This window comes from Pelmatolapia mariae, linkage group LG4 (genome assembly GCF_036321145.2).
Source record: "Pelmatolapia mariae isolate MD_Pm_ZW linkage group LG4, Pm_UMD_F_2, whole genome shotgun sequence".
Taxonomy (NCBI): domain Eukaryota; kingdom Metazoa; phylum Chordata; class Actinopteri; order Cichliformes; family Cichlidae; genus Pelmatolapia; species Pelmatolapia mariae.
In genome coordinates this window covers 9759806-9875099 of record NC_086230.1, presented here as the reverse complement: position 1 = coordinate 9875099, position 115294 = coordinate 9759806, and the positions used below count along the sequence as shown (strand labels likewise).

At 41.6% G+C, this 115294-nt stretch overlaps 3 protein-coding genes across 7 annotated transcripts; 1 reads left to right on the top strand and 2 right to left on the bottom strand.

Annotated features, from left to right (window-relative positions):
• The first annotated feature begins 29594 nt into the window (after positions 1-29594).
• LOC134625951 (RNA binding protein fox-1 homolog 2-like) lies at positions 29595-80700 on the top strand. 5 transcript variants are annotated; one of them, XM_063471363.1, is made up of 14 exons: positions 29598-29839; positions 30455-30665; positions 41591-41641; positions 55245-55448; positions 57495-57668; positions 58066-58119; positions 58369-58461; positions 68600-68687; positions 69749-69805; positions 70125-70275; positions 71397-71439; positions 75554-75654; positions 76579-76654; positions 78652-80700. In XM_063471363.1, exons 2-14 carry the CDS (start codon positions 30465-30467, stop codon positions 78694-78696), a joined length of 1338 nt encoding a protein of 445 aa, XP_063327433.1. In that variant the 5' UTR covers positions 29598-29839; positions 30455-30464; the 3' UTR covers positions 78697-80700. The 5 variants fall into 5 exon arrangements, with proteins under 5 accessions (XP_063327435.1, XP_063327433.1, XP_063327431.1 ...); XM_063471361.1 differs by having other exon boundaries at positions 29598-30665; XM_063471365.1 differs by lacking the exons at positions 76579-76654; positions 78652-80700 and adding an exon at positions 71878-71920 and having other exon boundaries at positions 29595-30665; positions 75554-75646.
• A 5333-nt stretch (positions 80701-86033) lies between these two features.
• On the bottom strand, positions 86034-88450 carry LOC134625721 (retinoic acid-induced protein 3). Its single transcript, XM_063470972.1, has 3 exons — positions 87325-88450; positions 86305-86360; positions 86034-86162 (listed from the first exon to the last, which is right to left on the bottom strand). Exons 1-3 carry the CDS (start codon positions 88448-88450, stop codon positions 86073-86075), a joined length of 1272 nt encoding a protein of 423 aa, XP_063327042.1. The 3' UTR covers positions 86034-86072.
• Positions 88451-96240: 7790 nt separating this feature from the next.
• LOC134625950 (retinal cone rhodopsin-sensitive cGMP 3',5'-cyclic phosphodiesterase subunit gamma-like) lies at positions 96241-98581 on the bottom strand. The gene is made up of 3 exons (XM_063471360.1): positions 98453-98581; positions 97253-97410; positions 96241-97161 (listed from the first exon to the last, which is right to left on the bottom strand). The coding sequence occupies exons 2-3, from the start codon at positions 97393-97395 to the stop codon at positions 97044-97046; spliced, it is 261 nt and encodes an 86-aa protein (XP_063327430.1). The 5' UTR covers positions 97396-97410; positions 98453-98581; the 3' UTR covers positions 96241-97043.
• Between the last annotated feature and the right edge of the window lie 16713 nt (positions 98582-115294).

The window sequence follows — 115294 nt, the reverse complement described above, 5'->3', positions numbered from 1 at the left end:
ACGTGCAGCTCACTTCAGAGAAAAAGAAAAGGTGGAATTTAGGGATATGTTCCTCAACTTGAAAAAGAAATACGTAGACGGAGTGGAAGGCATCCCCTTTATTGGAATAATGAATGAGATTGTTGAAAAAGAGCTGAACTGTCTACGTACCAGATGCAAGGATCTAGAGACAGCTTTACTAGATAAAAAACGGGAGCTGGAATCATTTAAGAAGAAGTACAATGATATGGTAAAGTCTTCCGAATACGCTTTATTCAAACAAAGAGAGGAGCTCATTGGACCAGTGAACCAGATTATCCAAAAGGCTGGCAATGACGAAAAAGAGATAGGTCATCTAAAAACTAGAGTGAAAGACATTCAACTCGAGCTTAAATTAGAAAAACAGAAAGGACAAAAGATCGCATCGTTGGTCCATAGAAGCATGATGGGGAGATGTTATGGGGAGACTCCAACTCCGTCTCAGATCTTTCCACAGATTAATCCTCGTCCACTTCCAGGGCAAACTAGATTTATTCAAGTGCTTCCAAAACCCTCTGGCAGAAGTGCAGGTATGCCTTCCCCAGTGAATCCCCCTGTAGAGTCTCCATCAACACCACCTTTCATCAGTTCTGATGATGGATTACCACCAGTTGATTGTTAAAAATTAACTGCTAAAAATTCAAAAGGGTATTGAAGCGTTTAATAACTTAATCAAAAATAATCTAATAGGCCAGGGGTGGCCAACTCCAGGCCTCGAGAGCCGGTGTCCTGCAGGCTTTAGATAACACTCTGGGTCAACACACCTGAATCAAATGATCAGTTCATTACCAGGCTTCTGGAGAACTTCAAGAAATGTTGAGGAGGTCATTTAGTCATTTAAATCAGCTGTGTTGGATCAAGGACACATCTAAAACCTGCAGGACACCGGCTCTCGAGGCCTGGAGTTGGCCACCCCTGTAATAGGCCATTAGAAGTATACTTCATCTTGTCTCCCTATATTCTCTTTCCATCACCCCCAACCGGTCGCAGCAGATGGCCGCCCCTTCTTGAGCCTGGTTCTGCTGGAGGTTCCTTCCTAAAGGGAGTTTTTCCTCCCCACTGTCGCCCAGTGCTTGCTCAAAGGGGATCATTGGATTGTTGGGGTTTTCTGGCTTTTAATGTAGTGTTTTCACCTCACAGTACAAAGCAGCTTGAGGAGACTGTTGTTTTACCATGATGCTATATAATATTAAATATTACTGAATTTTTTAAAACATCTATTATAGCATCAAAGTAAAACAAAAAAAACTAAAGTATACTTCAATGAAATTAATCAAAATGTCTAACCTGACAAAAAAAGAAAAGAAAAAAAGGATTCACCTTTAAATAAAAATCCAAATCACAAACAGATTCTGATTTTTGTTGTGTTTTTTTTGTGTTGTCAAGTATAAAATTTTTGCACTCTGTCATGGTCCCGGTGTCTTCCCGGCCGGCTCCGCAAGGCTACATATGTTTATTGTTTTGCTGCTTTCTTCCACTCGTCATTCTGCCTGGGCGGAGCTCAGACCCATGCACCTGTCTGCAATTACGCTGCAACGTGTCCTGTCTGTATGGAGACTGAGCTGCCAGATTAATAATGTAGAACATGTATGTTCAGTGTGAGACAAAGATATCTTTATGAAAACAGCAATGTACAAGCTGCTTATGTTCGACACTTTCAATAATTTTAGCTAGTTTTGACTAGTGTTTAGATGAAGTAGTTTATCTGTGCAATAAATTAATTAATTATAAATGTGCAGTTTACACGAAATAAACACACACACACACACACACAACCCCGTTCAGCTATCTTGGTGAGGGCCTTCATTGACATAATGGTTTCCCTCGCCCCTTACCCTAACCCTAACCATTAAAAATGAATGCCTGACCCTAACCCTTACAGTGTGAGTGCTGTGTTTACTAACAGCTGCATGGACTCTGGGGTTTACTAACACACAAAACAAAAAAATGTAATAAAAACTTGAATTCTGTGAGGGTGAGATTCCCCCCATAGAGGTGAGGGAGGATCGGCTCACCTGTTGGAGATAAGTCTATTTTAATTCTTTTATTTTTTAGTTGTTACATATTTAGTATTTCAGACTGTTTCCCTACTGGTTGCATTATTAGAAAATGGGGACCAAAAGCGCTGTATTCCCCTTATATTGCACACATATTAAGACTGTAGGATCAGATGGCTAGGGCTGACACAGAAGGACGCAGGAGGCAAACAAAGGAGGAGCATATAAATCACACTGGGACATTGAAGGGAGAGTAAGGGTCCAGTCGGCCGCTAGGACCGTGCACCTAAGCTTAAAACGAGTACAACTAAGCCACAATTCCCTAATACCTAACCATAACCTAATTGTAACCCTGACACTAAAACCACATTTTGAGCCTCAAAAAGGCCTTCAAACTTGTGAGGATCGGTGAGTGTGTCCTCACAAGTGACTGTTGGTTCTTACAAGTATAGTAGAATGCAGATTTCGGTCCTCACAAAGATAGCTAAACGGGAACACACACACACACACACACATATATATATGTATATGTATGTGTATATAGATATAGATAGAGAGATATAGAGATAGATATAGTAGAGATAGATAGATAGAGAGATAGATATATATATCTATCTCTATCTCTCTATCTATCTATCTATCTATATATATATATATATCTTCAATAATACTGTTTTCGTATTTTTTATCAATCTCGAAAATCTCGAAAAGAGGATGCTTGGTCACCCTAATATATGTTTATATCAAACTGAATTGAATGCAGTACGTGCAGAGAGCTGTGCTACAGAGCAGAGGTTTAGTGAGATATCCTGAGGGTTAACCTGGATTTACAGGTTTGGAGAGGGGGTTCACATCAACACGGTTATGTGCCCCACACCTAATCTGTCTCTTAGCAGGTTATGGTCAGGATAAGTAATGATGGGTACAAAACTGCCACCTACTGGCCAGTCATTTGCATGGAAAAAAGTATCACCAATTATTATTGTGTCCCTTTCAGTTGTGTGCATATAACAGGTTACATGAAGACAATTGCTGTTTTATTGGTGTCAATAGAACAAAAATGTGTCACTAGTTGAAATTCCAATGATGGCCAGGAGATGGAGACATTACAAAAGGAACACTGTTTGCTAAGTGTCAGCTCATATGTCTCCTTTTATTGCAGAATAAGAAGAACAAATTGTTACCCTTGTACTCGTTAGTGTGAGCGTGTTTTGTGTGTCTCTTCACAGTGGAGAAGTACAAAAACTGGCAGCCCCTGGCAGCTTCCAGTAACAGCGATGAAGCCGTGGACCCTCTGGTTAACCTCAACTGTAAGTAAAACTTTGACTTGAGCTTCCTCCGTTCTGCCATTCTTTCTTCTTTCCCTCTTTAAATCTTCACAGGATAAGAGTTAAAACCGCAATGTGTTTGTTTTTCCAGGTTTCAAAGCAGGGGTTACAGCTTTGTCAAACATCCTCAAGATACAGCGGCATGACGACTACCTGGTTATGCTTAAGGTGAGAGCGCTCTAAAGGGCGCTTTAATACTGTAGCAACGCTCAGCTTGGCACAGAGAAAGAAAAAGTTGGTCAATAATCGGTATGGTTGGTGAAGTTTGTGTTTGCTTCACAATAAAAGCCATTAAAATGCCTTTCATGTGAGCTGGCAACACGAGTAAAGCCCTAATTTGTTTTTTGAATGCAGATTAATGGTCAGATTGATAACAGAGATAAAAGTTGGTATTCTGATCCAAGGGAGACTTTCTCCAGAAGCCATCGCTAAAGTCAGCAACAATACAGAGGTAAACTGAAAACATCCGTCTGTCCAGCTTCTTCCACTTATCCAGGACCAGGTCACAGGGGCAGCAGCCTAAGCAGAGAAGCCCAGACCCTCCTCTCCACAGCCACCTTCACCAAGGTGTTTCCAGGCCAGCCGAGAGATATAATCTCTCCAGCGTGTCCTTAAATACACTGGGAAATAACGAGGGGAATGAGACACAGAAGGGGAGCACAGGTGGGAGAAATCAGAGATAACGAGAGCCAAGGGAAGCGAAACACAATACATTCATGTAGGACACAGACCTTTAAAGTAAAACAGGAAATGTAACACAGAGATGGACTTGACTAGGAGATACAGCTGACAGGGGAGACAGAGCAACAAAGAAACACAGAGATCAACATAAAGGAGGCACAGAGGGAAGCTACTAAATACTCAGAAAACTAAACAGAATACAAGAAACCCAAGACACTGGACTCTAGAATAAACTGGGGCAACAAAGAGAACTTAGAACATACATCATAGTACAAAAACACTGAGACACAGGAAACTCATCACTGGGTCAGACCCAGGATCCTGACACTTCAAAGTGAATAATACTAAGCGATCACCCTTCATGACACCATTTAAACGATTAGGATTCCAACTGTGCGTCTAAGAGGGCACTGCCAAATGCGGGTGTGCTTTGGTGAACATCAAAACACATCTTTACCACGTCGTCCTACGCTGAAAGCTTTGTTAATCAAACGTGACATGTTTCTTGTGATCGGTTCAGTGGAAAATTTCATATTTCCTTCTATGATCCATCCATCCATTTAGACTTAAACTGTTCTAGTAAGCCTGTTGCATTTGTCAGAAATCAGCAGCTGTCATGAGGCATCTAACTGGTGAATAATTTGAGGCATACTGCTAGAATGTATGTACATCTGCCCCAGATAATCCCAAAAAATTCAAAGATTAGACAAAGATACTGGCAGAGTTAATACAAAATATGCTTTTTAAATGATGATTATTTTATTTATTACGCAAAAAAAGATCTCCAAACCTGCCTGGCCCTGTGGGAAAATGTAATTGTCTGCTAAACCTAATAAGTTAATAACTGGTTATACCACTTTTGGCAGCATCAAGTATAATAAGGCATTTGTGATACCTGGCAGTGAGCCTTGAAATTTCGTCCCACTCCTCTTTGCAGAATTGTTTTAATTCAGAAACGATGGAGGCTTTTCAAGCATGAGCATGAGCTGTTTAAGGTCATGCCAAGAATTGCAATCTGATTTAAGTCCTAGGCCACTCTAAAACTTCCATTTCATGAACTCTGACCTTAAATGTGGCAAGTGGAACCTGAAATGTTGTTGTGGGGTTTTTTGTCACCTCCTGAATGAATCTTCAATGAAGTCTTGGAGAAAAAGATTAGGCCTTCGCTCTATATTAACCAGTGGTGTTCACTGCTAACTTACTTGAGTACACCAGTTTGAATCCTTCTCCTGTGTTTTCTGCATCGCTGTAGAATTCCAACCAGAGGTGGTTTGAAGTGGAAATGAGCGTCAACCCCAACATGGATGAGCCAGTAAATTCTCTGAGAAAATGGGCTGTGTTGTCTTTACTGCCATAAATCTGTAACAACAGCAAAATGCACACTGGATGCATCACATGCAGCATCAACTGATTTAATCCATTTATCTTGCTGATCTGTGTTTGACACTGATATCTGTCAAGGGCAAAGACCAAATGTGTGCATGTGTGAGCGAGTTTACTTTGAGGTTCCTGCAGAGATGTTGATTCCTTTCCCAGCTTGAACCTGAAATCAACATCAAATCAAAATTAGCACTAATGACCCACATAGTAGGTGACAAACCCTCACAAAGGTTTGAAGACTGGTAATACATTTGACATCTCTTAAATACTTCCAATGATCAATACCATTATTTTTCTCAATAAAAACTCATGTCATGCATATTCTGAAGCGTTAAGATCCATGACCTTGATGCTGTAGATGCACCTGTGGTTGTTATAGTTCATTGGGTAGTTTGGAGAGAGCAGTATCCCTTCATTATTTATGACTGAAGAACCACACTCTGCTGAAGACAGAGGATAGAAAGGAGACAATTAAAAAAAATGCACGATATTGAGACATTCGTTTAATTCTTAAGAGGCTTATAAGGATGTGGAGTGGTCATATGAACCGGTTTTTGTTGTGCCACAAATTGACCTACATTTAAATCTGTAATGATAAACAAAAGCTATGTTCTGCAGCTTACTAAAGAGGCTTGTGGCTTTTTAAAGTTGTTTGGTCATACCAGATAAAAGCTTTTGCCCATTTTCTGTGCAGCTAGGGGGAACGCAGGCTGTCCTCAGAGTAATAATCAGTAAAATTCCTTTGTTCTTAATATAAATGAAAATATATTTTAACTAAAGGCTTCTGCTGGAGGAATTTAATTTGAAAAAAAAAAACCCTCTTATATCAGTTGATGCGACTGATAAGATTGCAAACGCCACCTGAAGTTACCCATTCTTTGAACTTGTTACTCGTGCCCTCCCTGTACAGTGTCCATGTCCCTTTGCTCTCTTTTTCATTCGCTCTCCCTAATGTTCTCCCCCTCTCTGTGTCTCCACTGGTGTAATGGTTGTATTACAGCTGCCATATAGTCAATAAATCACACCGCTATAGTTTCCACTTAGAAAATTACCTCTTCACCCTCTGGGCCGTCTGGAGACAATAACCCGATGGACCACTTGCAGGAGCCATAAAATGCTAAGAATTGCTCTGGGAGACACTTAAAAGAAGTGGAGGATCTATCGGTTTTGTGAGCAAAGAAAAGATGAGCGGTAAGTGTGTTAGCCTAACTATTAGCCTAAAAATCCGCCATCAGTATTATATGAATCTTGATAAAACACACCTAGCCTGTTTTGGCTTCCTGCAACTGGTTGGTCGGGTTATTGTCTCCCCAGAAACACTTCCCTTGTGCCTTTGAAAATCTGTTTTTTTCCTATATCTGTTTTCTTTTTTCCTATTTCCGTTGTGTTTTGTGTGCTTTTGCAGCATTTTTCTTATTGCTGGTGTTTTCTTAAGTTGCAGTCCGTTTGGCCTCTCAGGGCCACCGTACGACCTTATCCTTTTTTTTTTAATCGACTTCTCGTTCTGCATGATATCATTGATGTAGGATGTTCCTAAGTGTATTTATTTACGCTTAAGTAATTTAGAGTTGAGCACACCAGTTCCTTTGGTTGGTTTACTCACGGACATATTTTCTTTAAAAAGTCAATAACAACAGATTATGCTTTGTCACTGTACATGTTACTTGACTGAGTATATGTAGTCTGTAGTTTAAAGGTACTATATGAGTTTGAACCACTGATAAAAGACGGCTCATTATTCTCAATATTAAACTTGTGGCCAGAAAAAGCTGTAATTTAGCATGGTACAATGTTTGACATGGGCTGGAGTAGCACATGCAGGAATGCTGCTGTCTTTACAGTTATGGACTGCCAGGACTGCCAAAATGAAATACACAATTAAAAAATTAATTAAATGTGTCAATTAATTAATTAAATACATATTTATGCTGTAAATAATTAATTATTGACACATTAAATTAATTATTTTTTTCACATTTTAATTAAACATTGACATAATTAATTAATTATTTCATTATGTTTTTATTTATTCCATTTTGGCAGCCTTGGCCCTAGGGGTCAGGACTGCCAAAATGAATTAATTAAATACTGTCACGGCTGGGGCAGCAGTCGTGTGGTGTAGTGAGAAAAGGGTACAAAATGCAGGTACTGGCTGGGGTGCAAGTGAGTGTTTATTTGTAACGAAAGTGAAGTACAAAACAGGAAATAAGGAACAGGGAGCAACTAAAGCCTAAACTGGGAAAACTAATAAACAAACCTGAAAACATGAGGACATGCAGGGAAAGGAGAGCAGAGAGACGCGAGGAATACCAAAATACATAGAGTAAAGCAGACGACGCGACAAGGAACATAGGCAGACACGCACTATAAATACACACAAGGTAATGAGGGGAAATGACACACAGGGGTGGACACAGCTGGAGCGGCCATCTGCTGCGAACGATGCAGATCAAATCGAAAGCCTGCCAGATGAAAGGGCCACCGTGTGCAGCAACCTGTACGACAATAAGGTGACAGGTGAAGAACTCACCAAGGTTGCAGTGTCCTACAAAGAGGAACTTGATAAGTTCAGAGCAATGAAAGAAACTGAATAGTGAAAGAAGGATATTAGAAGTGCAGCAAAGCTGATGGAAATCCAGAAAGCACTGGTAGAAGATTAAAACAAACAGCTGGAAAAGATGGAAAGTGAAATTGCAAAGAAGGAAGGGAGCACTGCAGGAGGAGAAGGCGGAAGAGGAGAAAACAAAGGCAGAAAAGGGAAGATCCTGAGCAGACAGGAAAAAAAAAAAAAAAAAAAGAGGAAGCAGAAAGGCCGGTGTCCTGCAACTTTTCCATGTGTCTGTGTTGCAACACAACTGAATAAAATTAGTAGATCATTAGCAAGAGTACAGAACTTGACTGCATGCTGAAGTGACAACCCACAACCCTACTCAAGTGAGTGACTCACTGAGTTATGTTAAATCCTTGGGAAATTCCATACATACATACATTTTCTTCCACTTATCCAGTTATTTACTCTTTTATTCATCTATTTTATAATCTTAATGATTGTAGGTTAACAGGAACTGATGAAGAATAACACTGAGCCTCATCTGGGGACAAAGACCTTAGAAAAAGTATCATCATAGGGATCAGTGTTTTCTGGTCTAATCAAAACTTCTGAATTATCAGCACCGAGTTGTAAAAACTATTTATTATAGTCCACTCCCTAATGACACTGATAACATATAATATTTTTATGTTTTAAATAACAAGCATGCACTCACCTGCCACTTTATCAGGTATCCCTTGCTCTGTTAGAACCCCATTTTTTAGATTGAGTCTCATTAGGGTTGGTTTTTTATATTTTGTGTTCAGCTGATGTAATAAAGTATTGAAACCTTCGTTGTTCCACTTTTTTTCTTTCTTTCTTTTCTTTTTTTTTTTACATGAGCAGTGTTCAAGTCAAATGAGCACCACGGTCAAGTGAGCCCTCACATACAAAGTCACAGTCAAGCTAGCCGCACCTAAAATGTGGCACTATTCTTACGCATATTACGGTACGGGTGCCGAATGGCTTAGAAACATGAGTCTTCTGTAAACAGGATTTCCCTATTTTACTACTCAATCCACTTCGAGTTTTGAAATATTAGCAGTTGATATATAACATATTAATTTATGATTCTCACACTACACATTAAAAAATAAAAAATGTTACATATTCTGTAAGAGTTGATCATATGTTTTCAAGATTTTTATTTGCCATTTGCACACAGGATCAAATTCTTGTGCAGAGCTCTCCAGGTCAAGTTGCATTTTTTCCAAGATAAAAACAAAACAACTTAAAAGAGGAAAATAGGAATAAAGCAAGGAATGGAGCAATCATAGTATTTCCTATATACAAAAACACTGTACAGAGAGGGTGGTAATACACTTCCTAGTATTGCATGCAAAACATTGCACATTTTCACAAATCTGTTTCAGTGAGTGTATTACACATTAGTCAGTGATTTATCCCATTGTACATTTGAAGCGAGGTGAGCTAGTGCTCTGTTAATTTAAGTGCAGTGCAGTTTTTGTGTCTGAGCAGAGGGTGACCTGGGTGGTGTGAGTCCCTGATAATTTTCGGCAGCGGTGTGCGTACAGAGAGTCCATGGAAGGAAGTTTTGTTGCTATGATCCTCTCCAGAGACTTTATGACTCTTTGCACAGCATTCCTCTCTGCCTGTGTTGTGTTTCCATACCAGACAGTAATGCCTGCAGTGAGGATGCTCTCTATCAGTCCTCTGTAGGCCTGGGTGAGAGGGAGGTGGTTCATGCCGGCTTTCCTGAGCAGTCAAATGAAATAAAGCCTTTTCTGGGCTTTTTTCACTGTTGCTGTGGTGTTAAGAGTCCAGCTCAGGTCTGATCCCCATCTTATCTTAATGACCTTGTAGTACCATATCACCCTATTAGAGCACTTCGCTCTCGCACTGCAGGCCTACTTGTTGTTCCTAGAGTATTTAAAAGTAGAATGGGAGGGAGAGCCTTCAGTTTTCAGGCCCCTCTTCTGTGGAACCAGCTCCCAGTTTGGATTCGGGAGACAGACACTATCTCTACTTTTAAGATTAGGCTGAAAACTTTCCTTTTTGGTAAAGCATATAGTTAGGGCTGGACCAGGTGACCCTAAATCCTCCCTTAGTTATACTGCAATAGGTATAGGCTGCTGGGGGACTCCCATGATGCATTGAGTTTTTCCTTTCCAGTCAACTTTCTCACTCACTATGTGTTAACAGACCTCTCTTCATTGAATCATACCTGTTATTAATCTCTGGCTCTCTTCCACAGCATGTCTTTATCCTGTCTTTGAATTGATGTAACCTGCAGTCCCAGGAATCTGTGGCCGTTGGCCCTCTCCACCTCCGTCCCTTTGATGATAAGAGGCTGCAGGGGAGGGGGGTTCTTCCTGAAGTCCAGTATTAATTCCTTGGTCTTGTCCGTGTTGATGGATGAGGTCGTTTTCCTCGCCATAGACAAAAACGTTCTCTACCAAAGCATTGTCTTAGTTTATAGTTAGTTATAGTTTATTTATTTATATAGCACATTTAATTACAACAGGAGCGTTGACCAAAGTGCTGTACAAAAATACAACATACCTAATAAAATAACTTAGAGTATTGAGATAACAAAACACCAAATGTGAATTAACAAATAATTCTGTACATTTCTGTTCAACCTGACCTTATCCCCAAGTAAAAATAAAATTGCTGTACTGTATTTTTGAAATTGTGTATTTTCAAGATTTTATTACAAGAAAAATGTTTGAGGTGACGCTAATATTTCACTGGATTCTTACTCTGGGTTACCTCCACTCTTCCTCCTCCATCTCACAGCCCAAAGTACTGTAAGGTTTCAGAGAAATTCCAGTGCTGTACTTTCTCATTTTTCTCATCTTTCATCTTTCAGCTGATATTACACGGAAACTGTAAGACATGACGCCAATATTTCACTGGATTCCTACTCTGGATCACCCTCACCCTTCCTCTTCCTGCTAACAGCCCACTGAACTGTACGGTTTCACAGAAAATTATACATAGTGAAATAGACAGAAACTGTATTGATTCTGCCACATAATGAAGAGTTACTGTACACTTTTACAGAGAGAACAATAGAAGTGATCTCCTGAAGTGTTCTTCATGGCTGAAAGGTTGAATCAGTTACAGGGAGAACGAGCTCTGCTTCTTTACAAGGGTTGAATGGAGCAGGTGTGATGGGTTGTCCATCATTTCTTTAGAGATTAGAGGTTTAGAGATTTACAGAGATTTACTCTGGTGTTCACCTGAATGAGAGATTAGACTGTAGGACCAGCAGTGATGCTGTGTACAAATAGGAGTAGCACCAAGTGTCGTTTTAAATGTCAGTGCTGAAGGTCCTTCTACAAACTCTTGAATCATTGGATGCACTTAGTTTGTACACAGGGCTGTGAAAACTTATGTTTCATTTTCTCTTCACAACTTATTGCACTTATATTTTCTATCAGCATAATCCTTCCTGGATCATTGAAAGACTAATAATGATGTTACCAGTGAAAAGTGTCTCTTATATAATCCCTTCATTTATTAATAAAGCACAGTTTACCGGCTTTGTTGTTGTTTTCATTCTGTGCTTCTACCTGCTACCAATCACTGTTCGTGTTTACAGATTGCTCCCTGACTTTCCTTGTGTTTGGAGCATATTATAAGCTTTTTTTATAAGCTAATTTTACATGGCTTGGTGCTGCCATCTAGCGATATCATCGGGTTTCAACCAGGATGTCAAACTCATTTTTGTCATTGGCCACATACACTCACTTTGACTTCAAGCAAAACTCCCCTTTTTGTCTGTGTAAAAAAGTTTAACTACACATTGAATCCCTCAGATATCTTCATTTAAGAAAAAAAAATAGTACATTTCCTTTTTGTAATTGATAAGGAAATTGAGGAAATCTGTCAGCATGATTTTGGGCTTAAAATGTAAGAAACAGACATTCTTAAAAACAGAAAACGTTTAAACATCTAACTGCCCCGACTGTCCTGAAATAATAAAACTAACTTTTTGTTAATTTACAGAAAATGTCATTTTATTCCTCTATTTTTAAAAAAAATTGAGGTTTCTACACCAGATAGCGAAAAAAAACAACAACCCATAAACGTTTCTGTCATTAGAATATTGATCTATTACTTACTTATTATGGTGTAGTATGAAAGACCACAGGGGAAGTCTTTATTAGTAGGAAAAGCTGTAAGAACAAAAATTTAACTTGTAGTAAGAAGTTCAAAATCTACAATATTCTTCACATTTTCCTTTGGGCCAGATTGGAGTCTGTGGTTGGCCTTATGTTAGACACACTCGCTCTCGATCATTTTGGAGGTGAGAACAACTTCCATACTGTAGGACAGTGTGCAGATAGTGGCAATGATCTCTCCCTAACAGGGCCCTTTCTAAGAAATTTGACATCATAATCTTACAAGTTTCATTGTAGGTTCAAAGTTATTTTCCCCAGTGAAGCGTTACAGTCAGTCAAAAAACTTTTTTATGCAGGAGTGGCACATGCTCAGCAGAACAGAGCTAGAGATACAAGTAGACAATTGTAAAAGTGAATTTTTTAATCAACGTGAGACCTAGCCAGGTTTTTGTATCTGTATTAAGTGTTGTCTTAAACTTTTTTGATTAACTTCTTTTCTAAAAAAGGAATTAAAAAAATATAATCACATAATAAACTTTATAGTCATTTGCAAAGCTGACTTTAGGTGGCACTACTACCTTGTGGTCAAAACTTGAAGTTTCACAAACAAGCATTTCTGAACATTTTTCACAAGACCCATGCCTCACTAATTGTCATGCCCTCTGATCAGCATAACCCAAATAATCACATACACAGAACCTGGACTTTCTAATTCACACACACACACACACACACACACACACACACACACACACACACACACACACACACACACACGATAGATGTCTGCTCAAGCTGATGGCAAGATGCGCACAGTCTGGTTGCTGGTCGCCCACATAAACAAACTCACGCAAGGCCCTGAAGAGCAAGGACATCTTGCAACCATGGCCACTTGAGGCCGCGCTTTTGGCCTCAAGTGGCCAACAGCAAACAGTAAAAACTTTCATCTTCTTTCTTTGGACCGTGTAACAAAAAGTTTGTTCTCTTTAACGCGCCTGATAACTCTTGTTGTCAGCGGACACAAATTATTGTGAAGAAGCGAAGGACATTTGATGGCAGGTCTTAGATAATTGCGAGTTATTGTATCTGATGGTGAAAAGCACAAAGTTTTGGAAGAGGCATACAGGCACTGTGGAAAAAGTAAATGAGTGTAAGTTCTCTAAAACTGTTTTGTGAACACTTTTCTAAGTATATTAAGTTTTTTTTTTTCAAATGTGACACATGATCATCGAAGAACATGATTTTTTATACAACCTTTATTCTTATGCTTTGACAGTATGGAAATTGATTTATCTGTTTTTCTTTTCTCAAGAAAAGACAGAAAATTTCACAATATGTGAGGTTTCAGCACAGTTTCTCCAAATTTACACTTCTTTTTCAGTCAGGGTGCTTTTACAGCATCCGCATTAGCTCAGGTAATAAAAACACAATCAGCACACAGACAGGAAGTGGACTTTAACATTCGAGGTTCCGTTCGAGTCTTGCTTACATGATGTGAACCATCTCATGAACTTTTTTTTTTTAAGTCTTTTAAACAAAGGTGGCAGAACAAACATGGCCACCTTGCTCAACTGCAGCAAAGAGTAAGCTTGTGCACATGTGACTGGTGCACATGACATTGTGTACTTTAATGATTTGAGTTCTTGTGGAAAACTAAATTAAAGTTATTGTGTACTGTAAACTCAAAGTGACAAATGTATTCTAATAACACAAAATATTACAGTTAAATTAACTTTTTAAACATTTGGAGTTAACAGATGCCCACTTTTTTCGTCAAACTTTCACTGTTCTCTCTTATAGCGCAGGACAAAGAGAGATGCTGCATCATACCAACATCAGCACTCATTTTGCATTCATTTGCATAGTTGTAGCCCAGTATCGTAGCAGCTACGTATAGCCCACAAAGTAAACCAATGATTCGATACAGTATTTGAGATTTGAGCTTTCTCAGTAGATACATGGAATAGACTACAAAACAGTTCATTTGATGCCAGTCCCCCTCTTTCTCTGTATGTCACTCACTCGCTGATACTAACTGTCACACACACTCAGGTAAGTTTGTGTCAGTTGATGACTTTTTTTTTTCCATTTAACTGGCAACTCATTACTTCTTTTTCTCTCTCTTCTAAACACACACGCACACAAAAATACAGAAATTTTAATTTAATCACGTTTCAAATTTAATCTGCATGTATTTCAATATAAACTATTGGAAGTAAAACAAAATTCTAAAACATAAAGAGAACTTAAAAGTATTCCAGCTGCCAATTTGTACACTCATGAGTCTAGTGTATTTTTCTCTCTGTCTCTCTCTCTCTCAGACACAGACACATTCAGACGCATGCGTGCTCACACGTTATCATTATATAACTCAAATTTCCGAGCACCTCCTGAACACCTCATCTTTTTTTAACTCATTGCCGCGCCAACCGCCATCATTCCACTTAGCTGACTACCATGGTGAGTAAAAAAAAAACTCAGTGCTGTACTGTTTTATTATGACCATAAAAATACAAGTTTGACATTTAAACTCACATGACAAGTCCTTTTAAAGTTAAACTGATTTCAAAGAAAAAAGAGAGAAAAAAGAATAACCTTGCTTTTACCTTAGTAGGTTTATGAAAGATTACTGTTAGCTGCAGTGCTAACTTTAGCACTTTAAAAAAGTCACTCCCTTTATGCTAGCTACTCCTTTGTAGGACTAGCTAGATGCCGAAGTAGCACAACCGCAACTTATGGTAACCTGCAGTTCCGTTCTGGTGTTGTGGCAAAAACAAAATGAAGAAACAAACAACAACAAAACACCGCTCCACTTTAACCCCTTACTTTGGCAGAAGTAATCTCTCATTATCCTATAATATAGGCTGCTACATAATAAACAAAGATGTTTGGAGGCTTATAGTAACGTGAAATAATAACTCCCCCGAAATGCATTAAAACAAAAGAAGCCTCTTTGAAAATCTAAGGAGCAAAAAGTACCAATATTTGTTTAAAAATGTATGGAGTAAAAATAAAAAGTAGTCAGAAAAAACTAGTCAAGTAAAATACAGATGTCTTTAAATTCTGCGTGTGAAGTGTGAAGAAATCGACCCAACACACACAATCTTTGCGTGCTCAGTGTGGCTTTTATTGGATACTCAGCAGCTAATACTGTTGTTTTCGGTACTCAGACGCAGGAAACAGGCACTCCTTAGCTGCTGCAACCAACCCGCTCCTCCGGCTCCGCCGTTACTAAATACACAGAAGGGGAAGAAGGATCACACACCCCGGCCACATTAAGTAAGTAAGTTATTGTAAGTAAGTACAGTAACAAAATATTTATATTTCGTCACTTCCCACCTCTGTACTTAACATAATCAAGTACAGAGCAGGTCTTCTGTGTTTTTATGGCAGCATGGAAAACACTTATGCTTACTCCAAGCACCGCAGCGAGTTTGGCCGTCAGTGTCACTTTTTGGATTCGCCTGCTGAGTTGCTGGTGGACATCCACCCGGACCCAAGCCTGGCCCTCAACTTCAGCCAGAAGAGCCACCGGGACCACGCCACGCAGACAGGTGTGGAGATGTCAGAGCACGAGGTGAGCCTCACTCTCATCCCAGCGACACGTGATGTGCAGCCAAAAGTGTGGAAACAAGCTTTAGCTCTTTTTTTACATGCTGCCTCAGGTGTCCATTACCCTCCTACTAACATCTACTGTAATTTAAAGTTGATTTCGGAGGGAGCTTCTGCTACTGTACAGCAGGTCAGAGCTTTAAACTCCTCCAGTACTTTATTATCCATGCTAAATGGACTGGCACTGATAGAACTCCTTCTACTCAGTTTGAACACTCAGCCCACCAGACACACATTCCTACAGCATGTTCATCTAAGCCAAAGCACTAGTTTAGATCTATTCATGCACATTAAATAAAGGACATGATAAATTCAGGTACACACTCACTCTCCAGCGATACATCGACTTAGGGTTCAGAATCTTGCCCAAGGGTACAAGGACTGGAGGAGTATAAATACTATTAATCAGTATCAATATTTAGAGACATGTAAGATGTATCACAGTAATATAATACATGAAAGAATTACTATAATATTAGTGAAGATATTTTTTTCTTCACTTTTGTTGATGATCGATTAATCAAGTGCATTTGATTAACAGCACCTGGCTGCTACTTACCCTCTTAAGGCCATAGTTTTTCACACTATGGCTTATTGTGTTTTGTTTTTGTTGGAGATATTTATTCTTTATTTTTATTAAGAAATTGAGTTTACTTTATATTTTTTGGTTATTTACAAGGTTTATTTGTAGGTTAATAATTGCTTAGCTTTTTTGTTTTGTTTTTGTTGTTTGTCTTTTTTAAGTCAGCTACGAGATACTGTAGGGCCTTTGTCTACAAGTAAAGGGACTAATATAGGACCAGCATGCACTGGGTTGTGCCTAGTGCTGGGCGATATGGAAAAAATATTTATCACGATATGAATTATTTTATATCACGATAACGATATATATCACGATATACCACCTGACCTGTGGTCATCTGGAAAGTATGCAGTCTGTAAACAGCGAGTGGAGAGGGTGCAGTCTTTGTTTTGAGTTACTGTAAAGTATGTCGCAAATCCGGGTGCACGTAAAGCAGCACCATGTTGCAAAACCACAAGACAGTTTCTTTGCGAAAAATATCATTTTTTTATACTTTATTTTCTCTTGCATAAAGTTCAGAGTATGTATAGTGAGAAGACAACACTAATATATTTGCACAGGCTATTTAACCCTTTAAGACCTACCATAGAACCAAGTCCGCCAGAGCTTATCTTTACATTTATTTATTTTGAGTGTCTTCATAGTTTTATTTTTGAGATACACAAATTTTTATATATAAATGAAAATAAATAAATGCAAATTTGCAAAAAAACAGCATGTGCATCAAAATAAACTATTTCCAACAGTGTAATTTGACTTCTAAGCATCCCAGAAACGATACAGGAGAGCATAAAGTCAAACATGACTTTTAAAAACACCAACATAGACTTTGAAGCTTAAAAAACTACATTTTCCGCGAAAGTGACGTCACTTCCGGTTTCGGACAGGTAATGGCGGACATGCGATAGTTGCGCTGACTTATATTCCAACTAGGAAGTGTTATGAACAGCTGATCGGATCAGCAAAGCCTGTTTCTGGAATATTATGTTTTTGTTGCTGCAAGTCTGGAATATTATGTTTTTGTTGCTGGAAGTGCTTTTTATGCAATTTTTGCAAAGCTATATGTGGAAGAAAACCGTGACCTAGGGCAAGCTAATGGAATAAGATGTAAGTACAACCCCTACGGTTTCATATGCAAAAAAAAAAAAAACATTATTGCACTACCTTACGTGGTTACAGTTCTACAGGGATTTAAAAATAGTTAGGGAAAACGGAGTGTGCCTGCTCTGACCGGTTGTAAAGGGTTAATGATATATTTTATGTAATAATTTGTAAAATTCGGGTTAGAAACGATAGAAACGATAGAAGACAAATGGCACGATAGACACTTTTCTATCGTCCACACGATATATATCGTCATATCGCCCAGCACTAGTTGTGCCTATGGAGGAGAAGCAGCAGGAAAAAATAAAAAATGGAGCTTTGTTTATTGCTTGTCACTTGGATGAATAAACTGTGAAACGCAGCTTTCAAGTTTTGGACATTGGACTTCTTTGCCTGCGTACAAAATATCACCACAGTGCAGCAGTACCTGGTTGATTTGAATTGTTGGCTGAAGAAACAAGAGATCATGGGATAATCATCAACTAAATTATCAAAATCAAATAATAAAATAATTATTACAGAAAACGTTAAAAACAAAATTATATGAATCTAAAGCGTCTTGATGCATGCAGACTGAAATGACTTATGTCAGTCTGAAATTACCTTCCACTTAAGTAACTTATTACTTAAACTTCATTCCAAAAAGTTTGAATAGAGGTACAAGACTACAATATGTGACCGTGATCTTCCAGAACTTCGCAGTCCCAGTTTCTTATGTGGGCCCTTGGGAGAATTAATTGCCTGCCCCATCATAGACTGTGAGCCTGAGGAGCCATGCTGATGGTTTTCTCTAATTTTGTACTGCAACGTTTCTTTGTAGTTTGTAGAAATGGAGATGTTTTATTTTTCTGGAGAAATCTCAGGCTATTGGTGAGTTTTAGAAATTATTTATGAGTTGTGGATACTGTCAGATCAGCCGCCTTTACATCAGAGAATGCATCAGAAAGCAATTCAGGGTTCAGTATCTTGCCCAAGGGATGCAGCCAGGGACTGAACCACCAACCTTCTGATTAGTGACCTGCTCTACCTCCTGAGTAACAGTACACTGTGTGAATTGCCTGTCTGTGTGGTGCTACTTGTTGTTTTCAGGTGAACACAGAACTTCGTGAGACAAGAAGCTGTGGAGTAAACCACGTGGAGGGGGGGTGGCCCAAGGACATCGACCCTGCTGATAAGAAAAAAACAAGCCTTTTCAGGAATAAGGTGGAAAAGGACGAGAGCTATATCAACAGTGTTCTGCAGCTGGGCAGAGTAAGATCCAAATGAATCCACAGCAGTCCACCTAGTCTTACTATGATGCATGCTGTCTGGATGGAGTTTTGGGTTGGTGCATGTTGGCGGGATGGTTGCTGGCTTTATGGATGGTTGGGTTAATGCAGGTTTGTTGGTTGGATTGATATTGAATGGATACATGTTGTTTATGGATGTTGTGTAGCCCATGGTTACAAACAGATAAAAGTAGAAACCTTTTGTTGGAATTATTACACAAGTTGTTAATGCATTTAAGTTAAAACCTTCAAAGCTAAAAAAGCAACACTGGTTACGCTGGTGAGGCTGCTTAGCTCTACACTTGCTGTAGCTGTGCCTCTGACGTAAGAGGAACATTGTTGCTGTTGAAGCAGAGAAGTAGGTGAAAGCGTAATGTCTCTTTTGTTAGCTACTAGATCTGGAGACCTGAAGCTCTTTCCTTGTAAATACACAGTCTTTGCACTAACAGTTGCAGCTGCTTAAATGTCAACGCTGTTCACTTGGTAAGCAAATGTCAAGGATTACAGTTCTATGTGATTAGCTAACTGGTGCTATCTAAACTCACACTCCTTTGTGTTTGTGTTTTGGTTTGGAAGTTGAGTTGCTGTTGTGAGTTGAAAGAAAATTAACATGCATACCTATTTGCACTGAGTTGTTTTAATGTAGTGTTTTTGTTTACCACTGGTGTTATTAAGTGGTATAATGAATAGAATATAGCGAGTCTGCTGCCTTAAAGGAGCAGTATGGATTAGATCCATGGAACTAATTAGTTTAGTTTCACAACTGATAAGGACCATATTACTATGTAATATAAAACATTTGAATTTGATAGTTGTACAACACATTAGAAAAAAGAACTTGAATTTAAAATTTTCCGATAGTCCTTAGTTCCTTAAGCAGCAATTTATGGATAATTGTTAACATGCGTGTGAAGTAATTGAGTGGTGTCGTTATAGCAATGTGGCCAAACATCCCATGATGTCATTTGTATGTGACACCAATAGTACAACAAAGTCACAATCATTTTCTCTCATTAGAAATGATAGAAAGTGCTACTTCTTCCACTCTAGCTCTCTCCTTTATTTGGACCTATAGAACCATTCACTGCCTTTCATACTTTTTACTTGAAGTACCTGAATACAATTGATTCAGGACAGATAATTGGTTATTTTAAACTTTTCTAGCAGTCTTTCACAAAGAGAGAACAGTCTGTTTTTTCTCTCCATCTCTCCGCTCATGCTGGCTCTTCCTCACACACAAATGAGTTCGTCCTGGTCAGTGTTGGATGACCTTGTTTCACCACTAAGCGCAGCACAGACATCACGCATCAATCTGTTCCCAAAGTCAAGGTGTCACGCGGGAGCTAACCGCAGCCTTTAGTCTGTATATTTTGCCCCTTTGTTTAATTTCCAGTGGTCTTTGGCCAGTGTTATAGCAAGTTTGAGGCTCGCTTGCTGATGGTAGTGGACCCACTCCGGTGTTCCTGCTGGGAACACCTCCACAAATTGCTTCAGTACAAGGAGGTTTAGCAGCGGAGCTTCTTCATTGTTGGCCCGGGCTGCATCCATCTGGCTACTGCGTTGTGATGTCACCTAGCATATGTAAAGGGCCTCTCCCCCGGCTCCAAACGTCCTCCTTAGAAACGGCGGTAGTGGCCCTCTGATGCCCTCTACCCAGTCAGTGTAGAATTACCTGGCGGACATTGTAAAAACAGCCCCTTGCTGCTGCTGAAGGCTGAATAGGCCTCCCCCAACAGAAAAAGCAGCAACTGTGACTGTTCTCGCTCTCACCGCCTGCTCCTGGTGCATGGCAGTCCGCAGCTCTCTCCTCCAGGCCCCAGCATTCCAACTGAAATAGGGGAGGCATGATTGAACAACAGCTGCCAGCCATGCTGTACCCACAGCACCATCCCTGGATGTTGCCTTGCACGGAGGGAGAATAAATAACAGACTGTGATACTTGCACTGCCATTAGTTGATTAGTAGTGTATGATGATAGCAATAAACCAACATACGGATCAATGAGTGCATTTCTGGCTCTGGTCACACCCCTCATTCTATGATGTCATTCTAATGGTATCATGTTGTCCAGGTCATGGAGGACGCCATCAGACTGAACAATGCTATGGACATCTATCAGGAGTATTTCAAGGATGAGGAGGAAGTGGAGGAAATTCAGGAGCCACCATCAGCCTAGACCATCAATGTCTTCAGGTATGGCTGACATGAGGGGTGTTTGGCATCATAGTCATTAATGTAAAGCATTCTGTCCTCCTCATTTATGACATGCGGATGATGGATAACCTGAAGCTTCTTGTTTTTTGCGCAGAAAATGATGTACATATTGAGTAAATAAGCATCACTGTACCATGTCAACCAATCAAAACATTATATGGAAACATGTGGCATTTGGTTGTTTAGGAAGAGGGGGAAGTTTTAGGAGTGAGAGAGCGAGTAAGTGAAAGAAGGAGAGAGCAAGTTTTGAGATGTGAGAGGTGTGTGACGTTTAGCGTGTTTGGAGTCTATAGGTAGTTTGATGTCTTGTGTAGTTAGTGTGTAATGTAGCTGTTGTTTTGTTTTGTGTGTCAGTTATACTAGTGAATGTCACAGTTGTCGCAAAAAAGCCACCAACGGAGGATTGCAGTGTAAACGCTGTCTCCAGGTGAAAAACAGGAGGAGTGATGCACCTCCTGTTGTCAGGTCTGCAGTGTTTAGGCCTGTGGTGTTCTCCTCTGTCTTATAGTGGCCAGAAACAGTTTTTTGGAGTGGCACAAATAATGTGTGTACCTTCTTATTTGATGCAGAACACCTGATTGTTCTGTAAATAGTTTTAAATGCTTATATAAAAAGCCTTTGCTGCATTTTTAGGTAAAAGATTGCATGTAACTTTGTTGTTTGCAAAACTTGTGGATACATTTTTAAATTTAAAATTTCTATTTGCATTTCAAGTTATGAAGATATTTTGTTAAAAATGTTTGTGGTGTTACAGTAAAAATGTAACTTTTTTCTACTGGGATTTTATGTTTTTTTTTGTCTGAATTTAGATCAGTTGTGTTAATGTTTTTGGGTCTGACATTACCTCAAACTCTGACAGGCGATAACTTCCAGTTCAGGTTAAACCCAATCTCTTCCGCTCTCTGATTGGTCAAAGCAAGAGTCTGCCTATCTGAAATTGCTCTATTGATCACTGTTGTTTTTTTTCAATGGTAAAGGGTAGGGCCACCTCTAGTTTAAATTGCTTTATTGCTGGATCGGGGGGAGGAGCCACAGCTCAGGGTTTGCATCTTGAGTCAACGAGATTGTCATTTTTACCTACACTGACTGATGTGTGAAGACGCACCTGACTCTCTCGGGGATTCTCACTCCAATACAATCACCTCACAATGTGGTGGAGCATGTGTAGACTAATTCAGATTTTGTCATGGGCTGGGTGAGTTCTGGATTTTTCCAGCGTGCCGGTGGTCTCAAACATTCAGTGCCAGAATGTCGACTAACCCTCGTTAGTGAAGGCTTCACAGTCATAGAACCTCGTCATAGTTAAACTCTGTTTTAATTCTGTTTTTCCCTCTGTTCTCAGCAGCCTGCTGGATGTCAGCTCTTCACCTCCATATTCCTGACCTCAGTCTGACGCTGGTCTGCCCGCAGCTTCTTTGTTTCACGCACCTGCCTGCCTCTCTGCCCAGCTTGCAACAGTTTTTGTGTTTTCGGACTCCGTTCACACCTCACCCGGACCCCTCTCCTTTCCCATCTATGTCTCGCCTCCACCTGCACAACTAAGACTGTTACTGAGTACTGCCCATCACATTTTAATACCTGTCTTCCTCCTTTCAGCGACTCTGAGACCCCACTTGCATTCATCCCTTCCCCTGCAGCATAGGGTTCACGCTCTGGGTTTTACCCAGTGTCGGGTTCCTTAGCTGCTCCCCTGACAGCAAGAGACTAATTCCCAGGACCTTTTTCACGGCACATAAAGCGTACTTCTAGTTCATGGTCATGTTTTTGTTGTGTGATTCTTTTAGTGATGATATACACTGTGCCATAGTGTATATATAAGCTCATAACTTACCGCAGAAATTTAACGTTGTTTCATTGACCGAGTGTTTGATACTATTCAAGAAGTTTTGTATGAATTACCTCATAGTGTACTTTTGTGGCCCGTGCCCACTAGTATTGCTTTAGTTCATAGTTCTTAGTGGTTGTTTCCCTTCCAGAGGATTTTCCTACTTCTCGCCCTTAGTTCTGTTAGGGGTGGTGAGTTAGAGAACCCAGACGCGGACCTCTCGTTAAAGTTGAACAGTGTTTTTATTTACAGTGAAGCCAATCCACAGTTATCCACAGTGGAAAGTCCCTTCAGTGCTCCCCTCGTGTGTCCACACAACTCCCGTGAATAGTGACGTCTCTCCTTCCGTCTCTCCGTCTCGCTCGTTTCCTGGAAAAAGGCAAACAGACGCGATTAGCCTTCCTCCGCTATCAAACACTTGTCTTACACTCGCTGAGTTCGAGTCACTACCAGGCTTGGTGGAATACTCCAGCGCTGTCTGTCACTCAGCCACACCATTAAATAGCTCTGCCAACGATGGTGGATGATTGGCAGCAGCTGGCGAGGAATCAGTCGCAGGTGGGACAGCTCAGAGTGGCAGCACTTCCGGGTCGGAGATCTCCCGTTGCTACGCAACCGCGTAACAACTGCAGCGGAGCTGGAGACAAAAACAGAGTGAGAGAACAAACACACACATACACACAGGTCGCCGGTCGGGGCACCGTCGGACCTGACAAGTTCATAGTTTTAGGTCATTTGCATTTTGTTGTTCACCCCACAGTTTGTGTCACTGTATTTGCAGTAATAAACAGTTGCATAACATCCACACCTTGCAACTCCGAGTGTCTGCACCTGAGTCCATTTACCTGTGTTTGGCCGCTCGGCAGTGACAGATTTTCCTTTTTTGAATTAAAAAAACACAAATAAAATGAATTAAAGCCTTCCAGTGCCAGTGCGGCATGCAGCCTCCAGCTCCCTCCATCCTCACAGCCCTCTGTTGTTACAAAAGCACCGATTTAATTAAGAAAAACCTTTTTATTGTCGTTTAACACATTTTCACACAGACACACAGCCCCCCAAAAGCAGTTGTCTAAATTTATTATTTTATTTATTATTTTCGGACATATGATTATTGATTAGTACCAACTTCAGAAATATCATAATGTTATGATTTTCATAAAAAGTTATAACTGTCATTAATTCTTACTACTTATTATTTCCTCAGTTATAAATCAGGGTTATACATCACTGGTTTGACATAAAGTACATAATATCCCTCCAGATGTGCTAACTCATGGTGTCCAAGGTTATCTGGGGAAGTAGCTGAAAACAAAGTGAATCTTAACTAAAAGAGATACACAAGCCCCTTTCATCATCAAGAGAAAAAGACAAAACTTAGAAGCTAAACAAATGTCAAGAAGATTAGATGAAAGCAGATACACTCCTCTCCACGGAGCAGGAGTAAATCATCAAAACATATACAGCCACCACACATCAAAAGCAGGCTAACACTGGAGTTCTGCTGTCGCTTCCTAACTGCATAGGACAAACAGCTGCACACAAAGGCAGGAGACGGAGCAAAAAAACTGGAGCAAAATTACAATGTTTCATGCTAGGCCTGTAAGCCACACACAAAATGACCAATGGGTCTAAAAACTACTGGTTATGGAATTGACCCGTCAGCAATCAGAATCAGAAATCAGAATCAGAAAGGGTTTTATTGCCAAATGTTGAGCAGGTTTACAACATTAGGAAATTGCTGCGGTACTTAGTGCAAACATACTGTTATACAACTCTTAAATAGACATAAAATAAGAATTAAAAGTGCTAAGAGGATAGATATGTACATGAGTGCAGGTGGTGATCAGTGCCAAACATGGAATGATGCAGTGAACACAGTGTAGGGTCATGTGTTAGTACACAGTATACTCCTCTAATTCTCAACCCTTGTAAAATCTCTAGCCAATCAGCATCCTGACTGGTAACTGCTCTACTTCTTATGTCCTCAGAGATCCTAATGAGGTCAAACGTACTGTCACCAACCTGTCCTGGCATCCTGATGGGGGCAGGAAGCGGGCAGTCCTACTCATGCCTTGAGTAGACATGAGCCTAGACTTCTACATCTGGGACATTGATGGGTCAGAGAGGCCACAGGTTGACTTAACACCACATCAGGGTCAGTATGTTCACTGTAGAATGTTTTGTGTTACAGGGAATCCGAACAGGAGTTGCCTGTCTGGAGTTTGAGTTTGAGGCCACCGTGGTGAGAGGTATTTCCGTTTTTAGGTTTTAGGAAACAGTTCTCTGTTATGTGGCTTCAACTACATCATTATTACCGAACGTGTTTGATTCAGTTTGGTAAGCTCCAACAATAGACTTATGAGTATCCCCACTGCTGCCTGCTGCCTTTCACCCTGGATGTCTTCATTCTGGGAGTTTGGTTTTTGTGCTGGAGCTGTATGTAGGGTGATCCTGGGCACATCCAGTCTGGATCACTCCACTTCCTGCACCATGAAAACATTTAAAATGATGTGAGGAATCCTATTACTATTTAAACAAAGAAAAAGGTCTGGTGACTGATTTTAGAAAATGTTTTGTATAATCACTTTCACTTATTCTGGACAAAATCCCAGATTATGGAAGAACAAGCATTAGAAACAGTTTGGGTTTAGTCAGCATCATTCTGCTGGACAAACCACAGCTTTCGTATCCTACATGACGCTGTGTGGAGCTTCAATGTAGTGAAGCTCCACACAGGACAGGACTGCTCGCATTGGTCATGTGGACCAAGTAGGAAGCAGTGATTGCAAATCTCTGATTAAAATTAAGAACATAGTTCCCAAAAAGTGGATTTTGTTCATCTGGACATGGTGTTTTGAGTGGGAGAACTGTTTCATCACTCATCTAAGTGACTTTTTCAGTTACTTATTTTTTCAGAGGTTACTTGGATATCACAATGATGCCATAAAGTTTAACAAAATACTATACTGATTGAATAATTCTTAAAATCTTAGGTTTTTATTGCTTATAGAAACCAAAGAAAATTCTGCTCCAGTCATATGTGTAAAGGTAATAAAGTACAGCTGCCATGGGTTTAAAAAGGATGAGGTGTTCAGGAGGTTCTTGGAAATTTGAGTGTCAGTTTGAACAGCAAGCTATATAATGACAACGGTGGTGTCTGAGTGTATCTGTGTCTGAGAGACAGAGAGACAGAGAGAAAAATATACTAGACTCACAAGTGTAAAAATTGGCAGCTCAAATACTTGAAATTCTGGCAATCACTCCCAGACGTTTTGGACGCCGGGTGATCATTCGACCCGGAAGTGTTCCCGCGCTGGAGACAGCCTCAACTGCCGCTCATAAGCCGTCACCAGTTGCAGCTGATTGTTTATTAGAGACACAGATTAGAGCACAGATATGGAAACTGTTTATTCACTGTCACAAACACTCGCACTGTGTGGGGAGAATCGAGAAGATCACCTTGGGAAGCCACAATGCTGAAGATTTGTATATATTTGTCTATTGTTATCACTGTAAATTCACTGCTTTGTCTCGGAAGAGTCATGCGTTCGGGTCTGCTTCCTGAACCCACACCCTGACAGTGATACATGTTAACAAAGAATATGCTTTGATTCCCTGTAGTGAACAACAGTTGTAACTCTAAATTTGCTTTGATGTATTCCAGGAAGCAACTTTAATGTAAATGTGGAGTTTTCTGTCCCACAAAATACCCCTCTATCTGACTGTGGCCAATAAGACAACTGTTAGGTTTTCCATCTAGTCTAGCCTTCCCTGAGACATTTAAGGTGCGTTATTATGGTATGGAGCCTGAAGACACTGATACAGAAATGCATCTTCTCAGAGTAACTGTAGTATGATGGTATCACAGCTAAAAAAAACTATTTTTGTTGTCGGTGCTTTGTCAAAATTTGTGAAAATACAGTATATGCAGTATAACTGATAATATTTACAGGGACATATAAGATCTTAAAACTGAGAAAAACAACAAAAACAAGTAGGTCTTTCTATAAGGCTTAATTCTCCAAAGTGTTAGGATAAAACAAAAAGTATAAAAGATGAAAGTGTTATACTTGTTTGTATAAATTTACACTGAAAATCAAAATACAGACCAAGGTTTGATAAACCTAATTAATTATTGTGAGAACAAACTTTTTGTTCCAAGGTCAAAAGAAAGAAGTGTAGAAGATGAAAGTTTTGCTGTTTGCTTTTCAATCATGAACTGTGCTCCTTTCTGTGTGGTAGGAAATTTGTGACGGCAATTGGTCACGCTTCTCACACCTGACAAGCTTCCAGAAAGGTCAAAAGGTTAAAGGGAAAGTCCTGAAATCAAGGGTCACCGTTAATCAAACTCACATTCTTGAGTGACATAATGTACCCACCTGTTTAAATGTTTAAATGCATTGAAATGCTGCCATGTGACTGGCTACGCAGGTACTCGTGTTAACAAACAGTTGAACAAAAAGTGTGAAGGCCCATCTCTCCTCACCACACTCCCTGCCGGTGACTGATGCCCTCAGGGGTCGGTGCATTGGTGGTTCTTGGTGTCCGGGGCTGGGCGCTCAGGTATGTACCAGCTCACTCCCGGTGGCTACTTGGCGGGGCCTGGTGCCTGTTGCTCGGTCGGGCCTCTTCCAGGGGGGCGGGGGACCCTCGGGCCTCCGGACGCTAGGCCTGCAGCTCAGTTCACTCTGGCACAGCTGGCTGCCGGCAGAGCCGGCGGGCACGCCAGTGCAGCCCCCTCTGGCTTCTGCTCGGTGGCTACTGGGTGACCCCTCGTCTGGGATCTCCTCAGCCCTTCCCATGAGGGTGGCACGGATGCCCCTCCGGTGGTCCTCCTTGGGCTCTCGCACTCTGGGGCCTCTGGATGTCTGGGGCCTGGATCTCCTCCATGCCTGCTTCATGCCCTGGGGGACAGGGCTATGGCCCTCTACACCCTCTAGCAGACCATTACATGGGGAAACCATTTGACTACAAGCGCGCTGATCCACACAGGTGTGCACACGGGTGTTTACTGTTCGTAGACTTAAACTACACCTTTCTTGGCTGCTACTTCAAAGCACATTGTGCGCTGTCTGTCCTGCGTGCTACACAATAACATTCAATATTTAGTATTTACTGCTGTTTACACTTAGCTAGATTAATGCGATGGTGTTGTGTTTAGTATGTTGCTTTGTTTTTTTGCTTGTTTTCTATTCTTTCTCTCTCAACAGGTGATCCAGGAGATTTTTTTTCCCTTTCTCACTGTCCCTCTTCCCTTCTGTTTTTCTTTTCCTTCCTCTCTTTCTTTCCCCTTTTCCTGTCCCCCACTCATGTCTGTCCCGTCTGTAACAACTGAAAATAAAATAAAATAAATAATAAAAACAAAGGTCGATCAAATGGACCAATACGGCAATGGCATGATGATCCATTTGGCAAAATAAATCCATTGGGTATCCTTGTTGGTCGTCAGACAACAATTCTGATGGCTAAAGAACCAAATGGGACAGACAAAAACAAACAAACAAACAAACAAACAAACAGTTGAACAGATGTACCTAATAAAGTGGCCAGTGAGTGTAGCTGGAGATCTGCAAATAAACTATGCCTACTACTACCCTCAGCAAGTGACATCAATATAAAATAAATAGCAGTAGGCAGGAATCAGACAAAGTCAAACAAAAAACTCTTATCTGTTAAATGAGTAACGAATCCTCCTCCTGAAATGCCCTGTGACCTCTTAACCAGCTGGATTAAACACAGGTCACAGGACATCAAAAGATCAAGAAGAATGATTTCAGTAAAGTGTCATTTCCCGTAACAGATATTTTGCTCTATTTTTCCACAACCCGTGAAGTCCGTGTTGGTAGTAATAGCTGAGTAATGGCTCCCTCTGCCTCTGATAGGAAACAGGCAGCAGGGAGGAGTGATGTGACCTCACTGCTGTCAATCACTGCAGGTTCAGTGGGTGGCAGGGAGACAGGTAGAGACAAGGGTGTCGTTAGAGTGAGTCACAGAGATGAAGGGAAACACACACACATAAACATACAATACCTCCATCATGACACACATTTAGACACAGACAGCTGGGCAGAAAGTGACTGCGATCATCTGTTTTAAGGCAGTCAGGTGAAGTGAGGAGCTGGTGCAGGATTTATGGCTCAAGTATTTTTATTTATTTTTTCTGTTGGTTGGTCACTGTAAACATTTCCTCACATCAGCAACTGTATTTGATAAGTGTTACTTTTTGTCTGAATTATATAACATCAAAGCCCAGTAGTCAGGATGAAAGCGGTTTCCTTTCGGACGCTCTGTGACTGAAGACCCACAAGGGGGCGCAACAACATTAAGAAACACGACTGTGCTGTGAAGCGTTGCGTAAAAACAGAAAGTGGAAAGGCCGGTTTTGGGCTCCTTTGATTGATTGATTTGTTTAATCTTTTTTTTTACCCTGTTTTTATTTAAGTACCTTAGGCCTTTGGCTATTAGCTGCGTGTTTTCATTTATGTGGTTATGCAGGTTTCCTTTTTGCAAATATTGGAGGCGTATTTTGCTACAAAACTGTTACAATGGGAGTAGCTGACTCCCAATAAAAATAAATAAAGAAATAAGTAAATAAATAAATAAAAATAAAAATAATCATGTGTTGTTCAATAGCAAAATGTGGCTTTTGTGTTTTTGAGATATTTTATTAATATTTATATATTTTACTATTATTCATTGTTATTATTATTTATTTTCTGCTTAACATTTTAGGTAATTTTAGGCGCAAAAAATAATAGTTTTTTTGGCATCGTCACGACCTGCAAAATAGTGCAATTTTCATATTAACTGAGAAAAAAATAAATAAATAACTGAGGGTAGAGGAGGAGGGAGCTGTGAGGTGGTGGGATCAGGAGGGAAAAAAGGAGGAGAAGGAGACCGAGGAAAGGCAGACCTCAGACCAGCCCGCCTTACCTCACTCCCCCCTGTCCGCGAGCCGGTGTTCACGGGCAAATCTGACCGCAGATCAGCGCACTCGGGCTCCCTCCACACTACGAGTTACACCAACTGGGACTGAGACCAGAGGAAATCGTGTTCGTCGGTAGCCAAGGTACGCACGCCAAGACTCATCCACAGCAGACCGAGGCGAGGGAACGGACAAGAAGGGAGAGAATTCAAGGGGAAAGCTGGTAGGAACCACAGAGGAGTTCACTGCAAAAGAAAAAAACCCCACACGTTTAGGGGCGAGAGGAGAGGGTGACTGGCTGGCCCCGCAGAAGGAGTAGTATTACGCGAAGCTAATTTCCAACATTTTCTATTCTTGGCAGCGAGAGTGTGCTCTCCGAGCCACATTTATAAAGAGAGCTAGCGGAATGTAATGCTAGCAGGCTAGCCGATGTTAGCTAGCTAATTAGCTTGTCAGGCATCCGAGAGTCGGACGTGTGATCTTTATTAAAATAGAACACTGTCGTCGTTTTTCTTTTTTCAGGGGGAAAAAAGAGAGGGACAACTGTACTTAATGTGCTTTGTGTTGGATTCTGCCATGGTTTTAAAGGTCTGTCTCGCATAGCTAAGGCTAAGTTAGACAATAAACAGTGCAAGCTTGTGTATATTGATGAAAATCCGTTCAATATTATCTGTCTGGGAAAAGCCAAATCCATTGTGAATATCGAGCCGTGGACAAACCCAAAGGAGAAGGCAAAGGTAACAAAAGAAAAGAAAAAGCCAAAGAGACTTTTGACTGGTGACTTCTCCCGTCCAATGTTAATGTCGACCGACGTTGCATCTATTATGCTACCCGTTAGTCGGGGAATAATGGACCGGGAAAGGGACATTGATACAGCAGCCGGACCCCATGCAAACGCGGCCGGGGGTCCAGCCGTGGTCCGAGGGATGAAGAGAGGAGATCCGGAGCCCGACGCTCAGACTGCCGCTGCCCTCACTGACTTGTCCGGGGCGGAGTGCAAAAGACCAAGGATAGACGGGACCGGGAGTGTTGTCGGTGACATTGGCCAGGTATGAATGCAGTGTAAACACAAAAGATATGTTTCTCACATCTGTGTCTTTTTTGTTTCCATCTGTTACAAATGCTGCTCACTGAACTCAGTATCATCCGCCCTCCTTTCCTTCTTCGCTGTTTTTTCTGTTTGTTTCTAAGCATCAGCTAGGAAGGATGATGATGTTTTTGACAGCCCCCCCTCCACGCGCGCATTTCCCCTCTTGATAATCATGCATCGTTGCAACAGCAAATCCTTTAATTATAACAAGCGAAACGCAGGAAAAGTGTCTCAGTAGTAAACGCGTTGCTTGCTGTGATTATCGAGGCTTGCTGTTTGTTCCTCTTGGTGCTGCTCTTACCAAACCAGACAAAGGTAATATGATCCAGGCTCCATTGCTATGACAGTCCCAGACACCACGGCAAAGATCAGAGCCATTCATCATGCCTGCCTCACAGAAGGTAAACCAGTGCTTTGTCACATGTTGCGAGGGATTTTGTATTTTTATACTTATGTGGATGAAATTACTTTGAACTGTGCGGATAATTTGTCAGTGAGTCTTCAGAAATCCTGACACACACATGCAGGGCATTTAATGGCTCCGTGCCCCCCCCCATGATTGTCGCTAGGTGTTAAAAGAGAGAGGCAGACAAGGATTGGGGGAGGGGTCACCACAGAGAAAGACAAAGAACAGAGCCTTTTTTTTTGAGCTTGAAGGAGCGAAGGGTCTCTGGGGGGCCCTCCTTAACACGGGTCTTCCCTTGCTTTTATGACTCGACTGCTGAGACAGCAAAGCATCAGCGACCGTTCCTGCCTCCCCGGACCAACCTGTGTACATTACAGTAAACTAGAGAACTGCCGAGGCGCAGGGTGCACCTCTCACTTGTTCTGCCTGGATCTCTTGCTATTTATTTCTCTCTTGCAAACACACAGCACGCATCATTCCTACACCTACACACACATGCTTTGAAGTGCCCCTGTAATGCAATAGTACAAGAGAAAAATTTTAGCTGACGTCTGGTGGGTTTTTTTTTTTTTTTTTTTTTTAAAGACCAGGGAAACTGCTCTAACGGTAGTCGAAGGGCAGGCGGACACGACTTGAGGTCGTCTGCAGGTAATTGAATCCCGGGGAAACTGGTAAAATGCTTCAATGGGCTGTGCAGCTGACCCGCTGCAAAGACAGAAAGGTCCAAGTGTGATGCTGTGATGCTCAGTGAGCCTCACAGAGGATGGATGTTGATGATGGGAAAAGGTTATAGCCCGCTGGCAAAGATGATGTGACAATGAGCAGGGCGGCATGTGGTGGATTCTCGCTGCCCATCGGTTGTATTGATTGTTGGGGTCGGGGTGGGGTCGTGTAAATGGAATAAAAGGGAGGATGAGGCTACAGCAAGAGAAAGAGAGTGCACCGAAGGTTGCACGTGGAGGATAAAGAGGGGAAAGTGAGGATCGTGGTTTAATTGGGCACAGTGTGCGAGTGGATTAGAGGAGAGGGAAAGAGGTGTGACTGGGGACTGATAGATGGATAGATGTGGGGATTTTGGGGTGGGGGTGGGGAGGTGGGATAAAGGAGACTGAGGGCAGAGTGAAAATCTGAGCCGTTAGTTTGCATCCATCAGGCGGCATGATAAAGTATGCGAGGGAAGTGATGGATGGCAGGCATGACACCATCAGTTGTGGGAGAGATAAGCATGAGGACAGGGCCTGAATGATGATAATCAGCTCAGTGACACTTTATGCAAAGGATAAATAAATCGGAAAATGACATTGAGGGGATGTATCGAGTAGCTCTCGGGCGCTGCATGGCTGCTCGCGATGGAGATGATGACTCCAGTGAATGCTCCTTGAACTAAATGCACCCAGCAATTACTGTAGGGCTCCCGCAGTGAGCTCGAGCTGGTATACTTCTGACCTTCCAGGCGACTGTAAATCAGGACTGTAATAATAAACGAGAGTGCAGCCTCCCCTCTTTTGTTGTTGCTGCTCTCCTCCCCCGCTCCACCTCATACAAACTGCACCCCTTCCCACCCCCGCCCTTATCTGTCCTCTGATTTGTCCCCCTCCTGCCTCCCCCCAGGCATATTTCCAGATTGCTAATTGACTCCTGGTTCGCAGGCTTTCAGCGTACCAGTGAGGCAAGCAACCCCCCCCCCCGATTCACTCTTTCCTCTGTGCTGCCCCATCTATCTCCCCCGCTGCCATCTTTGATAATGTCTTCATTTCTCAGCCCGTCTCCCATCACTCAAATCGGTGGAATATCCATTTCTTTTTCCCAGCTGTGTTGTCTTATTTTCCTCTCTCCCATTCCCCCCTTTCCCCTCCGCTTCATCTCCCCCTATACGCTCTTTCTTTGTATGTTTGGTACGCTCTGTTGGCCTTATTGATGCTTCCCCTTGAGGCAGCACTGTGGTCTGCGCTGAGGTAGTGGGAGTACAGTATCCAACTCTCCCTCTTTCCGCGCTTCTCGGAGAGCCGATTTGTCCTATCGTTGGCAGTAAAGAGGCTTTGTGTCGCACTAACGAGATCAAAGCTCATTTAGGAGAGGGCATTAACCAGAGCGATCGCTTTAATGGGGCCAGGGTGGAGTTGGGGTGGGGGGTGTGGGCGGTATGTATGAACAGATCACTGAAAAAGATTATCACCGATAGCGCACATTTTTTTTTGACTCATAATGTTCACCACAAGCAGCATCCATAGCACTGAGAATCATTACTTCCTGTGGAACAAGTGAAGTTAAAGTTTAGTCTGCTGAGCAGCTTCAGAACTTATTATGCTGCGATTATGAGAGCTGATGGTTGCCTGAGAAAAGAGACATTAAAGAATGCCCCCGCAGCCCAGGCAAGAAAGTAAATTGCAACAAGAACTTTAAAGTCTCATGAGCCTTGGATATCACAACAATATTACATGTACCCACTGTAACTGCACCTCCTTTTTTCCCCCTTAGGCCCTCAAAGCCACAGGACAAAACCAATAAAAATGCATAAATATTTTAAAAATATGTAAACCTGAACATTTAACAATTTGTTTAAGTAGTTTATATGCCCTTGTTTCATTTTAGTGCAGTGTAAAATTTTACTGCATCTGTTATTTCTGCTGGCGGTAGTTTCTGTGCTTTCTGCATGTGTGAGGAGTTTTGATTGGAGCTTACTGTAAGGCCTGCTTTAGACTGCTGCAGGGGGTCTTTGTCAAGCCTACAACGTAAACCATGTAAGTGGCTAACGTTGTTGCTCGCATTTACGCTTGTGTTGGTTCATTATGTGTTAATTAAAGTGTGGTTGTGGACTTTATTCCCTCCTGAGTCCTTGTGCTTGTTGTTTTTTTGTTTTTGTTTTTTGTTTGGGTTTTTTTGTGCATCATGGGCAAAAATATTGGTCTTTGTGTATTTCCCTCATGTCCATTCCAATAGTTTTGGTGATCGTCTTTCCTTTGCTGACATTTGTGAGTCCATATATTATGATGTGCTATGATTATTATTCCTTATAGTGAGACGATGATTGTTATTTTCTCGCTGAAAAATTCATAAACTGCAGCTAAAGACTAGCCGAAAATGCACAAGATGAATCAATTGTGCTGAAGAGGCCAATCACAATAATGGGCCAATCCAACCTATAGTGACATTTCTGGGCAGGTACGCTTCAGAGTACGCTGTAGGTTATGGAGGGGTTTGTGGTTGTGACGTAGCTACAGCAAAATTTTCCAGCTGAAGCATTCCCCTGCGAGTTGTGTAAAAGCTGATCAACCCCAAATCCTTTAGCTATTAAAAGTGCTGCCAAGTTACATGTGTGTTGCATGTATCCAAAGGTCTGCCTGGGTCCATGTGATTACATTGTTGTCATAATGTGGTAAACACGAAGCTCCATGTGCACATCTGCGTGCCCTCAATTTTGTCGCATACACGCTGCAGGCACTACTAAGACACCCTCTGTACATGCATCCTTAAAGTGTGCAATAAGAACAACTATTCATCCCTGCGTGTTTGCACGTGAGCGTAATCCCAGGATTTAACACTGACTTCATTTGACTGGCACAGCTAGACTTATTAGTGGTTAGTAAAAGTGATGAAAAAAGAAATGCAAAGACAGGGAAAAGTGTCCGTGAGGCAACAGGAAACCCTGTATGGAAGAAACAAAATGATTTGTTGGCACGTAATAAGCCAAGAGAAGATTAATCTGCATTTTTGTTTGATCATGATTTATCGGTAGTTTTCTCTTTTTTTCCATCCTCCCCAATTGGGTTGATTTGCTGCCTTTCTCTGCCATACATTATTGTAAACTGAAAGGGACAGAGTGTTTTTGTTTAATTGCAATGCACATTTTTCAATTTTAAGACTATTAAAGCCTTAAAAGATGACTTGAGATAACAATAACACTCAGATTCAATGATAATGAAAAAAATCATTAGTCACAAGCAGCCAGAAGTCAGCAGCTGCCATTATGCTAAGAAGAAATATCCCCAGAAGTGGAAAGTGTTAGGAGGACGGGGAGGTGTGGAACCAGTTGTGTGTTCGGCACATATTAATGTGCTAACATGTGTTGCAGAGGGTCACACACAGTCCCAACCTGGTCTCGCATTAGGTGCTGTGCAGCTGTTAATGATTGCTGTTAAACTTTGAGCCACAGCACAGTGGACTCACCCTTGACTTTTGAACCAGCAACGATAAGCTAAAATTCCCCATACGCAGTTGCTCAACTCCTCTTTTTTCCCTCCCTGTGTTCAGCTCAGCTCACTACGCAACAGCATTATTACCCAAGCATCGACAGCAGACAAAAGAAGGACGCCACCATTCATAAAGAGATCAGAATAGGTTTGAGATCCCTTTCTCTCTCACTTGATTTCCTGATTTCAGCTCCTTCACATGGCACTTTCATGCTAGCACTCCCTTTATAGTCATCATACCACTGCTCCCCCACCCAGCATAGCTCCTCCCCAAGGCTGCCCCCAAACTGTCACATGTGCTCCCATCTCCTCCCACACATACAGCCAAATGTCAATTCAGTGCTTCCCTTACATGAGGGTCATCTGCGATGTGCTGCCACAATACCCATCACAGCTGTCTATGAATGATACCCTAGTTTGCTATGTGAGTTTTCCCAACTTCAGCTGAATGCACTGCGATAGTTTTGTATTTCTTTGATTTTTATTTAATTCTTTTAAAGCTTTTATTAATGAGGCCTTACAGCATAAAGCATGTCCACAGTGCACTAAGAGCTCTGCCTCGGCAGACTGAAACAATAATTAGATCTGACAGAGAAGAGTGAAGCAACCTGTGCAGGTTATTGGTGAAATTTATGGTGCGAAACATAATTGATCACTTTTCAGATAAATAATTTGCATTTAGGTACTTTTACTCACAGTAAAAGATGCTTATGCATGATTAAAAGTATATGCATGTAATGGTCAAATACAGGTGCTACTGTTTGCTTAAAGACATTTTTAATAATTTCCATATTCCATATGAACAAAAGTTGAAGAGCTCAGATGGAGGTGCTCTGTAAAATGGACTGACTGCATGTATGAGAATTCTGTTTGCCATTTTTTCTGTTGATATGGACTTTGGTTTTGTCCAGTACCAGTTAATTCACAGTTTGACCTTTGAAGTTGTGCCACATTAACAGTTGGATCTTTTTGCTACTGTGTTGTGTTATTTACAACATTCATAAAATCTTTTTTAAATTCTCGGCTTTGCTTTGTGATAAAGGCAACAAGGAGTTCACATCTGTTAAATCACTAACTGGACATTTGTCGAGCAAACACTTTTGGCACTTGCAATATTTAGATAGTTACACAACTGCCTTGTCTGTCCAAACTTGACATGTGACCTTTTCAAATAAATTGTAAATGCCTTTAGAAGGTTATTTTAAACACCACCATTTTGTCCTAATAGATGTTTGATTGTAATCTCATCATAATTTGGAATGAATGGACAAACAGTTGTGAGGTACAGGAGTGTAGGACCATTGAGCGGTAAAATCAAATCAGTTCAGCCTTGAGTTCAAAGGTGACGCTTGTTCCAGATGTAGTGAAATTTCCTTCACGTGTTCTTAATACTGTGCAAAAGTCTTGAGCCATTTCTTTATATTTCACTTCCAAAGGACCAGACTTTTTTGTAATTTAAAAAAAAAGGTAGTCTTGAGTAGTTAGCATGGGTCTATACACTTACATGAAAAGTCCTGAGCCCCCCCTACTTATGTATTCCAAATCCAAAAAAAGAAAAGTTGAAGAGGAAAATGGAGAATTTAACAGTATGTGCACAGATTTGTTTGTTTTCACCGCCAACGCTGCTGGCTTACCGGTATACTCAAACTGCGGCTGGTCTTTAGCCAAAATTAAACTGAAACTGGCCTCTCTCGCTTAACTTTTGCTATTCTTAAAACTTTGAGGCTCCTAAATATTTTGTTTGTTATCAAGGTAGCCCACTTTTTTGATTCATTTGCATAAAAACAGGATAATGAATCATACGTTCTCAGTCTGGTTTTTAAAGCTGACTCAAAGCAGAGCTTTAGAGCTACTCTGTTTCAAATGAGGCTTAAACATGCTAATGGAATTTTTCTTCCTCCACTTTTTAGTAGTTGCATTTTATGTTTCTTATTTATACTGTTTTATAAGTGAAACAAGGCCAGTATTCTTTGTAGTATTGTAATGAGTACCAAATAATGATAAGATTTTTTTTTGGTCAAAAATGTGGTTGTAAAGTTTGCAGATCCTTTTTTTTAAACTTTAACCACCCAAATCTGACTGATTTCTCCCCGAGTTTAAGCGAGCAGGTGTGATCACGTTTACAAGATTAGGACAGGTTTATCGACAGATGGTCAAACAGATAATATAACTCAGTGAAATAACAATGTGGTCCAGCTATAGATGAGTGTTTTCTTGTGCAGGAACCTTCATGCGGAGACGTACAGGGACCTGCATAATTCCTAATTCCTAGGTCATCTGTTTTTATTAGCGATCCACACAGTCGGTACAGAGGAAACAGTCATCAATAAATCCACCCAGTAAAGTGCCCTCGAGCTTTATATTTTATTAAAGTCTGAACCACCACCACCAAAAAAAAAAAAAAAAGCGTGTCCAGTTCACATCAGAGGTGTCGAAGACTCCTACTCTTTTAGAAAACACATCGCTTAAAAGAGAGAAACTCGGGTAGTTGTAGCGGTGCCATTGTGTGGGCACATTTTGGTCTGTAAAGTGAAAAAGATGCCGTTGTGATAAATGAGCCTTCAGTTCTTGGGAAAGCTTGTGTTTCATCTTGTCTTTCTGCTCTTCCTCTCGGTCTTTGTCCTTATGTCCTCACATATTGACTACCTCCAATGCATTTGTCATTCTGAGCTTCGTCTCTCGGCTTTAATATACCCGTCTCGAGTCCAACATATCCATCACTTTGTGGCTCTTCTGCGCTTTTCTCCACAGCTTTTTCTGTGTGTTCCTACTTTAACAGTTTCTATAATACGGTACGCTGGTGTCTACGTTTCCTCCTCCACGGTTGGGTTTTGTTGACTTGATAGAGCTGGTTGTGGAGCTGATCAGATGTTAGCATAGCTGTGATTTGACATTTGAGCAATGTCAAATCACCCCTCCTAGATTATTTTGCCACACCTCAGACTATAGGCATGCAGCAGCAGATATATCAAAAAAGTCTTTTTCATGATGATTTGGAGGGAGCAGGTGTTTTTTCCCCCCTTACATTTGGTGATATGAGACCACAAAGCCACCTCCTCGGGCTGTTCTGTTTGGGACCGCTGGAAGCCTGCAGCGGCCTGCCTAATTACCCCTCTCCCCTCCTCCCTCAGTCTCCCTCCCCTCTCACCATCTGTTGACCTCATGTCATTTTGTCTTCCTTCACCACTGCTGCTCCATTTTTTTCCCTTCCTCCCTTGCTTCTACCCATTTGCTCCAGCAACTTCCCAACTTTTTTCCTTCTCCTCTTAAAATAGCAAGTCAGAGACAGAGAGAGAGAAAATAAACAAGAGAGACGCCCTTTAGTTTTTACCCTCTGTCGAGTCAGTGTTTATGAGCGTGTGACTGGTTTTTCTGTGCTTTTGCTGATCCCTGCCAGCGCAGACTGAAGCCCTCCACAGTCAGCCGGCCGGCGCCTTCAAAGGCTCCTCCTCGCTCACAAACTATATGGAATTAACTTAATGGAAAGTTACAGAAGTGAGGCATGAAAGCACAGCTCTGAACCTACACGGGCTCAGACCGAGCGAAGCAACACAGCTGCGTTCATTTTTATTTATTTCATAAAAAGCTGTCGGGAATAAACTTTTTTATACCTTTCAGCAGCCACGTGATGTAAAGCCATATGGCAAAGGCAGTGTGTGTTTGTGTGTGCCTGGGTTTGTGTGGGGGTAGGTAAACGAGTCTGTAAAAACTAGGTATCAAATTCAACCCCTCGAGCTCCTTCCCCCACCCTGCTTTAAGAAAATATAAATCACATGGCATTCTTCACTTATGACTCATTGTCTCCATTTTGCGAATGCTTTACTGCTTTATTTCTCTCCCCTTTCTTGGCTTTGGCTCTCTTATTACCCACATTCCTCTTTCTCCTGTGTGTCTGTCTTTATTTTCATCTGGTTCTTTTCTTCTTCTTCTTCTTCTTCTTCTGCTTCTTTCTTTCCTCCCCATCCGTCTCTTCCAGTCCCTCCTCTCTTGCAGACAGATTGATTCCAGATGTTGCTAAACTTCCTCCCCCTCTTCTCCCCTCCTTCTGTTCTTCTATGTAAACTCCTCCTCCTCTTTCTCTTTCTCTCTCGCTTTTTTTTTCTTCCCAAAGTAGAACCAGCAGCGACTCTGCAATTTGATGGTCACGGGTAATTTTGGTTTGGATTTCAGTGGCATTCCAGTTGTCCTCCTTGGTAGTGCAGTGCCTACACCCTTACTTTGACTGGGAGTGTGATGAGAATGCACATTTACGTCATTAATCACCAGTAGTTGGGTGTAATTTTTTTTTTCTCATATGGCTAAATTACCACCATTTAAAGAATAAATAAGCAATGCAGCTCCAGTTTTGTAAACCGCATCGTCACTCCAGGCCTTTTTTGAAACACACTGCAGTGTGGGTTGTTGTTGTTTTTTTTTAATTTAATTCAAAAAAGGAAAGAGTTTTGTGATTCCCACCAACATCGCCTGGGGCTTTGTGGACTTTAAATTCTGCTCTGAACGGCCCTCCTTTACTGCATTTCCATATGCGCTGCATCGAGCACCAGCAGCTCGCCACGCAGTCAGTATGTCATTCGATGTAAGCCTGCCCATTCCCACTGTATGCGCGCGCACCAAGGAGAGTGATCCCCCTGGGGACGAGGCACGAGGGGGAAATTGGTTCCAGATGAAACAGGAAGTGGGGAGAGGAGACAAAGAAAGGGCTGTTTCAAGCAAGGGGGGGGGGCCCTGAGTCTGGACAGACCCGCCCAGAGTTAAGAGTTTACAGCTCATGCATCAAAAGAAAAAAAGAAATGGTTTCTTATTTCCATTCTTTACATCTGGTCCATTTTTTTTTTTTTTTTAAACCAAATCATCATACTCACTTTTCCCCATTTGGCTTCCCTCTATCCCCCTCTCTGTCTAGACACTACTTCTTTCCATTTCTTCATTCTCTCATGTATCATCATCATCCCATCTGTGTTTTGGTCTTAGTCTTCATATCCCTAACCTCTCCAGATTAAAAGCTGTTTGTCTTTCTGTTTATGCAAACCGCTGCTGTCCTACCGGCCCCTTCTTCCTCACGCAGGCTTGCCCTCGATTGGCCGAATGAACGTTTGAAGTGATGGAGCGATTCCCGCGGCAGGCAGCATTGGGGTCAGGGCCGGGAGGTTAACTCTGTTGACACTCTTCAGAAGCCAAATCTGCCCCTTCTCATTGCTGCGGCATTACGGGGCCCACCCTCGAAGTGCTGGCCGAACTGAGGGGCGCGTTCGTGCCAAAGTGTAGGGGGTGATGACCAGCACATGGATTTGGAATATTTTGCTGATTAAATGTAATGAAAACATCAGCAGTTCTAAAAAAGACTTCAAACTCACCCCCACCCTCTAACATGTACACATACACATCTTTCTTTCTTTTTCCCCCCTCTGAGGCCTTTCCCCTTATCCTCCTCCCTTCCCGCTTTCTCCCTCCAGTGAGACTCATGCCTCAGCTCCTTATCGAGAGCAGAGGCATGAGTCTCGCTAGGCGGTCATGTTTTCTCTTCGAGGCATGCCAGCAGGCTAGACTGTACCGGAGTGATCTCTCTCACTTCTGTCAAAATATCATCGTTTAGTTAACTTTCCCCATTGTTCCAGTCCTCCCCCATCTCCCCCGTCCTTTTTGTCTTTTCATTTTTGCCCCCTCCTCTTCACCTAGCTCTGTAGCAAACAATGGCTCCTCTTGCCGGGGCAAAATGACACAGAGGGGGGAAAATAATAGTCACAGAGAAAATAGAGCGAAAGAGACAGAAATAATCTAATTAAAAGTAATTACAGAGCAATTAACCACAACACTGGTTTCTGAACAGGGGCGATGAGGGATGGGCTCGGTGGATTTTGATTGGTTGGTGCGACTGGATAGAAAAGTTTGATAAACTGCAGTGATGGTTCATCAGTCACGACATCCACAAGACTGTTAACTGTTAACTTCATTCACTCATCAGTTGTTTTCCCACGCAAGAACGTCGTCTTTGCTCGTTTGAACTTTAGTCCGTAACAACAAGCACTGCAAAATAGTTCCCCTAGTGTTCGGGTATCATTTAAGGTCTCATAAAATGCTTGAAGTACTTTGACTTGTGCTTTTAGATTACAAAAAGAGTTGTGACAGTATAAATCCTCCTGCTTTCACAAGTTAGGTTGAGATTTTTTGTCCAAGAGCGCGTCTCATCTAAAACGCACAAGTTTCTTTGGAGCGCCATTGCTGCATCCACTCACTTCTCAAAAGCACAGCCACTTACGCTGCTCTCATCCCTCCTGTTGTCTCTTGCAGAACAATGAGCCTTTAAATCCCGGTTTCCATGGATACCAACCTCACAGTCAGGTAAGAGACGAGTGACTGCTCGCAAATCTCTGTTACAATAAATTGCAAAAAAAAAAAATTAATGAAATACAAAATCCTTGACTTACTCAACAGTACGCCTGCTTTCAGTCGTCTGATGGTAAAAAGCTGGAAGTGAGTTTGTGAAGTCCACTTGAATCAAACAGTTTGTTCATGGGATAAATAAAACATTTTGGTATTCTTTAAATGGGACCTGTTATGTTTATGTTGACCTCCATATTCTTGTTCACTGTAAAAATAGTTTTGTTTACAGTTTAATCCCTGATCGTCTTAGACGCTGGACTCGGTGCAGCCCCTTTAAAACAAGCTGATCTCCATTTTAAGCCAGCTTTATTCTGATTGGCTGCACCTCACAGGGACAAGGTTGGACACGACTGTACGCCTTTGGTGTCCCTATGAGCGATAGCCGCTCTCACTGACGTCACACAGAGCTAGAGTTAAAAACACCTGTCTGAGTAGGATGACCCCTGATCTTACTTTTAAACTTCTTTTATCAATTTATACTATACGTGGCATATGATAAGGATAGATGGACTGGCTCAGCCCCCTTTACACTGAAAGTTACACTTGTGATAGTCCACTTTTATGTCATTCTTCTTGCCCAGTAAAAACTGGTAGTGTTGTGTTGTCCTCACCATCCTCGCATATGTAGCAGGATTCAGTCTGTTTTACGACCACATTATTATCTAGACGGTAATGAAAGCCTTGCCTCGCCTTTGGTAGCTCATAAATCGCGTCTCTTCGAGGAATCGATGGAAGAGAAACCAGTGATGACTGAGCTTCTCTTTCAAAGACTTGATTCTTAGAAAGTGAAGAGAAATTATGCTATCACCTTCTTTGGGCTAAGCCTTGCACGCTCTGTATGCGGGGCTTTTCTCACAACGCCGTTCACATCCCCTTCGCACTTCTCTCTCTCTGTCTTTATGCCTCTCTCTCATATTCTCCGTTTCGTTCTCATTCTGAGTGTCTCACCAGCATATTGCTCTCAGTAATGAGTGACTTATATGTGCAGCGGCAGGGTTGCTGACTATTTTCTTATCTACCTCCAAGCAGCAGAGCGCATTGAGCAGCTCAAACCAGCTCAGTGCCCATGTGTGTGAGCGCGCACGTTCCATTTGAGTATGTTTATGGGTGTGTGTGTGCGCTTTTTGTCTTCGTGCGAGCGTTCGTGCATCTGAGGGCTGTGTTTTGGGACGTGCAGCTCTCTGGCAGTGCCACAGGAGGGAAGTGTTGGCCTGTGAGCTTTCTCGCCCCCCAGCCTCCCTCCTCGCATCACAATATGGAGCTTCTCACAGACCTCATCCTCTCATTTAGTCTCCTCTCCCTCCTCTGCTCCCTGCACTCCACTCCTGCTCTACCCCTGGTAACATCTCTCGTGGGAGTGCAGCTCTCGGAGAACGCGAGGGGAGACACCAAAAGAATTTCAGGCTTTTGGGCTTTAAATCAAATTTATTACAATTTCTGGGTGGATGTCAACCTGACGATTAAAAACAAATGTTGTGCAAGAGATTAAAGGCGAGGCAGGAAGACGAGAAATAAAGCAGGGAAGTGGCACAGAGCTAAAACTGAAATGGAAGCAAGTTATTTAAGATGGCTTGCCCGCAGGGGCACACAATCAGTTTCTTAGTTAGAGCAAGCTTATATTCCAGTCTCGGCTCTCCTCTGCCCGAGTCCATCTGTTTGTAAGACAAACACCTGGGCAGAGAGATCACTTCTGATCTGCAGCGTGTGTGAACTCTCGCCTGGTGTTAAATTCAGAGCCACAGCATACCTCTGCATTTGTTTTATAAATGATTTAAAAAGTCGTCCCTGCCAATGTATTCTGCCCTTGAGCACACACATTAGGAGTCTCCAGCACACTGCTGGTTATCATGCAAATGGAGTTAGCCAAGCCTAGCTTTGCAAGATTGGCTTGTTCACCGCTGCAGTGCATTTGTCTCTGTAATGCGTCTGTCTTATGTTATTTATGCACATTTGAACTGCCCGCAGGTCTGCCCGCGTCAACACGAACACGTTTAACTGGGGACGCCGCTGCCATACGTCTCCTGTGCTGTAAAGGGGGGGGGTCAGTCCTCTGGGGCCACGGTTTCCTGATGTTTAGGTCACAGCAATGATCAGAGTTAAAAGCACACATACAAACAAGACATAGAACCAGCACGCCTAAGCGTTTCTTTGGCATTTAGCAGTAGAAGTAATAACCTGCACACACGAGGTGCAGTTGTTGTGAACATGTCCTGCAGAGTAGTTGAGCAGGGTTACTGATCATCTGTAGATACCGTGTTTGGAGAACAGGCCTTTGTTTGGACGAGCTGGTGAGCTGGTGAGCCCTTTGTTTGAATCCATGTGTGTCTGTTTTCCAGCCAAGGTGCAGCAGCATGGATATGATCAGAGCGCATCTGCGTGTGTACATTCTGTGCATGTGTTTGTGTGTGACTGCATGTGTTTATCGCAGTGTTTCAGCCTGTGTACTTAATCCCAGGATCATCCCCTATTCATCCTCTCATCCTCCTCACTTACAGCCCTAATCCTGTCATCCCTCGCTCTTTTTTTTCCCCTCCACCCAACGTTTTTATCCATTTATCTCCCAATCCTGTTATCTCTCGCTCACATCCATTGGCCCCTTCAGTCCCTGTCCCCCTCTACTTCATCCCAGCTCCTTTTCCGTCTCACCCCCTCTCTCTGCCATCACCACCACCACCTCCGTCCATTCACTTTATCTTTCCTTCCCAACATCCCTCCATCCCTCTGGACCCAGTTCTAGCCAGACTCAGCAGATGTCTGAATGCTTGGCATCAGGGCTTTTTTTTTTTTCTTTTTTTTTTTCCCCCTGCAGAGTTCAGTCCCTCCCATATGAAAATGCAGCGCAAGGAACTGCACTCTCATCCCTGCAAATTAAATGCCTCCTAACAATACAGTGTTGGAAAGTGACGGAACTGAGCCAAGAAGAAAAAGGTGCAATGCAGCGTAATGTTCAGGTTGAGGTTTAGGTAGTGGAATCGGGGCTGGCGCTCGCTCAGTTTTGTGAGACTTCCATCTGTGTGAGGAAGACAGCTGCAGCAGAGAGATGGTGATCTAGGAGCCTACCCACGCAGCTAGCTACCTAGCTGTCTACCGGCTGGCCTACCTACCACTGCTTTTTTGGAGCTGACAGGCTGCCACGCAATAAATAAATCATCAAAAAAAAGCTGCAATGCAGTGGGGGTCGCATTCGTGTTCTGTACTCTCAGGCAGCCAGTGCGTGGATAGAAGGCAGCATCTTCTTCCTTTCCTGTTTCTTGTCTCTCTCCGGGGGCTTTAGGAGACGGCAACAACAGCAGCTTTCTGATTCCATCCAGACACAGGGTTAGATTGCTATATGGAAGGATGGATGCTTGATGGATAGGAGGGATTGAGACTGAAAGGGAGGGAAAGTTTTAAAAAGAGGGGCGGGAACAAGAGGAAGCAAAGGGGGGGAGAAGAGCAGGAGGACGTGTAAGGCGAGTGTGTGAATGACAGACGCAGAGCAAAGAGAGAAGAAGAGAAGAGACTCGGGCTGGCAGGAGGAGAGAGACGGAAAGGCCCGAGGGGGATCAGAGCAGCAGGGCCGGAGAGACGAGCAAAAGCGAGGCAGAGAGTGACAGGCAGACGAGGCTCGCGTGCTGGAGAAGTAGAAGAAGCAACACCGGCAGGAGGAGGAGGAGGAAGAGGGAGTGAACGAGGGAGAATTTGAATGTGTGAGGCAGACGTGGACTGAAGCCATCGTCAGCTCATGGTCCTGGAGCACAGACACGGGAGAGGAGGAATAGGAGGAGAACGAGAGACACAGACGGAAAAGGAGAGGAGAAGGAACGGGAAAGTGGAAAGCTGGTCAGCAGTTGTTCCTTTAGATCAGACAATGATGGGGCTGTACTACCAAGCTATGCTACCGGTGAGTTCGCATCTCAAGCAAGAGCTTCTTTCTCTGAAGTGGCTTTTTAGTATCGCGAGGGCCAAACTAGCAAAACAAGATACAATGTAAATGATTTTTTTGTTGTTATTTATTTATTTATTTTAATTTGGCGTGATGAAGCAGTAATTGCTTTGCTGTTCATGATGTGGCCTGCTCTGGTTAGCTGTGTCTTGGCCCAGGTAAGGCCTTTTTCAGATAGTTGGCAGAGCATCAGGCTGACAGCAGGGCTTGTCCCTGCAGCTCTGCTCATTTCACTTTTTTTAACTCTTTGCACCCATCTGTGATTGTTTTGATAGAAACGAATCATTTTAGTTTTGCTTTATTTTTTCTGTTAACCATACAGCATTTTGTCCTGGTGGCACTGAAGTGCCGACGATACACAGGAGCAAAGCGCGTGCTTGCAGGGTATCAGCGCCGTTGCATTAATAGTTACTTAACACCACAGATTATAATGTTTATACAGTTGATGTGTTGTGCGCAAGGCTGCTCTTAACATATGGTGGGCGTGTCTGTGCTACTTTAGCTCAAAGACAGCCTCAGGATGAGAGCTGTTCTCTGGCTCTGTTCTAGCATGTCCTGCTCTCTGGTCTTGGGTTCCTTTGGGCCTCGAGGCGGGTGTCGGGAATTGGGGGAGATGTCTGTGAGGCACACGCGTGCAGACGCGAAGTAGCAACTGCTGCTTGGATTGCCTGTGCTGACATGTATGTACATTGGGCACTGCGAGCCTTCTCTATGCTGACTGCACACAGTGTCAGATTATATTCCATATGGATGTGTGTCTGTGTGTGCGCTGTGTCGTGTCGTGTCATGTCACTTGCAGAGAGGTGGAGGCTGAGATTTTCTTCAAGCTGTCCATGCGGTTTAAACTTCATCTTTGGATTGAGGAAGACAGGTGCTGAAGCACAGTTGTTACTTTACACACATGCACACGCACACGCACACACACACACACACACACACACACACACACACACACACACACACTGCAGTTCCTGGAGTACTTTACTAGCACCCCCTCCTTTTCTAATGGCAAAACTCAACTCTATGCATTTTAACCCTTCATAGGTCCACGGCATAATCTGTATATTCTTAATAGCTACAGTAATAGTAGCTACTACAGAGTTAATACTGAAAACTTTATAGAGTAGGACGACATTTGTAGTGTGGGAAAAAGCAGCATTTCTTTTGTTTTTAATCACAGAGGAAGTTGTTTTGCATTTTGAGAATAACATGGAGATGTTAAGAATGAGGTCAACTTGTCTGAGGTGACTTTAGTCTGAAAATGTCAACTTTATTTTTGACATTTCTTCTTTCTGTTGTTTCAAAATGAAAAAAAAAACTCCTTTAGTAATTTTTTTTCAGTTCAACTTCAGTCTGCAAATGTCAGATTAAATTTTTGACATTTCAACTTAATTCTCAAAATTCAAAATAAAGATAAACTCCTTCCTAAACTTCCTTCCCTTGCTTTTCCTCCAACCTTTTCTCAGTTAATATGTCATTTGTACTCCTGTAAAATTCAGTACTGACGTTGTGTAGTTTTTTACATTTATTTTTCAAAATTTGTTCAGTGACTGCAAAGTTGTGCTAACCTATACATTTTTCTTTAAAAGCTCTTAAAAAAACCATTACAGTAAAGACGCTGCTACTAACCCTGCTGCTGTTCACACCAAGGCAGTGCTAGAGCCAACCTTTTATGGTCATTGAGGCTGAATGTAAATACAGACCTCTGCTGTGTTACTGTGCACATATGATGACACAGTGATTGCATATAAGACTCCCAAAAACCAGCGAAGGTTCTTCTCCCTCCAGACCTCCAAAACGTCATGATCAACTCTCATTTTCCCACACGAGCCGTCTCTTTCTCCCCCCCAGTGTTTCTGCTGTTTTTTCTCTTTCCCCCCTCCTCTGTAATTCTTTGCTTTGGAAGCTTGCGCAGCTGCAAGGCAAACACGTTATTCGTCTTTTAAAGAGAGTATTGCCAAATGGAGGATTGAGGTAATGACTTGAAGGGTGTGAGAGCAGGGGGGGGCATGCCTTAGTCCCATTTGGGAATGCACTTTGAAGGTGACACATCACCAGTCACACCGGCTTCTGCAAAATTTATGGCACTGCTCTCTATTTTGGGTGACATGTCTCTATAGCATACTATGGATAAACATCAGCTAGTGACCGCAGTGCAGTTGATGAAATACTAAAGGTTTGCCATGGCAAGAGTTAGCTTCAGTTAGAACTTGTCACTGACTGGATCTGACTAGCTTGACGGTGCATTTGGTGGAAAATACGCTTCATTTCTCGGATTCTGTTTTGCCAGCGGGGCACCTTATCTGGTGATGGTGGTTCGAGCCACGAGAGTCAACTGATCAGCGTGTGGATTAGACTTTGTTCAGTCTGTTCGTTCCCTACCCGCTGGGCAGCTAACGCAAGCTAGCCAGCAGGTATCTGCAGATATGAGGCTGATGTCAACAAACACAAACAGCAGGAGCAGATGAATTAGGCAGCAGACTTTGTTCTTACTGTGTCAAAACTAGACTGGTCTATAGTTGTATGAGCCTGCATTTGAAAACTGTGCAAAATGATGAAAAGCTTCCAAGCTCTCCAGCTGTTTTGCTCATGTAGGCCCAAAAATATGTTTATGTCTCAGTCTATTGCGCATGGGGGGAAAAAGATCAAACTTGAATCAAAATTTAAATTTGGTGATGATTTGTTTGCAGCTGTATTGCCCGGCCGTGCGTCGTGTTAGTCGAGGCATTTAATTGGCAGCCCATTTTTGCGTTGCACACTGGACACGATCATGTGACTGTGCAGGCTCTGTCACAGCAGCACATGGTCCCCCAACTCGGCTGCTTATGTGCCAGTCCTAAAACGTCTTCTGTTTGCAAGAGAGTACTCAGTTAGTGCCATGCAGCGACAGATCTTCAGGGAAATTGCAGGGGATTCACACCCAAGTCTTTAATCCTCAGGGTTCTGTGTGCATGTTTGTCTGTGGGAGACAGCTGCCTGTGTGTTTGTGCTGAGAGTATCACAGTACAACAGCAGACAGTTTATTCTAGGTAGCTGCATGCTTAGCTTTATTCATTATTGTTATCCTTTTTGATTATGGGTGTTTCTTTGTGTTTTGCAAGTCTCAAAATAGAAACTTCCAGAGAAAACTAATTTCCCAATTTTACAGAGGGACACACATCGTGCATGTTACCAAAATAAACACTGAGCCAGAGTCCTCCATATTGGTGGTTTAATGCACTGTGTGAAACTGCTCCACCTGAGGGTTAACTGTTCTCCCACCGCCTGTAAAAGCCACCGTGATGCTGTCCGACACTAATGCTGCTGCTCTAAATGCCATTGCCCGAGGCCTGTGCGATGCGGGTTGAGGTGTGAAAGCACTCCGCATGTTACCTCACAGCAAATACGTGCACACAGAACACCACAAGTGTCGTTGTGCAGAAGAAGCCGAAGTGTATGCGGTACTGTATCTCCTAGGTTACCTTCCCCTGCATGATAAACAGCAGTGTAACACTGGGTGTCTGCACACACACCATACCCTAGCTTACACTGCAGCAGGAAGTCAGTGCTGCTGGGCTTTTACATTTCATCATCTTCTGCAAAAGGTATGGCAGCAGGGAACGAATGGTCCATCTTGTAGCATTTTTCATCCAAGAGTAGATTGAGATTTTCGATTTCTGAACTTATGTGATTTTTTTAGATTTTTATTGGTCCTTTTAATGTTTGCAAATTGTCAGTGATCGAGGTTTAACAGATGATTTTACTGCTGAATGCTCTGTAAATCGGTTGGAATGAACGAGTCGGGAAGCTTTAATTTTTTAAGTGTTAAGTGCAGTGATGTGCTGAGTGCCATAATGACATAAAAGTCAGCATACTTCCTAGAAATATTATCATTATGATTATTTGGAAATTGGTGAAATGCATAATGTAGCAGATCACATGTCAGGCTGAGAAATGGGCAGATTAAGTGTTTGGACTGAATTATCATGCAGTAGAAAGATTGCAGACAGTGTTTTAGCTAAAGATTGTGCAACGAATTTGGACACATTAACCTGAAATTGGCATCCAAGTTCCTCACTGAAATACATCAGTGTTGTTCTTCATTTTTGGCTTCTTTCTTAAGGGTCCACACAGTAAATCATCAGCCTTCATCTCATCCTGTTCTTCCATCCTTTGTCTTTTCCCAACAGTGGCATATTTTCCACTGACTTGCTGCTTCAACCGATTTGATACGGGCAGGTCATTCTTCACGATCCGCATTTTTGATCTGGCACAGATTTTTAAGCTGGACGCCCGCCCTGATGCAACCCTCCCAATTTATCTGAGCTTGGGACCAACGCTGGCTCGAGGCCTCCATGGCTGGGTTTCACTGGAATATCTCAATGAGAGATTTAATGAAATTTTATGGTTTATATTTTAATTTAAACTGCTCTTGAAATTGCTCATAATATTAAATATTTGTGGAAAAATATTATTAAATCATTATAAAATCATATTATAGCCTCAGTCGCTGCTGTGGGACTTTAACATAGCTTTCATCATTAATTATTCTGCAGTTCTGTTGATGCTTTGTTTTTAAAAAAAATGAAATCCCTGTTATAATTTCATCCGAGCCAAAAGTTGGTTTGCAAATATATTTTTTTCTGATCAATAGTCTAAACCCTTTAATATCAACTCACTGTCATTATTGACAATTAAAGCATCAAATCCAGTCATCTAAATAAATGAACCTAATAATGTGTTATTACTATTATTGAAGACTAACTGATTATCATGATAGTTATTGTGATTCATTTTTCGCCCTTCACATAATTGACCAAATATTCAGATGGTTTTACTTCAGCACAGCGATTGTGCTCCTGCTGCTCTTTATCAACAACCGTCATAAAAACACTGACAGTCTTGCACGTGATGCATTATTGTTTGCGCAGGCCAACTTACTGCACAACACACTGCCGATATTTTTTTAAAATGATTTCATTTCTGTTTGCGTGACTGTTGCAGTTTTTCTAAAGGAAAACAATTTTGGTTGGTTATTTTTAGGACACATCGCCCAAAGTGAGTGCGAGTGTTTGAGAGAAGTCTGTGTGATTATGGTAATGATACTGATGGTGATGTTGATCAGAGCTGTCAAAAACCGACAGGCTGCATGTCACAGATCTCAGCGGAGCTGCGGAGCCGCTGACACTGACAGACAGCGTGGGGTTAGTCTGTAGTTCATACAGCGGGTTAGGTATTTGGATTTGGTTTATGTTAATTTTTTATCTTAAACTAGTGGAAATCGACACCACCTCAGCTTTGATATCTCCCTGATCCCCAACCGTGATCGTTACTCAGTTACTTAGCTCACCTAGTTTTTCCCTACTTGACAACTCTTTGGAGTTTGTTATTTTTTCCTCCTTAGCAACAACTCTAGCCATCGAGCATGGGGTCACTCTCTCCTGCCACGGTGCACCTCTCTGTTAGTTATCTCTGTGCAGTTTTTGGAAGAGAAAAGCAAAAAGGCAGACTTGTGAATGAACCGTTTGCACGTGTGCAATGATGTTCTAGTAGTTTGTTACCAAAATGGAGGCAGTGCAGTGTGTGATATTAATAAAAAATAAAAGACTTTTTTTAGGCTGTGTCTAATTTTAAATCAGTCGTAAAAATAGCAAAACTGCGTGTGGTCATTTTTGTCAGATGACGTTGTGGTTATAAAACCAGAGTCCTTAAGAGAAAATGCATTTTAATTAGATATAAAGTTGCGTGTCCTGCTTTCATCGTCTTCAGCAGCACCCCACTCACTGCTCTCCCACTCAAGAGCTCCAACCAAAGCATTAAATATTCGCCGTTGATTACTCCGGAAGCTCCTGACAGCCTTAACAGGAGTCGGTGGTTACGTCTAACCTACGAGCTGCTTCTGATTACAGTTATAGCTGCAGCATATGGAACAGGAGCTTCGACTTAAAGTTCTGTGTTGAGGCACTTTTGTTGCCAGATATCTATCTATGTGTCCTCTGGATGTGAGCCAGTGCACTATGGATGTACCTCTAAATGACAACTGGCGCACATTCAAGAGAGAGAGGCAGCGTCTGCATAGAGGCAGCTGTATAAGGAGATGGGGCTGTGGCCTGTGCTTTGATGGACATATCAGTGCAGTTGGGGCTTTGAGTGACTGGAGAGGAGAGAGGGCCAGTGGGTTTGAAAGAAGGCGAAAAAATATGGCCCTCTTGCTTTCATCAAGCGTGGCAGGCAAGAATGAAGGGAGGGAAGAGAGGGAAGGGTGGGTGGACGGGGGAGATAAACACAGGCACATTGACTTCAGCTGAAGGGAAAGGAAAAATAGATGGACTGCAGTTGGAGAAGAATCTGTGAGTAGTATTTCTGCCTTCAGCCAGACAACTTAGTAGATAGTTGCAATAGACAAATTGTCATGAATTTTTCAGCATCATCACAATTTGGGTGTTGACTCTGTGGCTGGTGTCAACACCCAAGGTGACCCCCCCGCCAGAATCCTCTGTCTGTATGTAAAAACACAGTCTCAGGTCTCTCGAGTAAATCGCCCACTGTGTGTTTTGGGATGAATATGTCATGGTTTTCGTTCTTATTTGCGATATCAGGTTTTAATTTTAAAAAGGCCTTGCGAGCTTTTCAGCTGATACTTGAAGCTACTCTGTTTTCACCTTTGCTCAGATTGCTTTTCATGACACTTTAATAAGACGCGTATCCTGTTTAATCTTATCTTACAGCGTCAAAATTCTTCCTTTGGAAAGTTTTTCTTGAAACCAGACGTAACTCTAATGCAGTGTCTCATTATTTCCTATAATTCCTCTCTCCCCGCTAAGTCCCCCTTTCATTTTTCCACTGTTTTCTTTTTCCTTTCCCCCCCCTCTCCTTCTTTTTTCAATATGTGACGCTGCCATGTAGGGCAGCACTGCTCCTTAGTCAGCGGGTCGGGAATGCCTGTGTCACCCTAACACTGTAGTCTTATCCAGTCTGATCTGGATCCACTGAAAGCATTATTCCTTGTCCTGTTTATTAGTCCAGTTCATTTATTTATCCAATAATTCATTTAAAAAAAAAACTGTATCTTTTAATTTGGTATCTGAGTCCACAAACATGGTCATAAGCACTCTGTTTGTTTTGTTAAGCCTCAGCAGCAGGATGATGAATGGTACAATACTTCAAGATGCTTTTTTCGTATGACTAATTATGCTACAAGCAGGCGGCGGCATTAGAAGAGGTCAGCTGGTCCATTGTTTGGTTGATATGCTCTCATCCAACCAAATTAATATTGGTCTGCCATTACTGTGGATTTATGCTTCAGCCGGAAATCTACGCCATAGCTACTGCTGGAAATAGTCAGTGTGGCTGTGTTTTGTGAGAACAGATGACCAAAAAGTCAAGTGTAATCTTTTGCACATCACAGCTCAGCAAACAACAAAACCTGTCATGCAAAAGCACTCAGCTAACCTGTCAGTGTTGTTCTACGAATGTTTGTGTGAAAGGCTCAAGGCTTTCAGTGTAAACGCATCTGGATTGGTTTATTTGAATGTGTTTGGACTCTCGCATGCAGCCACAGCTTCACCGAGCCCCGCTGTCTGTTAGTAGCAGCAGGTCCACAGCAGCCCAAACTGGATGTGAAGCTTGCTTTCTCAACAACATGGAAAAATAGTTAGGGATTCCCTTTAAAATAACAATAGCTTTTATGAGTATTTATAGTAATGTAGACTAAAAAAAATTACTCCCCCTATCACAAAAGCAGTTCATTGGTTGCCGAGTAGGTGTGACCGTCTTTGGCTGACTACGGCAGCTTGAGTTGTTAGCATTGCATAAATGCACGTAGTCCAGTTTTTTCAGGCCCGATCTAATTCCCCTTTCCTCCTTGCTATGTTGTCACTCTTTCCTTTCTTCACTCAGTCTTCCTCCTTTCTGCCCAGCACTATGAGTGTGTTTTTGTGACTCAGCCATGGGTCGGGATATGCCTGAAGAACACACCCTTTGGTGGCTTAACACAGGCTACTGCACGTTTATGAGCTCACATGCCCTAACAAGAACACTTATGCTTTGATTTAACATAGCCAGGCTAAGGCCCAGCTAATGAATTTTAATGGCGCGTTATCTCTTTTTGAGCAGGTTTTTGATGGCCCGTCTTTATCACAAGGTGACAAAGACCGTAGTTGGATGCAAAACACACAGTTTTCTTTTTTCCTTTTCCCCTAACATGCATTTCCTGCAGTCAGAACAGTAGTGGACGAGTTCCCCAGATTTTTCCAGCCTGTTTGTGGATTACGCAGTCTCCTCTGATTCCTCCACTATCAGCTGGGCTCAGACTCCAGGAAGCTGCTTGTGTTGCAGATGGGCCTTTTAGCCTCGGTTGACTGTTTACAGCCACTGCGGCTGTGACTGCAGAAGAACAGTAAGCAGTCGGGCTATAGGATTAGAGAAAGGGAAAGAGCCCATTTGCTTTGCGGCATCTTAGTTACTCTGCCTAATTAAAAAGGCTGTCTGGAGACAGAGTGTCTCTAGGCGTCACCCAGCCCAGATACAGCCCATGGCAGAGACCAGACCAGTGGTTAATGGTGTTGGATGCGGTGTGTCATCCTGCCTAGCTTGGTAGAGAAAAAGCAGCCCTGACCCCAAACTTGATGGCCTTTTTTTTTGTTTGTTTGTTTTTTAAATAAATCTATCTTTTCTTTCAGCCTACCTACTCATTCTGCTTCTCCCCATCCATCCTCTACCTTTCTTTTACTCTGGCTTTGCTGTAAATGCCCTTGAGTGTGTGAAATGATTGAAGCAAGCAATAGTGCAGAGTCACCACACACCCAAACACACACAAGATAAAGGTATATATATGTGTGTGTGTGTGTATTTGTGAGCGTGCTGGAGCAGCAGCAGCAGCTATAAAGAATCTGTAGGTGATCCTGCTGCTGATACAGAGCCGTAGGCAGTGAAGCTCCTGCTTACACACATCTAATCTGAAGTACAGCTTATCTTCCCAAGTAGTCACACAATGCAGCAGTGTATGCAAATATGTCACAGTTTATATGCCGCTGTTAGTATTTATCTACCGACTTGTCGATCCATCCTAGAAGCATCTTTGTATCTCAAACCTTGTATCAAATTTTGCGACTTAATAATAGATGATCCCCTCCTTATCGGGGTCGCTATTCCAGTTGGCATAGGGCGAGAGGCAGGTCACCAGTCTATCGGGGAGACAACCATTCGCACTCACATTCACACCTAGATTAATCTAACCCCAGTAATAATGACTTGGGACTGTGGAAGGAAGCAGGGCTACCCACAGTCCACATAGAAAGGCTGCAGCTAGATGTTGGGAGTCAAACACAGGACGTTGTTGCTGTGAGGCAGCAGTGCTAACCACTGCGCCACCATACTGCCCTAATAATAGATGTTTGCTGTAAATATTTCATGGTCGGCTGACTGAAAACACATGCCTGTCAGAGATATGGAGGTAAAGCGAGGCAGGGAATGAAGCAGTGACTGCGTGGTAAAGGAGAGAGAGAGAGGAAGAGAGAGTGAAATTTGATAGGCAGGATTTTAACCCCCTCATTCTCTCTCCGTCAGGGAGCTGCAGTCGCTGTAAAAAGCTCACTGAGAATATATGTTAAGCTGTCTCTGTCTCCCCCCCTCCCCTTCCTTCCCCCGCTCCCGCAGGGCTCTCAGGATTCGACAGGAGGACAGGAGGGTTTGGTGGCCCCACCCTTTACAGCATTCCCACCTCCACCCCCTCCTCAAAACGGTCTACCGGGAACAGAGTTTGGCCCTGGGGCCATGTTTGGTGCTGGAGGCCAAGGTGCAGCAGAGGTAGGGGCTGGTGCAAATGGAGCCCCCACCTCCACCAACAACAACAACAGCAATGTAAGCACCACGATTTCATTTCCCTTCTGGTTTTTTTTTTTAATATATATACTTGATACCTTGTAGAGGTGGGCGGAGTGATTCAAATATGAATAGTTTCTATACCAAAAACTGGTATTGATATCAGATCGATTGATACTATCCTCTAAGTTCAGTGTGTAGTCCACTGAACTGTATTACAACATTTTTGGAAATGAAACCGTATACCTTAAATATCCACTATGGAAAATGTCTGAACCTATTTTTTCTATGTTGTCTATTTTTTTAATACCCTAAAGCACATTTAAACAACAGACGTTGACCCAGAGTGCTTTAGAGACGGGCACATTTATACTTCAGGTCTCCAAAAAAAACCCAGATTCAAAATACATGAATACATGAAAAGCTGAGAGGTGTGTTTTGTTGACTAATTATTATAGAAAATTAAAAACACAGTGATTTAATAATTATTAAAATGTGTTCAGAATTTACAAGTTGATAATGATTCATCTCATAAACCACGACACGCTGTGCTGCTACAATAATATTAACTCTCTCAAATCTGAGGTAACAGTGGCTGCCTGCTCAGTTTTTGGCATTCCTCAGCAGACTTCATTACCAACACTGTTACAGTCATACACCTTTATTTGTTTGTGCTCACTTTAGTTAGCTGACTTTCCTCTAACAGCAGTAAAATCATCATCAGGTGATTTTAGTTTTAATAGCAAGGACCTACGGATCTAAATTCCCATGCTGTGTTTATATTAGCTTAGCAGCATTTGAATGTTAACAGCCAAATCTAATAAAATAAAAACGTCTCACTGCATTTACTAAAAGTCAATATGATCACATTGCCTCCCTAAAGATACTGGCATGAAATGAGCATTTATCTCATCTTCATCTGATCAAACTGAGACATTTCTGTTTTAATCTTTTTCGCTTTATATGCAGATGCAAAAAACTGTCCTTTTACTTTGAGTCTGAACTTATAGACTGCAGGATATGTGAATTTGGGTGACTGCTTTCTACAAACATTTAATTACGAACAAACCTGAACACATCCTGTGTAGACAGGCATAAGAGCGAGGCTGCCGGCAAAACTGTGTGGACGCACCTCTTCTCATTTCTCAGCTTGTTTCATTGTTGATTCCTAGTCCCTCCCATCTGGGTTACTAGCTGAGGCCAAAAAACCCCCAAACGCTTGATCAAAACGAGAAACCGCCAGTCAAGTTGGACTCACGATCCCCACGGGCTTTTACTTTGAAGGATTTTGCGTGTATCTTATCAGAAAACAGGCATAAAATGCAACGGGTACTCTTTGTTATTTTAACTATATTTGACTTTGTCCATGTTATTTTAAGAAACTTTGATCAGTTATTTTGTTTCTTCTTATTATTTTTTTTAGAAGTAGGAGGAGCTTTTTACACTGATCACATCAGTGCCTCTGAACATAGCCGCTGCCTCTTTGAGGAACACGCTTTCTTATGATGATGTCTGGCGTTTTGACCTCTCAGTTAAATTTAACTTTAAATACATAATGTTAAGTACACCTATTGATATGATGATCAAATAACAGCGGTCTAACATGTCACTGCTGAGCTAATGAGTAGATTTTAATCTAAATATAAGAATGTATCAAGACTCTCACATTGAATCTTTATTTCATTATTCAATTCATGTCTTCTTTTTTGTTTACCAATATGTTAAAAACACTTTTGCACAGTTAAATAATTGAGTATTATATAAATAAAAAAAAGCTCAAGTCACCATGCAGCTCACACCTGGATAGGAGGGCAGTATTTTCTGGTTACCACAGCTTGACCAGATACGTAGTGTCGTGTTTTTATTTTATTTTATTTTTTGTAACTTTTGAGTTCTTTGACTTGCTGTACTGAAGAGGAAAGGAGAGAGGAGTTGAGGCAACAGGCATTTAAATAAAATAAAAATAAATTGCTTGTCTTTTTTTCCATTTTGGTTTATTCTCCATTGTTTCTTCTTCTCCTGCTATCTATACAGCGCTATAACTTGACTCCATCTGTCTCGCCCTCCTCTTCTTCCCACAAACAGGTAAAGACAGAGGAGACGTCTCAGGGTGAGGCGGGTGTACAGTGTGGCGCAGGAGGCACAGGAGCGGGAGGCTCAGCAGGAGACTCGACAGAGGCCAAAGGGACCCCCAAACGCCTCCATGTCTCAAACATCCCCTTCCGCTTCCGGGACCCAGACCTCAGGCAGATGTTCGGGGTAAGAACTGTTGGAGCCTCATTTTTAAGGCGGGGATAAATAAATCAGTCTAGACACCCTGCGTCCTCCATATAAGGGGCTGCCTCAGAGCAAAGGACAAAAGAGTGAAACGGTCATAAAGAAAGGAGACTGATGGGTGTTCTCTTATCTGTGTCATCATGTTTGTATGAGTGTCAAAGTAGGAGGCAAGAAATGGAGCAGAGTTCAACGCAAAGAAATGCACATTAAAATGCAAATGTTGTCTTTTGTGTAACAGTGACCCCTAGTGTAAAGTAGCTTTAATTCAAATAGCTTTACATGGCCCTGAATGACTTTTATTAATTAAGCACAGAATCGTGAGATCCCTTATTGATGTAAGTTTGTTGGCTAATATTTCTTTCCTCAAATTTCTTCGCAGCAATTTGGGAAGATCCTGGATGTTGAGATTATTTTCAATGAGAGGGGTTCAAAGGTAAGTGCGCATCAAGCATCCGATACTCGATGCTGTGACTGGCTTACTGCTGAATGATTTCCTGTGTAACTGTGACTATTTGTCATGTGGTATTAGCAGTCCGCGTGAGAAATCGCTGTTCCAGAACTAAAGTCATCTGTTTAACAGTGTCAGAATGCGTCCCGCAAATTGTCCTCTACCGGTCGGCAATCCCTTCTGACATGCCCCTCACTCACCATCAACCTCTCTAACCTCTGCTGCGTACCACAGGGTTTTGGCTTTGTGACATTTGAGAACAGCGCAGACGCAGAGAAAGCCAGGGAAAAGCTCCACGGCACACTGGTGGAAGGTCGTAAGATTGAGGTAATTTTCCTCTCTCTCTTTCTCTTCCTTCTTTTCTTGTCTCCTCTCTCTACTCCCACCATAATTCTGCTTGATCACTGACGTGCTAGCTAGCTCCCATCCTCCCTTTAGTGATATGCTCTGATGCAGCCCAGTATCCCACACCGGTCCTCTGCAATATGTTTCTTGTTTTTAAAACCCAAAAGACTTGATTTATTATTTTGATGTTTTGTTTTTGTGGTGGGAATGATTAGGGGTGCAAGAACACTACACTAAGGCATGCTGGGTACTTTTCCTCTGAAGTGTTTCCCCCCCTGCCCTCCGTATATTAACCTGTTGTCTTTTTATCTGCCCCCCTCAACTGATGCACATCTTGCAGCCACGCTAACGTTACAACTTTTCGTGCAACAATTGGAATGAGATTTGTGTATTTTGCACCGGAGGGCACAAGTGGAACGCAGTGAAAGGACGATGCATGGCAGATTGCTGTCAGATGCTCTTATTTTTCTCCCCCAGCATAGAGAAATCCTTCTGTGTTCCCCTCTCCCGGTGCTGTGGCTAAGTGGTTGTGACAGCTTTTGGCTCCTGATGCAACAGCAGCATGCTGGGAATCACAGCAACACTGACGCATGCTCACTTTATGGAAGTCTGGGTTCTTTCTGATGAAATGTACACTTGATTTTATTTATTTTTTGGTTTTTGTGGTTTGAGGTTGTGTGTTTTTTGTGTGACATATTCTTTCCCATGTTTTACCTGAAGCATGTGCTTAGTTTTTGAATTGAGTTTTTCTTTTTCTTTTTTTTCTCCTTCCCTCTTTATTTTAATTGGGGTTTCAATCAGCCAGTTATCCATATTGGATCACTTGACTTGTGCCATCGTAAGCCAGGATTTGTGCATGGGCTTACTGTGGTGATTTCCTTGTGACGAGTATGCGTGTATGTGTGTGTGTGTCTGTCTGTGTGTGGGTGTGTGCAAGGCAGTTCCTGCATGATGGATGAGGCTGGAACCTTTTTAGTTATGTACTCTCAGTTCTGCTGCAGTGTGGTGGAGAATGAGAAACAGCCACCTGCATCCACTGGTACAACATTATATTCCCCTCCGCCACCTCCACCTTCAGTCAGTCAGCAAGCTGAATGGATACTGATGGAGCCAGTTTACCATGCATCAGTTTTTCCTTTTGTATATCAACAACCTGTGCCATTCCTGGCATCGCTTTAACCTGATTCTGTGACTCTTCCCAGATTTTTGCATGATGTAAGTCCCTTTTGTCAAACAGCAAGACATCTTTGTTTTCAGTCGTCACTTTGCATGTGTTTTGTTGAACTCCAGTAGCAGCGATGGCCTCGTAGTGAGTCACGTATCAGCCGCATGGTGGGTCAGCAGCAGGAGTCTGTAGAGCAGCCTCTCTCTTTCTGTCTGTTTATGGTGCATGGGCTTGAAGAGACAAAAGGCTGGCGCAGGACAAACAGTGGATTTGTGTTTATACATTCTTCCAGCCAAGGAGAAATGGCCGGACATTTCTATTTCAGGCAATGCTCTCTGGCAGTTCTCCTTTCTCGCAGATGTCGCTGCAGTAACTCACGCTTCAACCGGTCGTATGATTTCAGAGTTTGTTGAAGTTTGTTTTCAGAGACAAATATGGTAAAAGAGCAACAGTGAAATCTCACGTTTCTTTTATAATTCAGAAACTCTGAAATATAGGCCTGTGCGACTGTTTAGACATAAATATTTCACTATTACGTGTGTGACTAGAGTTTACTGCTATCCAGTGGCCTGGGTTTAGCTGATGTAGATTTAGTTGTGCATGATTTATATTTTAATCTGGAAATTTGGAGCCTCGCTGAGGCAGTACTGCTGACAGCTGGATGTTTATTCTTGCATGTTTATTATGTATGGCTATTTTGTTGAATTAGTTTTGGTGACGGGCTGTTAATTTACTTGTTCGGTTGGCATGAACTGAGTTACACCTGAGTGCTTATAGCTTGTTTCACTTACTGGGGGAAAAAGGCTTGATAGCTGAATTCTTAGACTGATTTTTGACTCAATGATTGATAAAGGAATGCTGTACTGTATTCGAGTGCTGGCTTGTTTTTATTCTTGGTGCATGCAAGTGGAATTGGGTAGTCTTATTTTATTTCTTTTTTGTTTTCCTACTAGCTCCCCATAGTGTGCATGTATGTGGATTAAATGAAAGAGAGTAGAAACAGAGTTGTTGTACTTAAAGTTACACTGTACTTCTCTTTGTCTGGAATAAAACTCTGCGCTTTGAAGAAGTCAGTTTCCTGTATGCTTCCAATGTATCCATGTAAGTGGCCCAACTACAGTTCTCTTTGTCTATACCTGCTTCTTCCCATCTCATCACCATTTACTCTATATATAGACCATTGAGTGCTATAGGCCTATATATAGTTGTGACAATGTGGATCTTGTACACACTTTCAAACATGCACATCTTCATCTATCCATGGCTGTCTTTCTGATTGTGTGTATGCCCTGACATAAAGCAGTCCACACGCCAAGCATCTGTCTGACTGTACCATTTTGGCTGTCATTAACGTGTTGTTTCATCTACATTTTAGTCACATGTTGTACGTGCTATCACAGATTTATTCTACTTGTAGTTAGTGGCTGTAAGCGGAGTTGATTAGGGTCCAATCATAGTCTCAGTTCCAGTTACAGAAAAATTAAAGGGGGCCTATTTTTTTTTTCTTATTTTCTGTCTCTAAAGGTGGATGCTTATGTTAAACATAGCTAAAATTTCAAATAATAAGGTTTAGTGTCATCCCTATGCATAAAAGTCCTCTCAATGCGCACTGTTTTTTTTTATTTGTCTTTGATTTGTGTGTTGTCAGCCAGGAGCTTATATCCTTATATGGTCATCTCAAGCAGACCACTGCTGTTTGAGAGGGGCAGCCAATCAGATGAAAGTCAGCTTACAGGGATAGGATGAATAAGGATAGGGCTGGAATAAAAATAATAAAATAAAATAAAAATATATTTTTTAATGTAAATCACACAGCCACTCTGGTAGAGCTTGGAATGAACATAATGGGTCCACTTTATTTTTAGTCTGGTGTACACATCTGGTGTGCGCCTCGCACATTTTGAAACAATGCAGCTGTCCTAAATGTGCTTCTGGCTGATGATTGGATTCTGCTCTGTGTGAATAACAGCTGCTGGTCACACAGAGCAATTTTCTTTTGCTCAGGGAGCTAAGTTTTAATGTTTCCTTCTTTGTTTATTTATACGGGACCGTCTGAAGGTGAAGACGTATGATGCTAGGCTATTAACTTTTTGATAGATCCTAATAATCATGATCGAAGCACACTTTGATCGCACACACAAAATTAAGTTGTTGCAAGTATCATATCTTACAGGTCCTCACACATCCATAGAAGAAATGGTATTGAGACAGAGACCATGTTGGACCCTGCAAACTCCCATTCACTAACGCTCGCTCTAGAATTGTGCGTTTGCGATCGATCTGTGTTGCTGGAGTGTTATGGGAAGTGAAGGCTCCTCCGCGGCGCAGAGTTTTAGTCAGATATAACACAAGAGCACAGAATGGCTGACACGTGTGTGTCTCTCTGTGCCACGAACGGTGCAGCTTTGCATGCAAAGTAGGGACTTGAGTCGGGGGTGCAAGTGAGCCCGAGGACTGTCGTCATCGCTGCATGGATGTGTGCGGGTGAAAAGGGACGAGAAGCAGTTGTGTCTGTGTTTCTGCATGCCTGACAACGCATATTCTCACCAAACGGTGCTGCTGCCACACGCTCCTCTAACAGGCACAGTTGGGCCTTCAATCAGTCATTTCCCCGTGAGAATTTCATTTGAATGAACTCGAATGCGAGTTACAGGATCAGCCACGGTCTGATTCGAAGGCTCACCTGTCATAGATGACCACGGCCCCCCACCCCGCACGTACCCACCCACACACACACACACAGACACACACACACAGTATTTGATCTGTTATTTGAGCTTTCTGTTACTGCATGAGTCACCACGGCCAAGATTAATGAATGAAATGTGAGCGTTTCCGTGTGTGTTTACGAAGAAAGCGGTTGAAAGAAACGGGGAAAGAGAGTTTGCACTTTGCCCTTTTCAACCCTTGATCTGTCGCTGTGTGTCTGCTCTGTTCTTTCTCTTCAATATCCCTTCATTCTCTTTTCGCCAGTCACGTTTGTCTTTCTGTCATTTCGTATTGATTAGTTTGGAATAGACGAAACGATGTTTGGTCGGTTTTCTTTGTTTTTTGCCTTATTTTATTTTATCATCCATCTAGTTTTTCTTGTTTGACTGGCCTTCAGTGTGCTCTTTTGTGGTGACTGGATAAAAGTGGAAATTATAGTCACTCAGTGTCCAAACACACATTTCTTCCTTCTGTGGCGTAACTTTGCCACACAAGAATCAGTCCATTTCTATCCAAAAATGTCCCTGCTTGCCCTTTTGACTGAAATAGACCCAGGCAGCGATAAACTGACTTTTGCTATTCTGCTCTAACGATGGAGGGTGGTGTTATTTGGTGTCTTCTTTTCTTTTCCTTGGAGGTGTTCCATTTGCTCCTTAGTTATTTTGTGGCTAAGGTCCCCCTCCCCAGTTACCTCCATTCTTCTGGACCATATTCTCTAGAGCACCGAACACCTTGCTGCCACGTGTTTGTTGTTACAATGGTGAGAGCATCGAGAGCTAGCATCCTCTCTCCTTTCCCTTCCTCTTTCTCTCGTACTCTGCTCTGAGCTCTAACTATGCTGCTATCAGGTTTGGGGCAAAAAGAGGTGGTGGTTGGTGGGGAGGGCGGGGAGGGGCATTTAGGTTTCTTTTGTTCCTGGGATTATTTGTTCCTTTATTTATTATATTTTTTCTGTTTCCCTGACGACTTCTGTGTGTTGTTGTCAGTCTCCACGGTAACCACTCGCTGTTTCTACGGCAACGGTAAGTTGTGTACAAACATCTATCACTAAAATTGATCCCCTTTCCCACCCACCCTTCAAATGGGTATTTATCTATTGTTACATTAACACTATTAATCTTTACATTTCTCTATACCGATGCTTTTAATGCGATAGGCCCATGCAGTGTGAGGCCTTATTGGTATTGTGTCATTTTCCAGTGCACACTGCAATATCACAAACACACACACACTCACACAAACAGACTGACACAGCATCTTCCAACAGACCTGATCTTTTTTAGCAGTAATATTTCCTCCACATGGCCGTCCCCCACCCCCTCGCTCCCTCCTCCACCACGTCATTAACACCTCACTGGGAATGACCGAATGTAATCACCCTCCTCTTTTATTGCAATGACACGGCTATCTACAATCCCATCTTATTAATTCTCCATTGGACTCAATGCATATAGCATCCATTTTCTTGATTAATAAAAAAAAATAAATCAGCAGAAATGAAACAAAGCTTTGCTCCCTGTGCTGCCTACGATCGCTTTGACTGAATGCAGAACTTGCAGGGCAATTTAAGGCTACCCTGGTTTTCAAGTTTGTTTCTTTTTTTTAAATTTCTTTTTTTTAATTTCACCGGTCTGTCTGCTTTTCGGGGAGAGCACATTTATCAGATATTTGCCAATTGGACGCAGTGTTTTGAAAAATGATTTGCCGCTCACACAGGCCGAGGCCTAATGCCGAACATGTGGCGAGGCAGGATCTTGGCATATCATACTGCAGACAGTCGCTATGCCAGGAGAGCCCTTTCTGTGTTTACTGCCAAGGCAAAAATTTCACAAATGTACATACCGAGGCTAGCACACTGGCTTTGCCTTGACGTTAAAAAACAATTGGAACAATAAACATATATATATTGGGATGTTTTCTTCAATTAATGTACAAGTAAAGCCATTAGGAACCATCCAGACTCAGCTGCACCAGTTTTTCATACAAGTTTGGCTGGAAAGTTTCTTATTTCCAGTCCAGCAGTTGAATAAAATGGGTTGCACCATTAAAACTTGTTACAAAGCTATCCAATTAAGACCTTTTAGCCTTTTTCAACAGGAACTTCACAGATGTTTGTGGTATACCTTTTAAAGTTTGCAGTATGTTGTTTTTCATGTAAACAGTTCACACACAAGATAGCTGGAAGGGTTTTTTGCAGTTAAACTATATATCAGATGAAAATTGCCACAGCAGCAACTGGATCAGACTGAAAAACTGAGGACATTGCACACCATTCTGTATAAACCCTAGAGATGCTTGGGTTGTAAAATCCCAGTAGATCAGCAGTTTTTGTGAAATACTCAGCCTGCCCTGGCACTAACAAGCATGCCACATTTGAAGACACTTATATCACATTTCTACCTCATTGTGATGCTCAGTTTGAACCAGCAGGTAACCGTGACTATGCCTAAATACATTAAGTGCTGGTTAGATTTTCCATTAAGGCCAAATAGGACCATAAGTGAATTATTTCTTAATAATTAAGTAAGCTTAATTTCCTCATATTAAATTCTGACCGGAGGCATCGCCCCCTGCTGGCCACTGGAAAGATGCACTTGGTTTCACTCTTTTAAATGCAGTCAATGGTCGGTTCTCTTACACAACAGCAAAGCCTGGGAGTGTTTAGCTGTGAATTTAGTATTTTATTCTATTTAGATTTTAAATGAAACCTAAGAAGTAGTTTATTTGGTGCAACTCATTTTAAAGTGACTGCCTACAATAAACTAACAACAACAAGTTTGAGTGAATGAAAAGCTGATGCAGCCGCCCAGCTTGTTATCACTTACTGAATCAGCGAGTTTTGTGTGACCATATGCATCTCTAAACCGATATGGGGTTTACCTTGCTGTTTTTTGGGTCTCTATTATGCTGCCTTTTCTTTTACTTTTCTTTTTTGTTCCTTTGGTTTGGTTTTCTTGTAGTGGACTGTCTGTGTGTTAGTAGTTGTAGTAGTAGTCGTAGTGTACTGGTCTCTCAGTTTGTGACACACAGTTTTAATGCCTGGCATAGTGTCTCGTGTTTATTTTATTTCTCTCCTTTTTTGGGAATGAGGATTGCTCTCTCACTCTCCTCCTCTCTCTCACTCTCTCTCCTTCTCTCCCTCTCTCTCACTCTCCTCCCTCCATCCTTTGGTGCTCTGTTTCTCAACCCACCACATACAGTGAGATTTTTCAGGAGAATGGTCACCAAAATTGATTGCTTTATTTGAATGATGCACCTTGGTATATATATATATGTTTTATTTTAAAGAGTAATTGTTATTAGTTTGTTTTTTTTCTGTGTGTGTGTTGCTCATGTAAAAATTTCTCCCTTGTTCTCGTTTTTCTTCACTCCATCTTTACGTTCTCCTGTTTATTTTGTACATGGACTGGCTCTGTCTCTTTACTTCTCACTTTTGCATCCCGTACTCTTAACCTCCATCCTTGTCTCGTACGTGTTTGGTGTGGGAGTGCTGCGATTGTTTTGATTGGTCTCTATGCTGCATCCGACGCTTGCTGATTGGCTGAAATTTTCCTTTTTTTAAAATGTTTTTTTTATTTTTATTTTGTTCATTCTTTTCTTTTTTAGTTTGTTACTCACTCTTGGTCATGTGATGCGCCCGTATTTGGCTGCGTGTAATTTCTGTGTTATATGATTATTAATTTTGTCGAACAAATGTTTTTTACCCCACTCTTTCTCCCCCTCTCTTTTGAATTTTATTTTTAAAACTATTTTCTTTTTAGGTACGTAAACCCCACAAGTTTGGTTTCATATGGAAATGTGACTTCGTTTTTGTCTGGTTTTACTGTCCGGGTCCGACTGGGAGGGCAAAAGTGGGCTGAGAAAGGATGAATGTTTGATTAATCATTAACACTTAAGATTTGCCTTCGTATTGGTCTCTGCTGATTTGCATGTGTTTCTGCCGATCGTTTACCCAGTTTCATTAATTGCGCATGACACAAACCACACAAACACACACACAAAATAACTATATATTTAGATTTCTCATGCAATGTCATGCACATATTGGAAAAACGAAGATTTGTCCGCCCTTTTGGATGTGATACAACCAGTATTTGCTAAGGAAACATGTATTCCCCGACTGATTTGGCTGTGCTTACTGGGGGTTTCAGATGCAAACACCTCCTTGTGGTTGCTAGGAGATTGACGCATTTCTCGGCAGGTTTTCATGGTTGTCTGCAAATCAGGCTAACCACCAGCTACGTGGTAGTTAAACTTGAAAAAGTGCTAATCGGAAATGGCAAAGTTTTTGCCTTCATGCAGCAACAAACATGTTTCAAAAGGTGCAACTTTTTGAACTGGGAAATGCTCATTTGTCTTCTGTGAGCTGTGGCTGTGAGATGGTTGTGGATCTAACTCTAGGCCTTATTGGCCTGATCCTACACTGCCACCGTGATTGTCACACATCCAAAATGGCGGACAAGTTAACGTCACATGGTTAGAGGTCACATTTCTTGCAAAACCTCAGTAAACAAATAGATTATTAGAGTAGCTTAAATGTTCCGTTGCTACAGGGTAAAGGCCTTTGCACACAGCATATCCATCCAAATATATTGTGTGCTAGATATCTTTTAGACTCGTCTATTCATAATTGAGACGTTCACACCGACTGCGTGATTTCACTGGATGAATTTGAAGCATTTTGCTAACAGTGACCAATCAGATCACTGTATTTGGCAAAAAGTGCACTGTAGCTCAAAAAGCACACTGATACTGAATACACATATAGTAAAAAGTTTTGTCGCTTTTTTTGCAGTGCGCTCGCTGTGTAATCGCCTTAAGTGTAGTGTTACCTTCAAGCTTAAAGCCTCTGGGAAATTTTCCCTCTTGTAACACAAACGTTTGCATAAATTTGATTCATTGACTAAACTGAGATTTCAGAATGTTTCCACTCAGACACCAGCACACAGTTGTGTCAGAGAGGTAGCCGGGCCTGGCTAATTGAATCATTTGCCACTGACCTTGTCATTTGCAATGAGGGAAAAATGAGGTAAACCTCATTTCCATTTGAATGAAGCTCTGCAGATAAAGAACATGACTCACTGAGAGGGGCGATGCGAAAGGCAGCCTTAATGGTCTTATAAATTGGAGTGAAGCGTGCATGCGCACACAAGCACTCTCATTCCTCAAGCTCTCTCGCTCTCTCTCCCTCACACACACAAGCAGAGGCTCTTCGCTAGGCAAAAGGTCATTAATCTTTAGCTTGCCACACAGTCAAATGTGCAACTTCAACAGCACACTTGGACAGTATGGGTTATTACAGAGAGCTACAATCTCCCTCTCTTAAAGCCCATCAAAGGAAGATGAGGATAGATCAAGGGACCGGAGTAGAAGCCTTTGAAGCTCAGAGAGGAGATTATCAGCCGTCTTGGATTGAAAGGCCGGAGCATTAGTCTGAAATGTCAGCGAGCATGCACAGAACACGCACGCCCCTTTAAAAAAAAAAAAGAAGAAGAAGAAGAAAAAGCCACAGTACTTGCCAAAAAATAAGTACAGCTCAGTTTCCTTTGCTGTATCCCCACCCCTGTTTATGCGCACATCAACAATACAACCAGTGTCACCAGTGGCACTCCTTGTATCTGTCCATAGCGAATCACTAAATCTCTACTGGGCAACCTGCTTTTTATTGCATGATGACTAAAAAGTCCCCTAACAATCTCCATCCAGTTATACACACAGACATACACGTGCTACATAAACAAGAGTTAGCAGCCTCGTCGCTGATGAAATGCAGCACCACTCACTTTTATTTTCCAGCCTGTGATGTTGTGTTTCATTATTCTGCAGAGGCAGATTTCTCTATAGTGTGCACGATATTTAACATGTGATGCCAGCAGAAGAAAACTGAAATGTTGTTTGGCCTTCAAGGGTGCGTTTTGATGATAATTATTATAATAAAGAAATGTAGCAGTCTAGGAAATGTTGATTGGGGGAAGAAGATAAGCTACAATGTTGGCACAAATAATTGCTTAACCATAATCCCAAATGACAACGCTATTTCCTTTTTAATAACAAAGTCAGCCACACGATGAGCAGAGACTATTATAATACCTCATCACAGCAGCAGGCTTTTTCAATCTACTGTACAAAACACCACGCATATCAGCCCTGGCCTTGAGATTTACATTTGAGACTATGTGCTACTTTACTTTCCTCTGCTGAGCTGTTGTGTCTGTGCCTCTGACTGTTGGCTCCTCCATCCCCCAGGTGAATAACGCCACCGCCAGAGTGATGACTAACAAGAAGATGGTCAGCCCTTATCCTAATGGAGAAGCTCTCAGCACACTACCCTATGGTAACACACACTGATGTGCACAAACAATGAACCCAAGCCTGTCTAAAAATACAAACAGTATAGGTACATGCGGAGAATAGTTTATAGCTTCGCAGTCCATTAAGTTCATTTCCAGCTCTGCGTTCTTATTCTTGTTCACACTGTGGTTTTTAGTCCGTTTGAATCGGACTCTGGCACAGTTTTCTTACTTGTTGCGGGGTCGTTTGAGCAGATGCGAACAAACTGGCACTCGGGTGTAGACCAAAACAACTGCACCGAGACGCATCAGAGGTGGTGGTCTGTATGGTTTGTTTACAGTGTGAAAGCGAGCTGAACCAACAACCTGCAAGTTTGAGTGATAGCGAGGTATGCTTTGCATTCTGGGATGCAGCAGCTACCATAAATGCACAGAGTGTACAAACGGTCAGCGCGAGCTAGCAACAAGCTGTAAAATGAATCTATATTCCCCACGTTTACTTTTGTTGCTCCTGCCTCAGACACACCTGATAATCTGACTGAACGTGGTTTGTAGTGATGCATTTTTTTAAAAGAAACCAAACTAAAGTAAAAAGCTACAAACTTACCAACTCATTAACTGATTCAGACCAAACTAAACAAACTGCAGGTGTGAAAACACTCTTAGCTCTGCGTCATTCACAGTTCACAAAAGAAGCTTTAATAATCAAAATCTATTTTATAATGGGTCCTGGTGCAGTCGGTCAGTTCATCCAAAAAAATGAATAACACACAAGAATTGTATTCTTTATGTTTTGATTGGTTGCCCGTTGCAAACAGGAGGTTTGAATAGCAGCTTCTTCTCCTAGATTTACCAGCAACTGATCTTTATAGCAAGCAACTGATGACAGCAGTAAAAGTGAATATCAGAACATATCCACAGTACACCATATGTAATATACTGGATAACCCATTTTTACTGTAAAAACAGATGGGGTACTGTTATCATACCATAAGTGCTTCTACAAGAATGCTGAGGGGTAGCACTTTACATGCGACAGGCATTAACACTTTAAAGACGGCCCCTGTTTATCATTTGCCCTTTCCCTTCTCTGTGTGACTATTAGCAGGGTGGAAGTTGAGTCCTGTGGTGGGAGCTATGTATGGACCAGAGATCTACGCAGGTAAGGCCCATCTCTGTCTCTTCAAGCCACACTAAAAATGGTCTGTCTGGCTGTAGAGTGACAGCCCTACTTTACATTTTAGTCACACTGTGATCGTTAATCTGTATTAATGCACTGCTCACCCAGCATTCTTCCTCACTGACAGTTTTATTGATACAGTCCTCTGTGTTGTAGTTGGAATGTTCCTCTGCCTTTCTTTCAATTTATTCCGAGTGTCACCTTATTTTATATACTGTCATCCCATTTCCTACCTGGGTTGTCATCTTTCCTCCTTTAATCCTCTCCTGTCACCCCTCCTTATCTGCTTCCTCGCCTACAGTTCCAGGGTTTCCCTACCCTACAGCAGCAGCAGCAGCAGCCACAACAGCGGCAGCGGCATTTCGCGGTGCCCACCTCCGGGGCCGAGGCCGGCCCGTCTACAGTGCTGTGCGGGCCGCTGTGCCGCAGCCTGCCATCCCTGCCTATCCTGGGTGAGGATAACCTGCCTCTTTATAAACAAGAGCTGTTGGTGTTGAAGCTCATTCTGGATATAGGAAAAAAAAAATCTGGATCTGTTTTGTTTAGTGCTTCAGTAAATCCACCGAGCATCACCTCATGAGTCATTTTCCAAATTCTGTTTGACCAGGTCTCTGCTTAACGCAGCTGTGCTCATTCACTCCTCATGCTCAAACATTATTCACACTTCACTCTCTTCAGCAGTCCAACTGGCACATTGTCAGTCCGTTTACAAGCTATTCAGTGGAGTGTGACACACTGATGGGATTGCACCATTAAAGCTTCATTTGAATAAACACATAGATCCTACCGTCAGCAGATTTGCATAAACACACACGGACCACATGCAGACATTATACAGCAGCAGTCACCTTGTGCACAGATTTGCTTTAGATTATTCACGTTTACCATGATTTGTTTTTGCATTTTTTGTTCCCTCGGTGTGTGTGCACTGTGCATGTTGTTGCTGTGCTGCGATGATTGGCTAATGGGGGTTGCGACTGCGATCGTATTCAGTTCAAAAGCCAAATTGACCGGTGGCTTGTCTGTACATGACATTTAAATAAAGCGAAACGAGATGAAATTGTGCGTGGGGTGGGTGGGGATGCAGGAAATACCTTCTCCATACGTGCTCCACTGAAAACTACACCTCCCAGACATCATTTCCTCATAAAACAATCTATTCAAAGTGGCCTTTATTGGCCAGATTTTCTACTAGCTGGGGAGCAATAGCCGTTTATGGTCTCATTTCAGTTCAATAACCTTTATGTATTAGTCCCACGAGTGTATTGTTTAATGTTTTTGAGATGCAGTTGTGGAGCTTAAATGGAACTTGTATTTCCTCTGCATGCTGCATGGGTGTGAAATAACTACTTTTCTCTCTCTCTCTCTCTCTCCCTCTTTCTTCCTTTTTCTCCCTCTCTCTACCTGGTCCCTCTTTTTCTCTATTTTGCTGTGTTGTGACCTCCATCCACCCTGGGTTTCTGGGACCGTGCACCACTCTGTTCGCACTGCACCCTCCACTTCCCGCTCTTCTTCCGCTCTGTCCCCTCTCTCTCTCTCTCCCCCTCCCATGTTCTCCTCCTCCTCCTCTCAGCGTGGTGTATCAGGATGGGTTTTACGGAGCCGCAGACTTATATGTAAGTAAATTCACCTCCAACCGACACACCATCTCTGTCCCTCCCTCACGGCTTTCTCCTGCTCTTTTGTTTTTTTCCCTCTTGGGGTGATTCTGCATGTGTGTCCGGTCATGCGCTGCACAGAGCTGCCTCCATAATGGTGAATGGTGAAGAACTCTTTAGAAGCACGACATGCCACATACCTGCACAAGATCCTTTGTCTTTTGTGCATGAGCGTTATTTTTCGTCGACAAAAGTGTTGGTTATCACACAACTGAGCACCAGCTGTGTTCATTTAAAAATGAAATAAAACTGAATAAATGACATAGTGTGATGGGATCCACAACACCACTACAAAGGCTGCTCTGTAGGCGGATGCGGCAGCGTGCGTCAGTGAATGAGTGTGTGCGTGCATGTGTGTATCCAGGTTGACAACGGTTGTTTCTGTTCTCTCTATAGACTAGTGTTTCAGGACTCAGTCCTTAGTCCCAGATTGCCTCAGGTAGGGTCAACTCAACACCAAACCCTGAGTGTGCATTGTTTTACTGTACTACCTCCTCTGATCTTATGAATCATCTTCTGATCTGATCTGGAACATGTTGTCTTTTAGTTGTTTTAAAAATTACCGCTGCTTTGAATTTTGCTTTATTCTTTTACTAACTCACTGATTTTTCTTTTTTGTTCTTGTTTTTCCAGTTGTGGGAAAGAGCTTTGTTTTGTTTTGTTTTTTAACTAAAAGTACTAAATTGTATGGAGTGCTTTTTTTCCTGCTCAAAAGAGAACCTGGTCTCTTTTGTCTGGTTGGCTAGTTTTGGTGGAAAATGACACCTGCTCTTATTTTGTTCTCTTGTTGGAAAAGATGGCAGTATGCATACAGTTGTAAAAGTTGTGGTCAAATGTTTACATTCACTTGTCAGACACACTTATATCACTGCAGTTTGGGCTCCTTAATTATTTCTACAGCTGCTCTTTATTTGAGACGGCAGGAAATCGACTTTTTATGTCACTTGGTTTTTTTAATGTTCTTTTTTAGATCCCTCAGTAGATACAAGGAAAACTCAGACTGGTCAAAAATAAACTACAAAAGCTGACTGTATTTTTAGTAAGTATCAGTGGCCTACAGTCATGTAGAAAAGAGAAGTTTTCACTCGGTGCAGTCCTGTGAAGAAATCCGCCAACTTTAGCAATAACTTGATCGTTTTCTGTTTGCCCTCAGCTGTTTACTGAGATCAGGCTCTCACATCGTTGTGGAGGAATTTTGGCCTGTTTTTCTTCACAACGTTGCTTTTATTCGTTTAGATTTGCAGGCGTTTTGCTCATACTTCTTTTTTTTTTTTTTCAGCCATTCTGCTGATTTGCTCCTTTTCCTGCTCCATGACCGGTTTGAGCCAAGCTTTAGCAGTCAGATGGCCTCTCATTTGACTCTAGAGTACTTTGGTATACAGAGGGTTGATGAGTGACTCGGTGACTCCACAGTGCCCAAGAAACCCAATTCACAAAACGTGGTGCTGTGGATTATGGCCAATAATCTATATGGAGAGAAAGTTGCCTCAAAAGGTTTACAAACATGCACAAACGAGTGATTTGTTTAACTTTTGAGGACTCACAAGCACGTTTCCACACACAAATACAAAGCAATCTAACTGGGATGTAACACTATTTCACAAATGCATACACCCAAACTTGAATATCATCACATGATTAGCGTGAGGGCCTGTGCAGACTCGTCCATGGATAATTTACATCACAACACACCAACTACACGTGCGCCCAGAAGCATAACAGGTATAACTACTCGGCCAGCGGCTTATAATCCAGGCTTTAATGGAAGCATAACACTGAATATTTCACAGCACTGCATAGAGTCCAGTAAACAACGTTGCTTTTCACATGACTGTACAATACAGGTTAACCTCATGAGACTGACTCGTGCTATTTTGAAACCAGAGGTAAGGGATGAGGCCTGCACTGAGCATGCTCATATGGTAGCAATGTCCCTTTATTTATTGTTTATTTTAATCTACTGAGGCCTCTAATTTACTCAGTGAAAATCATGCTGAATTTAGTGATTCAGATCATAACTCAGCAGGAAGTGGTTTGCTGAGATTTCCCCCTCCACATCACCACCAAGCAGAAATCTGGTTGTCCTGTGCTTCTGTTTTTTTGACCTGTCACCACTCGTTTGTTTGTTTTTTGTTTTGTTTTTTAGAAAGTTTGACCTAAAATGCAAATAAAAGAGTGCAATGATTTGTAAATGATTTAAAAGGAAACAGAGGAATGTAGTTTGAAAAGTTTGTAGTTTTGAATTTTAGGCAAGAAACTTTTCTGTTTTGTTTTGGAGCAGGTACAACAAATGATTGGAAAAATTGTGTAACGCTAGAAAACCAACTAAAGGAATATCTCACAGCTAACGAGGTAGATTAGTGGCTTAGTAAGTACAACATCTGTCAAGTAATTACTCAGTATATGGTGCAAAATGTAGTTTAAAGCATACTCGGAGCTCGACATGGCCCACTAAGCCACTAATCATGGTTCATAGTACACCCCTCTGGTGCTAAACTGACCTCCCTGCAGTCCAGACACAAAACAGTTTTTTTTTACAGGACCAGGTGATGCAACATGGTGCAACATTCCTAAGTTTCAATATTTCATGTTTTGTATCGAAAATAAGCTGTAAATGATTTACAAATCATTGTATTTTGCACCTTTTTCACAAGGCAGTGAATGCAGATACTCTAGTGCTGCTTTTTTTCAGAAATGTTGTTTTAATATATGCTTTCACGTAATCAGGTTTATTTAAAAATGTTTATTTAAACTTGGCTGCAGAAATAATTGCCCCAGTACTGCTTTAATATACCATAGATGTCTTTTACAAGTATATCTAAACCTTTGACTGTACTGCGTTTTCCAAAAATTAAAACACAAACTATATTTCCAATTGGATGCCACCATATTATTATTATCAGATTATGATAAACTAGAAGTGCCTTGTGTTGTAATCTTTTTGTTTCTAAATCTGAGGCTGTGATTTTACAGCAGTGTCCCGTGAACGTTAGTCAGTGGTATGAAATGCCCTGAAAGCCTTCTGCCCAGAGGGGGCTCAAGCTGAAATGGAGAACATGGTCTCTTCCTGAATTAACTGCACACCCCCAGGATGATTATTGAAGCATGTGCTGATCAGCTGCTGCATGCCGGCGTGTTGTTTTACTGCTCCTTCTTTCCCTCCACTTACCCAGAAAGCCTTGCTCTCTCCCACTAATAAACATTTTGTACCCCACCTGCCTCCCTCTGCTCCGTGTCTCGTAGCCATCGCTGAGAATGCTGGGATGTTTCTGTTGTGCTTGGATATTCTCCATTCTGATCAGGTCCAAATGCAGTGGGATTGTTTTGTTTCTTTTTATTTGTTTTTCTTTTTTTAAGGAGGTCTGGATTGTAATTTTGGGTCATGCATGCAGTCTCAGTGCAAGGAGATGATTTTAGTGTCAGTCTAGGCTTGTGTGGGTGTGTCAGTGTGTGTGACCTTTTTGTTTCCTTCTTTTTTCAGTCTTTCTCTCTGTTGTCTTTGTTCTAAATCCATGCAAAAGAAACACTTCTAATAACAAATATTGTTTTTGTCATAAGCAAATACTCTCCATCACCACTGGAAATGCAACACTAGCATCCGTTAGTGTCCTTAAAGCTGTAGGAGTCCTCTTGATGTATCTGTTCATTACTTTAATCTTCCCACGACACTGAGGTTTCTATATGGCCTCAGCTGTGTGAGCATTTTGTCTTCCACTACTTTTTTTTTTTTTTACCTCCCCCTCTCCCGTAGCGGTAATAATACAATCTAACTCGACTTCGACAGTCCAATTTCCTCTCCCTGTCTCACTGATAAAACATTTCCTCCATCACGCCCCACCACCTCCTCCTTTCCCCCGTATGCATATGCAATATACTGACACAAACTGTATGTTTATCGTACACCCTAAGAAAGTAATTGTGCTCTGAATACACAGAAGAAAGTATTCGTAACTTCTGAACCAAATGTCAGTTTGTTGCATCTCTCCCGCCCCTCCTCCTTGACACACCGTAGCTCAGGTATCTTCCTCCTCAGAGGCGTGCGAGTTAGTTCTGCTGTATGTGTCTCTCTCAGGGAGGCTACCCGGCTGCTGCTGCCGCCGCTGCTGCCTATCGCTACGCCCAGCCTGCGGCTGTAACCGGGGCAACCGCTGCAGCTGCTGCCTACAGTGACAGGTGAGGTCAAGGCAGGACACACAAATATACACATAGACACGCTAAACTGTACAGCAGAGCTCCCGAGGTGAAGCGTTAATATTCTGAAAAGCTCCGATCCTTCATTGTGTTTTGGGGGCTTTTTTATTTATTTATTTATTTTGGATAAGAGAGAAAACTTTTAATCGAGTTTGGGGATTTAAGGTTCACTTATGTTGGATAACAGTTTGATAAGATAACAGTAAGAGCCGGCAAGAGTTGCATGTAATCTTGTATCTGAGGGTTTTTGTCATTGGGACGCAGTGGGGGGAGCATTTGCACTTTCAACCCAATGTTTGCACAATGTGTGGCTCCTAGAAAAGATGAAAGAGGGGAAAGAATAAAATGTTGACATGAAGAATTATCATTTGACTGTACTAGGACTTTCCCCTCATCCGCTTTTCATTCATTTAATTTTATTAGAGTTAATCGAATTCTGCAGGCTGGTTAATGTCAGGCAGCGCACAGGTATTGCATGGCAGGACGTTGATTTGCATTAGCTGACGTGCTGTTGGCCTATGCGAAGCTTTTAGCTGGATAGAAATAAAATATATTTTAAAGTGTTTGATGGATTAATGCTGCAGTTGCCTGGTTTTTAGCACAATGAGGCAATAACTTTGATATATGACTGAAAATGGGCTCTTCTACAGATGCTCATCAACCAGTTTTATTTTTGCGCGTTAAAAGTCATCGTCCACTTCTGTTTGTGCTGAAGCAACTGCAAAAGGTGCATTTATTCTTTCTGTGGATTTTAAACCTGTGCGTTTAAGTTTCAAAATTAGGCCGCCTGCTAGGGTTCAAAGGGAGATTAGAAAGGAAGCTCTCCAAAACAGGACAACAGCAAAGTTCATAGTTGCCAGACTTATTTTGACCTTGTTAAGTAATCTCTTGTGTTTTTGTTGCCAGTTATGGCCGGGTGTACACTACAGATCCATACCACGCTTTAGCTCCGGCGGCTGCTGCCTACGGCGTGGGAGCCATGGTGAGTAAACAGACACAAGCTCTACAACATAAGTAGAATAGTAGGGAGGGAATAATGGAATAACTGGGTGTGCGACACTGCCACATTATGTTCAGTTTAGTTCAGTTTTGTTTATGTAGCACCAGCTTATAACAATCTATTGATGAGGTGACTGTTGGAACGAAGAACTCCCTGTTTAAAGGAAGTGGAGGGAGCATGAAGGGGAAGTCAGTCAGCCAGCAGTCTGAGCCTACAGCAGCATGACCCTGATGGTTCAGGGTCACCTGATCCACCATGGCTGAAAGTTTGAAGACTAATCTTAACAATAGAGTCTACCAACTCCAAAATAGGAGCTGGTTCAGCAGCAGAGGGGCCTGAAAGCTGAAGCTTTGCTTCAAATTCTACTTTTAGAAACTCTAGAAACACCAAGTTAGCCTGCAACATGAAGGTCATGTGCTTTACTGGGAAAATGTGATAGTATGATGTCTTTAAAATAAGATGGGTCCTGACTGTTAAAGACTTTGGCTACGTTCACACTGCAGACGAAAGCGCATCAAATCCGATTTTTTTGACCCTATGCGACCCATATCCGATCATGGTATGACAGTGTGAACGGCACAAATCCGATCTGGGTCACTTTCATATGTGGTACTGAATCCGATACATATCCAATGTTTTAGAAAGTGACTGCTGTTTGAACGGTCATGTTGCATTAAATCCGTCTTTTACGTCACTGACACAAGACAGACGCCAATTATCAGCGCCGGAGAAGACATCGCGAACGCTTCCTGGCCATCCAGTGTAGATGTCAGTGAAACTGTTGGGAAGACAACGTTGGAGAAACGTGAACATTTTATTTGTACTGTATAATCTGCAGATTCTGACAGAAATCTGCAACTATCCTTTGAAGCACCACTCCTCTAAAACAGCAATAAGGATAATTGTTAGGTTATTTACATTATTATGTAAATAACAAAATAACTTAAAGCAAAAATTGGGAAACGTAAAGTCCGAAGTCTTTATATTAAGGGCCATCAGTTAAACAATATTGTTTGCTCTGGGTCTAAACAGAGCGCGTTGTGTGTGACGTCTTCTTTTGCACATGCGGGCCGCTTTGAGCGTTCACACTAGAGCGCGTTTGCTGTGGCATTTTATTTGTAGTGTGAACAAGCAGACAAAAAAATCGGATTTGATCAAAAAATCGGAATTGAGCATTAAGACCTGCAGTGTGAACGTAGCCTTTGTGTGTCAGGAGAAGGACAAATATTATGTGCCTTTTCTCGTCACTGCAGTGTTTTGGATCAACTGAAGGGTTTTGGATAAGATAACGAAGTTATCACGATGCAGTGATTCTGAGATATTTGGCAAACATCTGTGTAAGTGAACAAGAAAAACTCTTGGGGAAAAAATGAGGAGTTAGATATTTAATCTGTACGTTGTGGTGTCATTGTGGACTTTTTTTTTTTTTTAATAAAAATTTTGCAATTCTATTTATTAACTATTTCACTTTGTGAGTTTGATAAAAGCCGCCATGAGGAAGCTTGAATCAGGGATCTGAGGTGTGATTGGTTGGGAGAATCAGATCAGCTGTATTTTTTAAATAAAATATTTTGATATTTGAAACCAGCAATAAAATGTGTTGCCCCCCCATCAAGACCATAAATGGGAATCAAAATGTGTAAGTGTTGACAGTGACATATTGTAGTTTTGATGATAGCATTGTGTGTTTTTTTGACCGTGTTAATCATGAATTGAAAATCCTACGTCGTGACCTCACTCGACTTTTTCTCGTCCATCTTTTTGCAAGATGTTGCGCCACATTTATGTCACTGAATTTTTTTGAAGAACAAATAAATGGAGGCGTTTGCGGTCTTGGGTGAATTCTAGTTCAGTCAGTACGTTTCTTGTAAACGGTGTAATAGCAGCTTTTTATAGATGCATTCAGCACTTTTTTTTCTTCTTAAATGATGTGTATATGTCTACTTTCATGACTCTGTTGTCCCTTCTGTGTCTTTCAGGCCAGTTTATACCGGGCGGGATACAGTAGGTTTGCTCCTTACTAAAACCACAAATCACATCCAAGGAATTTCACTTTGGTCCAAAACCCTTTTTCAGGCTCTTTGCTTGGCAGGAGCTCCCCTACATTTTTTTCTGCAGGCAGATTATAGCAACAACCCCTTTTATTATTTTCTTTTCCTTTTTTTTGTCTTGTGGCGAGAGAAGTCATTGCCACATCATCAACTCAAACTCAGTTCCTGTACTTTTGTGTCCATCACTGACATGGAAATGATGACAAAAACCCCCAAAACAACAAAACTGCCAGGAGTGTATCCCGTGTATAAAGAGCTGGAGCAACAGGACACAGTTTGGGATGCTTTTTTTGTTTGATTTGTTTTTGTTTTTTTAAGAAAAAACACTACAGGACCTGGAAGGAGACAGACTGCTGTTGTTCCTATGACATCCTGCACACTACAAAATCTTTTTTTTATTTTTTTGTCCCTAAAAATATCCGAACTTCCAGTTTATCCACTGCCCTGTCAGACCTAACCACACACACACACACACACTCTTACATTTACCACCAAGTATAGATTCCTCTACACTTTCCTTTAGTGTCAGACTTCACTAAATGATACTAGAAAAAGGTACTTCTGTTTTTAAACACTACGTTGATATAGAGCTGCTCCCCCCTACATCCTTCTGATGTTAGCATCATGTAATACTGAAAAAAAAGAATCAAATGCAGAGGATGTAGGAGCTATTCTTGTTTTTGCCACGCTGGAACATTCAACTTTCAGCTGGAGGAAACTTCTGACAGAAACCACTTTTTTTGTTCTCTTAATAACTTCGAACTTATATGGCATGTCTTTTTTGGGGGGGTCATTTTTCTAATGTTTAAAACGTCCTGGCCAAATGTAAAAGGAAACACAAAGAGACTGTTTAAAAAAGACAAGGAAAAAAAAGTCTTTTTTTTTCTGCAGTACCTCGTTTGTTTTGCCTGCCGCAGACGTGTCATCATGTCGGAAAAAACAAACAAAAAACACCACGTGGCTCAGTGATTTTGAGTTTGTTTGTCCTTAATGCTCGCCTGCACATACTCCAGTCATTACTGCAAGTGCAACTCCAACATGGAGACATCACGACCGTCTTTTTAAAGGCCTCGTCCTCAAGTCTGCTTCTTCCAAAAGGAGAAATAAAGGACTCGTTTCTATCTCCTAAACCGTCAGAAGTTCCTGCCGATCACATCGAAAAGATCCACAGGACACGAGTGGAACTAGCTTCAGCACCCGCAGCACCCGCGTTGGGAAACAAATAACCTGTCAGTCGAACGGACGCCGATCCCTCCTGGCCATCGTTCGGGAAATGGTGTGTGATCTCGACTCAGCAGAACAGAGAGAGTGCAGGGAAGCACAGAGACGGGATTCATTATCGGTTTTGTTTCTATTTATATGCAGTGTTTTCACTAGGTTTCCACATCATTATGTAACTCTTAAGTCCCTCATCATGCTCTCTGGGATGGTTCACTCTGAATAGTTTCAAAGCTTTCCTGGTGCACCTGAAGGCACAGCAGGACCTGTATGTGTTGCATCTGCATTTACTCTCATGTGGTTGTTGTCGTTGTTATTGCTATTATTTGCCTTTTTTTCGGTTCCAAAGATTTTCAGAGGAAAGCACATTTCTTTTTTTGTGTGTTTTTCTGCCTTTATCCTTTAGCTGTATTTTTTTTTTTTTTTAAATGTGTGGGTTGAAGCTGTACAGCGTCGTAGCAGCAACCCTGGGAAATGTCATAAAAGCAATGTCTGCAAGACAGGGAATACACCTTTAATCCAGCCTGCAGAATATAATGACACTGCTGGGTTTAATTTGGTCTTAAGTGTCATTTATTAGCTTTTTTTTTTTTTTTTTTGCACTAACACATGAGCACACAGTGCAGATGCAGAGGTGTTTGCTGCAGACAAGGGAAATCAGAGCAGATGGAGTCATGAGGGATGCACGGAGAGGCAGGTAGACCGAGAGGATATTTCAAAGTGCATTTTCCTGAAGGGCCAAATTAAAAAGTAAATTAGGAGGGGAGGGTGGGGGGGGCGGCACGATGTCAAAAGGGGTCCAGAGGCCCAGCAGTGTCCACCCTTTTTTTTTTTTTTTTTTTTTTTTTTTTTTGTGGAACAATGAAACAATGTGTGGGCAGTCAGTGAAGGGACTTTGTGGCAGTGATGGTGAAGGTGAGAAGCTGAGCCATTAATCATCAGCTGACAGAATCACAGCGTCCCCCACTGTCTCTCCCTCTCACTCTGCTCCTTTCTTTGGGGGGAAGGGGGGTAGTACAGTGCAAGGACAGGGTGGGTGGGGGTTATTTTGTTTTTGTATGATTGTGAAACTGTGTGCAGTGGGTCCAATGAGTATTTTTGATGAGCATTACCTCCTTGTTTTTTTTGTTTTTCTTATTATTCCTTACAAGTATTACCACAAGTGTTGCTATGCATGCATGCTTTTTGCGAGAGAGGAAGGTTGTCGAGTCTTTCTTTTCTTTTTTGTGCATGAACTCAAATCGCAGTGCTGGAGGAGGAAGACGAGGTGGAGCGTGGCGTGTTTACACAGCGGGGGGAGTAAGAAAGAGAGAGAACCTGGGATGATGTGTGATGCGGGGTGACAGCAGTGACGGCTGCTCTCGGTTCAGGCCCTGCACAGTGTCTGGATTGTGGGGAGGGGGGGGTCAGTCCAGTCCACTTCAGTAAATCTGGGTTATCTATGCTCTCTGCTGTGTGGTCCTCATGGTAATCACCTGTCTGCCCCCTCTGTGGGTTTTTTTTTTTTTTAAGATTAAAACCCTTAAAATGTTAAGAATAACAGCATTAGTCCACCCCGGTGAAAAGCTTCTGCACAGAGCCGTGTTAGTGTTATTATTATGAACCTGCCCACAGAGATGCTCATTTAGAAAGCTCTCCGCCTCGCTCATCCAGCTGGCAACAAGCTGCAGTCACGGCGCCGTTGTTGAGCAGCGACCGCGGCGCAGCTGCTTTCGCTCGCTTTTTTTGGTTTGTTTGTTTGTTTGTTGTTGTTTTGGTTTTTTGCCTCCTCTAATTGGGAGTTAATCTTATTTTGAAAAGCTGCGAAGTAACCGCACAGGTGCGCTCGAGGGACACGGACTGAAAACAAAAGTCATCCTCAGCTGCTGGCTGCCGATGCCCCCTACCCCACACCCCCCACACCCCACCCCGACTCCCTGCACTGCACTCAAGAAGTCAACCCAGTGGGAGTTTTTGTACAGCAGTTTAATAAATGGGTTTAAATTGCATGTGAAGTTTTTTCCCTTTCCTCCTCCCTGTCACATGCTCTCAAAGGCTCATTTATCCAAGTGATTTTTTTAAAAATTAAGTAAGTGACTTGTATTTTCTCACAATGTTTTATTTTGCCATTCTTGTGTCTGCCTTCTGTTTATTCTCTTCATTATTATTGAATGTATATAATAATAAACTGTTTGGTTTTTATACCCGTCTTTGATTTGTTATTGGCTTTTCTGGCTTTTAGTGTCGCAGGCCCTCACACTCATACCTGCCTCTCGCTCCGTATACGATCACCCAGTTCTGCTCACACATGACCTCCAGTAAATTTAGTGTATTTATTGAAACTAAGCAAATCCTGAGTAATTTCCGAGCTGCAGTTCCTTAAAGTGCACAGAGGTGGGTTGGAAACTGGAGATGTTTGCTGTGCATTATTTCTGAAGTGCAGGAGAAAGCTGCGTGAAGCTGAGGGTTGAAAAACACATTTAAGCTCTGTTTAAAAACTGCAACCGAATCAACTTTACATCCACTCTGTGTCACAATCTGAAGCCAGGAACTTTTTTCTTCCCCAAACAACCAAATTTTAGAATTGCATACAGTACTGTGCAAAAGTTTTGAGCTGTCCTTCATTCCTTTTTTAAAATATTTTGCAAGGAAATGCGAAATAGGTGCAGTGATCTGTGAAAACATACATGTAACTACAGTCTATAAGGCAAAAACAGAGTTTGTACGATTCTAAGAAGCTTGAAAGTCGATATTTGGTGTGACCACCTTTATTCAACACTTTCTTGTCATTTCTTTAAGTAGTCTTCAGGAATAGGTCTCCAGGCTTCTTGAAGGACATTCAAAGGTCGTCGGCTTTGTTCTGTTCTCTGTCAACATGATCCCACACTGCTTCAGTAATGTTGAGGTCCGGGCTCTGGGGGAGGCCAATCCATGACTGACGGTGCTCCACTGTGTTTTTTTCTATCCAGGTCTGCTTTTACTGCATTGGCAGTCAGTTTGGGATCATTGTCATGCTTTAAAATGAAGCCGTTGCCAATCAGACATTTTGATCTAAATCTCGTGGCACTTTTCTGCATCCAGTTTCCTTCAGCTTTGATAAGCTCCAACACCGCTGGCTGAAATGCAGCCCAACCATGACGGCCGGCTGTAGACACTCTCTGTTATATATTGTCCCGACGACCTCTCTGCATATTAACAATTTGGACCAATAATGTCAAATTTGGATCCATCACTCCATCAGACCAGTTGCCACTGATTTCCAGTCAGGTTCTTGTGTATTTTGGCGACCTCGGCCTTTTCTCCCTCATTTCACAAACAAACTGATCAACTGAAGGGCTAGATGCATCTCTCAGGTCCTGCGTCATGTCTGCTCGTCTGGTGTAGATATTTTTTACAAGGCTTGCCACTTCTTTCGTCCTCCACTTGTCCATTTTTTAAGGACACACTGTTATCCATTTTTCATAGATTCAACTAAACAAATTGTGTTTTTTTGACAGGCTGCTGGTAACAAATTGTCTGAAGTTACACTTTAAAATTGCTATATTATCTAATGGAGAGAAAACTTTCTTGTGTTTTAATTATTCATAGGTTAGTGTTAAGTGGATTAAAGGAGGGGGGGGGGGGGGGGGGGGGGGAGCGTAAAAGGACTGAACTGAGAATGAGTGAAGAAGGCAGACATTGTCTAAAGAAACTTTGAAAGATCCTCAGAAATTGAAGGCACTCACTGACTCCCGTTTTTTCTTCTTGATGCAGTGACCCTCATACCTCACAGTTATCAGAAGGTGATAGAGCACATTCTCAGATAGGGTTCTGGATTTGTTGAGCTGGCAGCCATTATGTTATTTCCTTCCCATGATTGTGTCAGTCTTATCATTTTCTTTGCAGTGTTTGTCTAAAGTGAAGTTATCCAATCAGGAGCGAGCTTGCTTTAAATAGAACAAAACCCTATACCAAGAAGAGATAAGGGAGTTTCTCATTAGACATGAGAAGTTGGGGAGTCAACTGAATGCTGCAATATTTAGATAACAAGCTTACAAAGAATCCCTCCTCAGACCGTCCAGAAACGTGGCCTCCTCTGTGGGGCGTGAGCCGGATGATTGATGGAGGCGCCACATGCCCACCGTTTAATGCAGCTCAGCAGTGCTGCGTTGCAGTTAACTCTTGACTTTTGTTTTATTTTCTTTTTGTTTTTACTCCTCCAGACCAAATTTACTGTGTGATAAGCTCTTCCACCACCTCCAAACTTGCTCATCACTGCCAAGGGGGAAACAAACTGGAACAATCTTTAATTGCATCTAGAGTTAATGGCCGTAAATGGGTTGGATGTGGCAGGAAACCTCATATCCCTGCTAATTGCACTAATGCACAAGAGGCCAATTGCCAATTTGATGGCACGCTCTTGCTGAGTAATTGAAGTTGGGCTAATTGGAAGAATAGGCAGAAGCCTGTCTGACAGAGGAGGAGGTGTGTGAGAGATTGCATCTTTTGAAGTGGGGGACTGACCTTTTGTGGATGGCAAATCACTACAGGCCATCGGATGGAGGAAGGGAGGGGGCAAAAAAACAAATGGCACACTGAATCATCTTCTCTCCCGTGTATTACAGAGGGATGAGTTTCTTATTGCACATTCTGCCTCTTGTAAATGAAACGGTGACTATGATAGTATGTTGCTACTAAAAAGGTTTTACATCTACCTAGTCATCTACTATGACTTGTTACGACGTTGCCCCCTGGTGGCTGCTCCCTGTACACAAGTGTTTGTTTACTGCAAGGAGGCATTCAAATTATTAAGTGGACATAAAGAAAAAACTGAGCTCTGACAGAACGAAATCCTTTATGTAGAAGTCCTTTTTATTGAACACATTATGCAAGCATTTGTAAAATAAAAAAGGTTACACTTTATAATATGTGACTAAGAGCATAATTCTCCTGTAATTGAATGGACTTTTAGTGCATTTTTTAAAGTTACAATGTAATTACATTTAGCTACAAATACTTAGAGGTAGGCACACTAGAATAAGGTGAGAACAAGTTGGGTTTTTACAGAAAAAAACAAAAATCATATGTCCTAAACACACTGTAGTTTTCAGCACAGGCTGTATTATGGAGTGGATTCATCTTGCCTTTCTTGCCTGTTTATTTAATATTCATTATGTTGATTTGCAGGATGGATGTTCTGTTATTCAACTGTGCTTTTCTTTTACCAATATAAATGTGTTGAGGACTGTTCTGCCTTACAAGAAAAAACAAATACCATCAAATTTGCAGAATCTGCATGCTTACATTCACTAAAATTACTTACAGACTACTTAGCTTTACTTGCAGTATAAGTTTTTCTTTGTTTCCTATAAAAACCTGATTTGTTACCCCCTTATTCCTGTGTGCCTACCTTTAAGTATTTGTAGGTAAATATAATTACGTTATAATTTCAAATAAAGTATTGACATTCCGTTTAATCACAGAGGAATTACGCACTTGGCCTCAGGCCATATTCTAAAGTGTTATGGGAAGAAAAAGATGCCTATGTTGTATATTTCTACATCACTCCAGTTGTTTTGCAGAAACGTGTAACTGTGACGTAACTTTGAATATGAAGATGCTGATCAGTGATGGCACGAGCCCTCCCACAGCGCTGACAGGTCTCCTGTCCTATCTCCTCCTGTCTTCTCTCATTTCGTCTGATCCCACCTTCCTTTCCTTTCTCACCTCGTTCTCTCTTCTCGTTCCTCTCAGTTGTCCTCTCGTTCCTTCGTGGATGTCTCTGCTCAGCAGTTTGGCACCTTCAGAGCGACACTTTCACGCCTCCTGTCACCTCAGGGCTATTATCTGCCATCTCCGAGTAGCAACACACACCGTGACTGAGACGCCCCACTGTTGAGAATTCGTCCCGTGGATTTGCCTGAACAAAGCTGGACTATCTGAACCCGTCCAGCCTCGATGATGAAACTCAAGCAGATGAGTCATGCTGCTGAGCCTGCTCTCTTTGGGTGCGACATATGATTTTAAATCCTACTAACACACTTAAAACACCATTTCTTATAATACTAAAAATATTTACATTTTGCACATTAAAGTACAAATTAGGCCATGAGGTGGGCTACCTTCAGCTTTTGTGTACGCGTGTGTGTGTACGGCCTTATTCAGATAAGGTTTTATTCACGTCCATAATATTCATCGTAGGGTTCATTGTAGTTGGTGGTCTGAGGGCGAGGAATGGTGTAATCTTTGTCAGTGTCGATTTCCTGAAACACAAAACGTCGCTGCAATTAAGACCCTCGATAAAGTCCAATTAATCCTACAATATAGCTCAGTCACGTAGTTAAAAGGCCACACTGTTGAATGTTGGACTAGCAGGAGTCGGATGGTTTATCCTTCAGTACTCACCGTCATGGAGAATCCCGACTCGTAGGGCGATCGCAGCGATTGCTCCGCTCTCCGGCCTGAAGGGAGACGCGTTACACAGTCAGCTAATTATAGAGCCATTATATGCGTTCATCATAACGGCGCACAGTGAGAGCTGAGCTGACAGATAGCAGAAGTCATTTTCTAAGGTTGGGTTCATTTTTGCCTCATGTTTGAGGAAAGCCATTTGGCTAATGTGTCCTTATTGATCATAGTTAGTCTATTCTGGTTTTTTTCCTGGATTTTATGCCTTTAAAACGAGACCTGGGAGAAGACGAAACAACATCCTTTATGGATCTGTGGTGCACGCAAACTTTAGTTAGATGATGTAGATTTGGCTCCTAATCTAAGGAGTCGTAGTAAACTAATGAGGAAGTAATAAGGAACCACTGAGATTTTGATTAGGACACATCACGTTACTTAAGGAGACATAAAGAAGTACTTACACCTAAAACTAAGTAATGAGTAATGCTAACTGGTGCAATTGATTTTGAATGAGTAGTTCCTGCTTCGTGGCCCTTTGTGTTTGGATCAGAGGAAGCCTGATGAGGAGTGACTCATGCAAAAAAGTGGGGCATTAAATTGATTAAAAAGAAATAATCATTGCCGATTAGAGTGGATCCCAGGTGGTCTTTTATTAAATAATCATCATATCCTATAAAATCCTGAGAATAATAGGCTTGTACTGATGAGCATCTTTTAAAATCTCAGGTAGATCCTGAATTCTTCTGTACACGTCACTTAGTATAAATCCTTAAATGCTAAAATTCTAGTTTACCAGCTCTATTGTACATATGTGAATATTTACTGGTATTTTTAGGTCTTTGTCAAAGAAAATGAGATATCTCTTGGATTGCTAGTCAACCAGATGTGGTTAGGAAGGGGGTGAGAATTTAAATAGTTGATTTCAAAAGGTAATTTCAATAATCATATTATCTTTATGTCCCTAATCATCTAACCGTAATTCACACTTTTTTTTAAATCAACACAACAGCATCTCACCTCTCTTGTTCTCCAAGTCATTCTCAAAGCTTCCGTTGTCTTTCCCCTCCTTCTGGCTTCCTAGTCCTGGTATATCAGCATTGGGGCTGGTCCATCCTGCAAAGCTCAAAGGGAGATCCTTGGACTTCACCTCCCCATTGCAGAAGAAGGCGACCTGGGACAACCCATGCCCAATCAGTAACACCCAGCCATTTGCTACCAAGGCAATGCTAATTACTGGGTCGTCCCAATTTGGCCGACGGCCCAGCTCGGGGTTCCCCCTGGTGAGCATAGTGATCCACACCACCCAGATGCAGGCAGAGAGAAGCAGTGTGACGAAGACCAGCCCACTGTGCAGCTTCCCTTGCTGGTTGATGGGTCCTGTGTAGCTGTAGCTGTAAGTGCAATAGTTGCGGCACAGGAGGTGCAGGGAAAGGATCAAGCTGATAGCCAGTAGGCACAGGACGTAGATCAGTAGCATGACGAATTCCCCCTGGCTGTACTCGCAGCGCTTGTTATCCCGGACCAACACGATGATCAGCCACTCTGTGGCAATGATAACTTGCACAGCGAAGAGCCCCAGAGCCACAGCAGGCTCTCCCCAGCCTCGAGCTGCTGCAAAGCCCAACAGAGCTAGGCAGCGAGCCAGCAGGCAGGAGAAGGCCAGCGAGAAGAGCACGCCAAAGAGGAACAGCCTAGTGGGGCACGTCTGCGGGGTGAGACTGATGATGAAAGAGAAGGTGATGCCGAAGATCCCCGCCGTGGCCAACAGGAACAAGGACATGGAGGTCACCATGCCTCCGATGTTGTTGTTGCGATTTTGGCGGGATGAGATGCAGACACACAGGGACCAGATCAGCAGGGTTAAGAGGAGCCCTATACTTAGCAGGAAGCCCGCAGTGGCCAGGGTCTCCAGCACAATCCCCCATGCTGCCCGGCGGTCACACAGATACCTGTACATGGGATGCAGCCCGTCACCGCAGCCTCGGACTCCGATCAGGGATGTAACATTTGAGGAAACGGTTGTGGTGGTGGTTGTGGTACTGGTTGAGGTGCTGTTGGCTGACTGGCACAGACAGGTGAGAGGGGCATAAAAGAGGAACAGGAGGGGAGAAAGGGATTTCAGGTTCTTGGATGAAAGGGCCATATTCATTATAGTAATCCACACGAGGATTCGGTCCTCCTTTGTTTAACCGTCCTTTGATGTGGCAGGTCTTTAATCCTGAAACAAAAAAGAGTAAAATACATTTCACGCATGTTTGACTGCAAAACTGTCAGTCGGGAGGAGAAGTTTGTCTGAAACGCATTAAAAGTCTGCAAATCAAGCATGGAGAAATGGAAGCTAATATGACAGAGGTCACAGCATGGAAGAGACAAAAGGAAGAAGAGGTTTGACAGTAGCTCGTGTGAAGAGCACAGGAGGAGAAGGGAGTGTATAAACATGCCAGAACAAAGCAGGGAAATGAGTGAGCCGTTGCAAAGCTTGGAGGAAAAACCAGCTGCAACATGGAGGCGAGGCCAGGACAGAAAAGGAGACGGAGCGAGCGCCGTCACACAACACGATTGCCGGTTATAACCAGTTAAGATTAGAGGTGAGAGACAGTCAGATAGCCACTTGTGATAGCTGAGGAGCACTTCCCGCATTACACAGTGGAGTCTTTGTTCCAGCACCAGAGATTTAAATATGACCTTTTTGGCAGTTTTAGCACAGGATAAAAAGGCCTCGGGTCCTCAACTTTGCCCCATCACTTGCTCACATGTGAGCAAGTGATGGGTGGTTAGAGAGGTTTTTACCACTTCCGAACATTATTTTGATGTCTATTATTAGACATCAAACCAAAATATAAATAGATTCACAAGCCTGACCCAACCTTTATCGAATGCACTTACTTTTTATCCTCTGGGATGCAAGTATGAGCAGTTCCACCTCCTCCGAATTACACTCAACAAGTCTCAGTCTGACGTTCAAGCTGCGGTAAACTCTTGTTGATGTTCTGCACCTCTTATCTTGATGATGTGCTCATTTCTCTGCCAGCAAGAGAAATGAGCACAAGGGAGAAGGGAAAAAAGGACAAGGTCCAAAAGCACCACTAGAGAGGATTGTTTTCAACTTGCTTATAAGGTTGGAAACCTGTACCTCCACAAGTTCTTGGCTTTTAGATCCCTCCCGTCTGCTGTGCTTCGCTGCGTCCCTCCCTGTGATTAAGGTGGGGCTCCCGCACACCTGGAAGCGATGAGAAGTCACACCTCCCAGATTTATGAATCTCATTTCCCATAAGAATTTGCATCCCATTTGTTGATAATGTGGTCATGTGTTTCACCTGAGGTGCAGGGTCACAGCTCAGCAGAAGTAAGAATCAAGGGCGTCAGGGCGAGCCCGTCTGACTCATCCCGCCATCACCTGGATACAGAACAGGAGCAGCAGTCTCCTTGGTTACTAGTAAATCACAGCCATAACACTTGAAATTGGCGAGTTCGCCACAGGTAGGGTTGCATCAGGAACAGAGAACGCTTTTCACCGTTGCAAGCCCATACGTAACACCTCCACTCATGCCTGCACACGCACATTGTTTAAGGGTGTGTTCAGCTGAAGCTTAAGTCACTCTTCAACTAAACTTTGCTCTAAAGCCCAGAGGGACTTTTTCCATTTGTAAGCTGGTTTGTTGCAGGAGCAGGGTGTGTGCACACGGATGTTGGCCAATGTAAACGTCTCCTTCGAATAAATGTTTCAAAGGCACCAATATGTTGTACATGGTGTGTCTGTGTGCATATTAGACACTCGGCAACCCCGCTGTCTGGGAAGAGCGACAGTGTTGAAGGATGCTGACAGAAAGTGTGTCCTTAAGACTTTTTGGGGCCTTTCTTGCTGCATTGAGAAGGCAAACTTGTATTTTAGGTGCTCCACCAACTTGGATCTGATTAAACTCTTTTGCATTGTATGGAGAGCAATGATGGAGCATATTCCCAGTTTTATTAGTCCAAGGAATCCGAATCCAAGTTTAGCGACCCGATGGTTTCCTTGTACTGAGACCTTGTCGAGGTTTACATTGAGACTCTACACAACATCCTCAACGGTGTTTGTTTTGAGCACAGTTGTGTTTCGGTTGTTTTTTTTCTCTCTCGGGTTTGCGAGTTTCACTTTAGCTGTGTTGGGTGTAGCATTTTGATTTCTAATGTTTGCCAGGAGCAAGTTTGAAGACGTTTGGAGTGGGTATTACAACACAAACACAGTCAGTCACACTGTGAAAGAGCTGACTCACTGTCATGTAGTCATACCAGTCTCAATAAACATATTCACCAAAGCCTAAAACTAAAGTCTTTTAGTGTAGATAATTTTAATTTACTTTGATTAGTTTCTCTTTTTTTAATGTTTCATTTAGGTTTTTTATCTAAATACAGTGAAATTTTGTGATGGCTGGTGGATTCGTGCCCCAGTTTTTTGTAATCTGCAGACTTTGATACAACTGTAACACCAGATTCAAAAATCTTCCTTGCTGTGCTAATGAGCACATAAAAACTCTGCCTGGCAAACACAAATAAAATCACCATTTTTCATGTGAGAGCACAAATATTTGCATTTAAATTGGGTCTTTGCTGTCTGTAAGCAAAACATCATGAAGTCTTTTTAATAGCCTGCAAAGAAGTTTCATTAGTTATACAATGTATTTTGTACACTGTATAATGTTTAGCATATCAGTTGCTCTATAGGACACCAAGTGTTTAAGGGGGACACTACAATAGTCTAATGAGTATTGTGATCATCTTCTCTGGCAAGGAGAGCAAATGAAGCGAGACGAAGGTTTTAGATTAATTTATCTTTCATTAATACATTTTCTTCATTTTATTTTTCTTTAACTTATATTAATTATTTATATAGCACCAACTCAAAGGAACAGTTGCATCGGGGTGCTTTACGTTGTAAGGTTAAGATCCTACAGAAGATCCCTATGGGCAAGCACTTGGAGACAGCGAGAAGAAAAAACTCCCTTTTAACAGGAAAAAAACCTCCGGCAGAACCAGGCTCAGGGAGGGTGAGGGGCAGGCATCTGATCCAAACAGTTACATTGAAGAAAAGGGATGAAAAAGGAGAGCATAGAGAGGCAGGAACAAACACAAACTAATGCATCAGTACTTCAATATTCTGGATCAACTAGAGGCTTTTTAGCAAGCTTTTAGAACAGCCTGAAAATAAGGAAACAAATAGTCCAGCCTAGAAGAAATGGATGGCCTAGCTTTTCAGCATCACTCTGAGACAAGATGTTTCTAATCTTAGAGATATTGCACAGACAAAAGAGCACAGTCCTACATACCTGTTTATATGCACGTTGTTGGGCATATCCTGATTAAAAATGACTCCAAGATTCCTCGCAGCATTTCTGGAGGCTGAGGTAATGCCATCCAGAGTAAGCATCTGGTTAGACATCATTAAATTTTTAGGGCAGAGTAGAAAAACCTCAGTTTTGTCAGACTTTAGAAGCAGGGATTTCGAGGTAATCCAGGCCTTTGTATCTTTAACACTAGAAGTCCCAGGCTTTTCTAACCCTCTGTCAGCCAAGTGGAAGCTAACTTGGCTAGTCTGTTAGCATCAATTCATATGTAAATTGGGTCGTTACCTGAGAATTGTGGAGGAGAGTGGGGGTGTGTGAATGATTGCGGATTTCTAACTGCAAACTGCCTCTTTGTTTGTGTGTGGGGAGGGGGAACTGCTAAAAGCTGTGAACTTCATTTTGTGTTCGTCTTGATGCATTCTCAATCATCCAGGAAAATAAATCTCCAAAAGATTTATTGATAAAAACAGTACAAAAAAACCAAAAAATATTTCTACAAAAACAACCATTTGTACACATATTTACAAATAACAATAAAAAGTGAGTGAGTACATTTCAATCACTCACAATCCTGGCACTGCCATGGTATCTGTAGTCTGCATTTACCACATGTGTATCTGTAGCAGTGAACACATCGCACAGTGGCATGATTGTTCTTGCATTTGTGTTTGACCTGACACGTGGCTCTTTTTCCAGGGCTAGGTGTGGAGGGTTGTGTCCGAAGCAACTGTTCTTTTCTTGCCTTCTTCCTAGCCATATGAGAGTTAGCCAACTCTCTTGCAAACTCCACCAGGAAGTCCACCCGTCTTTCCTGCGTCCCGGTGCATGCTTGATACAGCACATGTGCATTCAGTGCTGCCATGTCAATCATGTTATAGGACCGTGTACTCCCGCACCATCTGGTCCATCACATCCACGCCACACTTTGTGGTGTTGTAAAGGGTGACAGTGTTTGGCTTCCTTTTGGTGGTGTTATCAGTCTGAACCACGCTGTGCATGCTGCTAAGAATATAGACTGTCTTCTTCCATTTGGCCGCATACGCCGTCAGCGTGGCAGCAGTGGTTGAAAACACCTAAGAAATAAGATAAATTGTTATTTCCATAGCACTTTTACACACAATGAAACACATAAACATAGAACCACAAAAAACCTGCAGCCTACCTGAGTGGTGAATTCATTGCGATCTGTGTATCTAGCGGATTGAGGAATTTCCCGGCGAATCTTGTTGACTGTGCCGAGGATGGTGGTTTTCCGTCTAAGAAGTTTTTGCGCAAGTGAAAGCGATGTGAAGAAATTGTCCGTGGTAACATTTCTGCCCTTGTCTAGGAATGGTTCCATCAGCCTCATCACTACATTTTCAGACAGTCTCTCCCCACTGGGACGATTGGGGTCCTTGCCAAGATATGTGAGGACATTGCAAATGTACTTGGATTTTAGGTCGCAGGCCACCCAAAACTTGATCCCAAACCTGTCAGGTTTACTTGCAATATACTGCAGGAAACAGCACCGAGTCTTTGATCTTGATCTTGATCAAAGATCTTGATCTTGCGGGGGGTTACTAGGGTTCCATCACTACGTGACTGCTGGTCAGCAGTCTGGGAAACCCACAGATCATTGGAACTATGCCGCGTAACCGCTTCCAAGACATCATGCAACACCTACGCTTTGATGACAGGTCCACCCGCAGTGATCGAGCAAAGACTGATAAGTTCGCTGCAGTTTCCAGTGTGTGGGGATCATTTGTCACCAACTGCATCACGTGCTACAACCCTGGTCTACATATCACCGTTGATGAACAGCTCTTCCCATCAAAGACTCGGTGCTGTTTCCTGCAGTATATTGCAAGTAAACCTGACAGGTTTGGGATCAAGTTTTGGGTGGCCTGCGACCTAAAATCCAAGTACATTTGCAATGTCCTCCTATATCTTGGCAAGGACCCCAGTCGTCCCAGTGGGGAGAGACTGTCTGAAAATGTAGTGATGAGGCTGATGGAACCATTCCTAGACAAGGGCAGAAATGTTACCACGGACAATTTCTTCACATCGCTTTCACTTGCGCAAAAACTTCTTAGACGGCAAACCACCATCCTCGGCACAGTCAACAAGATTCGCCGGGAAATTCCTCAATCCGCTAGATACACAAATCGCAATGAATTCACCACTCAGGTAGGCTGCAGGTCTTTTGTGCTTCTATGTTTATGTGTTTCATTGTGTGTAAAAGTGCTATGGAAATAACAATTTATCTTATTTCTTAGGTATTTTCAACCACTGCTGCCACGCTGACGGCGTATGCGGCCAAATGGAAGAAGACAGTCTATATTCTTAGCAGCATGCACAGCGTGGTTCAGACTGATAACACCACCAAAAGGAAGCCAAACACTGTTGCCCTTTACAACACCACAAAGTGTGGCGTGGATGTGATGGACCAGATGGTGCGGGAGTACACGGTCCGCAGAGGAACACGGCGCTGGCCAGTTGCCGTGTTCTATAACATGATTGACATAGCAGCACTGAATGCACATGTGCTGTATCAAGCATGCACCGGGACTCAGGAAAGACGGGTGGACTTCCTGGTGGAGTTTGCAAGAGAGTTGGCTAACTCTCATATGGCTAGGAAGAAGGCAAGAAAAGAACAGTTGCTTCGGACACAACCCTCCACACCTAGCCCTGGAAAAAGAGCCACGTGTCAGGTCAAACACAAATGCAAGAACAATCATGCCACTGTGCGATGTGTTCACTGCTACAGATACACATGTGGTACATGCAGACTACAGATACCATAGCAGTGCCAGGATTGTGAGTGATTGCTGAAAATGTTGAAATGTACTCACTCACTTTTTATTGTTATTTGTAAATATGTGTACAAATGGTTGTTTTTTTATTTTTGTTTTTTTGTACTGTTTTATCAATAAATCTCAGCAACAAAGGAAATACACCCATGTGTGTTGATTTCTCCCTAAGGCAAACTGAAACACAAGTTTCCTTGTGGCTCAGGAAACTAACCACTCCAAGTGGTTCAGCATGGCCCCACCTTATTTACATAACAAAAGCAGCTGTTCACAGGTGATTAAGGATATTAGCTAAAAGCCTACCAGCCATTTGGCTCGACGGTGGGTTTTATAGGTAGAAAAGCCAAATGGCTCTTCTCTGGGACTTCTAGTGTTAAGACATTCCTGTAGTTTGACTAATTAATTTGTTTCATCTGGCTTTATAGATCGATAAGTCAGTGTCATCTGGCTAGCAATAAAAATGTATGCAGAATTTCCTAATGATATTGTCTAAACAAAGCATGTATAATGTTTTTAAAAAAAATAGGTCCCAGCACAGAACCCTGACTCCATGTTTACATGAGCAAACGGGACTCTATCAGATAGGTATGATTCAAACCGTATACCAGCAGTGTACTCTAGTTACTGTTGTAAAATGATGTGATCGACAGTGTTTGATAAGGTTTGATATCTATATTAAGAATACATAACAAAATTTAAGTCATTTATTGTGGGAGTTAAGTTCTAAAAATAACCCGTGATAGGTGAAATCCATTAAGTAGCCAGCTTTATTTTTTACAGTTATTATTATTATTGTTATACACTACACACTTTATACACTTTTCTCAGACAGGCATCAACATTTTCACACTTTTCTCTCTTGTTTAAACTCTCAAAGTTCAAACCTTCGTAGAAAAATAAGTCCAGCATTATAGAATGAAACAAAGGCACCCGCTGTTGCCTTTGACGGTGCAAAATGTTTAATCGACATTGTTGTGTTTGTTGGGGAGAAAACTTACAAACATACAGTGCAGCACTTCAGAGTCACACTGCTAGCGATCGAAGATTTATGTAAGTTTGACAAGCTGAACGTATTCTGTACTGTACAGGAGACACGGCACGGAGGAGATTTATTGACAGTGGTCTACAGCCAATCAGGATGCAGAACACAATGCACTCCCCCCCCCAAAAAATTGCACAAAAAAAATCTGCGAAACAGCAAGGCCGCGAAAGGTGAACCGCGTTATAGCGAGGGACCACCGTAACCGCTTTCAATCAGAAATCATCAATGGGTGTATGGTGTTTATAGTCAGATCCACCTTTCCTGTTTACCACAGTGTTTTTGCAGCCAATATGGTGATAAAGAAATGTTCATCTTGAGGCTTCAAAGCAGGATGTCTCATTTTTTATGTCCTTCTTTTGTAGTGTTTTAAATTGATGTAGCATTCTTTCTTATCGGCTGATAAAAGGAAGCCTGATTATCAAGTATAAAAGAGAAAAAAATCCCACTCCTCAATTGATCTCTTCAATGAATGCTTGTTTAAACCTTGTTTTATACAACATGTCATTCATTTTATAAATTGTTGCTCCCATTTAGCAGGAAATGGGTGATAAAGCAAGATACGCTTTAGGCTGCAGTCAAAGTGGTTAGATCGAGGCTATATCGCAGTAGTTCTCAAAACAGTGGGTGATGTCATGCTGCCAGGTCCATCATTTATGTACAGTCTATGATTTAATAGTGATTTGATATTATTTTCCAATTTTTCTTTTACTGATTTTAAAAAATGCCATGTTACTCTGTTTATGTCTTTCAGAAAAAAAGATGAGGGTAAGAAAAGTAATGAAAATAAACTGATTTTTATTTCAGCTATTAGGACATACCAGTTCACAACACATCTTCCGTAATATTGTGTTTGCAAACACAAAACTTATATGCCTTTAACTTCTCTAAGGAGGGAAGTGCAGGTAGCAGCAAGGAGAGAAAGAGATGGAGAGCAGGACAAAAAGGAATTCCTCCTCAATGATCGCGTGAAAGAGCATTGTAGTTTTTCACCATTACAGCATGTTGCACACCCACACTGCATCCCTTGGTGTTTACAACAACCTTGTGCACAAGGAGTAGAAAATACAATGCAAAACAAAAGAGGGAGGAAGTACAAAAGGTAAGATGGAAGATAAGGTAAAAAGGTTTAACGCTTAGAACAAATTATTTACATTTCAACAGGCAGCTAGAAGCAAATACAAGCTAGCGTTGACTAGTGTTTTGCTTGCATCCATTGCCGTGGGTTGGGAGTGGCACAGGGAGGCAGGGAAGTCCACATGAGGAGGGGGGAGGAGTCAGGAGGAGACTACGCTAGGTGGATGAAGGGGAAAGGAAAAAGGTAGGTGGAGATGGTTTTCTCGTCTTTTCATTTCAAGTATATATACTGTAAACAGTATCATATTATAATATAAAAATAACAACATCATTATGCTTTCCATCCACTTAGTGGCGCAAAGCAAGAGGTAGATAGACGAGAGGGCATTAGGGGGTTTGCTGGCAGCCTTATCACGACGTGCCAAGCTGAGGTGGAGAGAAGGCCAGGTGGAAAGGATTAGACAGAGGAGAGGTGCAGGCAGGCGAGGAAGGCTGGAGGCAGCGGGTTTAAATGATGCCGTATTTGGCCAAGTCGCTGAGCTCCATGTCGCCGAAGGCTTCCCATGGGCACACCACTGTGAAGTCTGTGCCAAGACCCTCCATGCCAGGGATGTCATCACCAAAGCTGGAGAAAGAGGAAACAAAGAGGTGAGCATCCAAAGTCCTGATCTGTTCCCTAATCTATAAATTTAAATATAATAAAAACTGTATTTTACCCCTTCTGGCCTGGCTTGGGGGCCTTGCTCTTGAATGTGCGGGTCTGCCTCTGCTTGAACTTGGGTGGCCCCTTCTTGGGCGTAGTGGGGCCTGTGGCTCCACCGGGGGCCAGGGCGCTTCCTGCTGGGGGGCTGGCGTTCATTTCTACTGCGGATCTCTGAAGGCAGAAAGACATTTACGATAAAGCCTCACATTGCCTCCTGCTGCCCTCGTGCTAATCCTGTTTGCTTCCAGCGCTCGGTGCCAATCCATGGAGATTACACAGATTAGTTTTACAGACAGATTAGCTCTAATCCCACTGTAATCCACAGTGGACTAATTGCCCTTCTTGGACAGCAAGAATGACATGTGCAATAAGGGGAAGACCTTCATTCTTGACCTCCAACTCTTCCATTTGCTCTTTCATCCATTTGACAGACTTGAAAATAAGTTTGTCTTAACTTTGATAATCTTGTTGTTGTTGTTTTGGCTGAATAAGTGAGGCTGCTATTGTCAAATCACATCACGGCGTTGTCTTCACTGCGTCTTCTTGAAAACCCCTTGACCAAAACATCCCTGCCTGTTCCCTTAGCTCTCATCTTAAGCCGTGTCCTTTCTGAGCCCCCCTTTCCTCTGACTGCTGACACTGTTAAGGCATTCTGACAGAGGTGGAAGAACACCCTGGCTTGTGATGTTATGCAACTTGAAGTTATGCACCACCTGCATCAGGACCAGCAGATACAGACAGCCTGCGGATGCAGAGGCTCTCCTGATCTTTCAGCTGAATGGTGATGTAGAGACGCTGCCCGGCAGGCTCACGACCATCTGTTTGCTTTGATTGTTGCCCTTGAAGTCAATCCTCTTTTAACTGGGCCTTAGAAATTGCAAATGCGTGTCCTCCCCATCAAGTTTCATGTCTTTAAAGACTTTTTGCAAATCCAGTGCATCTTTGTTAGCCCAGAATAGATGTAGATTTTATTTTTTCATTACCTTGTTGTCTTACTTACTTGTCTTTCTTCCTGCTTCGTATTCATTTACAGTTTTAGCAGAGACATTATCATCACACTAAACTATCATTGTTATCTTTCCAGCTGTCAGTTATCCATGTACAATCTCTACTGCTACTTTTGTGCTTATAAAACGTTACATTATAGCTCCACCCTGGTAGTTTCATCACTAAACAAAGTCAATAAAGTTGCAGCTGCAGAGTTTGCACTTACCTGCAGTCACAGATATCCCAGTCGCTGCTCAGAGCTGTTTCTCTCTGCTCCTTGAGTAAGTGAAGTGTGTTGTCTGTGTTGTACTTTTATACCATTAATTCTAATCCCCACATCAGCCTTTTTCCAGTCACATGGTCACCAGAGAAGGTCAGCCAAACTTCTCCACCCATCCAGGATCTCCCCGCCCTCCCCGCCTCTGTCCCCGATTCTCAGCGCCCTTGTTCCCCCCCCCCTGCTGTCCTACCTGCCATGGGATGGAGGCGGTGCAGCCTGCTGGGACAGACAGTCAAAGATCAATCTGGAAGGATTTTTATCTCACTTATCCCTCTAAACCCCAGCACGCCTGCATTTAGCTTTGTCGTGAGAAGACAGCCGGTCGCGTTTCAGGCCCATGTGAGGCGTTGTTTTCACATGTGGGTCTGTGCAGCTACACCAGTAAACTAAGAGCAACCCGACCTTCAGGAAATTTAACCATACCAACAGCTCAAATACAATTAAAAGCAACTTTAATATGAGAGGTATGAAATTTGAAAAAACAACAAATGATTTCTACATAAGCAGCTTTTTTTCTTTACACTATTCAGGCCCAAAGTTAAAGATCCAGCCTTTCTAGACTCTCCAATGATGCTTCTATGATACCAAGAAGCATCATAGTAAACTCAACTATTTACCTTTAGTTACACATGATATGTCAAACAGCATAAAGGCATGAAGATTTAAGCAAAAGAAAGTGCATTTCAGTTTTATTGTGGGAATTTGATAATGTCACATTTGCAGCCTGGAAAATGACAACATGTTTACACATTAAGTTTCTGTAGCCATGTTTGGTTTAACAGGTATTCCTGGAATCAGCGTTAACTACACAACCGTTTCGGTCCTAACCTTCACAGCGTGGGTTTGGCAGCTTCACTCTCAGAGACCTGCAGCAGCGTGGGAGGTCCACTTGAACAGTAAATGAACTCATTAACTCCAATAAAAAACAAAAGACCTCCCTCCTGCCTGTCCCGTTCTTTTCAATGAACATAAAAAAAATCTAGAACTCGATGAAGAGCAAGATGAGCAACCTTCGACTTCATGCTTCTGAATATTTTTTTCTACAGAGTGGAGATGAAATAAGAGGAAATGTTAAACTGAGCCTCACTGGGTGGCTACCTGATATCTTTTTTTTATTATTCCAATATCCCGAGGGAGGAAAATGACAGGAAAAACTGCAATTCTTAATCGACACTTCTCTAAGCTATTAACATTTAAATGGTCCGCTTTATTAATTCAGCCTCACTCATCTGGAAAAGAACGTCCACAGTGGATTTAATACTTTAGATTTGCTCACGAAAAGTTTCACATGAGAAAAACTTGCATGAATAAATCATAACACAAGATGTGTAAGTCTTGAGAGACTTATATATATAACAATTAAATATTTACTGTTTGAGGGAGAGCGAAACTTTCTCTCTCTCTCCCGTTTCCATACGGGCTGTGTGTGGAAAGTGTTGATCTAAAGGTCGGATCCCAGATTAGACTGCTTGGAAGTGGGATAAAATAAGAGAAAGACACAACACAACCACATAACGCTGACTCAAAACAAGGAAGACATCGTCTAATTTCTGCTAATTTAACATAAAATCAAGAGGTATTTACTGCAAATTTAACCACACAGACATGCACTCCTATATTCATCCAAAAACAAGTAAAAGTCTGATTTAATTGAAGATCTTTTCATTAAAAAAAAGGAAAAAAGAGAGAGAGACCTGGAAAAGAGGGCAGTAGAAATTGTAACAAAGATACAACTAAACACAATACAAGACAGTGAACACAACATCCAGATCATAAGCAGTCATCAAGATGTGTTGAGGAGCAGTCGCACTGATCAGGAGAACTACCTTGTTGATTCTTTAAAATGGACTTAAATTCTCCTGTAGTAAGCTGTTCTGACGAGTTCAGGTCCTTCTGCAGATTATTACAGGAATATTTCAAAGATGTTTTTAGGATTCTCTTAATTACAACAAACATGACATGGGAAAAATGTGCACGCTTCACACAACTGAGCCAAAATGGCACCATTTAAGCTACACAAATACACATAAAACTGAACGTTTATAAGATGAATAACAAGCATGCAGTTCTGAGGTGGTCGGGTTGTGAAGGAGGTATGTTTTCTAGTTTAACCTATCAGTGGAGTAACATCAGCCTAAACATGAAATAAAGGTGCGGTTGTTATCAGTTTTTGACTGACCTCAGAAGATCAGGGTGTCGTCTCAGTCATCATAACAAGTCACAAATATGAACCTCACAGGGTTGCTGGCAGGAGAAAAAGTATATTTTAACATGTAAACTGAGAGCCGGCTCAGCAGACCAGCCTTTCATCCTGTGCACTTACAGAGGAACCAGAAGAGCTCTCAATAAGAAATGAGAACATGATTTATGAAGTCTTGAGGCATGCTAAAATATTGACAATATGTTCTTTCGTATGGATTACCTCAAATCAACAATTAATTGAATTTTATGCGAGCAGTGGCGCTCGCTCATTCTCTCGCTATCCATCACTCTTTGCTGACGCCTTCATCTTTTATCATATGCCTGTTATTAATAACACTAGTCATTTACATGCTAATGCTACAGCATTGTTTGGCCTGTTGAATGCTATTAGCAAGCTGTTATACTTACTCACCCTGAAAACAGTTTAAAAATACATAGGCCTTACAGTTTACCTGAACATATTAATAACAATCACCTCACAAAAATGCTGGAAAAAAGCTGATTTTTGTGGTCTGGACTGATTCACATAGTTTGAAATCCAAATACTTTTGCACATATGCAGTTATACAGGTTTTTTTTTTATTTCACAAATGTGTCAAATGATGTAATTTAATATGGATACTATAAACCTGGTGTGTATATTTGTAGATTAAAAATAAGTATGTCCAATACTTTCTAAATCAGATGTTATTTTGGTGAAATTAAACTGATATGAGGCTTTTATAAAGTTTTACAGTCGCAAAAACTACAAATGGGTCATTTTAGTCTCTAGTAGGTGGTTGCTCTGCAACATTATGACATCATAATATCTTATCTAGATAAGAACCAGGGGGGTGAGGTGTATTGGTGTGCCAAGTTTGATTGCTCAACTACTGATGAGTTAACTCACAGACAGAGATTTCATGTATTAAAAGATTATAGATTACACTGTCCTTCATTTGTTAATAAAGAGCTCAGGGACAATGAAGAGAGAGGCTCACAGTATTTGCTCTAACACTCCCTGTTATAATAACCTGATACATGTAACCAGTGCATGACAACATATATACTCTGTCTGTCTGTCTGTCTGTCTGTCTGTCTGTCTGTCTATCTATCTATCTATCTATGACACAGAAAAGAAAGAAAGATTACATGCTGAGGTTGTCTGAGGCACACACACACACACTCTCTTGTTTAGCTATCTTAGTGTGGACATCTAATTGACATAATGCTTTCCCTAGCTGCTGATGAATGTCTAACCATAACCTTTACCCTAAACCTAACCATAACCTACTTGTAACCCTGTCATTAAAACCACATTTTGAGCCTCAAAAATGCCTTCAAACTCATGGACCGGCGTGTGTGTCCTCACAAGTGACTGTTGGTCCCCACAGGTATAATAGAATGCCAGTTTCTGGTCCTCACAAAGATATCTAAACAGGTAAACACACACACACAGACCTGATTGTAAAACAGTAATTTTTTTTTTCCTTTGGAAAATGTATTTCCTCTAATTTTTTTAAATGCTAGCAGCTTCACAACGTACATTTGATATGTCTCCAGAGAGATGGTTTTCCCACTATGACACATGCGACACAACACAGCTAACTTCATTAATTACTCATATATTTAGTAATTTAATGGAGCATCTATGTCTTTGTAAGAACACACACACAAAAATAAATAAATATTGGACATGATGCTTTTTGTTGTGTTCAATTTAATAAAACACAACCTCAAAATGTTTCCATGCCCTCTTAGGGTCTCAAAAAATGACCAGTGTCAGTTGAATCAGTAAACACAGATCGATCCAGTGATGACGATTGATGAGCTGATGACTAACAGCGCAGCCTCCTCTAATACAGCCTGCTAGCAAGACTAAAAAGAAAAACAAAACATAACAGCGAATTGTCATTTAAATGACATAAATACAAAGACAAACTTTCAATATTCATAGTTACTCATAGTTATTAAAGATTGGATTTAGTAACCAATGTAAAGGGCACTCTCAGGATTTTTTTTTTAAATAGTCTGAATATGCGGGTGATCACATCCTGTGCAATGATCAGTTGCACCAATGCATGCACCTGCTCCTAAAGGAGGACACGATAATGGCTAAGCCTCTTTAAATGTATGTAGGGTGTAGAAGGGAAGGAGGACAGACCTGGCCTCTTTACCACAGACTGCACTTCTGTGCTGTGTAATGTAAGTGTGGATCTTACTCTACAGGTGGGGAAACACGGGTTTGTTTCATTTAGGACATTAAAGATTGATTTTAGGGTCTTTTCATTTGTCTATGAAGCCATGCATTTCACACCTCCATTGCTCCATGTTAGCTCTTTTAGATCCTCAGAAGGACTGATCTGGTGGGAGTTCAAAGACTCTGTAATATTCTAATATTCTTTAAAATCTTCCCCTTTTTGAGACAATTTTTACACATACATTCAGTGCATGTATTGGATGTTTCTTTTCAGTGCCCTTCGGTTATTCTTAGCGGTAGTTTGGTAGTTATTTGATTTTACCAGTGACTTGATTTGCTTGGATTACACATCTGCTTCTGTGGTGTTGATTAATTTCTGTTTTTTATTTTTATTGCTTTTCAAACCGTATTTATTTTATTTTGTTTTTTTTTTTGTTGATTTCCTTATACCATTCCACCTTTTAAATGGTCTTCTACTACTTTTTATATTTGTATTTAATGATGATGATATTTTTTTCACTTTTTTCTTTTTAATTTTTCACAGTTTTTCATTCCACATTTCGATTTTTATCTTGATTTGTTTATTCTGTTTTGTTTTTAAATAACCTAATTTACTAAAAATAGGTTAAAATATGAGAAATAATATTCATTTATTTCTCATAATTTTTTTGTTTTTTTCTCTTTTTTCATGCTCTGGTATTTTGTTGCACTTGTGATGTTTATCTTGAAAGGTCCTATAGAAGTTTTAATTTACCTACTGTTGGCTGCTGTATCATGGGAATTTTCCAACTTTTAGGATAAATGAGTATCTTATCTTACTTTAAATGCACAGAAATAATGAAACATAATGACTTGACACTGTGTTGAGCGATCAGGTTTGTTTCTTAATTTAAAGACTTTTTATTTAACTTCTTCAGAAATTTAATATGAAAAGCTTCAAAATATGAAACCGTATCATCTGCATACAGAAACCCAAAGAGTCTTAGATAGACCTCCACACCACCATCACTCATGTCCACTCTAAATTCCTCAGCCAGCAATGACAGCCCCTTATGATGTCGACTTATTGGATATTTAAATAATTCCAGAAAGCAAAGGAGATAAAATCATCACCTTGTCGAAACCCATTATTGTGATTATCTAAACAATTCGGACAATCACGTATGAATTAAAATTAAAAGCTCTTTTTGTAATAAATAAAAGCACGGTGCAGTCATTCTTACAGTGCACATACAAACCAGTTACATTATGTAAAACAAAGATTGTTGAGTAAACAGCCTGCTCTCCCAGAAAACCCACTGTGGTTAAAGTAGAAGTCAGACACTGATTATTTACATAAATAAACAAAAGACATAAGGAGTGCAATTCCTCTCTAATTTTCTATCCAAGTTTAATCATTCCTAATGTCCATTTTGTTGGCGTGATCCCTGTTCTCCACACAAAGTTAAATAATTTGGTAACCAGCTCTTCAAGACTTGCCTTGCTGTGAGTACAGCTAATTCATCTAAGCTTGTTTACCTGTGGCCTCATTATATTATCAGGGCAGGTATTAACAGGCCACTCCTCAGTTAAAGGCAATAACAGTGACCCAGACTGAACCGTAGAGCAGCTACACGCAATTTTGATTTCTTTTACAGGTCAGTGTGTCAAGTGTCCACACTTTTCTTGTCTGTATGCTAATACTCACTGCTAACACTTAATACCGAGACTACTAATTAAATTAGCATACAGGCTTAGAACTGAAAAATAGCTCTGGGGTAGAATTATGACTCAATACTGCAGCGTGCATGTGTGTGTGTGTGTGTGTGTGTGTGTGTGGCCTTGCAGTGCGTTAAACTTCACAGGCAGCGTTTTAAAGGTTGTCAAATTTATGGCTTCAGCAGACAGGTCAGCTCTTTCATGATCCTTCTGAATTCCCGAGTGTGTTCGGCTGCCTCGAGTTTGGAAGTACACAGCGCAGATGTACAGTACATGTGATCTTTGGGATCTATGGAGGTTTGGTTCCCACCACACAGAAAGCTCCGAGACCATCAGTAACTATTCCAGGCGTGCATTTTTTTAATCAAAAATGTCTAGACGGGAATAAACCACAGTCTGAAATACCACTGAAATGCTGAACTTACACTTTGTGTCCAGGACATATTTCTATGTTTAAATTCCAGACAAAAAAACCAGTTTGAACCATCTTCTATCACCCACCTCTACACTAAAAAAAACCAAAACATTATTTTTAATATGAGTATTTTTAAAAGACAGAATTAAAGAAATAGGGAAGAGACTATATTAACATTCATTTGGCTTCCAGTCAACTCTCTCTGTCTGCTAGTGGCTGAAATATACCCGGCCTTGGTTGGCAGCTATGGTTTAGTTTTGTGGTTACAGATAGATGGAGAAAGTTAAATCTGCAGAATTTTATGTGGAGGATTAAAAATGTTCCAAGAACCCACTCAGTAATGCAGCTAATGACAGACCCAACTATAAGATTTAAGAAGCAGCAACCTTGAAGTGCAGAAGCTTCAGTTCATTGACTGGCAACAAGAGGCCGGCTCCAAACGCGAGTCAGTCGCTGGAAGTAAAAATGCCTAACTTTATAGATACAAAAAGTAATTTCCTTCATAACAATTATTATACAGTGTTTTTTAAATATGTTTTTATTTTAGGGGTTTTTTTTGGGGGGGGGTTACCCATCCATACGGTGGCCTTGAAAGGTCAAACACGCTGCAAATTAAAAAAATACCAGCAAATACAAAAATTCTGAAAAAACACACAAAACACAATAGAATTTAAATAAAACACAATAGAAGACAAAAACAAATCTCACTATATATTTTGATGTCTTTTTGATTACACAATATGTGACGGAACAGCTGTGAAAGATCACACTGAGACGCACTTAAAAGAAACCGAGTGTATTGTAAGGAAGACAAAAATCCAATTTCAATCCAATTTTCTTTATAAAGCACTTTAAAATACCCAGCACAGGACCAAAGTGCTGTACAGAAAATAAGTTAAAAACAATAGAATAAAAGAAAACAGCAAAAATAAATAAATAAAACACGTAATACAAAAAAATAAAACAGCCCTATGTTAAAAAAACAAGATAAAACAGCATTGAATCAACTAAAAACAACTAAAATAAAAATAAAACTAACACCAACATCTCACATGGTGTCAAAGGTCAGGGTAAAGAGGTGGGTTCAGGAGTGATTTAAAAACAGGTAGGGAAGGAGCCTGTCTAATCTCTGAAGAGATCGTTCCACAGTTTGGGAGCTGCTGCAGCAAAAGCACGATCTCCTCTAAGTTTACGCTCAGTCCTGGGTACATTCAGCAGCTGATCAGCTGACTTGAGAGAGCGGGTGGGAGTATAAGGCTGTAGCAGCTCAGAGAGATAAGATGGGGCTAGGCCATGGAGGGCTTTAAAAGCAAATAAAAGAATTTTAAAATGAATCAATCCTAAAAGGAATGGACAGCCAGTGAAGTGAAGCTAAAATAGGAGAAATCTGCTCAACCTTTCGAGTGCCAGTTTAAAGATGAGCTGCAGCATTTTGCACCCTCTGTAGATGAGTAATGTATGACGCACTGACCCCTATATGAAGTGCATTACAATAATCCAGCCGAGTGCTAACAAAGACGTTGATAACTCTCTCAAAGTGCTGCAGTGAAAGAATTAGCTTTATTTTAGCAGCTGCCTGAGCTGAAAGAAGCTAGATTTTACAACTGCCTTAATCTGACTGTCAAGCTTCAGATCACAGTTCACTTTGACTCCCACTTTTTTGACAGTTGGCTTAACATACTGGGCCAAGGAATCTAAATACACATTGGGGGTCTCAGTGGGGCTACCAAAAACCATCACCTCGGTCTTTTTGTCATTGAATTTTAAAACATTAAGAGACATCCAACCCTAATGTCATCAAGACACTGAAGTAAAGGCTGTGTGGAATATGCGCCTTTAAAAAATAGCTGGGCTGTCACATTATTGTCTCTCCAAATCACACTTCCTTTAGGTTTTGTGTGCTTTTGCAGCATTTTTCTACGGTGCAGTGCATTTGACCTTTCAGGGCCACCGTACGTCCATTTCGATTTTTTTAAGCCTTAAAGGTAGAGCAATCTTAGGCCTCATCTGCACTAATTAGAGTAAGTAAACTGAGCTTGTATCATCGCAGGCATAAGGAGTGACAGAGCACAGGAGCAGCTCATTCAAAAAGTTTTTTCTTTTATTATAAAAACATGTCCTCACTGGCCTCGAAAACAGAAAGTGTAAAGAGCAGCCGTTTAAGCCCTGAAGGGGAGAGATATAAAAATAGGTTTAAACTTGTGTGTAATAGTTCTCCATGATAAATAATAGACTTGTGCGTGAACCACATCATAACAAGCATGAGCTCATGTGAAAAAGGGCAAAGAGCTGAGGCCGTGGTTTACTGGTGAATATGAGGTCACAGGATTGGTGTTGACACTTGTAGAGCAAGCCAAGGCGGTGATGCACAACCGATTCAATATAACCTACTTTACACATGCACCACTTTTTAATCCCATCACAGCACTCGCTCACGCTGATTATTGACAGCAGCAGCGCCCTCTGACCTCAATACCGCTGCACAGTGTTCACACATTCTGACTGGATCACTTGTATCTGCCGGGTGGGCAACCCTGACTATTTTTTGTTTTTTTTGTAGGGGTGGCTGAGCCATTACTTATTTTATGGGATATTATAACCTTCCTGCATGTAACCATCAGTTGATATATGTTGCTAAAGTTCATTTCTTTTGCAGAAATGGTTGTGCAAAACACTGTTAAACACCAGTCCTATGAGAGCATGCATACAATCCTGGACTTCAACTTTATTATCGCTGTATTATATCTTTGCAAAACCTCGATGTTGGTACTTACATGTGCAGTAAGTTTGATTTCAGTTTTTAATCTGATTGATTCCAACTGTTAATCCATTATTTTCAGCTTTTTTCTGCAACCTGAAACCAGCAGCGCTTATCACTGTTTTCTCTTTTGAAATTACTTTCTCTGTTTTTTTTCCTTATTGTGTTCCCGTTTAATTTTATTCATGTTATTCAGTTTTATTTGTCACACCTTTGATATTTTCCATACACTGAAATCTGTTCCCTCTGTTCTCTTGTTTTCATTTGTTCTCATCAACCTTTGTGTTTTCTTTACCTATCGCCACATTTATCATTTTTGATTAAAGGCGGCTTTCACATGTGCCATTGGTTGGATTATTCATGAAAAAGGTCACTTTGTTTTATTATTACTTATTAAAATGTTTCCAAATGTGCTTGCTCCTGTGTTTTTTGCATAATTCATTTAATTCCAGTTCAGTCTCCAGCTCTTTATAGATTAAAATTCCACGGCTTGGCTTACAGTAATTCATTTAAAACACAACCAAGGACTTTTCTTTCATGCAAACACATCATGCATTTCAATTTTCTATCTGCTATGCTCCTATAAGCTTTGAAGTGCAGAATCCCTCCAGTTTTAGCTTTTTTTAAACGTTCATTGCAACAAAGAAATTTCTTTAATACAAAGAATTGCCTATAGTGAATAAATTAATTCCTTTCTGCATAATTATCAGTTTCTTTTCATATTTCCATTTAAATGACTCCAACTGCTGAGTATCTCCTCCCGGATAAACGTTCAAAGAATATTTCAGTGTCCCTTGCAAGTCAAAGTATTTTAAAGTCAACTTGTCCGTACTTATGTCTCAGTCTGCGTGCTCTCTCCCTGTATTTTGATCACTTAGGGCCATTTTCAGATCTTCGTTTCTGCTTTTTCAGTGAACATTCACGGGTTTTATTTCACTACTGAGCACAGAGTTCGACCTGTTGATTGTTAGAGTCTATTCCAAGGATACTGAGAAGTTTCCATTGTGTGTCACTCTTATGTAACGCTTTAAGAAGCCACTGTACTGAACTAATTGGACACTGTGAAGAAATCTCTGATGGGCAGATTGACCCGAATCTCATTACTCGGGCTTACGTCGGTTTGTCGTCATGAGAGCTTTCTGAAAACATTTTCCAGAGCTATTCCTGAAGTTTTCCGTTTCTCCTTTGTACAAATGAAGTACGAAACTCTTTAGTAACCCCTCATCTATTTAAATTCTACTAAAAACAAAAGGGAGTTGGGTGCAAACATACATGGTTTGTACAGTTTGTACAATTCTGACTAGCTTGAAAGTCAATATTTGGTAGGACCACCTTTAATCTTCAGCACAGCCTGAACTCTTAGGCAGTTTTCTTGTCATGTAGTCTTTCTTCTCTCCTTGCCTTCCATTCAGATCATTTCTGATGAGACTTCAGTGAACAGTAGATGGACCAACTGAAGGGCCATTATTGGCTGCTCATCTGCTGTTGGTAATTTTTTTAGACCTGACACTTCTTCTTTTGTCTTCCTGTTGTCCATTGCACACCATTCAGAGATTTGTCTCATAGCTTTTTGCACCTTGTTGGCACAAAAATGTTATTTTACGCCTGTCACACTGCAGTATCTTTGGCCTTTTTCATAGACTCAATTAAATGAGACAGGCTGCTGGTAACAGAATGACTTCTATTTGTGTGAAGAACAAAGGCTTTACTCCATGAAGCAGTTTTATGATTTCTGACATCAACATACTGAAATTTGTTGTTTATAAATTGGTGCATGGTGTTACCAGCTTATGGGGAAAATCAGTGTTTCCTTTGACTCTCTGGTGCCCATGCATCGTACACACAATGAGAGAAGTCTCCTTGTTTTCCTCCTTCAGTGAGTCTTAAAATTGGAATTACGGTGCATAAATGCAGAACAGTTCACAGCTGAGTCAAGGTCTTTCCTGCCATAAACTCCTGTTATTTCTGTCTGCCAGGCTTAGCAGCTCTTACACGTGCAGGAGCAAATATGTGGAGCTGCAATTAATGATGTGCCATATTTCATCTGAGGCAGTAATGAAAATATTTAGGGAAGAAAGAGGGCAGAGGACTTGGCTATCCTGCAGCCATTAGGGAAAAAGCAGAATGTAAAACAGATGAATAAACATTAAGATTCATGTTGCAATAAAATGTGCTGATTCCTGCTTTCTGAAGCAGGACCTCCAGTTTGTTACTTACAATAGAGCGCAAGAAAAAAAGGATGAATAGTTGATTTCATGTGTTTATGGTTATTTTTCCCTGCATTACTGTTGCTTCAAAAGCCACTCACACATTAATGGTTAATATTTTTTCTCCGTGTGTAGGCCCTCACTGTGAGATCTGACACTGAGGATGATTGGATTCAATCTTGGTGAAGGAAAAGCAAATTACTGGCAGAAACTGAACACAGAGTATCACATACTCTACGAGCAGAGCAGAGGAAACGAGTGCAGACAGGACCTCGGCTTTGATGTCAGATGAATTGGAAATAATTGACAGAAAAGAGAAAATACTGCAGCGGTGCTGTAAAAAGATGACTTTTTGTTTTGTTCACTTCTCTTAAATGTTACAACATCTTTATGAGAAAGGAATTCATAGATACATGTGCATGCTGTATAGTTTTATTTTATCTGATGAAGTTACAAGTATCTATAAAATACTTCAGGTACGTTCAGGTGAGTTACAGCAAATATCAATGGCATAAAAAGCCGTAGCCATGTGATGGCTTTTTATCTGTTTTATAGATACTGATGCCTTTCCAATATTGTATCTGATAACGACAATAAGACCAACTTTCTGTTAATTTACAGTGACCTTTCTAAGGGGTACTCTACAAGTGGATCAATACTGTATGAAGCATATCATGCCATCACAATAACAGCCCTATGCAAACCCGTGTAATTTGTCTTGAAAGCAAACTTTACAAAGATATTCTGAGAACACAGTATAAAGAACAATTAATGACAAATCTGACAGTGGTGCTCTGGTTCCTTTTCATAACTTACAGCACCTGTTGTGAAAGAAACAGTCATTAAGAGGAAGAAAAACACCCAAGGTCCAGCCTTACTGCTTCCACAGGAGTTAAAAGGGTTACCAGCCAGGTGATGCTAAAGGTTAGAAAATGATTGATTGCTTTGAAGAGTTGCCAGGAGAAAGCCTCTTCTCTAGAAAACACGTTTGTCAAAAAACATCTTGAGACTTTTTAGGAAAATATCCTGTGGACTAGCGAGACAAAAGTTGAACCTTTTTGAAGGGTTGAGTCCCGTTACATCTGGCCTAAAACTAAGACGGCATGTTACTAAAAGATCATCATACCAACAGTGAAATGTGGTGGTGGTAGTGCAGCGATGGACTGAGGATGCTTTGCTTCTTCAGGACGACTTCCTGTGATTGATGGAGCCATGACTTCTGCTCTCTACCAGAAAATGCTGAAGGAGGATGACTGACAATTAGTTTGTGTACTGAAGCTCAAGTGTATTTGGGTTATGCAGCAGGACTTTGTTCTGAAACAAACCAGCAAGTCCACCTTTAAATGGCTTTTTAAAAAAATAAGGTTTTGATGATTGGTCCAGTCAACGTCTGGACTCAATAGTATTGAGGTGCTTTGGCATGACCTTAAACAGGACGTTCATCCTGGAAAACCTTCTAAGTGTGAATGAAACAAAACAATTCTGCAAAGAAGACTGAGCCAGAATTCCTCCACATTGATGGGAAACATGCTTGCCTCAATAACAACTAGTTATTAAGTTTAGAAAGCAGAGCCAGGCAGGATTGAATTCATTTTTCCCTTAAATTATGAACTCATCATGTAAAAACTGCATTTTATATTTACTTGTGTTATTTTTGCCTAATGTTAGAATTTGTTTGATGACCTGAAACATTTAACTATGACAAACATACAAATAAAACTAAGAAATATTGAGGGAGCCAAATACATTTTCACTGAACTGTATACAACCTGCAAAACAACATGACACTGCAGAAAGCTGCAGTTTCACTCAGGAGGAAACAGAGTGGGAGAACGGGGCGAGCATGCAAAATTGAAGAAATGTTGAGTTTTACACTGACCTCTTATTTAAAGATAAATCTGAAATCATTATTACAGCAGAAGAAACGGGAATCAAAGAAATGCTTAGGTTACTGATGCACGGGCCTTAATTTACGAGCACATTCAGCCTCCTGTGCCATTTTTCATCACTCTAAATCCATGTTGAATGCCTGATATTTCATCTTATTTCCTCATTACTTACATTTTAATTGATTACTCCCTCTGGGCACAGCAGAGTAACTCAGCTGTAGATAGAAGCATATAAACCCATTTATATGTTATGCTTCACATCTGCACTGTGCACATGAGTCCTAAGAACAGAATTTGCTGTGAATCCTGCAAAAGACAGATAACCACATGAGCTAAGAAGACACCCAACCTGATTTGGGAAACATTAGCTTTTTTCATCCTTCTGAAAAGCATCATCTTTCACACGTTAGGATGCCCACGTAAGTGATATTAGTTGAGCCAACTCCTCAGAGTTGGCGTACAGAAACAAACGAGAGGTCCAGATAGAGAGACAAAACAGTGACAGTGAGGCACGGTAGGTTTGAAAGGGGAGGGACTAGCAGAGGGAGCTGGTGCTGTAATCTAGGCTTTAAGGCTTCCACTGGTATTAAGAAAGGACACTTATTAGATTGGAGCATTTTCTCCTCAGAGGGAGAGACTAATTGGATATCACCAAATGGGAGAGCGTGACGTTGTCATGACAGAGGACAGGACAGTGTAGGTGGATGACGCCTCTATTGGCTCAAAGCAATGGAAATTAGTATTAGTGGTAATTAACAGAGGCTACTGATGCTAAAGCAACCCAGCAACAGGAACACACACACACTGACACACACCTATACACGGTTAAATTACAGAAAAATGCTGGCACCCAGATTTACCAACATAAAACTGTTACTTACAATGCCTAGTGTGATGTGTTCAATTCAATTCAGGTTCATTTATGTAGTGCCAAATCACACCAACAATTGCCTCAAGGAACTGTATAGTGTAAGATAAAGATGCCACTGCTTACTGGAGAAAACTGCAACAATCAAACAAAAAAGAAAAGAGAAAGCGAGCACAGGGAAATAGGAGAAAACACAAGGAGTGAAGACAATAGGAGTGAGAAGACAAAAAAATTTAAATTGCATGCAGTGGTATATAAACACATTTTGACCCGAGTCTTAAAAGTAGAGTGGGTGTCTGTCACCTGAATCCAAACTGGGAAGGGGCCTGATAACTGAAAACTCCCCCCATTCTTCTTTTAGAAACTCTGTCATGTAAAGATACAGACCAGGGTACCAAATACCTGTAAAAGCCAACTCTGTGTAGTAAGTTGAGTACTTTTGTCCATATAGAGTAATATGACTAAAATTTTCCAAAGGTTTAATGTGTTTTTCCAGTCTGATGCAAAAGGAGCAACAGTGCCCATAAAGTCAGCACCAAACGTTAAGGGTCAAGTCAGAGAGCTGTTATCCCGTAAACTTCTATGGGGACTTCTTGATGCATTCTCAATCATCCAGGAAAGTAAATCCTCAGGGAGGAACGCTGGTTTGAGCGCGGAGTCAAGGAGGCCATTTACATGAAAAGAGAAAGACCATCTCTGAATCGAGGAGGGGGGCCTAAGGGTACATCTTTCGCCATCTTACAATGCTGTGATTGCAGCCATTCCCCAACTCTCTGTGAATGGTACTCATGGCCATTGATCAGTGGTCTTTGATCAGTGGGTTTTGGTCAGTGGTTGTTGATCAATGGTCATGAGAATTTGCATAATTAAGATTAAGGAACTGACCTCCCAGCCCATTGTTCCTTCAGTGGGCTGGTTTCAGTCATTATGCAAATGTACTGTTTATAAGGTTGGGGAAACCTGCAGTCAGCTGAAACTGAAGAAGTCACTTGGATGAGTGACGAAACGTTTCTCCCACAAAACGCTACGTCCAGATGAACAGAATCAACTTTTGGAGATTCTATGGGGACTGTGAGTGTGTTTGCACACCCTGGTGGCCATTAAAAAAGAATGGACGTTTAAAGTTCTACTGTGTAAAATCTCACTACTAGATGTCAGTATTTTGTTGACTGCAGCCAACTGAGTTCTGTTTTATTTCCTCTCCCAATTCAAATGCATAAACCTACCTATGGTGTCCTCTGTGGGACAAAGGACTGTGGTCAGCATTCATCTGTAGTGAGTGTGGGCTGTTTACCTCAGATGTTAATATAGCTTCTTTTCCATTAGTACCTACTCGGCTCGACTCGACTCTATTCAACAACAAAACAACAATAGATGATGTTGAGGCAATTACAGACCGAATAACAGGCATATGACTTTTTGACAAACTCAGGGACCACGGAGTTGTTTTTTGTGAAGGAGTCGCTCTCATGATTCACTGAGTGACGACACTGACTGGGCAATCCGTGGCATGCACTCTGCTGACGTCACACTTTTGGATCAACTCAGACTGGCTAAGTAGGTACTAAAAAGGGCCTGGTACCAGGAACTACCACCTAATGTAAGACCCTAAAAACCGAGTCGAGCTAATTAGGTACATTTATTTACTCTGGAAGAGGCTAAAAAACGTTGCAAAACGAGTCCGATACGAGTCGATGAATCAGTGAAGCTCACTTTTCATCCACAACAGCAATACTAAGGTGAGCTGTTGACGAAATCACGAATGTAATCAAACTGTTCATCAGTTTTAGGACTATTAGGACAATTGAGCCTAATGCGTGGTTGCTTATAACCAGCTGTTGTTGCTTAGCTGACTCCCAGGAGAAAGGAGGGTTGGATGTCTAATCTGCTGAAAATAAGTAATTGTGACAATATCAGGAATAAATGCAAGTTTATTAACATTTTAATGTGACTTCAATTCAGGAGATGAGGTTTGTTTGGTGAAGGCGACCAATTCTCAGACCATAAAACAAAGGTATGAACCTTGATATTTTGAGTCTGAAAGTACAATTACAAACGAATGTGTGCCTCCATGGCTTTTGAATTGTCTCCTCCTCCACCTTTGTACTTCATACGTGGCTGATCTCTACCCTGATTATAAAATAAGATTAGGTGGAACAGCGATGTCCATTTTGGCCATTACCTTAATTTTTCAGCCCCCGCGGCTGTCCCTTGGTCAGATTCAGCATCAGAACATCACCAAGAACAGTTTCTGCATTTTTTACAGCAGTCTGTTACAGTGTGTATGTAAGCTACCATACCTCAGCACAAACACATGATTTTTTTTAAGAAAATGCAGACACCATGTGAGTCAATTTCAGTATGCACACATTGCACCCAGCAGAAATATAAGGGTTGCATTCAAGGAAACCGTGTGTCTCTGTGTGTTAGGAGGCCCAGCACATCAGGAGAACGAATGCCTTTGCTGTAATTGGATTCCTCACTGCCTGCATATCACACACATCTCAAACCGAAGATCAACACTGCCTGGAAAATCAATTCACGCGCTACAGAAAGCAACCGAGAGAAGGGG

Excerpts from the sequence above, each read along its gene's own strand:
- LOC134625951 (XM_063471361.1), top strand. The coding sequence starts at position 30,411 with ATGTTAATGTCGACCGACGTTGCATCTATTATGCTACCCGTTAGTCGG. Across the intron at positions 58,120-58,368 it reads TCAATGAGAGGGGTTCAAAG|GGTTTTGGCTTTGTGACATT; the intron begins GTAAGTGCGCAT and ends TGCGTACCACAG. Across the intron at positions 58,462-68,599 it reads TGGAAGGTCGTAAGATTGAG|GTGAATAACGCCACCGCCAG; the intron begins GTAATTTTCCTC and ends TCCATCCCCCAG.
- LOC134625721 (XM_063470972.1), bottom strand. The coding sequence starts at position 88,450 with ATGGCCCTTTCATCCAAGAACCTGAAATCCCTTTCTCCCCTCCTGTTC. Across the intron at positions 86,361-87,324 it reads TGACTTGGAGAACAAGAGAG|GCCGGAGAGCGGAGCAATCG; the intron begins GTGAGATGCTGT and ends GTCTCCCTTCAG. Across the intron at positions 86,163-86,304 it reads AGTCGGGATTCTCCATGACG|GAAATCGACACTGACAAAGA; the intron begins GTGAGTACTGAA and ends TTTGTGTTTCAG.
- LOC134625950 (XM_063471360.1), bottom strand. The coding sequence starts at position 97,395 with ATGAACGCCAGCCCCCCAGCAGGAAGCGCCCTGGCCCCCGGTGGAGCC. Across the intron at positions 97,162-97,252 it reads CCCAAGCCAGGCCAGAAGGG|CTTTGGTGATGACATCCCTG; the intron begins GTAAAATACAGT and ends CTCTTTCTCCAG.